The sequence below is a fragment of the Vanellus vanellus genome (assembly GCF_965231255.1).
Source record: "Vanellus vanellus genome assembly, chromosome: 3".
Lineage (NCBI taxonomy): Eukaryota > Metazoa > Chordata > Aves > Charadriiformes > Charadriidae > Vanellus > Vanellus vanellus.
In genome coordinates this window covers 102,007,659-102,151,837 of record NC_138907.1, presented here as the reverse complement: position 1 = coordinate 102,151,837, position 144,179 = coordinate 102,007,659, and the positions used below count along the sequence as shown (strand labels likewise).

Genomic DNA, 144,179 nt, shown 5'->3' with positions numbered 1-144,179 from the left:
GCAATAAAAGGGTAATTCTTGTTTGTTTCTTTTTTAAGCAATATTGCTTAACATTTGTAGCATTAATTCCACTCTGCTATTTGATTTCTTTTTCCTGCTAAGATGGGAAAATGAGCTGACAAATGCCAAGGATACGCGTGGCTGCTTCTCCTCATGCCACTGAGAGCAAAACAAATCCTGTGTAGGGAGGAGGCAGGCTGCTGGCGCTTCCTATGGAAGTGAGCAGGATGATGGGGGCTCCTGGACAAACCACCCAGAAAGGATAGTGGAAGATACACACACCTTCTGCAGAGTCAGGAAGGGTTTCACCATACTCCTTCATCAACCACGTGTTCTCTTGCTGGCTGCAGACAGAAGCAGAGTCCTCTATGGAGTGGCTCCTGGGTGGGCCAAATTCAAGGTGCCCTTGTCACCAACTGGTGAAGAGACCGAGACCTGAGCATTGAGGAGGGCTGAGCTGTGCCTGGATGCAGACGTCTCACTGGGAGACATGGCACGGGGCCAGGGCTGGTAACCCTCCCTGGAGGCCACGGCTCCTCCAGCCCCTGGAAGCAACAGCTCGTCTCCCCACTGACGTTTGCACAAAAGATGTAAAATTACTCACCAAGCCTCTGCCGGTAGTTCCCAATGTTTTGAGGAGGTTTTTGTTGAGCCATGCAGAGGGAGCGGCCTCACTAATTGAAGAAATGATTGAAATACCTGCTGTAGGTCAGAGGCTAAGCTTGACTACACCACGACGTGCCACACGCCCTTGTGAAGAGCTGGGCTGGCACCGGTAAACGCAACCATCGGCCTAGAGCTTATTTCAAAATCAGAAACTGTCCTTTCTTTTTCCTTCTTTGTAACAAATTTCTTTTGGTTGTACATCTGCATATTGTACCCAGGGTTCGCCGAAATAGCAAAAGTCTGGGGATGCATTTGAAGACAACCAGTAAGAAACCTTTAGCAAGAGAGATATTTTTATGAAGTGGTAAGCACCTCTCTGATTATAACACTCTTTAAAGCACTTTGACCTGAGTAGCTGTACGGGACAAGAAATACTCAAAATTTAATTGGTTTTGGCTTTTATTTATCAGTTTTACTATTTGTCTGGTTTCGTTGTTTATCATGCCATTAAACTATTCCTGCGCACCTATGTCTTTATCGAATATCATTGCATAAGTGAATCTCCTTAACTCACATCTTGGTAATTAAAAAAAAAAAAACAAAAGATCTAATCACTCCATAAAGAAAAAAAAGATCGTAACTGGATTGAATATGAAGTGCACAGACTATAGCTAGTCAGGGGTTTTTAGCTGAAATTTTTTTGGGAGGAGATACCAATGCTCTGAAATGAAAATTTTTTCATTTAATTTTCATTTTGTCTCTCCAGGGTGAGCTATTTCTGTGAATTTTTCAACTTGAAAAGATTTAGAAAAAAATTCCAAAGCAGCTTGACCACTGTGTTCAGTCATTCTGGAAGTGGAAATTCCAGCCCATCCAGTTCAAAATGAACACTGGCTTTGCGTGTACAAAAGTGTAAACATAAACAACAGCCAAACATCATTGACTGGAATGACTTTGTAAATACAATTTTGAAACTTAATTTACTAGAAAGATTTCACTTTTCATCTTTGGTTTTGAACCGGAATCTACTTCCTATATCTCAAAAAAACAACAGTCAGAGATGGAAAACAGATTTCCTTCCCAGCTCTGGTATCATTGCTCTGTGGAACAGGTTAAGGACACAAAGTAGTTATTAAACATGCAGATTAACGAAGGAAGATTTACTATGAGTGTTGCCATCAAACCTTCCTTGTTTTGCTTTCCAAAGGAGAATGGTGTTAGCGCTGGTTAGCACATACACAGCACATGTGCGAACTAAGGAGATAAGGGATAAAGGATATAAGCTGACACAAGAGGGGTTCAGACTAGACCTAAGGAGATACCTTTCCTCCAAGAGCACAGCCCAGCTGCAGAGCAGGTTGTCCAGAGAGGTTGTGCCATCTACATCCTTGGGGGTTTTCAAGACCCAAGTGGATAAAGCCCTCAGCAATCTGGCCTGACACCACAACCAGCCCTGCTTTGGGCAGGAGGTTGGACTGGGGGCCTCCTGAGGTCCCTTCCAGCATGAATTATCCTGTGAGCCTAGTTTATCAGGAAGGTTAAGGGAGCTGCCTTTCCACCTGCTTACCAGTACTTAGGCCTGTCTCCTGTGATCCCAATTCTCTTCTGTTGCTGTGATTTTGGGGACCTTCAAACAGCTGGCTGCTGCATGGCCCTCCAGCATTCTTGTGGCTCTGCTGAAGCTCGAGGACTTGCACTTTTATACAGCAGTCCAGTGTGGTGTGTCCCATTCCCGCTCCTGCCTGCAACCGCCAGCTTTGGGCATGTCCCCAGCATGTGACACGGTGGGCAGAAAGGCATTATGCAGGGACGAGAGAGGGACTCAGCTCTCCCCTTCCTGCATGAATCCTGAAGCTCTGCCTGCTGCTGGAGCAGTCGTGGAGTTGATGTGGAGCTGTCGCTATTCTTCTCACGTGGCGATCTCTCTTCCTTGTGAGAGTATCCTCAAGGGATGCACAGTATTTATTTATGGTAACCTTTGGGTTTGGCGTGCAAGCTGCACTGCGCATTTTATAACTTTGTTTTATCTTCTGCAGAATATGTCCATGTAAGCCATCTCTGTGGGTACAAAGTTTGCTCTGGGGTCTTATTTTGACAGATTTAATGTTTCCTGATTTAGTTTAGCATTATTCAGCCTGTGATATGTGAACTGCTCTTGCTCCACAGAACATCAAAGATGTTCCACAAAATGATTGCAGACACCCCCCTGCCCAAAAAAAAACCCAAAACCCTTTTACGCAGTCAAGTGTGAAATGGAGCAAAAAGAGGAAAATCAAATAATAAATGAGTACTTAAAGTTTACACTGTTGTTCTGGGTTGGAAGTGAACAGCATCGTGCTGGAACTGCATGAGATAGTCCTTTCTTTTTCTCTCCAAATAGTAGATGGTCCTTTAATTAAATAAGTTAGCTGACACACCAGTTAAATGAAATTCATTTAGATTTAGTTTTAGATGCTCTGAAAGGCTTTTTGCACGTTATTGGTATTCCAGCCACAACAGAGTACCAATTTGGGCAGTTAAGATTTCTAAGCATTGTTTTATTCAAAAGTGTAGCTTGCTAATGCCAACTATGCTAATAACAGGATTTTTCATGAGTTTGTGAGATAATAGATAAAACCTTCAGAAAATTCCTTTAATTGTATCTCCAGTGTTTCTGTAATTGCTAACTGCAATACTGCAGATGCATTAAACTTTGTTTTCTGAAATAGAAGGAAATGATTGCTCACTTTCCACTCTGTGTTAAGAATTTTCTGGGTAAAGATGTCTTAGAATAAGTTTTAGGGGATGTGAAGGATATGTTGTGGACTTACCCCAAAGAATGTTTTTCCTCTAAGCTAGAGTTTTATCAATATGCCCTCATGGGGAACTTGCAGTTAACCCCAGATGCAGTTCCTGTAAATGAGCAACCTCTCCCAAGCCTGGTTCACTCTGCTACTACTCCTGAGAGCCTCAGGACCGTTCCTTCACCCCGTGGGCTCAGAGCAGGGCAAGTCAGGGGGTGCTGCTCTCATGAGGCGGAGACCATCAGCAGTTAAGAACATTTTTCTCTGTGAAACAAACCACCATGTACCGATCGCCTGAAAGCAGCCGATAGCACAGCCCTTGAGGGGGGCTGCTGTGTTAGCCCACGGTGCTAGCTGGAGAGAGGGTCGGTTGGCCAGGCTCCTGTCTGCAACCCCCAGCCCATTCCTCCCCGTGTCCCAGCTTCCCCCATGGCACAGGGTCAGCCTCTCCCTTTCCTTCCTCTATCTGTTTTAATCACCTGATGTCTTTGAAGTCACTTCAAAGGTCTGCTGTTAAAAATTAATATCCAGTTAGGTGATGCTTCCTGTTGTTTTAGGCAGGGAAACTGCCTCAAGTAATGGTCCCGCTCATGTCTTGATGCTTCATTCAACAGCTGGCTACATTTCCCTGCATCTCCTTGCCTCCTCGCTGTCTAGTTAACCCTTCATAACCTCTTACGAACAGCATGCAGGGAAGAAGACAAATAGGGAACACAAAGTATTTCATCATACTTAAATGTGCAGCTATTGTACAAAGTTTGCCAGGCACTAAGTATTTAGGAATACTGCATATTAATGGTGATCACAGTATCTGTAGGAAACTGCTTCTTCTCCCACTAGTTTCACATCTGAACAAATGCCCTGGCCTTCACAGTGATATTCCTGCATTTCAGTGATGTGAGACTGGGCAGAAGTCTCATGTGTGTTTGTCCCTTACAGAAGATTTGCCATACCATTACGTAAGTCAAAATCATGCGCACCGAAGTCATTACTTACAGCCATAATCCATAAATACTCTTTTATTGCTGTTCATGTTGCTGTTTTGTGTGAAGTTGGACATGTAACCATTTAATATCCATCATTAAAATCCTACTCAGTATTTTCTAGGTATAGCTGTCAAACGTGTAGCAGGGAGATGGTTTTACAGGACTAAAGCTGAGAAGCCTTAGAGCTGTCAACTGCTGAGTCTGACCAATACCTCAAAGAACTCCATGGGGCCAACGGGCAGATTTTAGGCTTTAGAAATCTGTTTTGTCCCAGACAATTGGCTAGAAATGGTGAAAGATTCCCTCAGCATCCCTTCCACTTGCAGCAGTACCTGCTTCTGTTTCAATTTGATCACCTTCCAGTATGGATGTCTGGGGAGCGAGCAGAGACTGGAGTTACACTAATCTATTACTAGTTCACATGTTTCTCTTTGAATTACAGCTAAGTTAGTTACCCCCTTGCTCTCCTCTCAGTTGTGAATATCTCAGCCCTAGAGAAAATATAAACCATTGTGTGCTGGGAGGCTTCATTTTATCACTTCTGCTTGGGAAACTTTGCTCTGTAATGGCACCTTCATGTTTCTGAATGCAGATTCAGTACATGCTGTTAAATTTCCAGCTTTGATCTTTTTTAGAAAGTGCAGTACCAATTTATAGTGAATCACAGTATCGCTCTTAAAAACACCTGGTTCAGATCTCAACTACAAATGTCAGTAAAGCCTAATAAATAACTAATCTGCAAGATAAACTGTTGAAGGAATGCAAACTGTATCAAAGTGGAACTGATCAATTCTTCTCTAAAATATCTTCTCTGAATCTACCTTGAAATTACCAAAGAGATTTCTATATTCATGTCAGAAAGTGGGATCTGGAGCCCTCCTTAGTACAAAATATTTAGCTCTAAGGAGGGGAAAAATCAAGAACTTGTCCATAATAATGACATAAGTTGTAGTGAAGTTTTGCCCGCAGAACAACAACAAAAAAAAATCATTAAAAAGGGCTTTTACTAGAATTATCTTTTTTATTCATCTACTCTGAATTTTCTCAGATTGTTGTCAGAGACAGCACATCCCATATGGACTATGAGTTCTGTAAGTCAGGGCTCTTGTTTATTGGCATGGCTATCCATTTAAGGATACTCCCTGCTGACTCATCTGAAAGTACAGCTTACGAAATATCAAGAAAGGCTTATATTCATTGGAGCAATGTGAACATGCAGAATTTCTCTGGGGTGGTTTTCTTGCATGCTGCACACTTGCCTAATAACAAAGGAGTGGAAGGCATTCAGGGGTGAATGCAGTCAAAACCTGCATCTCCATGGAACTAGATGTAAGATTAGGGTAGGATGAAGAAGAGGCCTTCAATTAAATCATGAGGTATGAAATCTGACCCAAGTTATCTCTTTGTAATACCTCTCAGGAATGTTTACTACCGCAGATGAAGGAAGTGGGATTCATTGGCATACGTGTATCTCCCCCTACTTGCAGGCCTGCTCTGCTAAAGAAGGGAGTTTATTTTCTGACATCACAGCAAAACACATATTCCTTCCTGAATACTAAAAGTTTTAGTTCCTACTAAAAGTCTTCTTGAACTTGGCAGACGCTGTTTTCTTGAGTGGGTTCATCCTGAGTGCTACCTCAGAAAAGAATGTGTAAATATCATCCTTAATTACAATTAAAGATTTCCCAAACCATATTATTCACACAAGTTGTACTCTAAGTAGTAAACAAAATCTGGGTCAGGTTTGCCCTATCTGGTATGATAGCTCATTCCAGCTCTGCCAATAGAAAGGAAAAATAGAGGGTATGCAACTGCAAGACTTCTGAAACAACACAGATAAGCACTGAACAGTTCTTCGTTTTTATTTATTGCCATAAGCCCATAAAACTCAAGCCAAGTTGTGTCATGAGGATAACACAAAGAGAGCAGCCGTAACGTTTCTTATCTTACTGATAACGGAATCAAATATGACTTTTAAAGTAAAATCTCTGAAATGGTGAATACTGTAGGATAACAAAGACTATTTACCATTATACAACTTGTTCATTAAGCCATTTGATAGATAATTTAAACAATGAGCAAGCTAACATGAAAAAAAAAAATCTTAATATATTATTTTCCTGTAAGAAAATTCACTTTTTCTAGATATAGAAGTTGTGGGGGTCAATAAGGGAGGGGTGGGAAGAGATGTGCAACATGTAATAATAGTCCTGCCACTCATATGTGAGCATGTGTTTTCAGCTTCATATATCTTCTCTCTCTTTATCTGTCTTAAGTCGTTGAGTGCAAACATTGACTCTGCCCTTCTTGTGCTGGAGAACCAGCATTATACCTGTGAAGAGCTGATTTTGAGTAGTTGCTAGCAGAAAAGCTGCTGACCTTGACTGTGCTTGATCCATCTATTTACAAAGGGGAATATTAGACATGTGATGGGGTGCCAAGTGTTCTCAGCTTTTCACTTTCCAGAGACCTCTGGATTTGAGTCAGTCTCTGCACCTACCTATGAATTTGTGTGCAAAAAAAAAACAACCCATGGGAGGTCAGGATATATTAAATGGAGATTGGTTGAATCCTGGCTTATCTGGGTGTTTGGACATATCCTTTATCTGTGTGTCTCTTTTTGTCTACAGTCTAACTCTACAGTCTGACTCCCCAGATACTACGACAGTCAGAGGAGATAAGTGAAGTCTTTTACAGCAGACTGAAGTCCTAAACTCTTTTACTTGTTTTGTTACACTGTACTTGTCTTGGATAAGCTCCTTCTTCACCCATTCTTGAATACTTCCTTTCTTCCAGAAAGATTGCGAGATGACTCAAAATGCCCTTTGAATAGGAATCAGCTAGAGTTTAATTTGATTACCACCTCAAACAAGGTCCTTTCTGTAATACAATATGCTAACAGATACATTCAAATAGCATGCCACCAACCTTAGGAAAGCTCTAGGTAAAAGCAAGAGATGCTTTTAATAGCTGTTTGTATTAGATTGTTTCAATTTTTGTAGATAGAATAAATGTGTTTCTAGTCCTAGGAGGTATACTTTGAGACAGAAGCTAATTCTCAGCTTAGGGTACTTAGTGAAGAATGAGTGCGCCTTTTTGCATAGCATATCATAAGCAAAATGGTAAACTGCAAGGACTACTGTGAAAAAGGATGTCCTTGTCATCCTAAAATATGAAAATTGAAGGAACTGAGTGCAAATTCAAGCATAAAAGATGTCAGTGTCCAAGGTAAACTTGCAAAATGAACTCCTGAGGAATTGGAAAGATCTTTTGTCACAAGTCATTGAATCATAGTTTGGGTTAGAAGGGAACTTTTAAAGATCATCTAGTTCAACCTCCCTGCCACCTGCAGGGACATCTTTCACTAGACCAGATTGCTCAAAGCCCTGAGCAAGTAACACATATCAAACACTTGCCTTTACCAGGACTTGTGTCCTTCAGTACCGTTAAGCCCATGTCTTTGCACAAACAGTACTTTCAGAAACATCAGAAATAGTTCCCTCTTCCTTCTCCTGAAGAACATTTTAGGAAAAAAAAAAAAAAAGTACAATTTAACAAGCATGTAGAGATTGTAGCATTTATACTTACTGTAAAGTTCACAATCCTGGATCTCAAGTCAGTGTTTAGACTCCCAGATCAATATCCTGAGGAGCCAAATCTTTGCTCATAACAGCAGCATTAATAGTTCCTAAACTATTATTCTCTTATTCTAAAAACAGCCATTAAAATTCACAATTACTCATACATGAAAGGAGAGAAAAAATCAATTAAAACTTTTCAGATATGAATTACTAATGACTTCATTTTAATGATTTCCATTTGACTCTTGCCATAATTTTCCTAAAGAAAAGCTCCTGCCATATCACGATTGTAAACAGAGTTGTAGATTATAATATAAGACTTTCTCAGGTAGAAGCAAATAAATTAATTGAGGTGCCCTGTAGGTGTTTTTATTGCAAACCTCTGTTTTCCAAAGTTAAAGCAAATGTATACACACACACACACATATATATATAATAAGCTTGTACGTGTAGAATGGTAGGAAAGAAAGGAAACACTGATTCTTAAAAGAAACTTAAGAAAAAAAGTAGAAGATGCATTTAAATAACAAGTCCTCTGGAGGACTCCAGGTCTGGAGATCAGTTTTCAGGATCAGAACAATGCAGAAGTATCTAAGAGTAACCTGATGGGTTTGAAGGACATTTCATGCCTTACACCAACTTGATTGCCACGAAAGAAAAGATATGTGAGTTCTCTTCAAACTAGTAATTTGGATTCATGTGGCAGTTTCCACAAAGCTGAAGAGTCTGAAGATCCGCATTTTGCAAAGTTAGATGCTCACTGATGCGGAAAAGACACATGTCCCAATATGGCGACTGGCTATTACTTAAATTACATACCTATTTTCTCTCACCACCAATGCAGTAATGAGAAAGGTCCTTTAAGTCAATACACATCAGTGAAATTCATCAAAAATTACTTTAATTCCTCTGCTATACCAGAGGAAAATTGTAGGACAGAATAAAAAGAATCTCTCTTTAAAAGTCTCAAGGTGTTAAACCCTCTAGCATGTGACTATTCTTGTTATCTGCCTTATGGTATCTTACTTGACAATCAGCATTTGGTTACGACATATGCCATTTGGGTCTGTTGCTGGAGTGTTCATATAGTGTACTATTTCTATGGTGCAACACTGCCCTGTCCTACAAACTGCCCAGCAAATGAAGGGCTTTTGATGTTGTTATTGACTGCTGGAGGTTTTGCTCAATTAATCTCATGTTAGGTTGGTGTTTTGTGGCATAGATATTGGAGATAGCTTGTAAATCCTTACAATCACAATGATTGTAATCATTGCGATCACTATAGTCTACTATTATATTTTCCATTAAATATGTTCCAAAATCTAATGGCTACATTAGGCAATATGAAGGAATAAGATTCTTTCTTAATAATGGATCAACATGGGAGAAGGATGTATCATCTCACATGATAATAGCATATCATTTTCTCATGAAAAAAAGAGATACATTTACTAGTTCACTCAAACATTTTTTTCACAGTTTTCTACATCACACAGGTATGAGAAAGTTTGTCCCATTAATTCTTAAAGAATAAAAATGCAACCATTTTGAAAATGCAAATTTTGTCCTGAAAGCTGGTTATGTGTCTGCTTGTGCAGCACATGGGAGTGTTCAAGCTACCAGTGACTGAGCCAGCTCCAGGACTGGAAGTGCATGAAGGTGATACCACACCAGCCTGACTGAAAAAATGTTTACTAGCAGGGGTGCAGTGTGGAGCAAATGCAGCTGTAGTGGTTCTGAGCCGTAATTGGTACATCCCTGCTGCCCTACATGCGTAGTGTTGATATAGCAAACAAGGCTAATCTGGGATTTTTTATATGTTATATTCACTTAGGCACTTACGAAACTGTTAGCATTTGAGTTGGATCCCCACCTTATTTATTGTGTAGCCATTGGCTTATCTCATATCTGTACCCCTGAAACCATTGTCTTCCATCACAATGAAGAAGATGAGTTTTTCCGCATCCAGTTCTTTTCCCATGTGAGGGTCAGGTCTCAGATCTTTGTACCCTATTTGGACTTCCTTGGGGTTTTCCTCTGCCTGTATGTGGGCAGCATGGTTCCTGGTTTGTGTGCTGCATAGGGAATAATAACATCAGAGGAATCAGTGCTTGTAAAACTAAATTAAGTAAGGTGGTGTAGCTGCAAGTAGGTTTCCATCAACCCTCTGTACATAAATTGGTGTCACAGCGGCACTTCCAGCACGTTCCTTCCTGCAATCTGTGTACCTCCCTCCAGGATCCAGTCTTTCTGCATCCTTCCCTTCCTTTATTTGATTGCAGTCTGTATTGTTTCCTTATTTCCTGGGGTCAAACCTAACTAGAATTAGTCATACCATGAGAAGCTGAAGGCAGCTGACAAGCTTCATATACCTTTCAGTGTGCTGATTTGGCTTGGACTATTGATGCTGTTAGGGAGCCCAAGGGGGTCGTAAGTTGCTTTGTGATTCCCGTTTGGTACCAAATCCATTTCAATATACTAACATGCACTGTGACCCATTAGTTCATATGCTAAACTTCAGCATGCTACACCTTGTAAAATCTGCCATCAATATCTTATCATGGTTCTTGCTGGTGAGATTTAGCTCTCAGAGGCTGGCAATTGAGAACATGTATTTCTTGATCTTACAACTGTAGAGGTCTGTCCCAACCTTTTCTAAAAAATAGGTTGTGATTTCTCAAGTCTGAAAAGTTTCCTTCTATAGGTGACCAAAGTGTTGTTAGCACACCTTACACTTTTCCCTCTATGGGCATTCATTTCAAAATACAAGATGGCTGCCTGTTTCCTTTCGGGGATAATGTTGTTTCTAGGCATGAAACATGCATCCATTAAATCTTGTCAGCTCTTGAATCCGCTACTATTACTGTTTGGATCCTCTTAAAGGTGGACTCTTCAACCCACAGTGCACCCCTTTGCTAGTAGAAGAAAGTAACTTTACGTGATACTGTATCTTAGGTTCTGGCCAACAGAGGAGTTAGAACTATTACTGTTTGGACTGCCCCATCTTTGCTGGGTTGCCTGGAACTGCTTATCAGAGATGAAAATATAATGCAGTGTATTAATTCACGGCTTTCACAGGGTCCCATAGTATACTGAGGTAGGTGTTGCATTCACTTCCTTGTATTCAGCAAAGGTTATTTGAGATTTTTTCATTTCTCCTTTAGCAGTTTTTGAAGTTGCCTGTCTTCCTTATGAACTGGTGGAACTCTCCTATTCCTAAAAGCATAGTTGTTACGGTTTGAGAAAACCCACAAGAATTTATTCTATTACCCGATGACCTCTCCCCAGCTGGGAAGGGGAATTGGGAAGAAATAAGGAAACCCGGGGGCTGAAATATAAACAGATTTAACAGAATAAGACTAGATAATTAACATTAATAACACTAAAGAACCAATATTGATCCTGATACCAATATAAAAAACACAAGGATTATACTCAGACAATTCTATCAGTAGGAAGCTGTGCAATCCCAGCAGTGGACAGCAAATGTCGGACACTGGGAGCGCTATGTCTTTGGGAGGAAGGGAAGGGCTCAGGGGTCCAGAACCGGGGCAAGAAGTTCTCTGGATTCCATTCATTAAGAAAACTTTCTAATTTGTATTGAATACGACATTCATGGTATGAAATAATCCTGTCGGCCAGCTTGGGTCAAGTGCCTGGGTCTTACTCCTCCTCATCCCTGCACCTGACGAGCTCGAAAAACACTGAGACCTTGAAACCCCCACACCATAGCTGGCTATAAAGTAAATATTTTCACAAATTTGGACACTAGAGTCTTCTAAAAGTGCACTTTTCCCAACTATTATACGATAAATTAGTCCTGTATCTCTCAAACCAGAATAGTCAGGAGCACTTCTATCAAGAATAACTCTACTCTGTGCCTGTCACAGTAAGAAAATTCCTCTAATTAAAAAAATAAATAAACCTAGGGTAGCCAAAAAAAATCAGAAAATATTTTCAGGTTGACCTAAACATTTATTTTTTTTCATTAGATAGAACATAGTTTTGTTGGCTCCGAGTCCTGTTTCTTTTTTCACTTTTGACCTCATAAATTTATCAGCATCATAGTTTTGACCATTGTTTTGATCTTTGCCTACAAATTCCCTTTGATGCTTGGAGCCAAAGCTCACTTTCTTTCCACAGCCTCTCCTAGAAGCTGGGCTAATATACCTCACAAATGACCAACCTGTTTATTATCAAGTTTTTATCTTTGATTTTTAATGTGGATACCAGAATGCCCAACTCTGCAGCATATCTACTGTCTCTCCTCATTCTGGGTTTTAGTATTAAAAGATAAGGCAAAACAGCCACCCAATTATCTCTCTGCTGTTTCTTTCATTAAACATTTTTAGCACTGTTACAGTGTTGAGCAACATTTTTAAGACTGTAAAGCTATTATTTACTTTATTAAAACTCAGTTTCCTGATCTCTGTCCTCCATGGGCATATCTGTGTTCCAAAGGGATTTCTAAGGCATAAAATTGTGCAGTATTTTACTCTGTAACACCGGCATTCCCAGTGGTGTCAGTCCCTGCGTGCTGCCTGTTTGCTTTGCTTCTCATACCTGTTTGGCTTCCCCACGGATCACACTTTCTTCTTTGAAGGTCTTGCTAAACCCAGTGGTGCCTAACAGCTAGTCAACAGCACAGGAGGAATCCCTTTACCTATGAAAACAGGTGTTTTATTTAAATGTCAATTTGTTACAGCTTCGGTTGAAGTAACAATCATGAAGAAAAGCCTCTGAATACCTTCTTCTTACTATTCCCTCCATTAGGAATTGCTGTGGCATTCAAGTTTGCAGAGGCTGTAGTAAGTCCCAAAGCCAGTCAGCTCTGTATCCATGGGTTGTGATGGCTGGACAGTCCTGTGATCCCGGACATCAGTTCCGTGTTTGTTTCCTTCTATCATCAATTGACATGCAAATCTCATCACAAAGTAATTGCAGCTTAATTAACATTCATTTTCAGCTGTGCTCAGCTATGGATTAGACTGTGGGCTCGGTTTCTTAGCTGAGCCTTCAACCTGCCTTGACACTCCCTCTTACGAGTGCAAACTGGTTCCATGGCAGCTCTGTCAAAGCACAGGAATAAATTCTTACTTTATGTAAACTGTTTGAATCCCAGTGAATGCAACGCACTAATGCGATTTTAATCCTTCAGGCATACGTTTTTCTGAAAACATATTTAAATTAAATTTAAATTAAAATAACAAAGAAAACATCTGAGCATACATAAGCATAGGTGTTTTGAAGGACAAGCGAAGTAAACACGAGGGTACAGAGTTTTTCTCTGCTGTGTCATGAGGTCTAACAGGTGGTACGAACTGCATTTGCTGTGTTTGAGAATGTGGCCAAGACTTCAGTAGTGATTTTGCCAGAGGAGGATGACAAGATATGGCCTATGTAGATATTCTTTAGCGGCTTATGTAATGCTTCTTATTTTAGTCTGCTTTATACTGTGTCCCATGCCAAAACATAGACTACACAGTTACAAAACACTAACATGTTTTATAGGCCATGGGATATTTCCATCTTTGATGAGTAACTTTTCGGAGGATTCCACGATACATAAACAAGAAAATTATGGAATTTGGCTGTTAATCAAGATGTGTATTTGCAATACTTAGGCATGCCTGAAGGAAGAAATACATTGAAATAGTGAGAGGTAGCCTGAATTTCATGTGATCCTGTTTTCTGGCATAATATCACCTAACTAGAAGGTCTGGAGTTGAGGTACGACTCTTACAGGAGAATTTGTGGCCTTGGGTTCCAGATAGCAACATGGTCTGGATTTAAAACATATATTAATTTATGAAACATACTGCGTACATTGCTCTGAGCAGGGTCAGGACATGTATGCCCGTAGAACAAGCCGGACCATATCAAAACAAAGTGTCACACAGTCACTCCAACTTCACACAAGGAAATTCAAGGAAGGATAATGCCCTTGGCTAAGAATCTCATTTTAATACCTATATGAAGGTATGGATCAGATTCTAATGACAGGGCTCAAAAAACATTAAAATTGCCTGGTTTTCATCGGTTTCCAGATTCAGAGTGTGATACAGAATAAAAATAGATGGCAGTCCAGAATTTTAGAATTTCAAACCTGTTCAGAAGATTTTGTCTTGTGAGAACTTGGTATGAGCCTGTATGTAGTCACAGTGTCATCATGTATGTCCATTTTTAAAGCTGGAGCTTGATTTCCAAATACTTTCATTTCCATAACATATGATTGGCATCACAACATAAATATCTGTTTTTCTTTATCAAGTAATAATTTAAAAGTCTTAGTTTCTCTAAAGCATATGGATTCAGTTATAGATAAGAGGGAAAAAACCCAGGGGGGAAGAAGAATGGGGTAAGAAAAGACCCTTGAATTTCAAGATAATTAAAAAAAAAAAAGATTGCTTTTGCAATCCCACAAGGAGGTAGAACTTCTGGGTATGTAGATTTGTCTACATATCAATTTATAGATGACTTGCCCTACATGTTCTACTCATTACCAAGCAAATACACAACACTTGCACATTCACATTAATAAATTTCCACTCTGTTCTGCTGCATTAAACTGATCTCTTCAGATTAGTTCAAGTGTATTACAGGTTATTCCTATCAGAGAGTTAAAAATCCCTATAGACTTGAATTAAAATATATTCCAGTGCATATTTTTTATAGATAATTATTACTTAATTCAAAGAAGTGAGGAAAGTCTACATCATACGCATAGACCCTTTATGCAGATCCACAGCGGAAAAGAGGCACACCAATAAGGAAGTCATTGTAGGATCAGTGTCATAGATTATTATATGCAGCCACATAAGGGAACAAACATGAATTAAATAATTAAAAATCATCTTAAGCAGCAAATTAAATAATTAAAAACCATCGTAAGATATTACAATAAATTAATGCCATTAAAATCACAAGCAATGTAGACAGGTCAGATGCCAGACTTAAAGATCCACCAGCGCCTGTTTGGCTGCAGTTCAGATCTGTTTGTTGCATGAGTCCAAAAGTGTAGACACAAGCCCAGCAACCCAGAGGAAAGGACCTGACCTTCTCTTCTGTAGTGACTCTGCTTTGCCAACTTGCTGTAGCATTTTCATTTACTACTTTATCTTCCAGATAGCTGGGATCTTTTTCCCAGGTGCTAGTTGACGCTAGCCTGCAGCTAGTGCACTGGCCACCTCTTGCGCCTCTTCCTCTTCTTGGACTGTGAAAAATTCTTCTTTAGGTATGGTGCTAATATTTTTTTAATGTTCTTAGACCCTGGTCACATCTGTTGTAAGTCTTTTGTCTTTCTGTACAGTGCAAAGAGCTTTCGGCTCTTCCTTTTCCACTTTCACCCTGTGGTTTTTCGATAGACCTCCTCCATTTTTTCACTCAGTCTCTTTGCCCCGAACCGTGGGCACACAGAGTGCACTGTGTACTGACGTTCACGCAAACAAGGCTGTGAAAATTAAATGAATTAGCATGCTGATTGGTACTGAATTGCATAGACAGATACAGACCTATATATGTGCTCATGGCTTAACTGAAGTGTCACCAGAGCTCTGAAAAAGAAATACCCTTTTCCTAACATTGTATGACCTTCCCAGAAACAGAGTATGTATGTGAATGGCACTGTTGCATTTGCTCTTGTGGGTTTTTTTCCTAGGTTTTGTTTGGTTGTGTTTGACTGCAAGTCAATCAAGCTGCAAGGTTTGCTTTGCTTTTGTGTCTACACTCAGCTCAGGGCGGTCTCTTGCTTTGTGGGTTTCATTTTCAAATTCTTTGCTTTCAACATTGTGGCATCTCTTCCTTTATATACACCGAAGACGTCTCAGCCAGACTGTATATTCAGTCTCTATCCTGGGGCCAGAAGTCCTTTATCTATCCTTTATGAGGACTAGGGGGAAGAAAGCTGAACATTAATTTTCCAGAAAGCGGAACGTGATACCTGGCAGCGGTCGCTGAAACATATATCTAGTGAGCAGCACTGCCTGACTGCAGAGAAGTAAAAAAAGGCTCTGTAAATTTGAGACTGATTTACACTCACAAAAGGTTGTCCTTTCAGGATGGAGATCAAACTCTTTTTTATTATTATTCTGTAAAATCTGTTCTTAGGAATGCATAAAATTGCAGGTAATACTAATCATGAAATGCAAGACGAGGCAATGATATTTGTCACATTACTCGCGTTCCTCCATCCCACAAGCCAAGGTACAGCAGACAAGTGCTTTAGCTCCATCTAGGAGGCAAAAAGACTATTACTGCATCTACCTAAAAGCAGATTCCACGGGGCTTTTTCTCATTTTTGAAATGCGTTTTAAAGGCTCTGATGAATTAGCCTCGTTTTATCTCCCTGCCATTTCTACCATAATTTTTGTGGATGAAGTTCTGCAATGCAGAGAGCCCGGGTTTGCCCAGTGTAGCAAGAGGTAAGTTTACACTGTAAATAGCTCAGTTAAAATGAACGGAGCTAATAGAAAATAAAACATTATTTATACCAAATGAATTCATCCCTAAAAAGGGGGAAAATTATTCTAATTACATTATTGAAAGTGAAAGACCCATTTTAAGGGAAACTGTGAGTAAAGCATAAGAGGTAAATTTGGCCATGGATGGCTCATTCAAGGACACATGAAAGGTCAGGTATGGAGACAGAGTCAGCCCTTGAAACACCTTCTCCCACTTTACCCAGAAGTTAATCCACTCCTTCCCAGTTAATAAAAGTATGTCACGCTGAAGGCTGGGATGAAGCAAAACCTACAGAAAATTCTGTCCTACAAAGAGATTAGATGTTCAACTTTTATTAAGTTTCTTTTAGCTCTGTAGTGTCAGGATCCCAACACACACACATCCACACACAGAGCCCAACACACTTCTGTTCTGACATTTGTACAAGATCAATGCTGAATTGCTATTGTACAAAGGAATGGTAGGTTTTTACCTGCCTGTTGTAGTAGTTATGATGGAACATAAATGTCTTCTGGCCATCAACATCCTGTTTTCATACTTTGCAATAGTTTATCAATCTAGTCAGTGTATCATGAAGTAGTGGCTGTTGATCTCCCACTTCAATGGTAGTCCTCCTGCTCACTTCATATGCAGCTTCTTCCTACACATACTGTCTGCTCCTTGTACAGCCAACTGGTTGTTCATCTTTCATCCTTTTTTTTCTGCTTAGCAAAGCCTTCATTTTGCACCTTTTTTCTAAGCTTTAAAAAGACCACAGAGCATCACCAGTTCCTTTCATATACCGGTGAGCTAATCCAAATTACCCTGCAAGCCTGGGAGCACGTCTGCAGTTTTCCGATGTCTTAATAAAATGTAATACACGACTTCTGACATGAAACTCAGACAGAGGCAGAAATAGGAATGTTACCACTTACTGCCTAGTGCATTTTGTACAGCGCTTCAGTTAAGCCTACCTAATTTATTATCATTCTTCATGTCATTTTTTCTGTGTACACACACGCAGTCAAAATGTAATTCCCAAATGAAGAAGGGTTTTAAGCACCTGTCTAATTTTAAGACCTGGTATGGTCTCCTTGCTTTTCCTTTTCTTATGCTTACGGTTATTCTCTAAGCATTCCGTCACCCCGGAGCCACAATGTTTTGGAAGCTCTGAAGAAACTTCATGGAATTTTGGTTTGTTAGATCATACCACCGCAAAGTACTTGCACTACACCTGAGCCCTCTCGCTCAATAGCTTTACTCTGCTACCAATTACTTCCCTGAATTTAATGGACCCACTTATGACTAGCAAAGATGTCAAGGTCACCAGAATTGATGTCTCAGTTTCTGATCTCTTCTCTGTCTCATGACCATGCTAAGGCTCCATGCCATTACTTTATTTTGATAATGGCTTCTTTTCACCACTACATAGAAATGAAAATGTGCAAGAAAGTTAAATGTCTTACATGAGTAATAGCAACATATGGATATAAGTGATAACAACATTAATCTGGAGTAATTGCACTGGTTTCCTTGAAGTTCTTCCAGATTTTACAGTAACACAGCTGAGATAACAGTACAAGCATAAATACCACTGAGGGAGAAAAATTACATTGGATAATGGACCTTTAATATCATTCTTCTATGTAGTCTTCAGAAGATAAAAGATTAAACAACGTGCATCTAGGGAACAGTGATCGTAAGTATAGAAGCTTATATTCTAGAGACTGTGGTTGTTTTGAATGCAATGTATGTAGGACATAGCTGATAGTGCCTCTACACTGCCTACAAAAAAGGCACACAAATTCCTCCAGCCTCAGCATTGTTCTTTGCAGCAGCTAGAGTGCGTGTGTTTAGAAATATTTCAGGGGACTCTAATCACTGCGTTTATGTGGAGTATGAAAGTTTAAAGATCCTGTAGGGTTTAGATCAAACCTCTGTTCTGAACTCTCTGCATGCGACTTATTCAATCTATTTGTTGTCTGCAGGTTAAACTCTTCTTTATAAAACATGTACAAAGGCACTTTGTTATCACTGTCTTTTAACAAGAACCCTACATCTTTGCAGAATGAAAGCACCCAGCTAAAATCCACAGTTAAGCTTTGTGTTCAGTCACAAATGTACAGACACCACCATATAACCATGTAATTAAATGTCTTCTCACTGTAACCATTAAAGTTTATATCAGCGGTTGCACAATAAGACCTCTTCACAGCAATTTGGTTATAAAGATGGAAATACTGCTCTGGTACACTATTTATTGCACAGAGAAAAGCAGTAGGAGGGATTTAACTAGCTCTCTTGGTTTACATGGCAAACATTTGATTTCTTCACAAAAAAAAATAGTAAGTAGGGGCCTTGTTTTAAAATTTTCAGCCCAATGGTATCTGGAGAATAAAAATGGTTTGTTATTAAAAATGTGACTGTATAGCTTTGTTGTCTTCCCTCATTCGTTTTTTTTTTCTCCAAGACTGGTACAAATGTCATAAGGTTTTGTTGGTTTTTGACTTACGTGCTACAGAGGTTGACATTTTTACAAGTTACATTATGCACTTTTAATATCAATATTCTTAAAAATACAGGTACACAAGAGACTAAGATGCTGTTACATTTTAAGTAAATACCCCCTTTTTTACCTCCTCAAAATTGCCACTTTACTTGTTTGTTCAGGAGATTAGACCTACCTATATCAATACAGCTCTTATACTTTTCTACAAAGGAGAGAGTTCCGGAAGATTAGATGAGGTCACATGAAATATTCTAGCCAGATTAATCCTACAGTGAAATATGTTCAGACACATTTAAATAGTAAAATCAAGACAAATTATAATTGATATTTAGTGATTTTTTTTTCTTAGTTAGTCAAACTTTCAGATTTCCATTTCCAAAGAATCATCCTTTGATTTGTAACGTTTGCTCTAAAAATGCACCATGTAGCCAGCAAGGATACCAAACTGATAAACAGAGACATTAGGAATGGACAAATCCCAATAAAGTCAAGGGCACAGGGCACATTGCTGGGAAATCACTTTTCCAATGATGCCATGACCTTTAAATTCATGCAGTAGCATCTCACGTCTAACTATCCATATGCTCAAAATGATCCAGTTTACTGGAACAGAATTACAAAGTATAAAGATTTCTTCATTGAACTACAGTAATTTTAAAACCTTAATTATATCCGCTATATTTATGCAAAATGATCTTATTTGGGAGCATTTGTGTAATTATATATGTGGGATTTTTTTGCAATTGTTAGACTTGAATGGCTTTACAAGATACATTTCAGTCTTTGATACAGTAAGTGCTAAGGTTTAGCTGTCTCCATCATATGACTCCTAAATCTTTACTGAACATATTCAGCAAAATATTTGAAGAGACAGATTTCATCCAAAGACTTTCTGAGGGTGTTATGCAGATGTTTGAATAGCTAATCTAACCCAAAAGTCAATGTTTTTCACTTACTTGCATGCAGTTATGAGTTCCATGATCTCTTTGTTTTCATTCCCATACAAGATCCCAGGATATTTTCCACAGGAAAAGGCAGCTGAAACTCATTTCAGTGTTCATCAGTATTCATGCAAGCATTGAAGTGGACTGCTTTCAGAAGAACATATCTGGTCAAAGTGTTCATTTCCTTTTTCTTATTCTTGCTGGAGAAATGCTGGGCAACATTCTGTCCCCTCTGCGGCAGCCACAGTGGAAAATTAGAAGCAGGAGGTGTATTTGCTCTTCACCTTCTGCTACTTATTAGGGATCAGCTATCCAAGCATTAAAGAGGGAGTCTGAAGCCTGTTAGCAATTTTTAACGTAAGGGGAATACAGACTGGGAGAACAGAAAGAGTGACTGCACCAGCCCATCTGGCTCTGCTTCACATCAGAAGATGCCCAGGGTACAAGGACATCAGGGTGCTTTTTGAACTTTCAGCACTTTGCAGCTCAAGATTTCACAGGCTGCTCAGAGCAGTTGTGGAAGCTCCATCCCTGGAGGTGTTCAAGGCCAGGCTGGATGAGGCTTTGAGCAACCTGGTCTAGTGGGAGGTGTCCCTGCCCATGGCAGGGGGGTTGGAACTAGGTAGTCTTCAAGGTCCCTTCCAACCTAAACCATTCTATGGTTCTATGGTTCTATGGTATCTTTATCAAGAGGTTGATTTGTATTTAATAAACCTTCACTGAATCTTCCTTCCTCAGACATATCTAATAACTTCTTTTGAGCTATATGAAATTTAGCACTTGCAACTTTTCATCACTTTCACACAGGGACTTTCACATAGCTTACACCTGCACTGATAAGAACCACTTCCTTTTGGGGGGAGAGGGGACAGCCACCCTCTAGTTTTATTTGATAGCCCTTATTCTTTTGTTGGAAGATACAGTGAGCATTTTTTAAATTTTTTTAATTTTTTAATCTCTCCTATGAGTCAGGTTCTTCCATCTAATCCCCCTTCCTCCCAGTTATCCCTGCTGGCTCCAAAGTCCTGGTCTGGGTGAGCTAAAAAGCAGCCTGAAGGAGAGAAAAGCAAGGGCAGCAGTGATAAGGAGGTACTCATTGCTGGAGTTGTAGGAGTACACAAACCTTTATAAACCCAGAAGAGTTAAAGGAGTAGGAAGCAAGCTGCAGCACCTCTCTGCTCCAGGTGGTAGTCGAGGACAGATGATAAGAAAACAGATTCTGCACCTTTTGGAGGAACAGCTTCCCATTCCACACTGGTTCTGTGTTGTGGGCTGATTGTATCTTCCAGCTGCAGTTTTTATAAAATAGCGGTCAACTTAAGTTTAAGAGGTGCTATTTATTGTATGATTAATATCCCTAGCTCTTATCCCCCTTGTCTCTCTTTACTCTTCCTCCTTTGCTTCAGCTAACAAGGTATGAAGTCAAGAACTGATCTCCAAAATCAATGCTTGCTTGTACCTCAATTAGTTGTATGTTTTCTGTGCTCTGAAAATGGTCAGTTTTAAAGAAACTCCAGTGTACTGAATGAGTATTGCCTGCAGCAAAGTACTGTGTCACTTCATGTAAAAGTTAGCTTTAAAATCCACTGATTCCAAATGGTAAACAGCAACAATATTCTTCCTGGTGGGAATTCCAGGATGACTGTTAATTAGTACTCTAAGAACTAATAGCTGCTGATTCCACACTGATCTGAACACATGTAGCTTGCTTTGCAAGTGGTAACATCAGATTTAATGAATTGAAAATCTTGTGAATGATTTTAAGGGCCGAAGAAAAGATGTATTTCTTGTGAATGTTGACATTTTCCGTGCTCTATGCAAAAGTTTCCCCACCTTTGCAAATAAAGAATTCCTTTATTTTTTAAGGTGTTATAGCAGAGGAGAAAAGAACATGGCCTAGAGTTTTTTATGTTTTCCATGTTCCTTTGGCACACAGCCATTAGTGAAGCAGAGGTGACGGTGACCGTGCTTCTGTCTCCACGGCTGAAGTGGGAATGAAAAGTTTCCACAGTTTGCAGACAGAATGTAATTTGCCCTCATAAAAAGAAAGGTTTTATAACAGACCTAGCTAGATTAGGGCCAGGAAATACAAAGGTTGGACAAGTTTCTTAATTTTTAATTAAATTTTCCATTACATAATTGTGTACAGTGCCAAAACCAATTTGTTTCTCAAACTGACTGAATTACTTCTAAAGTTCATGGTTATTTGGTCACGAACCCATCTCCACAATTCGTTATCTGGATATACTCTTTTATCTGATGTATCTGACTATAGTTTCTTGGTACTAGGGGCTCTTTTACGTATACTTCTATGACTTTATGAATGAGCAAATTTAAACATGACATGTATATGGTGAGATAGGAACTACCCGTTCCTCTATCAGAAAGCTGTTTGGTAGTGGCTAAGTGCCTTGTTGAAAACACATCTCAAACTTCTTTAATAAAACGTACTGTGAATAGAAAAGATCTAACACACCTGCAGATGGCTAAATATTCTTCATGAAAGTACTGGTAAACAAATAAGAGATGAAAATCTGGAGTTCTGGCCTTCTCAGTAGTTTTTCTTTCTAAAATTGCAGGTTCTTTTCCTTGAATAAGAATAGAAGAGGCTATATTATATAGCAATGCCAGAATAAACATTCCCATTACAGAGGACCTCCATGGACTGTAATGAGAAATAAGACACTTGAAGTGCCTATAGACACCTATTAATTTAGATATCCTCAACTCAGACTGAACCTCTGCATAGACAACCACATCTCAAACTGGATTTCATCTTTATCATAGTTGATGAAATACATCTTTGGGATGAACATGTGTAGTATTCGTAGGCTGATTAGTCTTTGGGAAAGGTAGACAGAAATAACTGCAGAGACATGTTAAGGTGTTCTAGTTACATTTTGTGATTTCTGATCCATGGGAAAATAGTTTCTTGTAATGAGTTTAGAAGGATTAAAAGGGAATTGAAAAGCTGGAGAGTTGGGGGGTTTTGAGAAAATGTGTTTACATTGCCGTAGATTCAAATTCCTTTTGCTGCGTTGCAAACTTTACAGGAAATTTCTGCGCCTCAGCAGTGGTCCGAAGTCAAACAACTTTTTTCCTAGTGAGAGTTTAAGCTATTTAGAGCTGTCAAATACCTTCCATTGCATCTCCTTTGATTTAAGAAAGATATTTGTTTGGGGGAGGGGGTTTGTACAAATCAAAAATTGCCTTGAAGCACCATATATTTGAATTTGACGTCTTTGGTGATTTCTTTCATTTAATCAGAGCAGATTGTCAAATAATAAGCAGAAATGATGTAGTCATCACTTCTTTTGATAACTTCTGGGGCAGACTGGGTAAGATGCCTGTCTAACTTTGTTACTAGCCATGCATCCAAACACCCCAAGGGATTCTGATGCTTGTATTTCTGATGCTTGCATTTTTTCAGAACTGACCAGCTGGTGGCAAGACTCCCACATCTCCTTGTCCAGAGTCTGCTTACATGTTACTTTGCCTGAATCCTTTACCATGTCTCTGCTCATTTTGGCATGCGATTACTTCAACATTCCAGATCTCCAGTATCCCAGCAATTATTTTATTTATAAAGCAACTAAACTGAAATCATATTTCACTTCTTCATTTTGATGTGGCAGCATGGACTATTCTTATGAAATCCCTGCTCAGCCTTCTGTTTCTTTTTCTTGTTTCTGGGCTTCGTCTATTATCAAAAATTGGTGTTTTGGCATACCCTTTTACCAGTTAAGCTCTTAAGCTATTTCTCATACATTGTATAATGCTACATTAGTGTAAAAGCACTCACAGAATGGAAGATGAAGGCAAAAGGAACAGCTGGGCAGCACTGAAATTATGTTCACACGATATGTATCCCTCCTAATAAGCTTGCTGTCCAGAAAAACATTTTAAGTTTGAGCCGTCTGCTTTCAACCAGAGAAAGTCCAAAGCCACACCGGAATTTTTTTACAGCACTATAATTTAATAAAGCTGTATCGATGCTGTTAGTGTTGTTCTGCTGAGATACCCTGCCTTCCTCTATATGTGAATTTAGTCCTTTAAAGGGGCTGGTGCACAGACACAAGCATCAAGGCACTATTTTCCTCACGATGAATTTCTTAACATTGGCCCTGGCACGGCTGCGCATAATAGCAATGTCCCAGGCTCAGCTCAGGATTCAGCACATGGTGTAGATCATTCCCAGTGTAGTTCAGACATGTCCACCTCCTGGTTTTGTCGAGATGAGAACCGAACTGTGTGTGCCAGCTGGCCTTCAGTTTATGCAATGTCAGTCAATCCATGTTATTTACTATGATAGACAAAACCTCTGTGTTTGCCAAAACCGCTTCACTAGGAACCCTAACTAACAGATTGCTAATGGTGTTAATAATGTCCTAGCACAGCCACAGTGTGTTGGGGGCTGGTAGGAAGCCTAGGCCTGGACAACCAGAAAACATTTATTAGTTCAGAAGAGAACTAGAGAGAACTGGATTTGGGATTTACATTTTGTAACAACAGCCTGCTCTTTAAATTATTGCTAATTATGGCCTTTTATTGTTGTCAGGTCTTCTTAGTAATCATTAAAGTGTTAACTCTAACTCTCTTTTTCACAGCCCCACTAGGGGCATTTTTAGTTCCCTGCCAACAGTTAGCCATGAAAAACTCTGCAAAAACATTTGATTGATGTAGGGGAGGAGGGGTTGCTTGTTTTTAACATACAACATGAGCAGTTATCTTTTGGATGTGTATGAAGTAGAAGATAAGTGGGAGCTTCTCAAGCTGAGAAGTCCTTTTATCCAAAGACTAATGTGAAGGCAGTGATAGGGGGAAATTCAAAAGAAGCCTATAATGCCCCCAAACCAAGTGTTTGAAACAAGTTAGAATTAGCCCTCTACGCATTCATTAGCAGCGCATGTAGCTTAAAGATGGGACTTGTCTTGCTGTGGTACCTCCAGAGAGACTGGCTGGTATTGGGCTCCTGGCCAAGATTTGGGCATAGGGCATGATAGGACATGCACTGAGGACTCTGATCCAGTCTGATGTGTCACATCATTTTACCAGGGCAGCTCAACACAGAGAAACTCAAGAGTTGCCGTGGGACTACATGGTGATCTGCGCAAGCTTGCTCTGAACACTGACTGCAGGATTGCTCCCAGGATGTGGATCAATGGCTGGCTTTTAAAATTAAATTCAATATCTCTGTGAGAGCTTAACGTTCCCCCACCTCTTTTGATGAACTGTTCCAATGTTTAATTTTCATCCTCAGGGAAGTGGCCTGGCTTCAACTTCTAGCAGCTGTGCTATCTCGTGCTCTTGCCTGTAGGACTGAAAAACTTCTCTATTTCCCGCATTGGGTAAGTACCCATTATCCATGACAAGTGACCTCCATAGCTTCACTCTGACCAGCTGGATAGAGTTTTCTTTTCAAGCCTTACATTACAAGGCTTCTTTTTTTCTCTGTATCTGCCCTTTTTTAAGACTGTCCTTTGAACCTCTTTCAAAGGTTGAAGTGTGAGCATATACTGTCAGTCACTCTATGCTGATCAGACATGTGCTACATCTTTGTTGCTGGCCTTGAATTTAAGGCCATTAGGTGTAATCTGTCTGGGTCACATGACATCATGACCTGAAACTGTTTCATCCTGCCAGATCACTTTTGCCATTTGTAAAACATAAATAAAAGATTCTTTTCTATATATAAATATAAAGTCTTTTATATTTCAGATGTAGCACTGAGCTACAGACCTTTTCCTGTTTTTTTAAAGCTTCCTTTTGCCATGTTGCCTTTTGGGATTTGTTCTCTTTACTGGGTGTTCTCAGTGTCTTTTGCTACTTCTATATCAGTAAATTAAGTAGCTTGGTAAAAGGAACAGGCATGGCAACTCAACTGTCTGAACTATTTAATTGTTATAACCATAACCATACCTGACAGCCTTGACCGGCCAATACTGCCCCAAGCATTTCCTGAGAACAGTTTGGGACCTAGTCTAGACCCGAGACTTTTAATAAATAGTATGCATGCAGCTAATCATGATATGCTGGCCTTTAAATCTCAAAATTGTTTAGTTTTCTAGTTTAAAGGTATGTTTAGATACATAAATATAATTCATTTCCCATTTTTTATGTGAATATTAAATGCAAAGTTAGAAGTGATGACTATTTTGGCAAGAATTTAACTTTTAAAATTTAATACAGATATTACTGACCAGTCCAATGACATGAAATTTCACAGGAAATGAAAAAATGCAAGATATCAAATAAACATCTTTCACATTGAGATCACCAAAGTCATGATCAGTTAGTTCCTTTCTACACCTCATGAAGAGAGATGAAAGACACATTTTAATCTCAGTATATATGTAATATGACTGTAACACCTACAACCTCACATCCACTGTAACCTCCAGGTCCTTTTCAGCAGGCTGTTACACTTCCAGCTACTCCCTAACCTGTTATCATTATGGGGTTATTCTGCCCCAGGAGCAGAACTTCTTTTTGCTGAACTTTGTGAGGTTTCTCTTGGCTCAGTCCTCAACTTCCCTCTGGATTAAAGCCCTACAGTTCAGCCCTCCACCCAAGACCCTTTATTTATCATCACCTGCTAATCTACTCACTATCATGTTGATCAAGTAGGGTTTGCAGCTGGCAAATTTAGACTGGCTCTTCCTTCCTGTCTTTCAAGTAACTGGAAATGGATTGCAGGAAGACATGCCCCAATACCTTTCCAGGGACTGAGGTGAGGCTGATCATCTTATCGTTCCCAAGGTGCTTCCTACCTCTCACGAAGATAAGCACAGAGTTAGACTTTTTCCAACTGGCAGGGAGTTCCTCCAGTTGACATTTACTTTCTGCGGATGATAGGCAACTTGCTCACAATAATGTGCTATTTCATCACCCTTGAATGAATCTCATACACCCCATGGGTTTCACTGCTACCAGCTTCTCTAAGCCCTTCATCTGTTGCTCTCCCACTGCTGGCTGCCCCTCTCTATTTCAGAAAGTACCTGAAAAGGGCTGGAAGCCAATTTTGAGTTTGGAGACTGAGGCAAAACAAGTATTGAGTACTTTAGCCTATTCTCTATCATCCATTACTAGGTCTTCTTCCCCATCCAAAAAAGTGCTACATCTTCCCTGAATGTCCTTTTATTACTAGCACACCTGTGGAGTCCTTTCTTCTTATCCTTTATGTATCCAGCTAGTTTCATCTGCAGATGAAATTTGAGCTTCCTGCTTTTGTCTCTAAACGTCTGAGTTATGCTTTTATGACCCTCCTTTGATGCCTGTCCTTGTTTTCACTTCTTTTATGCCCTCTGGGGCTATGTCCAGTCTGTATGTTTACTAATGAAGGGTGAAAGATGTGTCATCTCAAAGAAGGATGTTGGGCTTTGTGTTGCAGATTGTATGCCAGTATCTCAAATAACCTCCAAATGATGGATATTTTTTGTGCCTTGAACAACTGCAGGTGAGGATAAAAATGTCCCTTTCCATCAAGACTGGATTTTTGAAAATCGATTTCTTTGGCTCTTCTGGAATTAGTGCAGACACCCAAGAAAGCAATCAGTGCAGGAGATTGCCTGCCCCCTCTTCAAAGAAAGATACCAAGAGGCTGGACATCAAGGAAAGGTTCAGTAATCTGAGAGGAATATGATTAGTGCTGATGCATTTTTTTGGCATGGTAAAAGTAATAGAAAAATTAATACTAGATTTCCAATATCCTTCTGAATGTAGCAGTGGTGTCTGTGATATAAAATACAATCTCCTCCACCAAATAATTTAATTTTTTCTATGGTTATAACTGGTGCTTTTATCATTCTACCTGTCTGACTTACTTGCCAAATATCAGCAACTCTAACCATCATGTTTCTTTTCTTTATCGCTGAAGGCCCATATACAATTAAAAACATATTCTGTTGTTGTACATTTTCTGTCTTTGTATTCACTTTAAGATTTTTGTGGGTAGTGTATTTCATAGCTGATGTATATAGCAGGAGCTAATAGAAAATCTGCTTCTCTGTGTTTGTGAGCAAATGCCATCAGATTGGAAGAGAAAAGGAACGGCAAAAAGTACATAATGTTCCGTTGTTAGTATCTCTCCAAATTAGTTTGGTAAAGGAAGAAAGAACAGCAATTTCTGCACTGATTAATTTATAGTCAATGGAAGTGGAATTGCCATCAGTGCTTCCACACAAGGCCAACATCATTTTAAGTGCTATGGCAGTCATATGTTGTAACTTTGTTCATAAAAGAAAAATAACATTTCAGTTGACCACAGCACTCAAAAAACCTTGAGTGAAAATCACAGGTCTGTGGTTTGGGTTGGGTTGTGTTGTGGTTTTTTTTTTTCATTTTCCCATTCTCTGTGAATTCAACCCAATTTATAGAGTGAGAGCCTGAGGTTATAGTTACCTTCGCAACTGACTCTGACTCAGCACTCAGGTATATAAAAATAAGTTTAAAATAAGGTCATTAAACTTGTTTTCATCCTTTCTTGCCAAAACAATACCTCCCTTCTTGCCAAGGACAATAGAAGTGGTCCAGTCCCTGACCTGCTTTCAGTGGCCCAGTCCTCTTCAGGCATTTTCCAGAAAAGAAAACAAAAGGAAAGTTAAATCCATAGCGATGGTGATAATATAAGCAGTCTCCCTTTGAATAGCCACCTAGCGGTCAAAGGACTTGTGCAATATGCGGGGCATCTGGATTTTACTTCTTCTCAGTGAGGGTAAACTAAACTTGCATGTTGAGCTCCCAGCAGAATATTCTACCAGGATGAGTATCAAGTGGGTTAAGCCCAGACATGCTTTATGGACATTTATTTGTGGGAAAAAAGCCCTTTGGAATGGGAAATGAAACTCAGTTACAGAACTCCTTTCACATGACTGTACTAATGACTGCCTGACAAAGTCATTTCAATATAGCTTAGTGTTTCAGGACAGCAAAAGAGAATGAGAGTGATGCATCCCAGAATCAAGTTAAAGGACGCTTCCATGGGAATTTCTTGGGAGGTAGGTTATGGTAGACTCCAACAGACTTAAGCAGAGGAGGAAGAACTGAGCAGAGGTCTTCCACCTCATGGAAGAGTGTTCCAAACACTGAGCTGTTGCATTAAAGGAGACCTTAGTACCTCATCCTCCGATGATTTTGTTTTCTATGTCCAGAAACAAGAACCACATACAGCACTTTCAACCTAAATGTGCAAATGCTTTCAGAATGACCGAAACAGCCTTTTTAATAACTTTGTACAATCATAGAATTACAGAATCACTGAGCCGAGGAAAAAACTCTGGAGATTATCTAGTCCAACTCAAAGCAAGGTCAGCTAAAGTAGGTCACCAGAGCTGTGCCCAGTCAGGTTTTGAGTTACCTCTCTGGCAACCTGTTCCAGTGTTTCACCACTCTCACAATAATATTTTTTTTCTATGTTTAAGTGGAATTTCCTATATTTCAATTTGTGCTCATTGCTTCTTGTCCTTTCACTGAATACCACTAAAAGCCTGGCTCCCTCTTCTTTACACACTCCCATCAGGTAATTATATACATTGCTGAGAGTCCCTTTCTCTCCAGCCTTCTCTTCTCTGGGCTAAACAACCCCAGCTCCTTAGCTTCTCCTCATACATTAGATGTTTCTATAACTTAACCATCTTCATGGTCCTGCACTGGTCCTGTTCCACTATGCCCACGTCTCTCTTGTACTGGACAGCTCAGAACTGGACATAGTACTTCAGATGTGACCTCACCCAAGCTGAGTAGAGGGAAAGGATGCCCTCCCTTGACCTGCTGGCAATGCTTTTCCCAATGCAGCCCAGAATGCCATTGGCCTTCTTTACCACTAGGACACATTTCTGGCTCATGGTCAATTTATTGTCCACCAGAACCCCCAGGGCCTTCTCCACAAAGCTGCTTTCCAGATGGTTTCTATGGTTGTATTCTAGCTAGGCCTGGCATTCCTCCAGCTCACAGGTCTCTCCTGCCTCTACCCTAGCGTCTTCTCTTTTCCTTTGGCATCTTTCCTCCTCTGGCATCCATCCTGCCCTGGCGTTTCTCTTGTGTCTCCCAGTGATCACTGTTCTAATTTTGGCATGAGTCCACTTTTTCTGTTGCTGAGCTGGCTGGAACCAACAGTGACCAACACAGGGCAGTCCTTGACCTCCTCCTATACAGGTCACCCCTGAAGCTTCTCCCACCATACCAAACCCCTGCCAGTTATGTTCAGTACACTCCCCAAGTGCAGGACTCAGCATTTCCCCTTGTTGAACTTCATGAGGTTCCCATCAGTCCATTTCTCCAGTGTGACCAGATCCTTCTGCATCGCAGCATGACTTTCCAGTGTATCAGCTGCTTCTCCCAGTTTTGTATCATTTGCAAATCTGTTGAGTGGGCACTCCATCCCATCATCCAGGTCATTAATGACAGTGTTGAACAATCCTGGCCCTTGTAGCAACCCCTGGAGTACCACTGGTGATGACCTCCAGCTGGACATCGTACAACCACAACCTTTTGAGTCCAACAGTTCACATCATTTATGTAGCCCAAAATTCACTAGTTTGTTGACGAGAATGTTATGAGAAGCACTGTCAAAAAATCTTCTTAAAACCAAGATAAACAACATTCACTGCTCTTCCCACAGCTGCTGAGGTAGTAATTTCATTGTAGAAGGCTATCATGTTTGCCAAGTGTAATGTCCCCTTTGTAAATCCATGCTGACTAGACTTAAACAGCTTCTTGTCCTTCATGTGTTTGAAAATGCCTGCTCTGTCACCTCCCAAAGAATCGATCTAAGGCTGCCTGGCCTCTAGTTCCCCACATCTTGCTTCTTGTCTGTCTTGAAGATGAATGCATTTGCTACCTTCCAGTCCTCAGGATCCCCTCCTGATTGCCGTGATCTTTCAAAGGCAGTTGAGAGTAGTCTTATAATGACATTGGCCAGTTTCCAAGCATCACATCAGGCCACATAGACTTGTGTACGTCCAATTCGATTAAATATTGCCTTACTCCTGCAAGAGTAAGTCTTTCTTGCTCCACATTTCCCCATTGGGCTTAAGGGCCTGGGATACTTGAAGGCCAGTCTTACAAGTAGAGATTGATCCATTCAGTAGTCCTGCTCAGATTCAGCTCCCCGGTTTCATATGCCTCCAACATGATTTTCTAGAGTGCTAAGAACTAACAGCTCCAGAAATTTTTAACTAAAGTTTGGATACTTACCTATTCTCTCACTCTGGACTTCAAATTTCAGTAATCTTTCCTGGAAGTGTTTATACTCCTGCCTGCTGTTCTCAATTAAACAATAACTCATGTGCTTCCAGGACCCTAGTGCTTTGGACTCCATCCTGAAGTGTTAAAGACCTGTGCTGATGAACACCAACGACCACAGAACATCTTTACAAAGTCCTTGCATATCAAAAAGGTGTACTCTGCACCTGTGCATCTATAATTACTGACAAATTATAGATTTTTATGAAGAAACAAGTAACAAAAAGACAGATAAGATTAATATATTCCAAGCTCGGCTCTTGAAGACTTGGTCCACCAGTTCATCCCACACCAATAGGCTGCATTCACAAAAGAATATAGGCTGGATTTGAGTGCTGTATTCTGTACATCTCCTCTCACTGGAGTTTTATTTGAGAATTAGGGAGCTATAGAGAAAATCTAGAATGTGTTCATAAATAAGGTGCTCAGTGTTTGATGGGATGAACGTGGGACTTTCTCTTCTATTTTTTAAGTACTATAGCATCAAGTATCGCAAGACACTAAGAAAGGTAGCCATCCTGACACCTGGATTTGTGTTTTTTTTTTTTCTAGTTTGTTGTGTCTGGATGACTGGAAACAAGTTCTCTGAAATTAAATTAGAAGAAACAACAAAGAAAACAGTGTGTCTCTATGTGATCATTCATCTTATGTAATCATTTATTGCAGAAGAATATCAATAATACCAAGAAACAATAGTGAATGAATCTTATGAAATGTGGGAACTTTCCTTTTCTATCCTATTTTGGTGAGAATTTCGTACTACAACTCTTCAGTATACACTGCATTGAGGGAATATTTGCTTTTGATTAAAAAAGCATTTTGGAATTTTAGTCCAACATGATCTTTATTAAAGGTTGACATTTCCATTTTCCATAAAACATTTTTGTAATTAGATCTATTGTAGAAATAATTACTTTTTTTTTTTACTTATGTATATGACACTGTATAATTATTTCTAAATATAAAAATTATGTGGTCTAATGTTTCTTGGAAAGGTTAAGGACTTTATTCCAAAAGTAATTTTGAATACATATAATTTATAGAGCACCTTAATATTGATCCATATTTCTCAAACTACTTCCAAAAGGGAGGGTAATTATTTCTCACAGAGTAACAGAAGACTTAATGATCAAAAATTTGCCTTACAAAATTGACTGTGGTTGTTAATGTTGGTTAGCGGCGGCCACCACCTCCCGCAGCCCTGGCCCAGGACTTCCTCCTGCCTGATCACTGGACCCCAGCCTAGCGCCCTGGGGACGTGACTGCCCCTCTCCTTTTGCAGGTTCATCCAACAGGGAAGCTGAGCGTGGGTCCCAGACACGCAGGACACACACAGGACACAAACATGGCCGGCTACTGCTGCCTTCAACAGCACCTGCACGTAGGAGGACTCACATCAGAGATACGCACAGTCAGCCCCATCCCCTCCTCCTCTGGGGCTGGCAGAGACTGAAGGTCACTAGTGCACGCACACACACATCACTCTCCAAGCCCACAACACACACACAGTCAAAGATCCCCTGAGTACCAGCATGGCCCCCCTGTCCATTTGACAACCCTACCAGGACTCCAGACCCTCTCTTACCCACCCCATGGGTCCCTGGTTTCCCAGCTGATGTAGCTCAGTGCTTGCTGCAAAAAGACGTACTCACTCACACCAGCCCCCTGGTAGCCGGCACTTGGTCCTTACAGCACTCACCCACACGGGACAGAGGGGGAGATCATGCAGAGAGCTAGTTAAGAAAGAATGTAATAAGAAGACAGGACAGTCTGTGGTGATCAGGTGCAGAGTTCCATCAGACAAGCACGTTGACCAGCCCCATTTTACATGCAACCAGCCCCTTTTATACCCCTTCCTGTCAGTTCCCCCCTTCATTCCTCCCTCCTCCCCCTTTCCCTGCAAATTCCCTCATTAGTGTGCACAGCTTCATCAGCTCCAATTCATCATCCTCCACCCTCAGGTTCGCAAAGTCCAGGTTTGCTTGCAGTTGATATCTTGATAGCCCACTAACTACTGTGACTGACCAGGTTTGTTTCTTGTCTTTGTCTCCATTGCATTTGCCTGCCAGGTTTGTGTCTCTGTACGTTCTTGCTTATGGCTTCCTTCTTTTCTTATCCCCTTTTCACATTGAACAGGTCCTTGACCATACACCCTTAAAGGAGCAGATGCTCTCTCCTTCCACACACCCTTGGAGCTTATTCCGCAGGTTGGGCAGACCAGAAGTCTATTCCTTGCAGGAAAGAGTCCAGAACATTGAGTCAGAGTTTAACTCTGCCACGAGGCATGATATTAGATATAAAAGCTAAATATGTATTTAATCTGCTACTGCCAAATATTTTCAGTGCTTATGGACATGAAAGGAAGCCCCTAACTTGAAGAGCTTACCATATTTAAATAGAAGGTAATTAGAAAAAAGACTTACTTCATTGAAGTGGGGTTAATCTTTCTAGAGAAATTCTATCCTCAGAGAATGAAGAATTGCCTTCAAAAGGCTATTCAGACTTACTTGTAACTTCCCTAGAGGAAATTGTGGAGGAAATGTGTGCTTTGGAGGCCATGTCCCTGGAAGTGTTCAAGGCCAGGTTGGATGGGGCCGTGAGCAACTTGGTCTAGTGGGAGGTGTCCCTGCCCGTGGCAGGGGGGTTGGAACCAGATGATCTTTAAGGTCGCTTCCAACCTAAACCATTCTATGATTCTTTGAAATCCTCTTTCTTTCTAGAGAAGGAGCCTTGTAAGATTAACCTTGTAAGAGACTTGTCAACACGACCAGGCCAGTGTCAGTCAGCTTTGGTAAAAAATGCTCTGTTTATTCTTCTGCCATGCTCTCCATTTGTATGCCATCCCACATTTTCCATGCGGAAAGGGACCTGGGAGTCCTGGTGGACAACAGGATGATCAGGAGCCAGCAATGTGCCCTGGTGGGCAAGAAGGCCAATGGCATCCTGGGGTGCATCAAGAAGAGTGTGACTCAGCAGAGTCACAACTTGAAAGTAATCTCAGGCTTTTCCCCTCAGTGGAGGAGGGCTGCAGGTCTGGATATGAAGGGGCAAACAATGCACCACAAAGAAGGTGAGAAAGAGGAAAATCATGGGAAGAGAAAGGAAATTAAAGGGAAGTGAGGACGATAATGCCCATTATTAAAAGTATCAGAACTAAACAGTACCGGGGACCAGATCTGGGTGCTGGAAGGGTTTAGACTGATCTTGGAGTGTGCACCATCACATAACCCTATCTAGAACTTTCATCTGCAGAGCACAGAATCACAGAATAATAGGGATTGGAAGGGACCTCTGGAGATCATCTAGTCCAAACACCCCTACCAGAGCAGGGTCATCTACAGCAGGTTGCACAGGATGGTGTCCAGGCGGTTTTGAATGTCTCCAGAGACGGAGACTCCACAACCTCTCTGGGCAGCCTGTTCCAGTGCTTGGCCACCCTCAAAGTAAAGAAGTTACTCATCATGTTAAGATGGAACTTCCTATGTTCAAGTTTGTGCCTATGACCTCTTGTCCCATCACTGGGCACCACTGAAAAAAAGGCTGTTCCCATCACCCTGGCACCCTCCCTTTAAGTATTTATAAGCACTGATAAGATCCCCCCTCAGTCTTCTCTTCTCCAGACTAAAAAGACCCAAGTCCCTCAGCCTTTCCTCATATAAAGATATTCCAGCCTCCTAATCATCTTCGTAGCCCTTTGCTGTACCTTCTCCAGCAGTTCCCTGTCCTTCTTGAACCAGGGAGCCCAGAACTGGACACAGTACTCCAGATGCAGTCACACCAGGGCAGAGTAGAGGGGGAGGATGACCTCCCTCGACCTGCTGACCACACTCTTCTTGAGGCACCCCAGGATGCCATTGGCCTTCTTGCCCACCAGGGCACATTGCTGGCTCATGGTCATCCTGTTGTCCACCAGGACTCCCAGGTCCCTTTCCACAGAGTTGTTCTCCAGGAGGTCAGCCCCCAACCTGTACTGATGCATGGGGTTATTCCTGCCCAGGTGCAGTACCCTACACTTGCCCTTGTTGAAATTCATAAGGTTCCTCCCCACCCAACTCTCCAGCCTGTTCAGGTCACACTGAATGGCAGCACAGCCTTCTGGTGTGTCAGCCACGCCTCCCAGTTTTGTGTCATCAACAAACTTGGTGATGGTACGCTCTGTCCCTTCATCCATGTCATTGATGAATATATTGAACAGGACTGGACCCAGTACTGACCCCTGGGGAACACCACTTGTTACAGACCTCCAGCTAGACTCTGCACCACTAACCACAATCCTCTGAGCTCTATCTGTCAGCCAGTTTTCAATCCACCCCACTGTCCATTCATCTAACCCACACTTCCTAAGCTTGCCTATAAGGATGATGTGGGAGACAGTGTTGAAAGCCTTGCTGAAATCAAGGTGGACAACATCCACTGCCCTTTCCTCATCTAACCATCCATCCAGTGGTGCCAACGTAGAATGTTATCAGATTAGGCAGGCATGAGTTCCTCTTGGTGAATCCATGTTGACTACTTCTGATAACCTTCTTTTCCTCCAGATACTCGGAGATGACGCCCAGAACAAGCTGTTCCATCACCTTTCCAGGGATGGAGGTGAGGTGAAATCCATGTCTGTCAGTCTCCGTGGCCTGATTTCTCTTGTGAGGGGGGCATGATTAGAGCACACTGGTGCATGCTTCAGTTCCAATCAGCAGAGTCACAACTTGAAAGTAATCTCAGGCTTCCCCATTCACACATATCCTGATTCAATCTGAGAAGGAAATACCCTCTTCACTAGGTGGGAAATGAATGTGACTGATCTCCTAATGTAGTTTCCTAAACTATAGTAAAACAGTACGAATGTTGCCCTTCATTGCATAATTAAAGATATATTTTATATTTGCCACCTTTTGAAGCAGGTGATGTGTTGTGATTATGTGTTCATATTCAACATACTGATGATTCTTCAATATTTGCTCTCAGTCGGTAACGGGGTCTCGAAATAATGCACACCTCTGATGATTTTTCTTGGATTAAACCACAGGTTGAGGTGAACTGCCGATTGATCTACAGAAGTTATATTTAACTACATCTGCTGGTGTTAAGAAATCTTAGTGAAAACATCAGGTGCACCTCCCTGCTATATTTGACAATAAAAATTCTAATATCAAGCAAAGAAAATTACCTGTTACAAATTAAGTCTTCATTTTTCATACCTGTCATTCATTCTCACAAGGTATAACTGTTATACATTTAGATGTTTTACATACGTTTTTCAGAAGCAGCATTTAAATACATGTGTCTACAGTCAAAATTAGAGTCCAAAGCATTGCTTGGGGCACCCAAACCTGATAGTGCTTGAATTTATTGGGAGCCTCTGTCATTTTGGCTATGAAATTTTCAGTGTCTAGTTTGTTTGCTTTGGGGCACGCTATAAGTCTTTTCAGTCTTAGACGCTCAGTACCACCTTTCCATAAGGATCCATCCAGAAAAATGGTGAATGAAAGGTTATGCCCAGTGAAGGATCCCATATGGCAGGCAATTAAAGAACGTTCCTTAACATAAGTCCACAGGATCTGGCTCCTCTAATAATAAATTTCCTGACATTTTCTCTTAAGTTGGGACCGAGGAATTGATTTGACTCACCAAAGAATGGGGAGTTCTTCCCCTCTTTAGCATGAAAGTTTTTAACTCTGAGCTGCTCTTTGCCAGGATACTGTCTTGGAAAATGATTTTGCTCTCCCCCCAGTAAAGCTGGGCCACTGTGGCAAAATAACTTGTATCTGAGTGTATCAGAGAGCAGATGAACAGATGAGATGAGCAGAGGAGCATGATGTAGCCTACTGCTTCAGGTGATCTAAGAAATGGAAACTGTGCCCTTTACACTGATAGCAGGCACCGTCACCACTCTCCGTGCAGCTCTTTTTAAGAATTAATACAGACAACTTGTCTGAAGAGGAGTCTAGACTCTGTGGCTCCTCAGTAGATGAAGGATTAATCTACATTGGGGCTTTCACTCATACTGGTAATGCACTTTACAAAAGAATCTCTGAAGCTTCCTCATTGACTGTGGTTTGATTCACATCATGCACACACAAACTGAATTTATTTTGAGTGGAACTGAACTGGAAGGTGTGCTACTGGTATGCTCCGGGCACTAGTGAGAATTCAGTCACAGGTACCAAGCCACCCTACTCCTAGGAAAAGCCCTCTGAAACATTTATAGTGTGGATGTCAGATCCTTAGCACCAACTATTTTCCTTGATGAATTCAGGTCTCAGTGGACTTTCCTACTTGCTAATGTAGACAGATCCAAAATAATTACTGGCTTGATTGTCAAAATTCCAAAAGGGGTAGGTTTTAAGACCCTTTCATTTCCAAGAGTTTCTTCTTGGGTAGCTTTAGGCACCTTCTCAATTTGAGTGTAGTTTTTTTATCAGCTATCCTAATGCACCTGCATTGGGGTACAAGAGATGGGATGTTGAATTTTAGGTTTCATGTGATGAGATTAACTTACAAGACCTTAGGTTGACAAGGGAATCTTGGACAAATAATAGGTCCAAGACCTCAATTCATAACTCCTTAGTATGTATTTCTCTTTTTTTTTTTTTTTTAAACAGGTATGGATTTCTAGCTTTGTTTTTCCGGTTGAACTCAGTAGCACCAGAGGAGTCACTTAAATGCTATTCTAAATAGCTTCTAAATATGATGCGTACATACAAAAAACTTTTGTAAATTGTAATCTGTGAGTTAATATGCTAATAGGTAAGACAACAAATCAGTTGCCCAGATGTATTAACAACCCCACATAAAATTCAATCTCTTACTTTGGGGTTTTTTTTTAATTACCACATTTTGAAGAAAAGTTCATACAAACAATAAAAGATTGAGGTTTTGATTGAATGTCAGAGTGAGGTCAGTGTATTTTTGACAGAGCCTCCGCAACGATTCATCCATCTGCTGGCTCGTTGCTTTCTTGTTCATATATGCTGTCAGAGGTTTTGCTTCTCCCTCATATTTATTTTGATACTAAACCAAAAGCAATGACGAAAATGCCCATTTCTCTAATTTTCCTAATCCCATTCTATTACTGCATTATGATTTCAGTAAGTCTAATTCCTAAATATTCATAATTTAGCATAGATTTCTATTTCTATTGATTAAATATTTACAGCAAAAGAACACAATTTTTTTTATGTCAATTTCCATTCATTATTAATGGGTCAATTTTGAGTCAAAATTTAGAATTTACCTTTTAAATGATGGGATTATATTATCTTTTTGTTACATAAACCCGATCTGTAAAACTCACAAATGAAATGACTGCTTTCATTTCCTATCTGCTAGTACATTGAATTAATAAACCTTCCTGAAATAAGAACTAATGAATTAAGAATTGTGCTCTTTCAAGGAAGTAAATCCTTTCTTTCTTTGCATGGGTTCCTTCTCTATTTTAATTACAAATTTCTATCACCAGGAAATCTCCCCTCAGCTATATCTATCTATGCCTAAACCAATGCCTACGCCCATGCCTATGTCTATATCTATATGTGTGTGTGTATAAATATATATAAAACAAGTCTGTTTATGGTATGCTACCTACACATGCTGCACAATAGTTTGTACAATCACCAAGCACCTAAAATTTAATGCCATTTTCCCAATACAGACATGAAGTCCAGTCTTGTGTAGACTGTGATCTTCTTAACGCAGGTAGATCTATGGAATTATGCTGCATACCCACTTTCGTAAAACGAATATTTAAAAAGTCAGATTTAACCAACAGTTTCCAAGCCTTGGTAGCTGTAATGGAATTACATTTCTCCTGTTCAAACAGGAGCCAGACATGGCTTTGAAAGAGACTTTCAGAATTTAGCAGTGGATATTTGTGAGTTCTGCAGCCTCCTTTAAGCCACTACTAACTATCATATCTTTCTTGCTGACGTTGCAAACTCTACCTGCAAAGAGTAGGTGGATCTTCAGCCCTTAGAAAGTCACTCTTTCAAGCTTTCTTTGGCTAAAAATGCCTCGTCTGTATTGTTCAACTTTTCTAACCTATAGATTATTTAATCCTTAAAAAACATAAATTATTTTCTAAGTTCTCATGAGATTTTAAATTTTTTGTATTTTTTTCCCTTTTCCTTATATATATTGCAGCAGTAAATCTAACACAATATATTTGAAGGGTACAAGATATTTTTCATTGATTTTTATATTAAATCAGAGTTATGCAGTTGCTGAGTTTGTTAACACGTAAGGACGTGGTAGTTGTTTTCTACCACGCAAATTCCTGCTGTCATTTTTATCTGTGCGCATCCACATGTATTAAACTGAGTTTGATTTTCAGTCTCCGAATGCATTAATCTACCTAGTAATCTGAACAGTCTGAATAATCCAATATTTTAAATGACAAATATATTCTTTGATTACTCAGCATTAAAATCTGAACAAACACAGTTCTCTAATGTAGGTAAGAAATAGGAAAAGCACTATATGTTGCTGAGGGAGTTACCAAAAATTAACACAACTCTCCTACAACTTGTACAAAAGCAACAATTATTTTTTGTAGAAAAATTGTGTATCACCTATTCATTAGAATGCAATAGTTACTCTCTAAATTATTAGCCCATAACAGTAACTTAAAAACAGCTCTATGATGAAAGAATAAGACCCAGATTATTAGCCCACAGCGGTGGAAGAAATCTGTTCCAACACCATAGCAATAGATGTTCCTAAGAACATACATTTTAAAAATATCATACTATTAAGCTACTTAAAGTGGTGTATGAAAAGGTACAATTATTAAAGAAGGAAATAAAACAAGTATCTTGCAGTTAAACTAAATTTTGAGATGAGAAACATTTTAAAGTTCTGATAAAATTTATCTGATAACACTAGTTGAAAGACACGAGTAAAATCTAAACTATACAGTCTGATATCCCCTGTAAGCGTCTACAGTTAAGTACCTTTTTCAGGTGTGCCAAGAAATCTGTTCCCAGTGAATTTGCTGAAATTTAGGAACCACGTGGATAGAGGCTCAGCAAATCACTAAGTCATCTAAGACAATGAAACCAACTCCCTGCCTGGGGGAATTAGAACAAATATCACCGATAATAATGCCTCTTGTAATTTGCTTTTGGCAAGGACAGACTGCAAAAGTGATTCCAGTGGGCCAGAACTAAATTATGTCAGCTCAGCTACTTCTTGTTTATTTTACCTCCAGCTCAAGTATAGGAGCTAAAATAAAAGAAAATACTGCCCAAAGGAAAATGTGAGGGGTCACATTCTCCCAGTTTAATAGCAGTCTATCCTCAGACAAAACACTCAAAAACCAGAATGTCTTGGAATGAAGTTCCCTGTCAATACAGTACAAGAAGATCAGCCACTGGTGCCTTGCAGTCACGAGAACTGGAGTAGATCTTACACAGATTTTAAGCTCCATATGAAAACAACCCTTGATTCTCTGCTTTTTCACTGAAGAATCATCCCATTTTAAATTGTGTAGCCAAATAAATAGAGGAAAATTCATAGTGGCAGCCAGCCACATTGGCGTAACTACAAGGACAATTCTGGATAACGAAGACATAAGATGCAGCCATTACCCTTGTGGCAGGGAGTGCGATTCACAGAAGCACAGAATCGTACCGTTGCTGAGGTTGGAAGGGACCTCTTAGAGTTCATACAGTCCCACCCTGTACTCAAAGCAGGGTCAGCTAGAGCAGGTCACCAAGGATGGAGACTCCAAAATCTCTTTGGGTAACCTGTTCCAGTGTTTGATGACTCTCCCAGTAAAAAAGGGGGTTTTCTATGTTTAAGTGGAATTTCCTGTATTGGAATTTATGTCCATTGCCTCTTGTTCTTTCCCTTGATACCACTGAGAAGTGTCTGGCTCCATGTTCTTTATTACTCTGACCTGCACATTCATATATGTGCATAAATCTTCTCCTGGCTTAACAATCCCAGCTCTCTCAGCCTTTCCTTGGAAAATGGATGCTCCAGTCCCTTAGTCATCTCTGTGGTTCTCACTGGACCCACAGCAGTATACCCATGTCTTCTGTCTTCTGTGTTCCATCTTTCTCAAACTTGGTTTAAGTGTCACCTTACCCTACATCTCCCCTTTCTGCAACCACCTTTGCCTACTGCCAGCGCAGTTGACGTATGCAATAAGAGAGACACTTTCTATTGCTTGTGAATGTAGAATTCTCACCTAATTTGGAAATATACTTTTAATTCTTAATTAATTTGGAGAAAAAGTTATGACAGAAAGTATTTATTGAGTCCTACCTCTGAAAGACAGAGTTGTTCCACAACAGTCTAAGAATAATGAGGTGTAGTAATTGATCAATATTGTGGGATCAGTATTTTGATCAATAAAACACAGCTATCATGTGGTTTATAAAAGTTCCCTATGCCAATGGAGAGCTTGAGGAGTCCGGGGTAGGAGGTGGAAGACATTCTGAAAGCTAACAACGAACCCACAGGCTTCCCAAACACAGCATCCACAAACACACTGCTGGTACTGTAGAGGATTAGGTAATGTTGCCAATGTTCAGGGTGTCTATCACAAGGATATACATTTACTCTTCCACTCTATCACAAGGATGCATGTTTACCCCTCCACAATATACATTTTTTTCAGTGTATTTTCACATTAGTGTGTCAAACTGTCTGCTTACCTACCAAGAGAAAATACAGTTAGCATGTCAAGGAGTAATATGGATCTTTACTATTCTATTTTGGAGGTCAGTAACAAGTGGTGTCCCTCAGGGGTCAGTACTGGGTCCAATCCTGTTCAATATATTCATCAATGACATGGATGAAGGGACAGAGCGTACCATCACCAAGTTTGTTGATGACACAAAACTGGGAGGCGTGGCTGACACACCAGAAGGCTGTGCTGCCATTCAGTGTGACCTGAACAGGCTGGAGAGTTGGGCGGGGAGGAACTTTATGAATTTCAACAAGGGCAAGTGTAGGGTACTGCACCTGGGCAGGAATAACCCTATGCATCAGTACAGGCTGGGGGCTGACCTGCTGGAGAGCAGCTCTGTGGAAAGGGACCTGGGAGTCCTGGTGGACAACAGGATGACCATGAGCCAGCAATGTGCCCTGGTGGGCAAGAAGGCCAATGGCATCCTGAGGTGCCTCAAGAAGAGTGTGGCCAGCAGATCGAGGGAGGTCATCCTCCCCCTCTACTCTGCCCTGGTGCGACTGCATCTGGAGTACTGTGTCCAGTTCTGGGCTCCCCAGTTCAAGAGAGACAGGGATCTGCTGGAGAGGGTCCAGCAAAGGGCTACAAAGACGATTAGGGGATTAGAACATCTCTGCTATGAGGAAAGGCTGAGGGACTTGGGTCTTTTTAGTCTGGAGAAGACTGAGGGGGGATCTTATCAGTGCTTATAAATACTTAAAGGGAGGGTGCCAGGGTGATGGGAACAACCTTTTTTCAGTGGTCCCCAGTGATGGGACAAGAGGTCATAGGCACAAACTTGAACATAGGAAGTTCCATCTTAACATGATGAGGAACTTCTTTACTTTGAGGGTGGCCAAGCACTGGAACAGGCTGCCCAGAGAGGTTGTGGAGTCTCCTTCTCTGGAGACATTCAAAACCGCCTGGACACCATCCTGTGCAACCTGCTGTAGGTGACCCTTATCTGGCAGGGTGTTTGGACTAGATGACCTCCAGAGGTCCCTTTCAACCCTGACCATTCTGTGATTCTAGGCAAGTCTTGAATAAGTACAATACCTGGAAAATGTAAGTATAACATACCTCTGTTGAAATATCAGACCTAAAGCTGTTCTTAAAAAGAAGATAACCTTGTCACAAGGTGAAGGAAAGAGAAGGTACATGAAAGAAAGTAATGTACTTTCTCTGTAGTTTTGTCAGTTATGTTACAATGGATTTTTGAACTTAACTATGTGCAATGGAAATGCACATCTCATGGCTGGTCAGCCAAAAATTTGTGAAAATACCACATTGTACTTATTTTCTTTGTCATTCCGTCATGTTTTTGTTTATATCACTGGATGAGAGGGAATTGATTTTTGTTCAGCCCTATTAAACAAAGTCTTCCAGAGTGGCATTTACATGGACTGTGATCCCAAGTGTGACCTGAATTGCTGCGGATTTCGTTTGCAAGTGAGAGCACAAGCAAATGCTATGCAAGTGTCCCTCTGTTAAATGTGTTATCAGATGGGATGCCGTATTGTTCAGTTTTTATTTGCATACTTCTAATTGATAAAAATTTACGTACAGAGAAGAACATAAAATAGGGCTGTAAGGGATCTTGAGAGGTTGTCTAGACCAATACTGTCCATGATCAGTTATCCCCCACTGTGCTTAGATAAGATTATTAATCTAATCTGTTTTTACAGGCATTCAGAGACGGAGATTTCATACTCTATTAAAATATCTATTCCAATGCTTCTCTAGCCTTACTGTAAGAACATTTCCCCAATATCTAAATCTTCCTTACTATAGCTTAAAACCTTTGTTTCTTGTTCTATCCTGAGTAAGAAAGAGTAGGAAAAATAGATGTTTCTCTTCTTTTCTTAGCAGCAGCTTTTTGTGTACTTGAATGCTGTTATAAAGTGTCCTCTAATCTGCTTTTCTTCAGCCAAAACAATTTATTCAGTCTTCCTTCGGAGGCCACATATTCTAGACCTTTCAATTATTACGTGCTTCTTCTTTGACAAATTGATCTATGGTTTCTTCAGCTGTGATGCCCAAGAACGGGGTGCATTTCTGCAGCTGACATCTTGCCAATAATGAGTGGAACAGGTGGATTATTTTGCATGTCACTTGCACTTGTAAAAGTAGGCTAAAATTATGCTTTTTCTCACAGTAAAGGTGGGATGTTCTTTCATTTGTTTTTTTGTTCATAAATCCTAGGCCCCTTTTTTAAGAACTGAGGCTTGGGCAGTGTGCTGTTTATTATTCCTTTCTAAGTCATTTGGTTTCACTGAATTGTATCCTGTTTATTTTGGGTTATTTCTTTCTTTTGTTGAGATTACTTTGAATTCCGAACCTCATGGCCAAAGAGGTGAATCCATTCAAGCTTCACATGACCTACAACACTGTCTTCTACAGTTTTGTAGAAACTCACAGTTTACTCCCAAATACTCCACAAGAGCAAGAATTACAGGCCAAAATTGTCTGTGCTGGACAATCTCCATCTCCCTGGAAAAGTTCTGGAAGTTCACCAATTAATTGAAAACTGTTTGAATAAACATGGCTTATAGTTGCATCAAATGAATCAGCCTAGTGTAGTATTTTCACTAGTAGGTATTGAAATCAACAAACAAATAGATCATTTCTATTAGACCATATATATTTAGAAAACCTTTCTGTTCCAAGAACCGTCAGTAAGCCTATACATTTAATAGGTTCAAAAATCAGTAGTGTTAGCTATCCTAAAGAATGGCTCCGATATTAAGAATAAATATACAGTCAAAAAGGGAAGAATATGTGTAGATTTTTCAGCTGTGTTCAAATGGAAGATTTTAAAATTCATCGATGTGACCACAAGCCCTGCTTTGCGTATGAACCACCCACAGATTACAAAAATGTTGTTTTCTAAAGGCAATCTGTAATTTTATGCCAAACTTTCAAAGAATATAATGAATGTTGATAATTTAACAAATACTTTCTCACACATATATGTAAGAAGTTCCATTGTCCTAGCTTTATATATTTGGGATATTTATGTTGGAAAAGGGGGGGTTTTTTAGCAGACATAAATTTGAAGTATTTACCCAGCTCTGATGACAGTTGAAAATAGTGGCAATAAAGGTTCAACCAGCTGTAAAGCAGATGGTGGGATGAGTAATTTCCTGTGCTGCCAGAATCTGAAAGTGCATCTTGAAGGCGAGATGGTAGCCTGGCAGACGCATGGCTAAACATTGTACACATGAACATGCTACTACAACAAACACATAGAATCATAGAACCATAGAATCATTCAGGTTGTAAAAGACCTTTAAGATCAATAACCATTAATCTAGCACTGCCAAGTCCACCACTATACCATGTCCCTAAGAAACACATCTACATGTCTTTTGAATACCTCCAGGGATGGTGAGTCAACCACTACCCTGGGCAGCCTGTTCCAATGCTTGGTAACCCTTTCGGTGAAGAAATTTTTCCTAATATCCATCCTAAACCTTCCTTGGTGCAACTTGAAGCCATTTCCTCTTGTTCGATCACTTGTTAATTGGGAGAAGAGACCAACTCCCACCTCTCTACAACCTCCTTTCAGGTATTTGTAGAAAGTGATAAGGTCTCCCCTTTTCTCCAGACTAAACAACCCCAGTTTCCTCAGCTGCTCCTCATAAGACTTGTGCTTGAGACCCTTCACCAGCTTTGTTGCCCTTCTCTGAACGCACTCCAAAACCTCAAAGTCTTTCTTGTAGTGAGGGGTCCAAAACTGAACATGGTATTTGAGGTCCAACCTCACCAGTGCCAAGCACAGGGGGACAATCACTTTCCTAGTTCTGGTGGCCACACTATTCCTGATACAGGCCAGGATGCTATTGGTCTTCTTGGCCACTTGGGCACACTGCTGGCTTACATTCAGCTGGCTGTCAACCAACACCTCCAGGTTCTTTTCCACTGGGCAGCTTTCCAGCCACTCTTCCCCAAGCCTGTAGTGCTGCATGGGGTTGTTGTGACCCAAGTGCAGGACTCAGCACTTGGCCTTGTTGAACCTTATACCTTAGCCTCAGCCCATGGATCCAGCCTGGCCAGATCCCACTGTAGAGCCTTCCTACCCTCAAGCAGGTCGACAGCTACGCCCAACTTGTTGCCATCTGCAAACTTACTGAGGGTGCACTTGATCCCCTCATCCAGATCATTAATAAAGATATTAAAAAGAACCGGCCCCAACACTAAGCCCTGAGGAACACCACTTGTGACCAGCTCCCAACTGGATTTAACTCCATTCACCACAACTCTTTTTCACCCAGCAAAGATTATGCTCATCCAAGTCATGAGCAGTCAGTTTCTCCAGGAGTATACTGTGGGAAACAGTGTCAAAGGGTTTACTAAAGTCTAGGTAGACAACATCCACAGCTTTTCCCTCATCCACTAAGTGGGTCACATTGTCATAGAAGGAGATCAGGTTAGTCAAGCAGGACCTACCTTTCATAAACCCATGCTGAGTGGACCTGATCACCTGGTTGTCCTGTACATTGCACGTGATGGCACTCAGGATGATCTTCGCCATAACCTTCCCCAGCACCGAGGTCAGACTGACAGGCCTGTAGTTCCCTGGATCCTCCTTCTGGTCCTTCTTGTAGATGGGTGTCACATTTGCTAAGTTCCAGTCAACTGAGACCTCCCCTGTTACCCAGGACTGCTGATAAATGATGGAAAGTGGCTTGGCGAGCACATCCATCAGCTCCTTCAGTACCCTCAGATGGATCCCATCCAGCCCCATAGACTTGTGTATGTCTAAGTGGTGTATTATGGGGGTTTCATTCTGCTCCCTGCCCTTGTCTTCCAGCTCAGGGGGCTGGGTGCCTGGAGAACAACTGATCTTACCATTAAAGACTGAGGCAAGAAAGGCATTAAGTACTTCATCCTTTTCCTCATCCTTTGTCACTATGTTTCCCCTCGTATCCAATAGAGGATGGTCAAACAGACACATAATCTGTTTGAGGAATACACAAGTGAGAATAAATATGAATTTTTTCATGAGACTTGAATTTAATTATTTTCTGCCCATTCCTGCTGCTCCTCCAGAGTTTCTAGGCTGGGATTAGTTCAGTAAGTGATTATGTAGCCCACAGTTTGAAAAAAAGATTGCACCTGGACGTGAAACGTGAACATTTGGAACAGTACAGTTATTGTTCAGGGTGTGGAAAATGCTTAAACAAGAAGTAATTTCTCAACTGGAGACAAATGTGCCAATTTTATGCATCCATTGACCATAAATGATAATCAGTAATTGTTAAACTAAGTGTTACCTAATTACCGTTTTACAGGTTTTTGTAAAAGGAATACAAGTCTGCGTTCTTATCAGTGGACTCTTATCTAGGAAAATCAAGGATGATAGACTGAATCAACAAATAAGTCTTTTCAAAAGACTACATTTTTGTCAAGTGTGATGCAAAACTATTTTCCCAGTGTTTTTCATACAATATTTGATGGTTTATGTTTTTAAATCCATTTAAAAGTATGCAAAACACACTTAATATGTTGTAGCCTTAGAATAACATGGTGCAAATAAAAGGCTTAGGACCATATTCAGAACATCTTTTCTAGATTCCCCAGCAGGATGATTCAGACCTTCTAAATTTAACATTTTGAATCTCCATAAAGGCAATGGAAAGAGATAAATGGAGGTCAGAGCCCTAATTATCTAGCTGAAGGTGATTGCCCACTGAGCAGTGCTCACTTTTTTGTAAGGCAGCAGAAGAGTAGAGGTAGATCTCACTGATCCAATTAAGTTTGATGACTGAAATACCTCTGAAGTGAGAAACTTGCTTCCGTTTCTGTGTGTCCTAAGGAAGTTCAAATCTACTTATTTGAACACAAATCTAGTCCCAGGGAGTTCCTAAATAATCTGCTGCCTACACCCTATTGAAATTGGGTTAACAAGCAGCCAAGAGCATTGGCACTAGAATTGGTAGGAAAAGAAGGAACCTGACCGTGTAACCCAGCAGTTAGGTGGGAGGTCTAGTCCCATTACTATAATTTTTCTATAGATTCTTCAACATAAAATTCAGAAATTATTCTGGCAGCAACAACTGGAATGAGAGAGGCTTCTCCTTTACTTCCTCCATCTTAAGAATCTTGCTTTCTCCCTTTAGCCCTACAGGACAGCACCGTCAACAGGCTTGGTCTCCAAATCTGTTGAGCTTATTAGCCTACTGATCACGTCTCTCTCCTGGGAGTTAAGAAATACTGATGGAAACGTCTTCAGAGGTAGGCCTACGGTGCAAGTTTATCATTAAATAATGATTGAGACCATTATTTAATAAGGTTGGCTCTACTCTCTTTTCAAAGAATGAGGTTTTCTTTACTTAAAGGCACCTGGAATCAGGAGAAGACTTGATCTGTAAATTTCTGTTTCATTTAAACAGGTATCTCAGAGCTCCAGGGAGGTAATTAACCCCAAGGAGAAACAAATTTCAGAAGCACATCTGTGATGGTTTTGGCTGGGATAGAGTTAATTTTCTTCGTAGTAGCTGGTATGGGGCTGTTTTGGATTTGTGCTGAAAGCAGTGTTGATAATTCAGGAATGTTTTCATTACTGCTGAGCAGTGCTTACACAGAGTCAAGGCCTTTTCTGCTCCTCACACCACCCCACCAGCAAGCAGGCTGGGGGTGCCCAAGAGGTTGGGAGGGGACAGAGCTGGGACAGCTGACCCCAATTGACCAAAGGGAAATACCATAACACATGACTTCATGCTCAGCAATATAAAACTGGGGGAAGACGAGGGAAGGGAGGGAATTTTCAGAGTTATGGCATTTGTCTTCCAAAGTTACTGTTACACATGATGAATCCCTGCTTTCCTGGAGATGGCTGAACACCTGCCTGCCAATGGGAAGTAATGGATTAATTCCTTATTTTGTTTTGCTTGTGTGCGTGGCTTTTGCTTTACCTATTAAACTGTCTTTATCTCAACCCACAAGTTTTCTCACTTTTAGTCTTCCAATTCTCTTCCCCATCCCAACTGGGGGAGAGTGAGCAAGCATCTGCATGGTGCTTAGTTGCCGGCTGGGGTTAAACCATGACAGCATCTCAGCGGTTTTTGCTGTGTAGCTTTATCTGTTACCTCTGCTCAGCTTGTGTTCTCTTGTGAATCTGACTCTGAGACGCGTAACACTTCATGGCACTTCCCATGCAATGTACAGTAGCTGTAGGTCTGTCAACTTGTCCAAGGGATACCACCTCAGGCATTAAGGAACGACAAAGCTGGATATGTCCCTTGTGGATGTGCACATATGTAAATTCAATATATATCATCATCAAACAAAATTCAGCTATATATCATCCTATTTCAAATGAAAAGTAGTTTAAAAACTTTAAATTGGTGGAGTGACTCAGCAGAAATAAAGCAGTATTAACCACAGAGGCATCTGAACTGAAGCAAACTTACATAATGCTGAAAGCCACATTCAGTCCTTGGGTTTAAGTTAGCCCTCAAAACCTCAGTGTCCAGCCTTAGTCTTGCTTCATTATTTCCTTGCCAGTGCCTTTCCCCTAAATCAAAGATGGATTAACAGAAACCAAACTCCTAACCAGCTGGAAACCTCCTTTGCCCTTTGCAGTTTGTCACAGGGAAATGCTGGAGGGATTAAAATGCTAGCAAGGACTGTACACACATGTTAAGATTACCCTGAAGCAATCCAACACTACAGCAGTAAAATCTCGTGTCACCATATGCACACATTGATGAAATATGTTCTGAAGTATCATTTGGGAAAAACAGAAATAAGAGCAAAGAAGATAGTACAAAACTGTGCATTAGTAACGTGATATATCATAAAGGGAAAAAAAGAATGAAATGTAGAAGGTAGAATCCATTTGGATCAAAATCAGTCTGGAAAGGAAAAGCACATTTTACAAGGAAATGCTTGGAGTCTATTATATGATTGGTTTCAAGTGAGAAGAAAGTTTCAAGGTGTAGCCACCTCTACAATCTCGTTAAAGAGATAATTCATGTAGTACTTGTACTCTTTGTGGGACTTTCTACTTTGAAGAATATGGAGAACGTCAGTTATTCATGATGTTACAATGTACTCATGAGAACCGATCCTCTTTCAGCCTTAGTTCTAGAAAGTAGTGAAAGCTTCAGTGAAGATTTGATGATAGACACTAAAACTGAGTAATCACAAGCTGATTCAATTGAATGGAAAAAAAGTAAATAAAATGCTAAAGCTAAAACTTTCTTTTACAAGAAGGAATCTGTAGCTAAGGGTTTGCGTCCATGTTACAAACCTTTAAGAACTGACAAAAAGTGCTTGAAGTTCCATCCTTCTTTTACCTACCATCAGTCACAGATTCCTATCCCTTGCCTCTTCACCTCTTCGTAGAAGTTGGAGATATCATTACTTGTGTCTTTTAAGCTGGTAATTTACTTTGCTCTAAACTGAATCTGTAAAATGACACAATTAGAAAAAAGGAATTATCATTTTCCTGTTGTTAGAAGACTCGCTGAAGTCAGCTGGGGTCAGGTTGCTCAGAGGCTTAGCTATAACATGGCATACGAAATTTCTTTTAAACTGAATACAGAACTTTGTGGTGCTTGCAGCTCACATCAAGAGGAAAACACACCGGGGCTCCGTGCCTCCACAAATGAAAAGCCATTTCATACAGAATATTAGAAATAAGTAAGAGCCTAAAGGAACTAAGGAGAAAATACAGTCTAATGAAGAAAGCTGGGCTACATCTTGCAAGCTGCAATGAACCATAAAATGTTCATTCAAAAGCCATGAAAAACAAATGAAACAGAAAAGAAGTAGAACTGGTCCTACACCAAGAATGAGGAAGATAATCTACATATGATACCCAAACAAAGGAATATTATCTTTTGGTTTTCAGTAGCACTGTTTTTTTTTAAAGTATTGGGCTGTTACTGAGAATAAGGCTGCAGAAATAGAAATACTGGATTTAAGGAAGAAGCACAAGAGCATTGCATTCTGTAATCTCTCAACTCTGAAAGAAGCAGCGAGTGAAATTAGTACTCTGATAGTTATGATTATTAGTAAATCCCTCAATCTGAGATTTATGCTGCATGACCAAAGGATAACGTCCATTTGTCTAATGCCAAGTCTTTCGAACAAGGTTTAAGGGAAAGACACAGGCTTCCGTGGATATGCTGAGAGTTAAGCAAATCCCTAAGACAGAAACTTGAACAAACAGCCTAAGCTTTGCCTAATCAAGATCCTGATCAGAATTCAATGTCACGAGCCCATCTTTAATTGAAATTGATTTTAACAAGAGTTTAAGAAGGAAGGGGGCAAGTAAGGACAATGTGGCTACTGAAGGAGTAAGAAGCAATAAATAAATAAGCATAAAATACTCAAACCCCAAAAACTGCTCAGTAGAGAAAGGAGGCAGTGTGACCACAGTGAAGACAGAAGCAAACTTAGGAACAAAAAAAGGAAAAAAATAATCTTTTGAATGGGCACAGCTAGACAATATTTCAAAGCTTAAAAACATGATGGCTATGATTAGTGTCTGCCGGGACAATGGTTTAGAGCCCATTATCTTGTATTTATTTGAAGTTGTACACCATTTTCTAAAACATTCTGAGTTTTTTGTTTATGCCTGTTGGTTAGTCTTTCATTATTTTAGAGTTTATGTCAGGTTCCTAGAGCTATTAAGCCTTTTTCTAAACACTCTTCAAGTAAGTCACAGAAGAGGTTAAAGTTGAGATGAATAACCACCTCTCTCGCAGTACTTCTCAGCACACTTAGTGCCTGATTTGGAGCCTATAGGAAACTCTGTGACTGACTGGGAATGTGCCTACCGAAGCTGGGAAGCTCTGAACTGCAAAATTTCCAGGTTGCTTTTTTGGATATAAGCGCCTACATTCTACATTAAAGCTACACAGCAAGGATGTTAAATGTCATTTGTAGTGTTAAACATAGAGTTTGGTTTTAAAACAGCAAACTTCAAATGCTCACTGTGAGCTGATCAGGATACGTACCAAAAAACTCAGAACTAGCAAATATATTGAGATAAGTAAAATAATGAGTAATATCAATATTTTCAGATTTTGAATACATTTCTGTCTCTTTGTTCAAAATGTAAACTCCCCAGGAACTCCTATAATCCCTCAAACCGTTCATTTCAGCCTAGTTTGGCAACCCTTAGATGTCTGAAAGGGACTTTGAAGCAGTAACTATATCAACTTCTTTTTATCTAATGACAGCTGACCATATTATGTGTTTCCCAGCATAATTCAAAACAAGTCCCTAGCAATAATGACAGTTTAAGGATGTGTTAAACTGTAACGATATGTCTCTAATATTGTGCCAGCACTGAATAGTCAGGGTCCAATGGAACTGCTCTTCCTCTCCTGCCTTCTGGTTAATAAAGGGAAAAAGCCTGCTACAAAGGAGTCTAGTTTATATAAAGTTAAGAGTTGTTCTATGAAATGATCTGCTAGTCCAAATTCCATTTTTATCTCCTGCATATGCTAGTTATTCTGATCTTCTATTCCTTTATTTTCTAAAATAACAGTCTTTTTAAAACTAAAGGCTAGTATACGCAATACTAGAAATGGCAGCTTTTTCATTTTTTTAGGAAAAAGCATTATTTACAAACGTTCTGTTTTCATATATTGCAGATCACTGTTTAGTGTATGGCATATTTCCTTGCTGTTTCTAATTCCTGGTTTTATGATGTTAACTCCAGTAAATTATTCCATTAAGGAGATATGGGACAAGTACTAAAGAAATGAGTTGAAAATACCCAGATAATACTTTTGCACATATTCTCAAGGTTTATCCAATGTCATCCTTCAGTAATAGCTATTACTGACAGAGAGACCGTGAAATCTTTGGCAGTTATGGCTGTATTTCTTCTATAAGGAAGTATTGACAGACTTTCTATAAGGAAATACTGACAGGAACCTTATAGACACAGCTCCTCTGTTCCCACCTACAGCTCTGTACACACATGTGGACGTCTGATAGACATAAACAGGACATAAATAGGGCATTTACACACAATTGCTTCCGGAGTAGCTTCAGAATTTTTGTAGTTATGTGGAAAGATGTCATTCTACCATTCCCCTCAGAGGTGGAGCAGGATCTCCCAGTCAAAGGGATTGCTCTCTTTTGACACTGTTAATTTCATATGGTTTGGATGTATGTCTCATTAAATGAAGATGGTATTTTAGCTATAATACTCATTCTTCCTAGTTTTGTAATTCAGGTTCATTTGAACTTTCTAGTGACTAAGGAATGCCACTAAATGTAATCCATTTTGCTGGTCTGAAAGAACCCTTCTGGTTAGAAATGCATTCCCTTTTTTATACTAAATATGATAACTGCTGAAATCAATTTATTTTTATAAGTATTAATAAGTCACACAAACACAAACGCAGTCATGCTATGATGTCACTATTCAGTGAGCCACAAAGCATAAATTTTCTCTTTTGGGTTATTATCGTGGCCAAGTGGCAGCTGCCAAATTAAAGCCAATGTTCTGTTCTCCTAAAACAAACAAAAGACAGTATAATTTCACAAAGTAGTCAAATTTTGGAAATCATTCTCAGAGCAGGTAGTGCATGTTGAAAATATATATAGGATTAAACAACAAAATTATGGAACAAAACTCAATGTGCTATTGAATACAAATACTCTAGCTCAAGAATCGCTAGAAGCTGGGAGATTATTTGTGGGAAATATCATTATACGCTTGTTCTATTCTTATCCCCTTCCTGAGCATCTTCTGCCAGCAGCTGAGGAAGAATACCACACCTGATGGACCTTTAGCTTGCCTCAGCATCGTTGTTTTGCTCCCCCTGTACTGTATAGACCCCAGGTGTGGCATTTAGCCACGCATACATAATGGAATGATATGTGATGTAAGCAAACGACTGCTGAAATCACTGTTCAAAGCAGGAACTAATGGTAGCCGTACGTACAGCTGTGCCTGTGTGGGAGCGGACACATAACAGTACTTGTTGGTAGTTATGCTCAAGTTGTCCAAGAAAGCCTGTAGCATGTTGCACATGTGTCTAGTCACGGTCAGCTGGAGCAGAACCTCCTTCCTGGAGACTGGGGTATGTGCATCTTGCTGTGGTAATGGGCTATAACTTGAATAGTGTCATTCATTTGCCATTCTTGACTTCCCACTTAATTACAGGCAACCCAGTAGTACGCTAACTGCAGGGGTCAGCAGGGGGAACTTAAAATACGTGAGCCTCTGTCAACTGAGTTAGATGATCCATCAGCGTTAGCTGTATCTGAGGAGGGACCAGCTGTAATCCAGTGAGGTCGGAATGCCATCCTAAAACAAGTTGATAAAGATAAAATTTGCTTTCACTTCAGATAAAATTTGCTTTCACTTATGTAATACATTCTGTTGGCTTTCCTGGGATGTCTGGATGTGAAAGAAAACAGAATTTGATTCTTGGTTTCATTTTGCGAGTCAAGTTCCACATCTGTGCTCTTAAGATATTATACCATAAAAGACAAGAATGAGGTCCAAGTTCTACACACGTGAGAGCTACTTCAAATCACAGAAATAGATTTTACGCTAAGGAGGGCTGATGTATTATCAGCGTGGGCAAGACTTGCCAAGCTACAGATGAAAAAGAAGAGAAGAGTTTGCATAAAAATACATTTTAAATATGAAAAAGAGCCAGGAAAATGGAAAAAAGAGAATGATGACCTTTCTCTTTTGGTGTCATTAAACCTACACTTAGCCACTTTGCCAATTTAAAAGATTCAAATAGCATAATACATGTCAGAAAATATTGGTTAGTTCTCAGTAAAGGTCAGTTAGTAAATAACTTTATATTGTATACCATGCTTCTGAAAACATCAAAGGAGGTAAATACCTATATTTATCAGGGTTTTTTTGTTTAGTTGGGTTTTTTTTCTACATTATGGGCATATTTCCCTGCCGCTTGGTGTCACCTTTAACTCACTGTGCTAATGACACACTTTTGGGAAGTGCACTCTGAAACAAACATTGCAGTTGGCACAGAAGGGATTATTTTTCCTCCAGTACTTCATCTGAACAGCAACCATTTCTTGATATGAAAATTTGCATGGCTAAGCACAAAGCATTGCCTCTGCTGATAAACCAAGTGTGAATCTAAAGAAGAAAAAGAATCACAGGTTTGCAGGCATATTGGACATATTTCTAATATTTTCCCAACTGTTCATTTTGTACCTATTTTATTTTTTCTTCCTTGCATGCCATTTTTTTTAAGAAAGAGTTTTTCATTGTAGGTAGCGCTTTACCTTCAGGGAACTGGCAGATCACAGATTCTTTCAAATTCATTATCAGCCATGAATATGTTTAAATTTGTGCAAAGCACTCAAATTATTGACCACTTTCTCCACCATTTCATAGTTCAGGAGTAGTATTAGTTGACTATAGCCAATAAAAAGAATGATGAAAACCTCTCAGGCATGTGGATACCCACTTCTGTTCTCTTATGTATTTCTTTTGAGTAATTCTGCACTTATTTTCGCTCAACTGCCATTTCTTTTCTAGCAATTAAATTCATTATCAAAAATATTTGCAAGATAAAACCTAGACAAATTCTTATCTCAATATTAAAAATAGCAGTGATCAAGTAAGAACATACAACATCTTATAGTTTATCAAAACAGCTTTTAGCCTCCATGTATTAGCAGCATAAAGTTGAGGAACAAGTTACCAGCTAGGAGTATGCCTCAGACATTATTTTACATCTTAAAAAATTAATACACGTAAAATAATCTCAATCCCTAAGTTGGTTTATTAATAATAATACATACATTTATCTTGTTACTTTGTCCTGTTTGTTGATTATAATTGTCCGAAGTAGAAGACTTCACCTACATTAAAAAAACAGAATATGCTTGCAAGTATAGCAAGTATATATAGACAAGTATGTCTAATACTAAACTGTCAGCTGTAACCGGCCAAGTTCAACATGTGAGTATTAGTAGAATCAAAAAGTTAGGTGAAAAACGTATTTGCCTGTAGCAGTTTAGAATCTTAGTTTGAAAATATAAAAGTAAAATCAGACCTAATTTCAAAGATGACATTTGTATTCGATTACATTTGAGGTGCAGCCTGTAGCTCTTTAACTCAAAGATCTAAATCTCACAAGATGCAAAAAGATACTTACATAACAGGTAAATCTTTTAAACATAGGTATAAAGAGTTAACAGAAGAAAAACAAAAATCTTACATTGGTATCTGTGCATTAAACTGAAGAGAATACAGCTCTCATGCTCGGGATGGAAACCCAGAAATTTCTAAAGTGGATTTAGAGGTACATTCTCTTCTGTACTTTAATAGGAAATCTAATATCTTAGTAAACATCCCTAGACAAAAATTGGGTCAGTGACACTAGAAAGTTTCACCTTTATTTTTGAGAAGGATCTGAGTTTTGTGTGTCGAGTCCAGGTTGGGATATAGCGATTACAGTTCACAAAGTTAAATATATCAGACATACAACAATCCTTTATGTTTGTTGGGCGCCCATTCAAGCCTCCTGCTAGGGTAAAACCTTCTTTCTGCCTGTCTTTAAGCAATTAACAAAGATACTTAAGTATCTTTGATAGAACAAGGGGGAATGGCTTTAAACTGGAAGAGGGGAGATTTAGGTTAGATATTAGGAAGAATTTTTTCAGTATGAGGGTGGTGAGACACTTGAACAGGTTTCCCAGAGAAGTTGTGGACGATCCATCCCTGGAGGTGTCCAAGGCCAGGCTGGATGGGGCTTTAGGCAGCCTGGTCTAGTGGGAGGTGTCCCTGTCTATCGCAGGGGGTTTGGAACTAGATGATCTTCAAGGTCCAATAAATCATTCTGAGATTCTATGCAGTTCCAAACACAGGTTCTTCAAGTTCCTTCTGTGGTCAGGGAAGGCTTCCAGAGAAGCCTGCCTAAGATTTTTGTTCTCTACAGACTTTTCTGCCTTACCTTCTCTCTCCACTCTGACCCTAGGAGGATGACAATCCTGACTTGGATGTCTCAGTTCAGCATCTAAATTATTTTGGATAAATGTGACCATTATGCCACAGATAATAAAGCATCCTATCTATTAAATAGGATCTAGCATCTGTGTTCTATCTTTAGAGGCATACAGGTTAAATAATTCTTCCGCACATCCTACACCAGTCTGCAGGTATCCTGTATTCAGTGTGGAGCTGAAGGACTTGACGACTTACCTGCCCAGAGGATCTTTTGCTAACCCTTACAAAGTTGGGACCATGAAAGCAATGAGCCAGTTTTTGTATTACATTTGATTTCTGATTACGGAGAATGCTAGTGTTATTCACTTTTAAGAGAGACACAAATCAGGAGAGTTTCAGGAATTCCTAGTCCCCACGCTCCAGACATTATTCATATTCTTACTCTCCCACTGGCAGATGCCTACACGGCCTTCAGGGTCAGACAGGTTTCCCAAGGTTTGTCTGCTGACAGCTTGTGAAGCTAGTGCATAGCTAATGTGGCTACCATGTGAATGACACAATTAGACATACTCTTCATGGCATAGGCTCCCAGGGAGAAGTCCAATTTAGCAGATGATTTTTTAGTTGATGTCACTTGTGGGTTCAACTCTTGTTGACTTACTGAAGGTACAACTCAAGCTATCTAGAGTTGGGTCATCATCAGGTCATTTAAAAGTACTAATTGCTGATCCACTAGAAAAACATCACTTCTCAGAAGAATTTGTAATGATCGGAAAGTGAAAAGCTGATTGAACTGAACTATCATCAAATTTGCAAAGGCTTTCTTGCACCATGACTAATCATAGGAGATAATGAGAGGCATGTAAATATTTCTTGTGCTAGAAGGTGTTACTGGTTGCTGTGAATGGGTCTTTGATCAACAGCCAATAGCAAATTCAGTTTAAACAAAACAATGTATAGTTCAACCTTACTCTATCTTAAATACATGCAACAAGTAAAAGTCTTTCACAAATTGTCAGCTATGAAAATGAAGAAGACAACTCCTAAAGAACTTAGCCAAATATTCAAGCCAGGGCGGAGATGAGCTAGGGCGGAGATGTGAGAGGTTTCCCTTTGACTGGTTGCAACTGAATAGACATGCAGGCTGTTTGAAAGAATGTATACCCATAAGGAGAAAAAGACAGGATGAAAACCAGTCATGCACCTGGTTCTAAGGGAGTCCTGTGGGTGCAAAACTGGCTAAGAAGATGACAGGAGGAAACTAAGAGCAAGGTCCTGTTCCTCTTCTGCTCAAGGAAAACAGGCTTTGTGTGTAGGATGAAAAAGAATCTCATTTTTATCATTCGTTTCTTCTCAAAATGGAGATGGTCATGGGAGTTCCTGTCTACTGACTAACAGCTCAAAAAAGTAACGAACAATGGAAAGCACAGAACTCTCACTAGGCTGACTAGAAAATCAGTTCTGTAAAAATATGTGATTGTCACTCATTGGAGAAAGCAAATTATTTACTACATACTAGCAGATGTGCTACTGCTCGATTCTTCTTTTTGAAATACAATTCTGCTGCAGGGGGGAGAATTACAAGGGTTGGTTTTTATCATACTTAAATGACATTAGCTTAATGATTAAGTTATATCCCCTGAGATCGGGACATCTTTTTTCCTCCAACACTAGCATCTCAACTATCAGCTACCTTAACGACTATTCTCAGATGCTGCTTACATATTCACAGGGATCTGAAATCTAATTTTTTCTTATGTCAGTACGAATGGAAGATAAGGCCAGTTTCTAGACAGAATACTTTAAAATAAATCTACAGTGGTGATATGCTCAAAATGTTGTCACATTACATCTGTGTTAGCAAAGTAACAATGTCCAGGTTCATTTTCCAGTCCTGAGGAGAACTGGCACAGTTTGGCTACATCCGTATTACTAAACAGTCTCCAAGACAGGAGGTTTCACTATTCATAGACTCTGTTGGCGATATTCCCTTGTCTACGCTACCTCCTGAACTATTCCCGGGAATTATTTAGTGTGGTTGATAACCTGGTCAAGAACAATTTTAACAACTTTGTGTTGTGGACACTCAAGTTCCAATGCCTGGACTCATGCATTGTCACTGAAGACAGTTTGAATAGTTTTTGTCATAGAGACTTTAGGTGAGATCTTTCTTTAATTTTTAACCAATAGTTTGCTGTTTTGAGCTTGTATCTTAATGTATAGAATAGCTTTTTTATTTTTTCCAAATTAAATAATGTTGTGCCCGAGTCGTGCCTGCCATCAGCATGTTGGAAACCTTTCGAATTCTTCTCAAAAAGAAACACTTTGTAAGCTTCGTATGGGTTGATGGTACTTTCTTAAATCTTTTTCTGTACTCTTTCTAAGCATCGATAATCGGGGTAGAGATGTTATTGTCTAATACAGAAACACTGTGGGCTGTGAATTTTTACTGTCAGCCTAAAATATTATCATTTCCTTGTTTGTTTTTCTTTGACCTCTGTTGTCTCTTTTATAAATAATCATTCACAAAATAAAAAGCAAAATAGCAGATTTATTTTTGTATTAATTCCACATAATATAAGCCTGTCACTTGCACCCATGCAAGTATGCTCATTTTTCAGGCTCTGCAGGCTGTTGCTTTAGGGAAGGTGAAGTGAGGGGAAGTAAATCTCAGTGTGCTAAACATCGTATGTATACCCTTCTAGTGCCCAGAGCTATCTGTTTTATGGTGAAGGTGGGACTGTTAACACAACTGTGGTATCTTTCTGGAAATGAAGAATCAGGGGTAAAAAAATAATTTTTTGATGACTCTAATGACTCTAAAAATGACTCTAAAATTGAGCTATTTTTTCTTTGCTGATGATTTTGACTTTTTTTTCTTTTTTTTTTCTTTTTCTTTACCCTTAAGAAATTTTATCACCTAAAGATTTATAGCCCAGAAGTAAGCCCAGACTGGAATCAGCACCATCTCCATCTGTGTCAGTGCTTGACAAGGTGAGACTTCCCGATCCTGGTTTATTTAGCTCACATCTTTGTAAGACGTAAACTAGAATCCTTCAACTAATTTGAGAACTGTCCTTCATTTCCTGGGAGCAATTTAAATGCAAGAAATATGTGGATTATAGCACAGATTATATTACTCCTTCCTTATAGTTTATACTACTGCCAAACTCATTTTTTCAAGTGGATCAAGAAACATCATGGCTTCGCTTGTGTCACCTAAGAAAAATTTCTGGAATGGTTGGGCGGGATCCAAAACCAAGCGGCTTTAATTCAAGACATTTAGAAGATTTCCTGACTTTTTAAGAAGCATTTTATGGGCAAACATTATGGGCAAAAGGCAATTCCTTGTACTTAACTAGACCCACTGGCACATTTCTGCAATTTTATTTTCTGGCTTTGAACAGGCCTTGAGGCTGTGAGCAGGTGGAATAATTTAGAATGGCCCTAAGCTGTCTCTTACTTTAAGAACATCGCTGGAGCACTCCGTAGCAGAAATCCTTGAGATACTGTGGTCTGTCTGTCTAGTTTTGTTTATGCATCCAAGGAAATATTCATGTGATGCTGCACCACATGCTTTTCTTCAAACACAAATAATTCTTTGGGTTTCATTGAGAACGACATCAAGCTTCCAGGGAGCACTAATTGACAGGAGTTGTACACACTCAGACTATGCCTAGGTTTATAGTAGTGAATCAAAATACAGCTTGGACATGGGTGCCCTGATTTGAGGAGTAAAAGAGTTAAGTAATATTGATGCAATTGCTAGAGAATTGTGTCTGGAATACTAATTTATTAGTATAGACATAGCCTCACTTTCATGATAAATACCACTTATTTACTCAGATGGAAGCTCCCACGAGGGGCTGTGAGCTGTTGGCAATGGCAGTTGGCTGCCTGCCTTGAAGCACAGTGGGTTTCTGTACCAGCACTTATGATGTGTTACATTTAAACATCATCCCTGCGAGCACCTGACCTAGACCTGGCTAAGTGACTGCCCCATGTTCCACGGAGCCAAACTGAGCTTGGGAGAAGCCTTAATAGGTGCTGATTAAGAGCAGCATCTGTTCAAGCCTTTCCAGCAGCCTCCCTTGTGTGCAACCCTCAATCGGTATCCAGTACAGGGAACAGAAGCTTTGATTATCAGCTGAAATAACAGGGCACACAGTCATAGCTCTGCTGTGATCCACTGCTTCAAGGGAAGAATATACTTTCAGATGTAAAGAATATATTAAAATGCTCAGGTTTGTGGATGCCTCTTTTTTTGAACAGGCCACATTGTCACACTGGTCACAGTCCTGTAGTTCTGAGGTGCAAAAGTCCAGCGTGTAAGATACGAGGTTGGGAATCAGGAGACTTGAGTTTGATTTCCAGCAGTGTGAATGATTTCTTTGGAACATTAGAAAGGTCTGCACATCTCCGTTTTCCTCTTTGCCCTCCTACATTTTTCTTTCTTGTCTGTTCCCACAATAAGCTCTTCAAAGTTGGCCATTTTTTTAACTCCCTTTCTTTATGTTTTCTAGGCTACTGTGGTTTTCTTTTAAACTGCACGTTTTGGAATAAGAACAAGGCAGTTTGTTCTAACTTTCATGGGCTTTTATTGATTTATAACTGCTATGATTTATTACCTGCACTGCCTGATTTCATTTAACTAAAAACTCAATCCAAACATAATGCGTATAACACTTGTCACAGAAAACATCAAAGGCACTTCTCCTCTTCCTAGGAAAATCCATCCTAACTAAGTAAACAAAGTGTGTTCCCGCGGGAAATGAACACTGCAGGACCTGCAGCTGGAATCCACAGGGGAGGTAACCGACGGCTCCCTGCTTACCTTTCCGCTCCATCAGCAACATGTAGGCCACGGTTCAACCATCATCAACCCAAGATCTGGGCACTACTGTGTCACCCGGTAGCTGCACCCAGATGAAAAATAAGGACACGACTGTAGTTCTGATGATTCAAAAAGAACATATAAGGGGTTATTTATTAAAGTTGCATTCTAGCTGTGAAGAGTGGATGATTCCTGACCTAGCTTAAAAAGTCTTCAAAAAATGATGAATGCATTTGTACTAGCAGTGTTCGTACTGGTTAAGCATTTCTCATCAGGTAATTATGACCATTTTTGTGTTGTCCAGTCGTGAAAGCAGATTTTCTTGAACCACATGAAAAGAAAATATAGAGAAGGTGGAAATGAGGATGGGCTACTTGGGGGAATAGAGAGACTTTGTCTAAGCATGTAGGGGTGGAGTTACGAAACCCAGAGGTTAGCTGGACCTGAAACTAGTGAGGTCTGTGAATGAAAATGAGAGTTTCTTAATGTACAGCAGCAGCAGAAGGAAAACTAAGGAAAATGCAAGTTTACCGCTCAATGTGCTTACCTAGTGGCAAAGGACACAGAAAAGACAAAAATATCGAGTAACATTTTTCTCTCCATCTTTACTAGGCCCCTTGGGTCTAGTAGCAGAGGGTGGGAGAATGAACACTACTCATAGCAGAGGAAGATACAGTTAAGGAACTCTTAAGAAAATTCAGCTCCACAAGATGGGATGAATCCAGCGATGCAGAAGGAACTGGCTAATTTCATTGACAGCCCTTTCTCTGTGCATGGGAATCAGGGAAGGTTTCCGCCGACTGCAAAAATGAAAATGTCGCATCCGTCTTCAAGAAGGGCAAGGAGGAAGATCCAGGGACAAACAAACAAGCCAGGAACCTTCCTCTGGCAACACCAGTTGATGTGGCACGGCTCACTTCAGCACAGGCAAACTCTTTTCTTTTAAAATGGGTGGGGTCCTAAAAACAGTGTGTTGGAAATGGTTTCTGCCCTATTTTAACTTCCAAACCATACTCAGGCATTGCTTAGGTTTTCTTTAGTTTGCTGTATAGATATAGCCAGTACCAGTAGAGATGTGGTCAAGGAGATCCAAAACCAAGTGCAAAGTAGTCTTGATGTAGCTACCTTGTGCATGTTAACTCAGGCCCTGCCCCTGTTTAATTAAAATTACTGATGTATACATTACTTCACGTATCACTTAAACACATGCATAGGCACTCTAGGGACAAGCAGATGGCAAATGTTTAGCTCATCTGAAGTCCAGTTCCACTCTAAATAGCCGAACTTTTCTGAAACGGGCCAAAGACTATTTAGCAGAACCACGTGGAGGAGGTGAAAAACTGAAAGGGCGCTTACTCATTGCTCTCTGTTACATCCCTACATGTGTGATATACTTTCCAGAAGCCTCTTCAGACCACAATTTATACTAAAAATAAAAATATTTTATTTGAGTACTGCAGTTTTGACTATTTTGTTAATCTTTAAAAACTTGTTTTGTTTATTTCTATTATTTATACTGCTATTTAATAATTGTTTTTCTTAAAATAAAAATACATACATAATTCTATAGAGATAATTGTAAGTTTCCAAAAATAATATAAATTCTGGTATAAAGTGAAACTTCTCAGTATTGAAGTTCCATATTGCTGCTTAAATGGGAATAATGTCATTATTCTTTTTAAAAAAAAAATGCCTATGAATGAATGTCCAGCAAAACAATATTCACAGATCAAATCTAAAATTTAGTTTCAAAAACTAGTCACTAGGAGAGTCGTAGAATAATGATTTAGTATATAATAACAGAAAATGCTACAGCTTATAGAACAGCAAAGAAGCTGTGTTTCTTTGGCCCTGGGGAATTGCAATATTTGAAGAAAACAAATGATCAACGAGCCATTCATGTTGGAAATGCACATCTTGCACGACAGGCCGAAAGAAAAAGTATTGAAACTCACAAGACATTATAGCGCAGTATTCCAGCAATACAGTACAACACGATCCAGGGTATTATCAACACGACACTGTAGTGCTGCTTGCAACGGTATTAACAGCAAAAGGAGGCATTTGGCTGCTAGGTAAAGTGTATTCCCTCTAAAGTGTGCTCCTCCTCACAGAGCGGAAAAATATGATGTGACTACCCTGCCTCTAGTAAAATGAGGGAATAGCTTTTGGATAATGAATTAAATGTTAGTTTCCTAGGAGATGGATTGATGCACGGGAGGCAGTGTCAGTCCTCTTCTCTGGAGCGCTGCTTGCTATCCGGCGTGCTCACAACCCACAATATTAAGCTCTGTTAATGGGCCTGGAAATAGGAAACCTGTTTCTGTGCAAATGTCTTGAATTACTGAAGCGTAATTTAGGACAGTTTCCAGGTTACTTATGCTATTCTCTCATATTCACTGTAGAAGGAGAGTTGAGTAAGACCCAAGTACAGACTTCAAGAATGTACGTATTACCAGAAGTCTATGAGGTTATCTTGCCTGCGTATACCACGCAGGCACAATTTTGGGGGGCTTAATCTGCATCTCTGAGTTGGAATTTCTATTTCGTGTCCAGAGAAGGGCTACAAAGCTGGTGAAGGGTCTGGAGGACAAACCTTATGAGGAACGACTGAGGGATCTGGGGTTGTTTAGCCTGGAGAAGAGGAGGCTGAGGGGAGACCTTATCACCCTCTACAACTACCTGAAAGGAGGTTTTAGAGAGATGGGAGCTCACCTCTTCTCCCTGGCGACAAGTGATAGGACAAGAGGAAATGGGTTCAAGTTATGTCAGGGCAGGTTTAGATTAGATGTTAGGAAGCATTGTTTCACTGAAAGGGTTATTAAACATTGGAATAAGCTGCCCAGAGAGGTGGTGGATTCACCATCCCTGGAGGTGTTTAAGAAAAGGGTAGATGAGGTGCTTAGGGACATGGTTTAGGAGTGGTGGTGTTTTTATCAGGGTAGGTTAATGGTTGGACTTGATGATCTTAAAGGTCCCTTCCAACCTCACTGATTCTATGATTCTATGATTCTATGATTCTATTCTATGTTCCGAGGTATGCGTTTATGCAGCTTTTGCACTGATGCTTCAACAGAAGGTGAAACCTGTTTTTTTTTTAATTATTCACAGAGAAGGATACAATGTTATATTCAAGAAGGAATATACTTTTCTTAAATTCCTTTCTTTTAAACTTTTTTTTTTTTATTTGCAGCTGATAACATAACTTGGAGAAAAATCAGTTCAACTGTAATCATCCATCTTTGCTGTTATTTTGTTACAACAGTAGATGCATAGTTTATCTTGAGACAATTTGTGTACTTACAGTAAGTTGGATTTGCAGAGAAAAGAAATTTAGATGTTTTTAAGGTGCAGCTTATAACATTTATTGCAGAGATTTCATAATGTGTTAACCTATGAGCAATAGGAAACCAGGTAGTTTAATTTTCCATGGGAAATTTCAGAAATCTCACCTAATTTCTGACACAGAAAAGCTAAGCCAAACCTGTTATTATAATTAACAGTGACAAGCCTGGATATTCTTGTTATCTGTATGAATTACGAGACCTTCTAAAAGGTAACTAATTTTTTTTTTATCCTTAATGAGTTCTACAGTCTATTTTTACCTTGTTGGAAGAAAAACTGTCGGATTTATTCTGTATTTCCCACTACTAATTTTGTTCAGTGATTCCTTCTTCTACCGTGAGTTAGAGAGAACAGAAACAAGTATTTTGCTTTCCTCTTGCTGTTCATTTTTTGGCACACTTTTACTGACATCCTTTCTGATTTGTTTCCTGTGGTAAAACAGCCCCATTTTTCAACTTCTTTTCAAAGACATTCTCATTGTCTTTATCATTCTCATCATCCTTTTACAAAGATCTTCAAAACCTGCAGCGTACTCTTTGAATGATAGATTGACTCACACATCCAACAGTATTACTGATGAGACACCACCACTGATCTATTTAATGATATTATATTCTGGTATAATTCTCCAAACTGTCCTTTCTCCGTGCACATACATATTAATTAGAGAACTTCAATGAACTTTAACAACAATGTAACTAATAATTTGGGGTGCACTTATAACAGCTCTTTATTGAGTGTAGATTCTTCATCTCATGGTTCAGCTCACTCTTATTCTCTGGCAAGGACAATGGCAAATGAAGAAGCAATTTGTAAGTCCTATAAATAAACTCATATATATTTACACATGTTATGAACCAATTTTATTTGGATATTTGAAGATGTGAGTAGATATTCTGAAGCTAGAATCGTTTGCAGTTATTTTTACACAAAATGAAGGATTAAGCAAATTACAGAAATGAGACAAAACGGCTAAAGGAAGGAATGGATTTTTCAAGTTCTAACATTTAGTTTGGACTTAGTGGACTTAGTCTGAACTTCAGTCAGTGCACCAGTGCCAGGATTTATGCAACTCTTTTAAATTTAGGTGCTCAACTTGCCATCCTTCACCTCCTTCACTTATAGCACCTTAAATTTATGTTTTTACAGACATTCATAGTAAGGAAGTTCTGTGAACTCAGATTGCAGATGAGTAACTAAAAGCCGGAGTTAAGTGACAACAGAGTTTTCTATAAGGGGTCACAAGAAACTTAATGTAATGTGTATAAACATACAGAATCCTCACAAAGTTCATTAAATATAATCCTGTTTGCAGTGACAATGCTAAGAGCTCAGCTGTGCTTTGCAAGAAGTGGCTTTTACAGCTAGAGTTGTGAAATCCAGAAGAAAAAGCCACTGAAGCAACAAGTGAGGAACACCTGAGGAGGCTTAAGCATTTAAAGAGGCAAGAAACTTGGAAGGTAAAAAGTGAATAATGCTTTTTCAAATAATACTTTCCCAAGTTCTGCTCATGCTTTACCATGAGATCTTTAGATCTTTAGTTGAAGATCTTGGCTAGTCGTGTCTGAGATGAACTTAAACTGAGATAAGGCAGCCTTGTTTGCACGCTGTTCTGTAACAGCAAATGAAAAATGTGCAGCCAATATAATTACATTTTAGAAGAGGAAATAATTAACAGTATCACAGGGTGAAAGTCTTGTTTATAGCTTGACATCCTGAAAGAAATGGATTATTTATCTTCACAAATCACTGAAAAAATTGCACAGCCTCAGACAACCCCGCAAAAGTGCTACTGAAATAGTCCTGAGGTTGCAGGTCTGCTACGGTCCGTCTCCAGGTTCATACTCATAACTCAATGTATATTAAGCACTGCTTCACACTTTCAACTTACAGAAACATAAGTGTTTGTCCTTTTCAGTGCTGGTGCCCCAAAACGTAACAGCAATGTGAGAGATTATGATAAATTGTTTACACATACGACTCCAGCAGCTTGCAGCTTGCTTGTAAACACAGGGAAAGGCAAGGAAGGTTCCTGTGCCGATGGGATTCCAGTCTGTTGGTCCAAATCAACAGTCATGTCTGCACTGGCACATGTCTGAGCCCATTCAGGGTCCTGCCAACCCCACCCGGGTGCCGCACAGTAGGTGTGTAAGTTTGCATATGCCTGGTCGCAGGTCTGACCCTTCCTCTATTGCCTTTACCAGAAGCAGAGATGGTCCTAAAATGACTTCTTCCTCCTTCCCTCCACAGATAATAGGCTCATCCTGCAAAGCGCACACACATCTTTGTTTTAAATCACAGATACACCAAGATTTTAATAGTAGACAGAAATATAATCATCTGAGGCTCAAAAGCTATCAAGTGGCAAAGGGAAGAGAAAAATCTGTCCTTAATCATAAGGACTGGTAATCTCAGGCACAAGAACAGAAGCTAGATTTGACTCACAAAATGCAAGGTGACTTGACTGAGATACAAAACTATGGGTTTAATTTACTAAAAGACTCATCTGATACTCAGGCTAGGCTAATTTCTACAGTAGAAGGTTGATCTGTATCTAGACAGACTTTTTGACATTTCCTTCCCTTTTGGGCATTTTGGGGGTTCTTTTATTCTATTACCTTTTCTTCTTTTTGCAAGTTGAATTATTGGTTTATGGTGTTTAACAGTGTAAATAACTGAGCCAGACACTGCCTAATAGGACATCGGATAACGAATAGTACTGATAACATTCTTTAATGCACAGCCAGGCAAAGTAAGACTTATTGAAATATGCAACTGACAGTAAGAGATGAATACAGAACACAACATTCAATACCTGGGGAGCTGGAGAAGACCACTAAAGATTCTAGCTTTAGCCATTCTGTAGCAGAGACAGCTTCTGTTATTTATTTATTTTTGGCCCAGCTTCATCAGAGAGCCTGAACAATGAAGCTCTTCACTGATTTGGTGTTCAGTTTCAGACTTCTCACTAACAATCTCCGTGGTAAATACACGGTTTATAGGTGCAGTAGCAAACTGCAGAATAAAACCAAATCAGTGCTGACACAACAGTGCGCTTTCACCCGTAGACTGAAAGATTAGAATCCTGCCCAAGAAGGGTCAGATCAAAATGTGTGTGAGAAATTCTTTGTTTTCTTCAGAAATTGTATGCCATTGTATCTTCAATTTCTGATGCAGAAAGCGTGTTTTTCTATCCCAAGAAGCCTTAGAACAATTAGGGAAATTAATGCAGTTCTGCATGTTGCAATGCAAAGTATTGCCACTTCAAAGCTCTTGTTGGCTTTTCATTGAATGATTGAGAAAAAAAGCAGTTCGTTAAAAACAGGAGGAAAATAAGATCTTCCCTGTTACCTAACTGAAATATTTTATTAAGCTAGAAAAAATATAAAGTAGGTATGGAATAAGCTATCTAGGCAGCAGTGAAGTTTCTAAATGCCACATGAAAATCTGAGTGCATAAACAGAACATGAATTCACACCTTAAGAAACAAAATAGCGAAGAATGAACAAAGGCATGGATACAAATGATTCTGAAGCTTTGTGAACTATTCTCATTACAAAATACTTCTGTCTTGTTTTCTGATGACAGCATAAAAATGGAAATCTCAAGAGGTCATATTATAGAATAGTAGCCACAGATGATATAAAATCTTTGAGAAAAGATGTACTGAGAGATGTTCTCAATATCATAGACAGGGCTAGAGAGAGGGCAGTGTCAATATGTGTCTGAGAAGTGGCATAAAGAAAAGCAGAGTCAGGTAATTAGGAAGGGGGAAACTTTAAGGAAAAATGGAACTGACACGAGGAAAGTAGTCTACCCAAGGGAAATGAAATCTATTGAGGAAATTTAAAATAAAAATAGCTATGGGGAAGTTTGTAAACTAATGATCTGAAAGCCAAAGTGCTGAGAAGTACACGCTTTGAGTTGATTCATCTGGTAGTGAAGTTACAGAACACTGTACTCAAATAAAGTATAGTATATAGGGCAAACCAAACAAAATTCAAGCAAGTGACAGAAAAAGAAAAAAAAGACTGAATGAACAGGGTCTTATTTAAAGAGGGCACAAAAAACCCCAACAAAATAAGATCTTATCTATGAATACTTCTATGCAGAGGCTTGAAACCTGAAATAGAAGGCAGATAACCTGGAGTGGTTGTTTTAAATGAGGAGGTTGGCAGGTAGGCTTTCGAAAGGAAGGAAGATACTCAGTAGGACGTAGAAGTTTTGCCTACACTATATTTGACACTGGCACAGGCTCTAACTCTCTTTCAGACAGTTCCCTGGAAGAATTCAGGGGCTTGCAAAAGCTGGGGATCACTTTAGCAGCAGCACATGACCATGCTACTCTGGAGAAAGGAAGGCAAAGGATTAAAACTTGGGACATAAACCCAAGGTCATACCTTGCCCATCTCGTATCAAGTAGATCCTAAGTACAAATGATATAGGAATGAGTATACCGGTATTTGCCATTTAGAGAAAACGGTCCCAAAAGTTTTCCAAGACAAGGTGATACTCACAGCATGTACTAAAGGAATCCAAATACTAAATTGTTAGCCTAATAACTAAAATATGTAACCTCCAGATGAAAACAATCCAGGAGACATGAAAGGTGTCAAATTTGTAGCCAGGCTTTTATAGGGCCTACAGAGGGTTTTGGAACACTGGACTGGTAAATCCATTTTGTATACTTTGCAATTTGATGTAATAGAGGTACTGGACGTGTGAATACACGTAATAGAAAAGAATCATCATGTTTTTTGAAGAGAGAAGGTACACACCACGTATCTATTTTACATTTTATGAAGTATACCTGTTTTTTCAAAACATTTTGTACATTCAGGGTGTTTGAAATACTCTTTCTGAAGGTAAATTATCATCTTGTAGGTCCCTTTGTTGTTAGTAACAGGTTTGAGGAGGGAAGAAAAACAGTAGAAATAATTATTTATGAAAATGGAAAAAGTTGCCAGTAGAAGTTTATTACTAGATCCAGAGACCTACACCAGACTTGTGTTAGTCACCATATTGGTGGATGACTTAGGAAAGGGCATGAATATAAAAGGTAACAAAGTTTTCTGATTATGTTGAGTACAAAACTAAAATTATTGCTGAAGTAGAGATCCTTTCAAGAGGACTTCACTGAGGAAAAGAGCATAATAAGTACTATGGAAAACTTGGAAAGGGAAATATTCTAATTTTTGCAATATATGAGCAACAAACCAAATAAAATTATCCAGCAACAGTTTTAAAGGTAGCAACTAAGCAACACTGTAACTAGTCGTGGAAATCATTGCTTCTAGTTACGGTGGAAGCAGATGGGTTCAGAAAACAATTAAGCAAAATTGTTGGGGAAAAAAAGTAAAGACCTATTTATTAACCAGACATAATGGTTTGCCTCAGGAAGCTGCTAACTTGCAGATTGCTCAAAGATGAGAACTTGAAGTGACGGAAAGTATCATTGCAAACTTGCCTTACCCTTATATTCTCCTCTACACTTCTATTCCTGGCCACTGTCAGAGATGTAGCACTGATTAGAGGGATCTTTGACCTCATGCAATATGACCTGCTCTTCTGAGGGATTAGAGAACAAAGTAAGAACCAGTCTGGTGAAAACAATAGGACAATATAGTACTTTTGGTCTGATCTGATGACAGTAGGTCAATGAACCTAAATACAGAAAATACAGGTTATAGCCTGTAACACAGGCCGGTGTCATTTAGCTTTCATATACCGAAAGTGATATGTCACTTAAAACCATCTTTGTCACTGTTTTGGTGCACACTCTTCATCTCACTTCTCTGCTTAAAAGGTACACTCTGCAGAGCAGAGATTGTTCCTCACTGTGTGTTGTAAAGGGTAGATCCAGAGCTCTAATCACCATGAAAACCTTTAAATAACAGGATGTTTTCTAGAGCACTGGATGTTTGTGCTAAATTAATCTGAACAGCTTTTAAAATAACCAAATTCTTTATATTTAAAAAAAAAAAAAAAGCTTTGTGCCTCTTCTCTCTTATTCCTCAAAATACTCAATGTGAAAGCATCCATCTTGTCTCAGATCTCACCAAAGATCCTGTGCTGTTTCCAAATGGGTCAGGAGCAGATGCTAGGGAAATTAATTTTAAGAAACAGTTTATATTTGGAGTTATATTTTCTCTGGCTTCAGAGCTCTTGAGTGCAATGTTGCATCCAAACTGCCTCATTTAACAGCTTTGATGGACTTGTAATAAATTTGCCTTGGCTTCTACAACAATGAGTTCCAGTATTCACATAAACATGAAGTTAAGAAGCTTTTTCTTTTTTACTTATTTAAACTTGTTGACTGGAATTATCATTGGCAGCGCCTTGTCTTATAAAAAATAGAGTAAACAGACATCCCTCTTTCAGCTTCCGTACACAGTTCAGCGACCTCGTAGGGAAAGGTGTATTGTAATTTGTTCTATGGAGGTTGGATCTGTGCCCTGATCATTAAATGTGTTTGCTTTTAAATATTTGTAGACTTGGTGAAGGAGTGAATACAGCAGATGGAATACATTCATCATCCTAATCAAAGCCAATTTTTTTTCTTAACCCCTTTTAGTACCCATCTGTTAATAAGTAAATGGCCCAAGGAAAGCATGGAGGAGCAGTGTACTTTTTTTTTTTTTTTAAATATGAATTATACAGCCTTGGAAATTATACTTGCAACATACAGGAATCCTAGGCGATTCTGTTGTAGGTTGCACAACAGAATTTTCACCGAGACTCAGATTCTCATATCGCTTTCGGTTCATCTGAATTTGCACAACTATGCAGTGTATTATTTTAATTTGTATTACAGCAGCATATCTCTACTGACACGAATGAAGTTACTTCTAATTCACAGCAATGTGAATGAGACTCGAATCAGACTTTTTCACTTCAAATATGTTCTGCATTGGTGAATATTAATAATGAAGATGGCATGATCTAACCAACTGCTGATCTTTCTTATCTCATCACTGCTAGAAACAGAGCAAGTTCTCGTAGCTTTGCCTCATTTTAATGGTGATAGTGAGCTAATAAACCAATACAGCATAGCTGATATTCTTGCTATACTTGGGTAACGGTACCTTAGCAAGCTCTTGGACTGTTTGAAACAGGATCCTGCTTTCTACACGCAAAAGAGAAAAATGCCTGAGGTTGGCTAATCAAGGTTAATTGTTCTGGATGCTTCTTATATCACCAGTGGTTCCAAAAATTCAACAGCTGGTTTGAACGGTATCCCTCATGTTAAAACCAGTTTCACCTCTTTAACCTACAATTCATTACTGAATTAATGCTAAGACAAGAAGAGGCCTAAAGGAATTGTGGTGCTGCAAATGCATTGCGTGATGGAGCATCGTTATGTTTATTTGTAAGATTTGATGATTAATTTATACTTTTTTTAAAAATAAATACAATATTCATTTTTCTTTTGTGGCTCTACACCTTTCTGCCTGGTAGTTGCTACCCTTATTACCCCACTGAATTTTACGGCTGTATAGATTCCCAAATCTGGCTTTTTCTATCAGTCTTCCTCCCTTGGTATTGGCTTTTCTCTACTCGCTCATTTACCGTCTTCCCTTCTTCACTCTTCGGTTGACGATAGCCCATCCGCTTCTCAGGAACTACTTAGCGCTGCTGGCGGGGAAGCAGCACTTCCACCTTGAAATACCATTACAGGAGGAAAGATAGCAGAGGGGCTGCACAGGCAAGATGTGGAACGTGACAGAGTGGGATTGCTCCAGCAAATAAACAGTAAGGCTGGTGGTTTTCTACTGAACCATCATGCGGCATGCTCCATGAGAGAGAAAGGGGACCGAGAAAAGCTGCTAAATGAGAACAGTGAAAGGAAGATGGGAAGGAAGGACATATTCGCGTAATCTGTCTGTACTGCCAATGCAGCAGTCTATTTCTCTTCAGCAGCCGTGCTTATGTGGTTTGCTTCCCAAGAATGAAAGCACCTGTTAAAATGCTCAGCAAAGGCTGAACAGAAGACCTTCAGCTCAGCTGCCCGTTAACCCAAGTTTGCAAAAACTTTAAAACTCATTCTGCTCGGATAAAAGGCTCCTAATTTAATATGCTGTTAGACTAGTATGGAACTAATCCTCTGAATCAAATAGATTTTCAAATGAAAGGGCTAGTCCCTAACACATAAAAAATGCTGCCTATTTGTGTGATTAATAAAACCCTAAGTCTGCAATAGATTTGTTATTATGGAGGGGGAAAATGTGTTTGACAAAGCAATAAACTTGGATGCTGAAATAGGGTTGGTTTGTTCTCTATGAATGTCAGTTCCTGTGAGCTATCAGATGCAATAAAGCATAAAATTGCGTTTGATTTATATTCGCATGGTCTAATATCATATAATAAGTGGCACTGAAAGCCATAAGGCATATCTTCTAGAGCTGATAATTTCATTTCAGTATTTTTGGATTAGTGATGGAAAGTTATGGATTAGAAGAGATATCAATGTATGCAAACCTTTTAGCTAAATAAAGTGCCAGACAGTACTCTCTTGAGATAAGAAGGTTAATAGATATAACCTTGAATTTATGCTTCTTTTAAGTGCTGGGTAACCGGTCTACTCTGTTTGTAGAAGTTTGTAAAGCCACATGTTGGACAGGTTTTGAACTGAAAAAAATAGTTAACAAAATAAGAATTACGTACTTTTGAGCATTTGCTGTTCACTTGCATATACAAGGAACAGAATTAAATCGTTGTACTAGTGCTGATGCAAAAAGCATCATTAAAAGAAAAGATAAATTGGCACTAAAATTCATCAGGTGAATCTATTTTGCCAACGCACTTTCACAAATCAGAAAACCAGAGGGGACTACCGTAATCATCTAGTCGGACCCCTTGCATACTACGGGTCATGCAAATTTTCTGAATTAACTCCCATTTCAGCTAGCACTTATCTTTTAGAAAGGCATTTGATCTTGATTTTAAAATGCACAGCTAAAATGACTCAGTTTGAAAAGCATTTCCTCAGTAGCGGAGCTTTGTACATGGTGAAAATTTTTTGCTTAGTCAAGTTTCATGCTATATATGGTATATGCTTCTACATACCTTAATCTGTTTTCACATATATACTTATTTATACTACCAAAGACCACATGAAGCTTTCTAGCTACAGATTTGCCACAAGAGTGTGTGTTCAGCTCATTAGCCCTGATCTTTGTGTCACCTGCCAGATTCTTCAAGGTCGTTGAACAACGGGTGTAGCAGAACCAAGAACTGACAGTAGAAACGCACAGGCTCAGTGAAGATTCTTTGTCTACTGTTTCATTCTGAGATCTCTTAGCCCATTTTCAATCTTTATAATGCATGCCATATTGATTTTTTACTATCCCGTCTTCCTAATCAGAATGTGCTGTATCAATCAAAGCAAATGTCTTACAGTACTCTAGGAATACCAAATTTATGCAGTTTATCAATCTGCATAATCAATTATTCATGTCTTTATCAATAAAACTTGCAATCTTGTTGAAAAAATAATGAGTCCTAAGGTGTGTTTTTCACAAAACCATGTTTCTTAATATTTATACCATTTTAATTCAAGTCCTCACTATTGGTGAGGGAGGAAGAAAAAAGAAAAGCACTCTGTGTCAAAAAAGGCATTACCTGTTTCTGACTTCATGGCAACTTGGAAGGAAATATTGCAATTAGGGACCATTATTTTAACATATGACATAAGCTGGAGCATGAGTGTGGTTGTTACTGATTTCCAAATGGTCTAAGGCTTTCCATCGCTAGCGAAGACCGTGACAAGTTCCTTAAATATGTCTGGTTTTGTGGACCAAGTAGACCCGCATACCCCCATTTGCGGGAGAGTTTAAATCACTTCTCAAAACTCACACCTCGACTAATATAACCTTAGATGTTTTCATTAGTTGCACAGCGTCAAATCCTTATTTACGGTGCTTGCAAAGTCTACCTTTCTAATTTATGTGAGATAGGCGTTGATCCTACCTGTATATCCAAGTGTATCTCACTCTTTAACATATCCAACCTAAAAAGTCCACTCAACTTCCCTGTGGAATAGGAAAAGGATTTTTGTTTGTTTTACAGGGAACTGAAGGAAAGAGAGGATGTCTATGGAAATAGATGCCCAAAGGCAACACCAGATGTTAGGTATGCTGTGTTGGACTTTGGAGGCAATAGAGAAGGCTACATACCTATAAAGATCAATTCAGGAACCTAAAGTACTGTCTAGAGCTAAGCACTACAGTATTTACGAATATCTGCCTCTCTACTACACTTATGTGCTGGAAGTGGAGTCCCACCATAATAGTTCCTCCATTTCTACGGAGGTGCAGGCTCTGCACTGAAATGCTTAACTGAGTGAGATGTGTCATCCTAGATTGGATATTAGGAAGAATTTCTTTACCGAGAGGGTTATCGGGCATTGGAACTCATTACCCAAGGCAGTGGTGGAGTCCCCAACCCTGGAGGTATTTAAGGGTCATGTAGATATAGTGCTCAGGGACATGGTTTAGTGGTGCACTTGTCAGTGTTAGGTTAATGGTCAGACTAGATGATCTTACAGGTCTTTTCCAATCTAGGACATTCTGTGATTTCACAATGAAGTGGTGCTTATATCAGACTCATTAAATTATTCAGCTAGGAACTGAACAGATTACCTGAATAAGAGGTGGGTTTTTTTGGTCAGGGAGGGACAAGTCCAGACCTATCCCTTCTCTTTCAGGAGCTGTACACTGGGTAAAGTCTGAAAATAATTCAAGAAGCAATGACCAGAAGCCAGGAATCCTATCACGCTGTTTAACTAGCACTTCTGGGCTCTCTTGAATTGCTTTCTGCCAGCTCAGCTCAATTCGGAATAGCTAAGGGGCAGTTGCTGTCTTGAGATCCCAAGGTGGGCGTTTGAAACAACCTCAGCGCAGGGAGTCTGCATGTTAGACTTGAGCCTACAGTGAGCTCTCTGTGATTTTCAAATCCCATGAAACCCCACGTTTGTCCGATCAGTGCTCTGAAGGATTTTCCCATCGGGGTTAATCCCTCTGTTCTAACCCCATATTCAGCCCAGCTTTCAAAGGGGCGCAGAAAGGAGACAACCTCATCAGCCAATCGTTTTTAATGGCTCCTTTCACCCTGTGCTTCCTCCCACAGCAGCTTTCCACTGCCTTTAATCTACAAATACTTTGATTATATATATGGTATTTAAGGTAGAAAGGTCTAAAGAGAAGTGCCTGTGCGAGAGACGGTGGGAAACCCAGGGGACCCGGGGTCAGAAGAGGTGGTGGGACAAGCCAGGAGCAGGGTCATGGGGAGAGATGCGGGGATGGGGATGTGTGTTGGGGGGGAGGGGGTGGTGCAGAAATGCCGGGGTGAGGGCGGGGGAGGGGTGATGCCTGGAGGTGCGTGTGCATGGTTTGGGGACCGAAAATCGGCGTCGTCCGAAATGGACGTGACTTTTCCAGGGGGGACAGGTGCAGTCCGGCACCCGAGACGTGCCACCCACTCTGATCAGCTTTTTCCCCGGTCGGGCTGGGGGGGCGCAGCCTCCGCGGACGCGGAGGCTGCGCCCCCCAGCCCGACCGGGAAAAAGGCTGATCAGGGCGGGTTGGGGACCGACGCGGATCCCCAGTCTGTTCCCGCATTGGCTCCCGTAAGTTCCCGCGTCATTTTTTCTCCCCACACCCCGCTTTTCGCACTGGCAACCACAAGCCTCGATGGACGGGCGGGAGAAAGCTCGGATGCTCTGAGAGGGTCTGCTTGTGGGTTTGTGGTTTTGGGTTTGCCTTTTTTTTTCCTTTTTTTTTCTTTTTTTTTTTTTTTTCCCCTCCCCAGCCCCCGGAGCAGCCACCAGGGATGTCCGGGATTCAACCTGAGGATGGTTCCCCTCCGTACAGGAATTGGACGACCGGTTCGGAGCTAAACGAGACGCGGGAGGCTTTTTTAACCCCTTCCTCCGACTACGACGATGAGGAGTTCCTGCGATACCTCTGGAAGGAGTATTTGCACCCCAAGGAGTACGAATGGGCTCTGATCGCCGGCTACATCGTCGTCTTCATCGTGGCCCTCGTCGGGAACGTGCTGGGTGAGTCGCGCTCCCCCAAAACTTCCCGGTCCCCTTTGCCGAGGTGGGGGTTTGCACGGATGGTGGCTGGAAAAGGGGTGTGTGTGGGGGGTTCCCTTCCCCTGCTGAAAACACGGGTGTCCCCAACCACGGGGGGAATGCTGTGCTCAAGGGGAAAGCGTGAAAACCGCTCCGGGGGCTGTGCGGGGCGGCGAGGGACCGGCGGAGCTCACCGGAGGGACCCGGTGATGGAGAACCGGGGGATGCCGGTCGGTTCCCGTCCCTCTCCACCCGGGCCGAGGTGTTGACCGTCCGTTGTCCCGTGTCCCCCTCGTCCCCCGTCGTCCCCCCCCCCCCCGCCCTGCCCGCCCCGGCCGGCGGCTCCGCCTCTCAGCCCGCCCGGGAGGCTGCTGCTCTCTCTCACAGACCGACCCGCTCCCATTCATCCATGAAGGAGGCGGTGGGAAGCGGGGAGGGGATGCTGGGACTGCCCGCAGCCCCCCCTCCACCCCCCGCTCCCGCCAGAGGGGGGGGGTGCGGGCAACCCACGCGTGGTGAGGGGGAGTGTGGCGGGTGTGACCGGTTTCCCCGCCGTGAGAACCCACTCAGCTGGAGTCACGCAGGGGAATTTTCATATTTTTATTTTTTTTTTTTATTATTGACATCGGTGGCGTTTTCATGAACGGAGCGGCGCACTAGCGCGCCCAGCCCCCTGCCATACGGGTCTTCTTCCATTCATGGGGTTTGGGTTTGGTTTTTTTTTTTTTTTTTTTTTTTTCAGAAGGATGTATTCCACGGCAGTCTGCAAGCTCTGCCGGCTTCCCGGGGCGAGATGCAAATAAGATTGCAACCAAAGGGAAAAATTTGCAAAGCTTTTTTTTTTTTTTTCTTTCAACGAACTGATGGTGCTTCTCTTTTTCTTTTTTTTTTTTTTTTTCCTGAATGGTACACTAACTGCCGGTAAACACCCAGTGTGCACGTTGGCGAAACCAGTGAGATTTCAGCCAAAGAGGTTACGTTAGAGCTATTCAGAAGCCTGAGCGTGTTTGTTCGGTCCACTGCTCGGCAGCCAGCTTGACAGGCAGTGTAAAGATAACAGCCCTCGCAAGGGGCTGTACTTTAAACTAGGAGGAAAAGCGTCCTTCGTTCTGCTCTTGAGCAAAGACGGTTTTAGGAGAACTACCTGTGTTTACCTATTTGCCTCCACCGGTTCTGTAAACAGGCTGTCCTCTTGCCTTTGAAAGTTCAAGGTCAAACCTTTAGTCCCAGGAGCTCTCACCCTGTTTACACTTTTTTTTTTTTTTCCCCCTGAAGCCACGAGGAGAAAAGCTTTCCTCTCTATGCTCTTGCAAATAGCGATGATACTGGTGCTGATGTAGAGCCGCTCCTCCCTGACATTTGCCTATGTTATCGTTTTGCTCGGGATGGAAGCTGGCATTTGTCTGTCCACCCACCTTTCCTTTGACTGGGCTGCTACTGCCTGAGCCATTTGCTCTTTAAACTGCCTTTGTTCATTACAGGGACCTCACCCACCCAAACTGCTGCTTCTGTTTATGGGCAAGTTGTTTGTGGTATCTGCAGGTGCAGGTGCTCGTTAGCTGAACACTGTCTCATCTTTATGCAAGAAGGCTGATACTGCACTGATTGCGGGCTCACATGATTTTGAGGAGAGAAATGGATGTGGTCTAATGCTCTTTCCAAAGACATTTTTGTGAAACTTTATTTGGCTGCCACAGAAAATCTGAGATAAAACAGTACACATTTTGAAGTCTCTGAGAAGCTGGTTTTTCCTGCTTGAAAAATCCATATTCAAGGTTAATATGGGATTTAGTCATGGACTTTCTTGAAGCAGAGCAGAAGTGGTTCTAAAGAGAGTTTTAGTAGCTAATAGTGCTTTATGGTACCTTCCTTAATCATGCAGTGTGTTCCCCTGCTTACATTTGACCAATGCTGCTGAACTAGTGTAGCCTGTGGAGTCAATGCTTTGGTTCTATTTCATCCATGTCCTATTCAGATATCACTTAAGTAAACAGGAAAGACCCTTCCCTTCCCTTCCCTTCCCTTCCCTTCCCTTCCCTTCCCTTCCCTTCCCTTCCCTTCCCTTCCCTTCCCTTCCCTTCCCTTCCCTTCCCATGTGCTACTGAAAAATTGTATTTCTGCCTCTTATTTTGATTTGTGCATTCACCTGGGATTAAGAGACTCATTGTGTCCCAGCAATAACATCTGTGCAAGTGGAAGGCACAGATATTAGTAATAAACTAGATTGAAGCATTCTGACAGTTAATTAACAACCGAGGATAGAATCAGAAGCTTGAACTTTGATTGACATCTACTGGGCTCTTGAGTGAGCTGCACTGCAGGAATCCTACTTACAGTAGCGTATGACAAGGTCTGCATTGCTGTTTAGCTTTCAGTTTAACTAGGAGAATTGACATACGCTGTCTGAGCTGCTGACCAAACCAGCTAAAATGAAAAGTGTTAGCAAGTCTCTGCATTTGAATGCAAGCTTCATTATTGCATTCATGTGCTTCATGTCAATGATTCTCATGTGTGCCCATGTGCTCTGGCTGCTTACCAGGGATTTCAGTGCAAGCCACCGAGAAGAAACAGAAGATGTTTTTAGGACATATTTACATGAACATTCAGAGAATCTGAAATCCAGATGATAACATCAGTATGCTTTGTCCTATTTTCTTCTTCACTCGGTCACTATTTATCACTAGAAGCAGAACAAGTGTTGAGAGTAAGGACTTTCTGATTCGCAAACAAGACCAAAAGATTTCTTTATGACTGCACAGCACTGAAACTTTTGCAGCTTCTTTGCACAGTTAGTGCAAATCATAGGACTTCTTAATGGAGAGTGTATGTTGACTGTAGAGTAAACACCTGTTTCATCTTTATTTGAAAATACTGCATTAAAAACATTACTGAAAAATAGGAAACAAGATAATTAAAGAAGGAAAGATATTTTTAGGATGTGTGGAGGTCTCTGGTTACTGACATGATCATTCCACACTGACCAGTTGCAGCAGTTAATAACTGGAATAAGACCACGGGGGATTAGTAAGTAATGTACAACTCCATACATTTAATTCCATTTATACAGGTAAAGAATGGGAATGGTTCTCGTTTAAGTTACTCATTTGCATGGGTCAAAACTCTTCTAATGGAATGGTTTCCCTCAGGGAACATGCCGTCATCAAAATCAAAATAGAGCAGAGATCACTTGGTTTGATCAAAGACTGAACGAAGAAGCAGCAGCCTTCTGGTGTCCCACCAGCTGGGCTGCTGGGCCTCTTGGCAGCCTTCCCCAGAGCTGGAGGAGCTGAGATCCTGCCAGCACCCAGCTTGAAGCACTGCTGGCTTCCAAGGCTAAGAGACCATGCAGGACATCAGTGAGAGATTTCAGAAACTTTCTTTACTCACACAATTTGGTGATACTTGTCTTTATTTCCAACTCTGAACAAAGACAAATTTAATTGACAGAGAATTACTCTTCTCTAGATTTCTCTATTATTTATTGCCTATTTTACAGTAACTGCTAGTTATGCTGAGATCTGTACAGAAACCAACTGTAGTCCTTTCCTCAAAGAGTTCACAGTCTGACTCATAGAGCTCAACAGCATTCATTTGATTTTTACGCATTGTAATTTGATTTTTTAGGGCTGGAGAAGAAAAGGTTTGTGTATAGTTCTGACACCAGAGGCCTAGTCAATGCCCATCAATACGCAACTGTCTCAAATGCTGCTCTGTCATCATTTTAAAGGTATCTGGTGAATACTGAGGTCTATGCACACATGCATGTGTTGGTAGAATTGGATGAGTCATGCATTCTCTTGAATGGTGCCATGATCTTCATGAATCCTATTCGATTGCCGTAGCTGAGCCATATTTCATTTCATCACATTTTAAGTTATTACGTTTAATTTTGTCCAGATTACTTGGGGAATCCGGCACTGAAAGAGCTTTACTTTTGTAATATCAGCATGAGAGTCACCTTTATCTGTTAGATGAATAATAACTAGAGTCTCTTTATCATTATTAAAAAGATTCCACATGTGAAATGATACAATACTTATACATTTCATCTACATAAGATATAGAATGTATGAGCTCAATTTATGTAAGAGTTCAAGTATCAACTGAAGTATGTTGGTGTTTGCATAATACACGGATTACTGGAAAGAGAGTCATGCACATCCTTGCGAGATACACAAAAAGTAGAAAAGCATTAAAAGAGGAAGCCGATTTGAAATTATGCCCTCTTCTTTCTAGATTCTTATATCCAGATGTGTAACTAGTTCCACTCTATACGCTTTCTGACCAGAGAGTCCAGAGTGGGGACAGCTCTACTTTTGTTTACGATTCTTCGTGTCGAAAGGCAACTCTGCCTGGTGTGAATAGCGCGGTCCTATTGAACCCAGCCCTGAAAAAGGGCAATGCCCAAGGCTGAAGGAAGGTGAGCTGCAAGAGATGCCTGATGCCTTGAATGGGTTTGGGTGTGTTTCATTTTACTTTCAAGTTGTGCTCCTGATAAATGTGTGAAACTTTTAAAGAACTTATCACATTTAATTTTGTACGGGTGCAGCATAGGGCTACCAAGATGATTAGGGGACTGGAACACCTCTCTTATGAAGAAAGACTGAGGGAATTGGGTCTCTTTAGTCTGGAAAAAAGACGGTTGAGGGGGGACCTCATCCATGCTTATAAATACTTAAAGGGTGGGTGCCAGGAGGATGGGGCCAGGCTCTTTTTGGTGGTGCCCAGTGGCAGGACAAGAGGTAACGGGCACAAACTTGAGTATAGGAAGTTCCACCTAAACATGAGGAGGAACTTCTTTACCTTGAGGGTGGTAGAGCACTGGAACAGGCTGCCCAGGGAGGTGGTGGATCTCCATCTCTGGAGACATTCAAAACCCGCCTGGACACGTTCCTGTGCAACCTGCTCTAAGGTGTCCCTGCTCTGGCAGGGGGGTTGGACTAGATGATCTCTAGAGGTCCCTTCCAACCCTATGATTCTATGATTCTGAAGACCGGCTCTGCTATTTAGACCCAAAACAGGTGCAACCTTGATGGTGGCAGGGTATGCTGCCTAGTATTAATTTTTATATTGTGAGTGATGTTTGGAAAGAACCATCTATCTATCAAAGAAGGAAAGTAACTCAACAGAGCTGTTCAGCAACTGCATGACTCCAAGACCACTAAAAACAGTAAAGCACTGTCTGCCAGGAGCTGAACGGAGACTACCACATCTTTCCCTTAGATCAGTGAAGTACTCTTCAGACAGAAGTGTCTTTGGGGGATCACCAGATAAAATGAAAGCTGTTGTTGCTTCCTGCATTAACTCACCGTATTTCCAAAAGATGGAAGGTTTTGGCATGATTCTTTGGTTTTAAAGCATTGTTTACTTTCTGTGTTGCATGTCAAGTGAGTGAAACTTTTTTTTTTTTTTTTTTGGCCATTAGCAGCTGATTCACTTACTGTACATCTCACAAGTGGAATTTGTCAGAGAAGAGCTAGAACGGGCTGTTCCCCAGGGGAAGGACAGCCCAGGAGCTGAGGGCAGCAGCAAAATTGACAGGGCAGTGTACTCACCAACACAACTCCACAGTGCCCGAGAGCATGGTAGATCTGGTGATGTTTAGCAGGGTTCAGTCGCCTCCCAGCAATCGCCAGATAAATCCATAGCAATGAAGCAAGTCTGAGGTCAAGCCAGAAGAAAATCAAGTCAGTGGCTGAGGATTACAGTCAAAGTCAGCAGGCACATGCGTATTTGCCTGGGCACAGCGAGGCGTGTGGTCTTTTCCCGAGCTAAGTGTGAGAACCTCAGCTTCCATGCAGCTCCCAGGCAAGGAGATGACCCCTAAAAGAGGTGTCTCACATCCTTCTCTGAAAACTCGGTTCCCAGCAGCCCGATCCTACGCTACATGCTGCCCCATACCAGAGCCGTCCCCCGGCACAGGCAGCCGACCCCTGGGCAGGGGGCAGAGGTGGCAGAACCCGGGGGCGCACTCAGCCCTGACAGGGCTGTGCTCTCCCCTCTGGTTCTCAGCGCAGTAAGACTGCAAGGGTTTCAGCCCAGTTCGGGGAATATTATATTGGCAATGTGGAATCGTGATAGACATTCAGAAATTGCATACTATGCAAAATGTTTGCTGTAGCATTTCCCTAGCACAGCGAATTGTGTTTTCTTTGTGTGGTCTAAAGAAAAGGCATTCTTGCATCTACGTTGGAAACAGCCATGGACATGGAAGGGTTTTTCCTAGTGCAACTCCTCTCTCTACGCTGACCGACAGATGCATTTTGAAGCCTACAGTTTGAAAGTTGCACAGCATTTCAGCTGTGGAGCATACCTGGATTCTAATATCATGCCTGTTTCAATTGAATCATAGTGAAGTGTGAAATCTTTTTACTGTAGCGTCACTTGCAGTATGACAGCTATATTTATGGTCCTTCCATCTCTAACGTGAAGTGTGTGTAAGGATTTTGTAGGCTTTTTATTGTTACTGTGGACAGAAAAATAAGTATATCAAATGTGATTATGAAATAACTCGTCAGTCAGCTCTGCACAGGTGACCGGGGCTGCCAATTAATACTTGTAATGATTTGTGTGTGTATGTGTGTGTGGTGGGACAATTTAAAACCAATCCATCTGTATTAATCAGAACAGTTAGCTCAGGAAACTGTGTGATAGTACCTTTCACTTCCTCCAGAGCTGACCAAACGTGGCAATTTTGGCAGTCTGTTTTTATAGCGTGGCTGATCTTCTGGTAATAACTCCCATTTCCATAAGATCATTAATTGTCTAAGGTTATGTAATGTGGCTGAGTTAGAAAATGAATCCTGTTGCGATTAGATGGTTGTGCTCCCAATTGTGATCTGTAGAGATAAGCTTCCAGCAAGCAGAATTTAGTTCTTGCATTCTGCTCTACCGTCATAATAATAAGGCAGTACAAAAAAATACAGAAGTGGGTTGGAGAACATGAGTAACCCCCAGCTCGTAAGTCCCTTTAAAAGCCTGAGTACAATAGAGCACTTGGCAGCTAGAAAACATCTCAGAAAATATATTGCTGCAAGCAAACTAGTTGATGTATATCTGTTTTATTTATGTAGACTCCCACTGTCCTTTGTGGGAGACAGTTCCCCATTAGTACATCTCAGTGAAGCTGATATTCAACAAAATACTTTAAGATTTCATATGTTCAACATTGTACAGCTATATTTCTTATAGTTTCAGTATTTTTCCTACAGTTTTACTACAAAAAAGTGGTGGAACTTACACCTATATACTTATTTATGTGTGATACATAGGGAGCATGACCTAACCACCTCCTCCTTTTGTCATGCTTCCATGATTTTGTTCAAATTTGTTGACACACGTAGTGTGTCCTGTTGATGAGGAGCTGTCACTTCACTGGCAGGCGATGTAATTCCTTTGTGTGTGCAGCCCAGAATATCGCCCGTCTTTTCAGCTCTCACATCACGTATTCAAGGACAGTTCTTATCTGCCGGGCATTATTGCCAGCTGTAGGATTTTTTTTTTTTTCAATATTTCCTTCATAATAAATATTGTATAAAAAGTGTCTTTTCTTTGTGTCATTCTTTCTATTACTTTTTCAACATAAACCTGGTCTTATGTTGGACTCCTTTTCAGATAAGATTAGTTATGTAAAAAATGAAGTAATGTGTGAGTTTAGAGCTTAATAGCGGGTAAGAGATGGGCAGCCGAGGAAGTAGATATCATCTTCCTATTCACAGAAGAGATCGCTTTGTTTTAAATCTTTTGTTCTCACTGCTGGTTTCAAAAACCCCTAATTAAATATCCTCTGCAATTTAGTTAAAGTGCTTCTCACCCCTTAACCAAGTTCATCAATAAAGTTATTGAAGGACTCATGGAAAGCCTTCCTAAAACAAATATAATAAGCTTAGTCCTAGGCACCTAATTTTTAGACTCTTAAGTTAAAGCAGAAGAATCCTCAATCAGGAATTGTTCATAATGAAAGTACTTTCAATGACAGGGTCTTTCCTTCCACAGTATGCATCAATTAAATGTTTCTACAGGGGCTCTGGCTCTCCAGAATCCCATTTGGTAGCCTATCTGCTCAGCCTTCCTTTCAACATGATGGTGTTGCTCGACACCCCACCACCCAGACCTTGATTCGCAGTACGTAATGGCACCACCAAAAAAGACCAAGGGGGAGAATGCCATGTGAAGAACGAATTCATTGCCAGGTGGAAACAACTTTTTTTGTGGGGATAGGAGGTAGAGAATAAATAATGTGCAACTCAAATCTATTTAATGCAATTTTTTATCACTGATTGTAAAATATTGTGCAAAAGCAAAGCTCCTTAGAAACTTTCTGCCTCGAGCATCTGGAGATGTTGATGACCAGTACTTATAATCACAGCATTACTTCCAAATGACTGCTGGATGGCCATATTATGATATTTTAGTCAAACAATTGTGATACTGAATTACCAAAGCAAAAGGAAATCACTGAAGTTTAGTATAATGGGAAAGAAAATGATAATTCTTTGTTTACATCCATCTGGGATTTATTATTCACAAAAAATGAGATAAGAGGTAGTGTCATTCATTTATATAAGGATATGTCAGGTATTGCTGGTTATGGAAATTATATTTCTATTTCGGTCAAGAAATCGCACAGGAAGATGACCCATTGAATTGAGGTTGACAAGACTTCTGGAGTGTTAGGGAAATGATTTAGGGTTGACATGTAAAAAACAAATTGACAGCTGAACCAGCAGTCCACCAGTAGAAGGACTGCAGCGCAATGTTTAATATGCTCAAGACAGCGTAAATCTTCCAGGAGGCAAGCAGCTGCAGTTTATACCAGCTGGAGCCTTTGTATTATTTTCATATTCAGCCCGAGATACAATGAGCTGTGCTAATTGAATAGATGGCTTTACAGCCTCTAATTAAAATGCCCCAGGACTCTAAACCAACAGGGATTAAATGCGGTACGTGAAAAATACCAATCTCACCGTAGCATCATGTTTGAAAGGGTTGGGTTTTTTTACTTCAGAAATATAATGAGGTATGGGAAGCTTTCTCGATAGACTTCTAATAGCATCTGTCTTAAATTTTGACTTTGATTTGAATTTATTATGTTTCGTCCTTCCTGAGACTTGCCTGTGAGACTTTTTTGGGGGTGGGAGATCATGAACTTTTGGAGGATGGGTTCTGAGACAAGCTTCATTATCGCAGAACTGTCCTTTCTTGGGGAATGCCTCCACAAGCTTTTCCAAACGCTCTCAGCCTGGCAACTCAAACTGGTTTCCAAGCCTTCACTGACACTGTGTGGCAGAGGTGGGAATAGCAATCGTTTTGCTTAAAGCTCTTCCTGATTCTGGCAGAAGAAAATGAAAGCATGAGCGGTGAGATGAAGGAGTTATGAGAGTCGGATTACTTAATAACCATGAGAAAAAATAGCTGCTCTTTGTGAAATCTTGCCTGCATGTTTTCATTTGCAGTTATTAAATATAATTTTGAGTGTTTTTATAAAATAAAAGCGAAAATACAGAACATAATATAATACACTGGGCACGTAAGTAGGTTCCAGTAGAGCTCAAGCAGTCGGGAAAACGATGCACATTAGAAGCACGTTTCTGAGTTACATTTGTCTCACGGTTTTGGTTTTGGGGTTTTGGTTTGGATTTTTTTTCTGTTTGTTTGTTTGGTTTTTTAAATTATGATCCTCTTTTCTTCAATGTCTGTGTTAATACTGTTTTTCCCACCTTCTTCCTCACTCCCATTTATAGCTGAGAACATCAAAGGTTGCATTCAAGATTTGCATATAATGTTAATTCAAGGTTTTATTCAGAGCTATTTTTAGTATTTCATAGGTTTTCAGCAGAGGTCTGAAGAGCTCAGTTTGGGGCACTACATTATGCTGTAACTAAACAGGCATCCTGTTAACTCTGTGGTGTCTCCCAAGTTTTTTAGGAAGGCTGGTGCTGGCCTCATCTTCTATTTTATGATTTTGGAGTACTTTTTAGTAAAATACACTCTCAGCTGAGAATCTTTACTATCTTTCTCATCATTGCTCCTCTTCTCCAGGCTAAGTGGAAAGCCACAGCTCTGTTATTCTGCTCTGGGTGGGCAGATGGCATTTCCCACTCCACGGAGCTGCCTTTCTCTGGCATGTTTCTTTAGGGTTTACATGGGAGCTGAGTGCCTCCACTTCTCTATAAAACCACCTGAGATGAAAATATGTATTTAAAGGAATGAGAGTGGTGGAGAGTATACAAAAATCTTTTGTTAGGATACTTATCTACTTATATTCAGTGGCATAGTCAAACTATTTTGCACACCTATAAATTAATGTTTTTTGAAGACAGGCTAGAGCATCTTTCTCAATGATCTGCTCGATCAGTGGTATATCAGTGAAGCTATTGTCCAAGACTACTGAATAACCTTGTGCTGTAGTAGACTCAGAGAGACATCGAGTCTGGAAGGAATATATTGAACTAACTTTCTGTCATTTCTACCATTCTGTCTTATTCAAATAACTCATAGCAAATCCTCACAGCTCAGTTTAGCCTTGCACTGAAAGAACACATTGCCAATGCTTGCGCAGGTTGAAAACAATACTGCAGCCAGCAGAGGGCAAGGGGTGGGGGGGAAAGACAGCTTATTTTTAGAATGCTTTCTCTTCAGAGGCTTTTTTACACAAACTCATTTTTTTGTATACATTCATGGAATAATTTTCTGGGATACATAATTACTATGGTAGTATGTAAACTTGCTAATTAAGGTGCTCTTGTGCTATATGCCGTACAAAGGATGGAAAATGGTCTATGCTGCAAAGAACAGATGAGGTCAAAAGGGGAAACACATAAGGAGAAGCAAAGGAATACAGAGTAACAAGTTGTGCTGCATTTCTACCCTTGTAAATTATTGGGTTTTCCACCTTTCAGGTGCCTCTCGCCCCCACAGAGTAGAATTCAAAGCGATTCAGAGCTTCTGTCTGTACATTGGCTTTCCTGCGTACTGCTACTCCCTGAGTAGCAAGGGGCATAATCTTTTATATTTCTCTGAAGAATAGCAGGTACTGGAGTTCATCTAAATTCCATCTGTGTTAAGCTAGTGTGATCCGGAAGGCTTAGCACAGAGCTGAGAATTAGGAGTCCAAGTTTCTTATTCTGTGTCTGATTTACTGTATGGCCTTTAGCAACTTCTGTTCTGCACGTCACTTCCCTTGCATCAAAGATGAAAATGATAATATTTTCTTAGCTCTCTGGGGTACCATAGGGTTTCATGTGCTCATACTGATAGAAAGCTTTGAACACAACATGCAAAACGCTATGAATTGATTTCTGGTACGGTTTGCTGCCAATGAGATTGACCTCACATTTGTTTGTTAGCTTAATGGATTTGTTTTAACAGAAATAATGCTCGTGTTGAGGTGCTTTCCCCAAACAGGTCAGCACAGGAATGAGAATAGGTGTTGCCAAAGAGCGTACATCTCTGCTTAAACCTGGCACCTTTAGGCATTGACATCCTTTGCTGAAAATGATGCGCTTGTCTGAATCAGGTAGAATGTAGGACTGTTGAAACCACAGCATGAGAATAAAGTAGCCAATCTCTGAACTTTAAAAAAAAAACCAACATTTTATTTAGCTTTTGCCTATTGATAAAAGAAATAAAAAGTAGAGAAAAACATTGCCGCTTAATATTAACTTTAGCCTAAGTACAAGGCAGGATCATCCTTTCAATATGAATTCGACTCAAGACAAGGAACAAGCCATAAGTAGAAGCCTGAAGTGTTAACATTATTGAAAGCGAAATGGTGTTTGCAATTTTTTTCCCCAGCATTGCGTTTCCAACTGCGAACAACATTCCAGAGTGGCAGCAATGTATTATCTTCCCTGTTATGTGCTGCCTCTGCATTGTCAGAATATGAGTTATAACCGTAGTAATCCCATGCACCAAGTGACAGTGACAAAGCTTTGGATAGTTATATTGTAATTAGCATGCAATGCTATAGAAAGAATTACTTTAGTAGGTAACTTAAATCACCCAAATGGGGAGCAAATACAATTAATATGATGTTTCCTTTAAGATTTTGATTTGTAAGCCTTGCCTTTCAGATATCTGAGGCCACAGCTAGGAGAACTTGAAATTCTGTATTCAGGGAAATAAAAAAGTAGAAGAAATGGATACTGTGGGAGGTTTTATTGAGCAGATCAAAGATTAAGTTTATACAAGCTATAGAATTTGGAAACATGTCTGCAACACATTGAAAGATATGAAGAACATCTACTGTGGCACAATAGGGGTTTTAGATGAAACTTGGAAGTCTATGCCCTAAAAAGGCGGTTGATAAAATCACCTTCTCTTAGGGAAACTGAAGGCCACGTAGCTTCTCACTCTCTCTTTGTCCTAAAGTACCCCTAAACATCTAAACACAGGTCTCACAAAGAAGTGTTCCAATCTCAGCTCCTGCTAAAACTCTAGTAACATCTTGAACGAGTATTGTGCCAATTTTGGTCACTGCACTCTGACAGCAAAGGCGCAGACCAGTCTGAAGACCACCCAGAGAACAGCAAGAAGGATGGCTGCAGAAGTTCTAATAATGACCAGCAGTAAAAGATAAAGTGTTCTGGAGTTGTACAGTCTGAAAAGAAAACTGAGGGAAGATGCAACAACAATCTTTACATATGTGAAGCATTGTCACAGGGTAAAGCTCTTTTTCATTGCTGTCTGTGTACAGAAAAAAAAAAGTGATATAAATAGCAGCAAACGAAAAGTAGATTAGACATTAGAAGACTTTTTTTTTTTTTTTTTAATAAGGAAGGTAGTTAAACACTGCAACACATGTAAGAGAGGCATCACGTCTTCAACTATAACACATTTTAAAATGTAAACTTGCCAGCAGTGGCTTAGTGGTAGTCTCGCTGTAGTCATGTTGGTCTAAAGACTTAAGCAAGACACGATTTTTGGAATGCTGCTTTGTGTACTAAGATCTTTGTGTACTGCTCTTTGTGTACTAAGATTCTCTCTTCATGTACCCTCTTGTTTCCACTTTAAAAGGAAACACATGGTTCTTACGCTGAACTGCATATTCAGATATTCTGTATTAAACAAAGGACACAAACATTTCCTTAATTCTGCAAAGCCAAGTGTTTTCCTGTTGAAGCATTTCCTGAGTCAGTTCCATCTCACTAACTTGTCTTTCCCAATTCAGTTTGCATTGCAGTGTGGAAGAATCATCACATGCGGACAGTTACCAACTATTTCATAGTGAATCTCTCTCTGGCTGACATTCTGGTCACAATTACCTGTCTTCCAGCAACTTTAGTAGTGGACATCACAGAAACATGGTTCTTTGGGCAGTCCCTCTGCAAAGTGATTCCCTACTTACAGGTATTATTTTACTGAGTTTGTGTACACGTTACCCATGTTATGAAAAACGGAAAGAACAATAGCATCTTCCTAATAGTGATAATCTGATGGAAATCTATCCCTGCTACTGAAGTAGATATCTCAGGGTAACTGCTGAGGGTTAAAGGATTGTTACACTTGTGAATATGTATATGCTTAATAAATATTGGCTTTGGTCCGTCTCATTGTTACACTTGGGCAATGCACTTTCTGGAACGTTTGTCTGATGGTCTTCACTTTTTGAGATCTGTTTTAATAATTTAGAGGGGATATAAAGCAATAAAAATGTCTGTAAATAGAATTTACAGACACTGGTGGTGAGACACTGGAACAGGTTGTCCAGAGAAATTGTGGATGCCCCATCCCTAGAGGTGATCAAGGCCAGGTTGGATGGGGCTTTGAGTAACCTGGTCTAGTGGAAGGTGACCAACCCAACCAACCTTCCAACCCAAACCATTCTATGATTCTATGATTCTATTATTCTATGATTCCATGATTCTACGATTCCATGATTCTATGATTCTAATTACAGTCATTTATACTTTGTGTGTGGACCTAAACAGCTACACAAGTGTCCAGGACAGAAAATCTGAACTTCTGAAGGGAGTCTGGGCTTTCATATATGTGTTTTGTAACTTTGCATATTTTAGAAATAGTCAAAGTATCCTGGTTCAGTGGGAGCTGATCTGGTTGTCTGCCTTGAGCAATAATTGCCACCACTCATTACCAGTGGACTTAATTAGTTATGAGATCATTTTCATCAAAATGATTGACAAATACCTTTTCTAAGAACAGCTGGTTAAATGAACTGACTAGGCATACTAGAATGACAAGTGCTTGGCCCTTCAGTCATTATAAATCAAAAAAATTAAGCAGAACTCTGAATGTATGCGGGTGATCAGCTCTGTGCCTCCAGCACAATTTATATTTTGAGCAGATACCTGTGTGGCTGAAAAGCCACATTATGTCATCTACTCGATAGAATCAAAATCACAAAACTTGTTTCAAAGCCTCCATTCTAGTGGAAGAAAATCCAAAGAGAAAGTGAAACGATCACCTCATGTAGAGAGTGAAAGAATAAAACCAAAGTGATAGGTTATTTCCCATGCTGAATAGAAGGTAAAATGACTTAGTCTGCCTTATGGTTGGGGTTTTTTTTTATGAGACCCTGAATTTCCATTGTTCCTGTGAGAACTGAAAAGGCAAAATGATGTTACTGGCATCCAAATAGAACATAGAAAACAAACAAACAAGCAAAGTTGTTCTACTAAGAAGAAAAAAAATCTGATTAGTTGTCTAATGTTTTAAAAGTAATTTTTCAGATAAAGTTTTGCAAAATTCTAAGTTGCATAAATTTGCTCTTTCAGAATCTGACCCTACTATTCAGTTTGGGTAGCACCCTAATCTGTGAATTGTCCTGTTAATTCTAGCGGGGCTACAGCAGCTGCGGATATCTGTTGGTATTCTGTAAGAAGTGATTTAAAAAGGGGCCTTTTCCTGGGAATAATTTCTGTTTAATAATTGCAGATAAAGAGTTAATGGCATTGAAAGTAAAAATGATTTTTAAAACTCTGTGAAAAAAATTTACAATAAATAATTTTTAAAGCTCTGAAAAAAATACATTTACATTTACATTTATATAATATTTCCTTTTCTTTAGACAGTTTCAGTCTCTGTGTCTGTATTAACACTTAGCTGCATTGCTTTGGATCGATGGTATGCAATTTGTCACCCTTTGATGTTTAAAAGCACAGCCAAGCGAGCAAGGAACAGCATTATAATTATCTGGATTGTGTCCTGCATCATAATGATTCCTCAGGCTATTGTTATGGAGTGCAGCAGTGTGTTCCCAGGATTAGCCAATAAAACCACCTTGTTCACAGTGTGTGATGAGCACTGGGGAGGTGAGTGTGTCATTGACCGTAAAGACTGAATTTGTACCGCTGTGATGTAATAAAAATATCAGGACATATTAATATGCAGTCAAGTTGTATAAACATATGACAAAATGTTCTTAATTATATAAGCTTTCCTAGAACTACCTTTTTTCAAATACTGTGAAATCGTATTTTCTTTTGTACTGCTAAGACTTAAAGTACATTTGAAACCGAGTTTAAATGAATGAGGCTGGCTCGTGTCTTGACCGTGTTAATGTTTCCCAGAGGGCAGAATTGTTCCCACCCTTAAATGCTTATGCTTATATAATTCTGTGATCGATAGACATTGCAGGTTTTCAAAGACTTCAGCATTTAGCCTTAAGAAATAACTACACGAGAACAGAATTTCTGTTTACCTGATATATTGCTTTTGCTAATTGCAGATATTTGACTAGTCTTTACAGGTATCTCCTGGGACTTCAGTGCAAATTGCGTGTCATTACAGAATTTATAGAGGTGTCATCGATACGGGGCAGCAAGTTAGCCCACAATTTGAAATTTGTCACGGATAAGATCATTTAAATAACTTTGTAAATGTAATCAGTTAGAAATTATTCTATCCAAGGAGTGTAATCCTGCCTTTCCAGATTAGCTTTGAATCTAACTTGTTCTGTATTTGAATTCACTTGTGAGAAGCCATAATGATTGCCAGGGAGTAACTTCTTCTATTTTGTCTCCATTCACAGCTAGTGGTGTTAGCCACCCACCCGGGTGGTTAAGACTCAACTCTGGTGGGCTTTGGCATAACTCCAACGCTAATAGAGCGTATGAGTTACATGCTGTGACTCTGACACTGGGTATAATGACCACCAGTAATACCATTATTCACACACGGGAAAATTAAGCCAAGTTTGCCAAAACATATAACTAAAAGGTGCCTGTTTAATTGCCTTGAGTGAGATGAAAACACGATCAGGTTCTTTCCCAGAGCTCCCTCTGTAGAAGAAGATTCCAGTCCTGTGAACAATTAAGATAAACTACAACCAGATCACCTGTACTTAATTATCATGATAAATTAGTTAACTTGAACTGCTGGGGGCTCTTCCATGTGCTATATTGGAAGCTCCTGGCCTGCTAACAGCCTCTGCAGGGCCACTGGGCGATTAATGAGAAGACATTGGCTATCAGGTTCCTCATTCTTTATCTCCTTCATCCCAGTTAGTCCTCTGGGACAAGGCAGCGGGGCAGAGATGGCCGTTACCTGGCACTTATTGCAGACAAAGATGTGCTGAAAGTTTGTAGGTTAGCGGGCGGCTCTGTTAAGCTATGAGTACTGTCCTTGATGTTTCACTGGAGAGGACACCTCGGCTCTTACTTCTAGTGTTCTTTCTTTGTCTGTCAACAATTTTGTATCCATTCTGCTGCTGGACGCTGCAGTATTTGTGTGACTATTTTCTTTCATAGCATTCACGCCAAGTACAATTTCTGTCCACTCATTTTGGCTGCAGGACTAATTATCCATGCCTTCATAACTTCAAGGTCAGGTCTGCAGCAAAGATTCTTTAATCAACCTAGGAAATGAAAATGATGTAGTTAATTAATTAGGGAGTCAGGAGAGCATTTCATCAGGGAACGCAATCTCAAAATTTCCAGATCTACATTGGCCACTTTTTGATTCCCAACAGGAAAGTGTTGCTTTTGAACTACAGAGTCCGTAGTAGCCTTGGAACTATTTCAAAGAGTGGCTCTCGTTCAGTGCTGTGCTGAAGTAGTTGCAGCCCACAGATGTGCCTGAGCTGAAGCACCCATTATACAAAAGAAAAAAAAAAAAAACTCCCGTGTGTTTGCAAGACTCTACTCCTATGGAGTGTATTTGTCCAAAATGAAATCCATTGATCTTTAGGTTACGCTGTGAGCCTTCACTTGGATGTTAGGAGAGGTAGAAAGGGGTATAACAAAGGCAAGTACTTGTGCATAGAATTAAGTTCTTTTTGTGTGTGGCTTCAGAAATGAAGTGCGAACACTCCAAAATGATTTTTTTTTATTTATATTAAGCATGAAATGAAAATATTTTTACATTAAAAATACATTAAAGTTTTCTGAAATGGGGAGCTTTTCATTCCACTGAAACATAACAATCCTATTTTTATCCTGATGCCTTTTTAATGAAGTATTCTTCTAATGATAATGCACCATCATTGCTAGTTATTCTGCTGGTGCATTTCAGCTATCCATAAAATAATCCTCTCCACTTTCTAATAATAGCTTATCGTAGTAACTTGAGAGAAGAGGCTTTGTAAGTGTTAAGTTACAAGTAGGTTGATCAAATCATGGAATTACTTAGTAAATATAGAGTTAACCATATCTTATCAATGAGGATAAAATATAATACGTACGACTTAACATCCCTTTCAGACTATGGAGAATAGAGTATCATGAGCTACAAGTAATTTCTATTCAGTTGAAAGGTCTAAGGACAATGAGTTGTGCCAAGGCATAGAAGATGCAGTTTTTATACTGAAAACCAGGGTTTGAAATCACAAAGGCTCCCAAACACAACAACAGAAGAACATGGGTGACAGGGCGGCAGTTTGAAAAGACTGGCGAGCCTTAAGGCCAAAATGAGGAATAAAGAGCTAGTATTTTCAAAGAAAATAGTTCTATGTTTTTAATTTTTTTTTTTTGTCTTTTTTGACTATGGGAATATTGAGGGTCAACGAAAGCTAACTATGAGGAAGGTGCACCTGGGGAGGAATAACCCCATGCAGCAGTACAGGTTCGGGGCTGACCTCCTGGAGAGTAGCTCTGTAGAAAGAGACCTGGGAGTCCTGGTGGACAACAGGATGACCATGAGCCAGCAATGTGCCCTTGTGGCCAAGAGGGCCAATGGCATCCTGGGGTGCATCAAGAAGAGTGTGGCCAGCAGGTCGAGGGAGGTCATCCTCCCCCTCTACTCTGCCCTGGTGCGGCTGCATCTGGAGTACTGCGTCCAGTTCTGGGCTCCCCAGCTCAAGAAGGACAGGGAACCGCTGGAGAGGGTGCAGCATAGGGCTACCAAGATGATTAGGGGACTGGAACACCTCTCTTATGAAGAAAGACTGAGGGAATTGGGTCTCTTTAGTCTGGAAAAAGGACAGTTGAGGGGGGACCTCTTCCATGCTTATAGATACTTAAAGGGTGGGTGCCAGGAGGATGGGGCCAGGCTCTTTTCGGTGGTGCCCAGTGACAGGACAGGAGGTAATGGGCACAAACTTGAGTATAGGAAGTTCCACCTAAACATGAGGAGGAACTTCTTTACCTTGAGGGTGGTAGAGCACTGGAACAGGCTGCCCAGGGAGGTGGTGGAGTCTCCATCTCTGGAGACATTCAAAACCCGCCTGGACGTGTTCCTGTGCAACCTGCTCTACGGTGTCCCTGCTCTGGCAGGGGGGTTGGACTAGATGATCTCTAGAGGTTCCTTCCAACCCTATGATTCTATGATTCTATGAAGGTGAAGTAGAAAGAAATTCATGTTCCTGCAAATAAGCTGTATTTGCAAACAGAAAGTGGAGTTGTAGATACTGTACACACTCAAGAGACCCTGAGCAAATCCTATAGGAAAGTCAACTTAGAAGAAAGGGATTGTATTTGGGTGCTTACTGCTTTATTTAGAAGCACATATAATTTATGCTATCGGAAATTAAGCTATGTCTGATGAAATCTTTGCAGAGCATCAGGTACACCATATGTCCCAAGGATACTAAACTGTGAATTGTCAAGGTTGGGACTGCAAAAAGGGGGTGCTTAATGACACTTTTTGGAAGTCTATGCTGATTCTGGGAATTCAGGGCCACTGAAACATGAGGTGCTATGGAGAACCAACAGGAAGCCATGTCCAGGAAAATGTCAGAGATGCCAAAGCAGGAGACGGTACCGTCCCCAGGTTTAGGTCCAGCTGCTGAAATCCATACAAGTCTGATGAGTGTCTGGAGGGAAGGTCTGATCAACACTGTGACACTTGGGCTCCTTAATGGTGAACAAATAGTGGCCACCCTGACTAACAAGATTTCAAGCATGCTGTTGGAGAGCTGCCAGCGACTGCAAGTGGAGCAATAGTTCAGCCTAAAACGGGGCTCAATTTCTTTTTAATTGCTTCTGGCATTCCTGAATATAAAATTCATTGCCAATTCTAGGCCGAGGGATTTTCATTTAGAGTACTGTCTAATAACAATATTTTATTTGGGAATGCAGAAGGATCCAACATGTGACCTATGCAGACTCACTTAAGGAGCCAGTGTTGGCAACAGTTCTGTAATAGTCTGTAATTGCTATGTGCTGAATTTGATGATAAAGTGCCAAAACAAAAGAAACGTATATTAAAATGAGTTCACCATGTGTTCAAGTCTGCCAAACACATTCTCTTAGAGCTGTTTGTGAAAAGAGTGTTAGCCAAAGTGCATTAGCCAACCCCTTTGCAAATGATAAAAAGAACATGGAGATAATCCTTTCCCAAAACTACACGGTTGAATGGAAACAACGGGAAGACTTTGTATTCCATTTCCTCTTAGACTACTCATAAAATAGTACAAAACCATATTGTCTTAATTCTGGAAAATAAGTATCTGGAAATTGCATTATACATCCTGTTTATCGAAGTGTTCAGAATTTAAGGAAAAAAATGTGGGACATTTCAATGCAGAAAGAAGTCAGAATATTGCTAATACTAAAATTATGCTTGGTGTTACCATGAATTGATAACCCAAGCATAATACATCAGGTTTGAGAATGTAATTTTAGTATTAGCAAACTGTAAGTACTCTGACATACAAACATAGTTTGGAAAGGATTGTGTTGTGTGGTTGAATTTTCTCTGCTATGGGCACCTACTTCCTAATATCTCTATTTATTAAGCTTTATTCTAAAAATATACCCTTTTACCCGCATTTCTTCTTCATATTGGTAACTCCAAAACCTCATAGGTATCTTCCCAGGGAGCCTGGGAACTCTCTGCTGATGCTGCACGAACTTGATAGTCTTGTTGGTTTTCCCTATTCTAAGGGAAGCTGTCAAGAGTACCAATTTCATTATGCACCAATGGCTTAAGGGAAGATTTCATTTGCTATACATATCAAAACCTTTTGAGTCCGTGTTGTCTTCAGTTTGTATACATATGTATATGTATACGCGCATGTATATATGTATTTACACAAATATAGTAAAATTCCGGCAAAAATCCAGAAACTGTGGTTTCAGTCCTCTACCTCCTTGCTTCACTGAACAACAGCCTGGGACTGGAACACAGCGCTGAGAAGGAAACTTTAGAAAAGTTTAAAATTTAACAACCCCTGCAGCAGGCAGAAGAAGGCTTGTTTTTGCACACTGATCCTTTATGAGGTGGAATAATCGTACTGTATGACTGGTGCTGAGTAGGAACACCGATCCCACCCCTGTCCAATCCCTGTGACCACCCCTTTGCTTTTTGTCCCCTTCCTTCTTTTCAGTAAAACAGCAGCCAGTGACTTGAGAATCATTAATTTGTTCTTAAAGAGACGGTTACTCCAGCTATCTCCCTCTACCCCAAAGCCATAGAAGGCAAAGACATTTTTCTTCTCTTCTGCTTGGCAGTAAGAGGTTCAGCAGTCCCAGGCAGGCAGCTGATATATCACCAGGACCACAAACTGATTGATGTTCTCATTCAAGGAGACCTGGAACTCACCCGCTTGATAAATGAAGGGTGTCCCAAACCAGCCCTTCTTCCTTCTTGTTGCTGTGATTGTCAAACAGCTTTAAAGCTTTTCTTTGGCTTGAGAGGCTAAACAGAGTCATGCTTCTTAGCGAGAAGTTCTACAAAGGGTTTTGCCCTGGGAGGAGGAGGGACAGGTTTCCTTTGATGTTTAGCAGCTGGCACTTTCCAGGTGGCTAAACTTCAAAGGCAAGTGTTAGGATCTTCCTCCAACCTGGTCCGTCGGTTCTTTGTAGATAGCTAGGCTCATTTAATGTTTCGCTTTACTTGGAATGCTAAATTGGAAGCCATAAACTCCAGATGGCCTTTTAAATATGTACTGTCCTTCTACCTGAAAGGGGCCTGGCTGCCTGCAGAGCATTGATGAGGCAGGTGGCACCTCCTTCTGAGCAGAAAGAATGTGCTTTCAGCTCTGACCTCCCATGATCCCAGTAAGTCACGTTACTCCAGTTTCTCCTTAATCTCTCCACCTGTGAAGCATGCGTGTCGGTATTTCCCTGTCTGAGCGGACTGCTGTGAGGCTGCTTTTTCTGAAATGCAAAACCAATTCTGAGATCATCAGTAAATATACAAACCCAGGTTATCACCATATACAAAAAAACTTGCCCCAAATGATCCGCCTCCCCCAGGGACACTGACAAGAGCAAGTAGCTGCAGCTGCTACTCAAGAGCTGCTAAGCTGATTTGTTACAGGATCTTAGAGCAAGAAAAGAGCCAAATGCTGCTCATGCTTACAAGTATCTAAAGGGTGGCTTGAAGGAGGATGGAGCCAGGCTCTTTTCAATGGTTCCAAGTGACAGGACGAGGGGCAATGGGCACAAGTTAGAACACAGGAAGTTCTGTTCAAATACACGGAAACAGTTCTTTACAGTGAGGGTGACAGAGCACTGGCACAGGCTGCCCAGGGAGGTTGTGGAGTCCCCTTCTCTGGAGAGTTTCAAGACCCGCCTGGATGCAGTCCTGAGTAATGTGCTCTGGCAATCCTGCTTTGGCAGGGGAGTTGGACTAGATGATCTCTAGAGGTCCCTTCCAACTCTGAAAACTCCGTGATTCCGTGATCTGAATTTTTTGAAGCCAAATCCATCAAAGATGTCAAATATCAATGGCGATGTCTCTATTGCCTTTGCTAGCAGTGAACATGGGCTAGATTTTGCCATAACAAGTTTCTATTTCAGTGATACTGAAGTTTTTCTGACTGGTGAACCTGCTGGCTCTTTGAGGCCCAACACTGAGTGTGACATTACAGGAGTTTGGGTTTGAGGGCGAGCCTGGAGTTAACGTGATGGTGTACCCCTCCCTACTATGAGAGTTATGGACCATGTCTGTGTATCTTTGTCTAATCAACCTCCCGGGGACCCTCCTGGCATGCAAAGGGACCTCTTGTTTGATAGGGTCCACAATCTCAGTCACTTTAAGAGGCAGGAAGTAAGTTTGACTCACTAAAGTTTTGATCTCATGCAACTCTTTTTTGCTTTCTTTTTTTTTAATTAAAACTAAATGCAGAGTTTTGGTTGCAGATCTCACCATCCTGAAATGTTGGAAAATTCAGGAAATTAACATAAACATTCCTTCTTTACTCTAGCCCATAATGCAATGCTTAGGATAACTGTACAATCTAACTGCTCATATAATGCACAGTTTTGCTTCTGCTGTGTATTGTCACTCTACATAATGTTCATTCCTTTTCTGAGGCCATCCACAGATGTTAAGCTGTAATTGTTATCAATATTTGGTACTACCAAACTACATTTGATGTTACAAAAGTGAAAGCAAGTTTTCAAGGTGCCCATTGCACATTCCGCTATAATCTAACGATGAAGGTTATGACACCACACTCTTAAAAACACAGTACACTCACAACACTTGTAAGATGTTTGTCTCTAAGCAAATAACACTCATAAATTGTCTTTTGAAAAGAGATACACAAGAAACTAGAACGCAATGGTACCAAACTCATTATTGTTAAAGCTGAATCAAAAATAATCTTGGAAATTTCCTAAGTTTAGAGAACTTGACTGAATTAATTCTATTTTTTTTTACTGTAATAGTAAAAATAAATCACTGAGTCTACCTTTAAGACACATTTATTCTGCCACCAAAAAGTGATTTAAGATATGTCCATCTTTCCTCCCATGAGCATCCTGTGTGCTATAGTCTACATTCTTTGTTTTTCTGTGAGAGACTGTGCAATTTACTCTGGGATGGATAGTAGCCTTTGCAGAATTAAAACTAAAGACAGTTACACAAACTGTTAAATACATAAAAGAAGAGGTATGTTGAATAATTGGTTAGCTATTGCTTGATAATGGAATGTTTTATCTTTCACTGATTTAATAAAAGCAAAACTTCTTAAGACTTTGTACCTAAACCAATAATGTGATATGAAAGCAATAACATGGTATGAAAGCAATAACATGATATAAGAGATAAAAGATGCTTGAAGTGAAAACATGTTTATAATAGAAACTGAATGTATATACAGGTGATCAAAAAATCAATCCTGATCATTATTGGATAAATCTTCTGTTATAACCTATTATGTTTGAAAAACACATGCATATCTATATAAAATATTTGATTTAAAGTGATTTTGAAGTGTATGTATATTTAAATGCACTTTTCCCATTTGAATTCTCTTTCCAGCTGAAGTTTACCCAAAAATGTATCACACGTGCTTTTTTCTGGTGACATACATGGCACCACTGTGTCTTATGGTGTTGGCCTATTTGCAGATATTTCGAAAGCTGTGGTGTCGCCAGGTAAGTTGCTTAGACTAGCTCTATTTATTTGCTGTTGTGACTATGCGCAGATTCCTATGTACTGCCGCCTTCTCTATATGCTCCGTGTTGTCACTTGGGACTTGGATAGCTACATCCATCACTGCTACTGCTACCAGGTTCAGTGGCACTGCTGGCTTGCAGCCACCTTGGATAGGCACTGAGATGCATTAAAAAATGAAGGCAGTCAGGCTGAATGTAAACTACTTCTCACGTCTATGAAGGGCTTAAGGGGAGAGAGAGAAAAAGGCAAGAGAAAGACTGATTATAGGCAGAAGAAAGATCTGTCCCACTGAATCTGAAATGCTTACCAAAATACCTTAGGTGACCTTATTTATACTGCTAAAGTCTCCCGTAGCAGTCGAAAGTTAGGATTGACCTTCTCATTTTTTCAGTAGGCTGCACAATTTTTTATTTTTCTTTTTCATGCTACAAAGTCTCAGGTTCGTAGCAGGTCCAATCTGAACAAAAGTTAGACTAGAAAGTCCAGCTATCAGAACTGTGATACTGGAATTGCCTGATGTGAAGCTGACTGTTATCACCAACATTTGATGTGAATTAGTGACAAATAATTGACATGATTTCTAATGTGAACATCTGTTTTTTTCAAGCTTCAAATTAAAAGTACAGGAAAGAAAAGAAAAGAAAGATACTAAACAAACAAAACAAAAACCAAGCAAGCTCATAAAGAACATTTGAACTGAAGTGGTAAAAATGATGTGAATTTTTTCAAGAACATTTTCCCCCTCCAAAAATTTGAAGCGGTGTCAGCTTGAGAATCATATTCTGGATGTGAGCTGTAATCTGTCACACATCAGTCTACAGTTCTCTCTGCTGTCTTCTGCTTTGTCTAGAATTTATCTATGGCTGTAGTTCCCCACCACCCCCTGCCCTGCCATTCTCTAAAGGACAATAAACTCATCCTGTTGAAGACACGATGCAAGATATTCCCTCTCCTGTCTTCTCAAATGGCTCTAACGATGGCTGACATTTCCGTCAAGATATGGGCATGAATCATTTCTCTCTCCCCATTGTGTCTGATAACATCCAAATTTGAGGCTGTCCTGGCCAGGGCATAATATCTGCCACATCAGGAGCATTTTCCACACAGTTCAAATTCATCCATCAGAGAAATCACAAGTAGACTTTAGATTTCTGAATATATATATATATATATATATGTGCGTTAAAAGTAAAAATCAAACATTACACTGACAAAATGTATCTCTTGCTAAAATATAGGAAAAAACAAATGTGCTGTAAGGCATTTTGTTATTATCCGTTCGTCATAATAGCGATTATTCTCACATCTAATCATATTAGGCTAAACCCGAGTTGCTGTTTATTTTTAAATTATTATTTTTGCTTTTAATTTTTTACATTTATAAGACTAAATAATAGTTTGAAGGCAAAATTTAATCTTTACGATTTGAGGGGACTGTTCACCAGAACAAAGGCTTTGCTTGGTTAGTTTTGAAATTAAGTTCAATCTAACATAGCTCTAAGATATTCTGCATTGCTGAATAGTTATCTGTCCTGCAGCAACCAATGACCTTATCACCATATTCCTTCTTAACCTTCTCTTCTGTACCCTCTTTACCTAGTCTCTCAAACTGCCAATTAAGTTAATGTAAAGCAATTGTTCTTAACCTGCATGTAGCTCGAAAATGCTGGTTCAGATTCAGAACAGTAGCTGAATGACTGGAAACTAACCTATTTTGTTGGTTTTTTTCCCCCGAATTGTATTAGCTGGCCTAGTTCTTCTTCACAATATTTCTTGTCCTTATACATCTTACATACTGACAAGGTTAGGATGGTCCTTTTTTTTTTTTTTTTTCCAGTGGCAAAAAGGCAAATACTGCTACAGGCTTAGTGCTATCAGTGATGCAAAATTACAGATGTCTCTTTTCCTAGCATAGATGATAGCACTATGTATAAGAGGCTGCACTAAGTGAAATTAATACCACTGCGCATCTATTATCAACTGTGACTCGGCTGCAGACTTCAGGCATTTTTTTGAAGTGCAACAGGTGTGCCATAATCAGTCATGCAGAGCAAATGAATGCAGTGTTCTTAAATGTATTATTTGATAGTAGTTTCATTTAAGAAACCATGCTGTTTACCAGACCTTCAGTAAAATGGAGTGTGTTGTGCATGCAAATTTTCAGATCACTAAAGGTAAGACAGATTTACAAGCTATCCTTAACATACTCTGTGCAATAGCTCTTAAAATTGCGGATTGTGTCTTTCAAGCAATCTTTGAATTAGTGATTCATCTTTGTAAAGACAAGAACAATCATGCCACAAATACCAGGGATTTTGAGTAATTAATTTTAATTATTAGTAAGGAAGCAGTGACTAAGAAGGCTATGTTCTCTTGTGGTTTTTAAGTAGATTAAAAGTAATTTCTGAACAAATAAATAGGACTGAATGGACTTATGATAAAAGTGTTGGTACATAATTTGTATTATCAAGTTCCATACTGTATACTTCGATTTACTGACATCCCAATACATTGACACTAAAGCCTACTCATATTAATAGCTAGGAACCCTGCCTGCTTTTATTTTGGCAGCTGAAATATACCCTTCCAATCTTTGCAAGCTGTTATTATATTTGGAGATATTTTCTCTGCTTATAAACCCCTTGATAATAATTTGAGGGATAGAAGAAAAGTGCATAAAAAAATAACTAGGCAACTTTTAGTACCTGTTTGGACATAGCTAGTGGGCTTTTAGTGAATTATTATTGGAATTACACAAATTCTCCACCATTATCACTATTACTGATTGGTTACTGAAAAGCAAATATATGCATTATGCTGTCATGTGTGTACTTGTACATACATAATACACGTGTGTGCTTACATAAAGGTATATTTGTAAATATTTCTGTATACACACACGTGCTTCTGAAGTGTTATGCTCCTTAGGTGGTGCTGGTGCAGCAATGTGTCTGTGGGTATATAGCTCTTCCTTTTTTTTTTTTTTTCTGATAAAATTCCTGCTGTATTATTGCTTATTGGTGTAACAGTAGCAAAGCCCAGGTGTATGGCAGGTAAAGACTAAGGAAAATAGGGCTCTATAGAAAGGTTCTCAATAGAAACTCCTGAAGATTTAACAATTTAATATATGAGACTGTTCATTGTATACGGTCCCTACCTTTGATCACCTCTTGCTATTAAAGACTGCTTAAATACCAGAAAAGGCCCTTCTACCTGTGCCGACAGGTAAAAGCCATGTACAAAACCAGTCACATCTAACATTTCTGTAGAAACAGCCATTCACGATTTTGAGCCCAGACACTGTTTCTCTCCCTCTAAATTGCGTCTAGCCACCAAGAAACCCAGTCAAAGAATTCTTCAAGTGAATCTTTGGCTTGATCAGGAGGGAGAGGTTTGGCTGAGTTTCTCTGCTTCCGTCTCCATTATCTGATCAGTTCTTACTACAAATATGGTAGGTCAGGATGACTGAAAAGGAAGGAAAATCTTCTGTTTCAGTTAGATGAACAGAATCTCAAAACACCCCTGATAAACCCAAATCAGCCTTAGATAGTGTATTGTCTCAGTAGTGAACGGCAGACACATTGCAGCGTGACAGCCCGCAGCTAAGTCAGGTAAATCCCTCGCAATGGGACAGATGTGTCCAGGTATGAAACTGATACTGCTGATTTCAGCTGAATGAGTGGGAATCCTCAGTAGAAGTGCAACATTTTTGGGGTGGGTTTTTTTTTTTGCTTTATGTCCATAGAGACATTAGTGAAAAAGAAATGTTATAACATATCTCCTGTTCTGCTTCAATGAGTTCCTGTACATTACAACACAACTTTGCCAAAACATTCCAATAGCTGTAAATCAGGTTTGATGGTGCACATAAATGCTAAATTAAGGGCTTGCCTGTGCAAGGAAGCTATTCACAAAAAAAAAACGTGATAGCTATTATAGAACAACTCTGCATGTGCAGGCTTTTATTTGAGAACAACTATTTCCATTTTAGCGTACTTTTTTTCTGAAATAAATATCCAAATTTTCATTCTCTTCTGGTCAGTTTGTGTGGATAAATCCTAATTTTTAAAATGTTATAGTAGACAATCTGAATTCTGCAGATATTTTTAAACAGGAATTATTTTGCACTCATGAGACTAGTTACCCCACAGATAACTGCACTACGCATGAGTAGATCTATAATTCTACCCAAAAGGTTTTTGCAATGTATAACATTGAAAATATTATACATGTCAATGTAATAGAGTTCTCTGAGAAAGCCCTTGCCATCTGTAGTCTTTCACATTTGGCTGCAGGCAGGAAATAATTTTGAAGAACTGAAGCAGAATTGCTTTATTTGGCTTGGCTTATGGGAGGGCCCAGAAAACAAAACATGAGGTGTTTTTTTTTTAATAACATGGTGCTACATCTACCCGTTGTAAGGTGTCCTTGGCTAACCTAATTCTTTCTGTGCCTTGGCACTCTCCCCTGATTCCCCTCCATTCATCACTATGTGATTCAGTTTTGAAGAGCTTTGCGGGGAGATCCACTCTTCAGCTGTGATTTCTTTAGCTGCTTCATAGTCATCTAGATTTCATATTTGGAAGTTTTATGGCACTTAAAAGTATGTAGGCTTTAAATCTTTGTTTTCCAACGCTGAAAAGCTGTTTAGTGTCTTAAATTAGTAGCATATGAACTACTCTGCCATAAAAGAAAACATTTAATGTAGAACTTTATAGCAACATAATTGCAGTAGTAGGGTTGGTAAGTGTGATAGTCTGAAGAGACAAGCAAGGCAAGGTATATGGGAAGTAAAGGCAATTTTAATACATCAGTTGATATATTTGGGTAAACCACAAATTTTTATGCAGTCCTTCAAGTGTGTCTGAAATTGGGTTTGTTTCTTACAGCTACATCAATTAATTTAATTAGAAAACCTTCTTCTCCCTGCAAGCTTATACTGTGCATGTCAACATGTCTGTTTTTCTTGTTATAGCTACCCACAGTGCTAGTTTTTCAAAGTGCCCCTTGTTTTGTCTTTTTTAGATCCCAGGAACTTCTTCTGTTGTTCAGAAAAAGTGGAAGCCTCTGCAGTCCTCAGCACAGCCCCGAGGGCTGGGACAATCAACAAAGTCAAAGATTAGCGCTGTGGCAGCTGAAATAAAACAGATTCGTGCAAGAAGGAAAACAGCGCGTATGCTAATGGTCGTCCTCCTGGTTTTTGCACTTTGCTATCTACCAATTAGCATCCTCAATGTCTTGAAAAGGTAAAGTTTATCCCAAAACGTAAACAGTTGGTAAAGCTTTCTGTCTAAAAACAATCCTCTGTATGAGACTCTTATTCCGGCAGATACTTTTGAAGGATAAACTTACTTATTCCACAATAAAGAAACGGAAAATAAGCGTACGGTTGCAATAAAAAATATATCTAACCTACCCACAGTACTGAGACTGAGGGCCAGATTGTAGAACCCTTATTAGCGAGCTCTTCCTCATGAAAATAATCTAGCCTATCCCCTCATTAAAACCTGTCATTTACACAGGATTACAGCTTGTTTGCCGTAAATGCATCTGTAGAAGTGCATTTACCTAAAGCAGCAGCTGAAGGCTAGCGGGAGAGTGTCGTGTTGTGAATTGGCCCCCAGGACTGTGACATGCTGGGTTCAAACCCAAGCCCCATTTTGAGACCTTAGCCTAACCCTTTGGTGTGCTTACGAAGCTCTGTTTTACTTTTTTACCATTTTCTCTCCTGTTCATTCGAGACATAATTTTTTACGCTCTGCTTTTTGTGCAATGCCTGACAGGCTAAGGCTTTGCTGTAGTCAAATCTCACGAGGCTTCTGGAATACCATATAGACATATAGACATATAGCAGAAGATTTGAATATCCTCAAAACTAACCGGCCTTTTATTGGTGCTTGAGGAACATTTCAGGTTGTAAGGAATATTTTCAAGGTGGTATGTGACGGCTTAAATACATCCCACTCAATTCTGGCACTCTGCTGAGGCCTAATTTAAGTACTTTTCATCCTCGAGGCCCTTGGTGGGCGATGGGGAGAGAAAGAAGTATTTCCAGAAGGCAGTTCAGGCCAGCTGTGATCTGAACCACAGAGGAACTACACAGGCTGCCTCAGCTACAATAGCAGAGTAGGCCTGTAGTTAGATTTTCATTTAAATGGCAAAAGTTAGGTGTAAGGAATCCGGGCAAAAGAGATTTCTCTGGAGGACAGAAGCTGCTACTGTGCCCTCAGGTTTTGGGCCAGGTCAGTGCCTTTCTAACTCCAGAACCACCGTTTATTGGAGAGTGAGCCTAAAGCTGGGAACCTCGATGACTTGAATAGGTCCAAAGCAACTTTTCCCATCTTTTTTTGGCTTATCTGACACCAGATGGCTTTGGTTACTTAGAGAAAAGTTATGCATATGCACCATTGCAAAGTAAAGTACTGATGGTCTCTGGGAGACTGAGGGATGGGGAGGACTTTATTTGCTCAAGAAAGCAAGCACTGTTGAATCAGCTATTCTGTGATACTGCAGATAGGTCATCAGAGATAAAATTAGGCTGCAAGTTGCCAAATCTTTTTATACGATTTCTAATTTTGCCATCTTTCAGGTTTGCTTTTCTTTTTCCGTAGGGTTTTTGGAATGTTTAATCACGCTGATGACAGAGAAACTGTATACGCCTGGTTCACATTCTCACATTGGCTTGTATATGCAAACAGTGCAGCCAATCCTATTATTTATAACTTCCTCAGTGGTAAGTTACAGTTACCCAGAATTCAAGTTTAGTGTATAGTTTGAACGTAATGAGCCATAGCAAATAAGATTAATGACTGTCTAACATCAGCCCAGCTCCTCCGGTGGGAGTTAGATCCTCTTCTTGGAACAAGATGCCTTATGTATCCCATTGCCTTCAGGCTATCTACCTATAACTAAACTGCAGAGCACCAGGGCCTGAGTCCAAGTGCTTGAATTTGTCCGTACCATTAATTTGATAGAGAAGTCCCTGGCATGACTTTGGTCTGAAACAATTACCGTTCCCCGAAACACTCCCCGGATACTGGCTGGGAGGTAGCACGGGCCAGGGGCTGTCCCCAGTTGGCATTTTATATGCAGGTGTTGGGTTTTGGAGGCTGTGAGTCTTTAACAACACTTACATGACCAGATTGCGCCAACTACGTTCAAAGGCAAAGAACCAGCCAGGATGCTGTTTACTTACTAGTATAGATTTATCTTAGTTTGTATTTGTCTTGTTTGGCTGTGCACAGCAGAATCTGGACCTAAGCTGTTGATATGACAGCTAAATTCAGAGAGGCAAAAGTCTACTGATCCTCACTACACATTTCCCCACTGTAGTTATTTTTGTGGTGTGTAATGTGAGGATGGTTTGAACAACTTACTCTGAGCCCCAAAAGCAGCCTAATGGGCTGTCAAACACTTTGAATCTTCTTTTAAAATGTATTCAAGATGAAATACAAATTAAGCATGCCCTTCATTTCACATATCAAGTAATAATTCAGTCATTTACACCTATGATTCGTCAATTACTTATTTTTATTAGATATGTTATTAATCAACAGACTATTCATGACATGATTTCATAAATCATTCTAGTTTGTCCATTCCATCAAGCCAAGAATAATTTAAGTTTCATACCATACCTCACATATCTTCTTACAGAGGTTATATTTTTTCAATCTTTCTCCAAGATGTTGAAATTGTGATTTTCTGCTTCTGCATTAGAAAAACATCTGGGTGTTTTGGGTTAATTTTGCTTTAAATAGCTGCTCTTCTCTAATCTATAAAGTTTGTTGAAACAATTTTTTCATAAGTCTTTTTTGTGGTTGACAGGGAAATTTAGAGAAGAATTTAAAGCAGCATTTTCTTGTTGCATCTTTGGCATTCGCAGTCACCATGATGAGCGGCTCACCAGAGGTCGTGCCAGTACAGAGAGTCGGAAATCCTTGACCACCCAGATCAGCAATTTTGATAACATTTCAAAACTTTCAGAACATGTTGTATTGACCAACATAAACACACTTCAAGCCAATGGTACTGCACCATTTACCCACTGGTAGTATATTTGTCTCTATGTCTTTTGAATCTGTGGAAGTAAAATTTAATTGTGCATAGAACAATATTTGAATCTGAGCACAATGCAATGAGAGAAGGGTATTTACAATTAAGAACTGACTGTAAGAAAAGTAACTTACAAGAAATTTTATAGAATATTCTACAACTTTGGTAATATATTGATGAACTAAAATTTCATCTCACTTATTTCAAAAGTTGAGGTGCAGTTGGGGAGAGGGTAAGGTAATCATATATAAGTATTTTCTTTGGATCCCTACATCCTTCAGACTCCTAAGTAAATAAAGAACAGGTACTTGAAAGTATGAAAATTATTTTCCCTGGAGTTACGATGTTTTTATAAACAGCTATATTCTACTCAGAGCTAATTCTCTGAAGTTGTGCTCTATTTTATAACAAATATTATAACCAAAATTAGGTGTACAGGTTGAAGTACGTGAATGTCCTTGACTATTTCAAATTATCTGCTTACCATGCATTCTGGTATGAGTTGGGCTGATGAAATAAGAAATTCACATTAATTTCTTTTCTCACATTTTCTGTTCTGTTTCCTGTTGAGTGGGTTATTGTGTGTATTCAGGAGCAGCTGGGAAGCCGCTTTTGATTTTTCTCCAGTACAGGTTGATAAACAAATGAACACATTCTTAAATGAAAGGCAGAAGTTGTTCAAGCTTTCTCAATTCTGGGTAAAAAATGAAATGATTGTGCAATTCCCCAGCTTTGTGAATAGATGCAAAATGACATATAATTTTTTATTTGATATTTCTCATTACATTATATGTTATATCCCGGCAGGACGTTGCAAGGGACTGCAAGCACAGGATTCATCCCTCCTGTCCTACGGGTGTGAACATTGGTTGTCTAGAAGTTATCTCAGACACTGTAGGCTAGGACTAGATAAACTACATATTGATAACAGAGAAATTGGTATGTCTAGGGACAGCTAATCTGTTCCTAAAATATATATCTAAAATGAATTAAATAAATTTCCTCTGAAGAAGTCTGTTCTTTTCACTTACTATAGAAAGAATGGTTTCTTTTCCTGAGTTCAGCTTGCTCTTCTCTGGTGTTGTTGCCATTTTTTTAATAGATCATTACTTGCATAGTGTTCGGAGAGTGACAATCTCAGGGTGAGCCAGTCAGCTACCTGATCCAAACAATAACATCACCTTAGAATCTTTATTTTATCTTACAGGTATCCCAGGTACACTCAGCCCGTTGAAATCAGTGGAACTGCATCTCCACATTCCAGGGATGAACATGACTTCAAATTTAGATGAAGCTGTGAGGGTTTCTGCAGAAGGCACTGGCAACACAGAAAACGCAGAGTGGGACAAATTTGTCCCTAGCATAACTAAACTTACCTCGATGGAGTTGCAACAAGGATGACTTTGGCTCAATACATGTAAGACCACTAGAGAATGGCACATGCATTTAGCTGTGTTACAGACCACAACTGGACAAAGGGATTCCTTCAAACAACTGCCTCTCCTATTTCTTCTCAGTCTTACAGAAACCTACTTACCTCAGTATGAGCTAAAGAACATGTCTTTACAAATCTTTTTAAGGATTCGATTGTATCATACTTTGTAAATACTGTAGATATTTATTTTTATATATTTTAGATGCTGTGGAATGTTCTAAAATGTATCATATAAAGAACTCTAATTATTTGAAAGAAGTCTCAAACATCATTTATTTTTATCTTGTTTCTATAAATGAGTGACTTATTTACGAGGAATGCTTACTTATGCACTAGTGATATTCTGGAATTATTTTGCACTTCTTCTGCTAATTCACTTGTAGTAAATTCTACGTTTGTTATGGAACTTTCACTTCAGATTGATTTGGGGAGATTCCAGGTTACTTTTCTAAGCACAGACATGCTTCTAAGATGTGAACCCAAAGTGCTGCAAGTCATACATGTTTCCATAAGATTACGGCCAATTATTTTTTTCTTCAGACTTGAGTGCCTAAAAACTAACTACTTAAATAAAACTTACGTGATGCTCAAAGGTGCTATAAGCTCAAAATTCCTACTCAGGCCAATAGGAATAACAAGTGTCAGCACCCCTGAAGGACAGGACTTTTTAACTTTGGTAGCTCATTTTAGTCCTTCATGTCTGCAAGTGTTGCTCCAGAAGATCTCTGAGGATCTTTAAAATAGAAAACATTGGTTATCTTGCCTGCTTTCACAATTTCTCTCTCAGCTGCCGTTTAATGCTAATGATACAAACAATTAACAGATTTATATGCCAAGAAAATGTTGACTTCTCAACAATTAAAATAAATGTTTCTCTTTGGAAATTATAGAGGTGATATCTCATTGGACCGGTAGATGAAGTAATTATCCATTTTCCATTTATGGGATGAGCTCCCTGGCCTGGGGCTTCCTACTGTGCATTGTAATTTTTCTTCTTAAAGAATGAAGATGGTGCACCACTGGAGACTTAGTCTACTAGGGGAACATGGGCTATTGGTTAGAAAGAGGCTAATCTCTAAGACCCTGAGCCATAATCTCCCTGTGGCACTATTCTTGTTTTTCAGTTCTGATTTTTCAAAAGGAAGGGTAACATGGGAGGGAGGACTTGTTTTTCAGGAAAAAGCATTTGACATATAGAAAGAAGATATTCTCACCCATTCAACTGTTTCCGAAAAGCCAGTTTTACATAGACAAGGTGTTATTTGGTTAACTTATGTAAATATTTTTTCCTAGCTTTTACTTTGACCTAATGTCATGCAATGTACTGTCTATCATGACAGCTATGGTTTTATGCAGTGCTTAATCACTTTATGCTTTAGCCTTCCCCAACAGCTGTTTTACTTGACATTGTTGCAATTAGTCCTAGTTTACACTGGTGTAAAGTAAGAGAAAAAAAAGCATTTGTTTGTATATTAAAGTTTTCTTTTTCTATTAAAAGAGAAAGGACAATATTCTTTTTCTATTAAAAAAGAATAAAGAGAAATATCTAAATGGAAAGAATGTTTAAACATCAAATAAAATCATAGGAATTTCTCTATTCCTATGTGTAAGCTTAATTTTTGAGTATAGCTATTATGTTATTGGTATTTCAAGAAATTATTTTACTCTGTCTCTTCTAAGAAAAGAAAAACCAATTATTGTGGCAAGTACAGCAGGATTTCATTTCATAGCTATTGCAATTCCTTTGCCATTAGCAGGCTATTTTTGCTCTTCAACCACAGGAAGTGTAGTATTCTTAAACTGTGTGGAACAAGATATGATTTTTCTATATAATTTGAAAAGATTGGACAAACAGCTGCTGAATTAGAACATGACAGAAATGGGAGAATGGAATTTGAAAAGTCTTCTAATTTTTTCTTTTGTTTTGATATAAGTAAATAAAAAGTAAAAAAAAAAAGTTAAAAACTAGTATAGTAATCTAGCTGCAAATTAATTATCAGTAATCATTTAATTACACCATAACATGTTGCCTCAATCCGCTGCTGAAAAATGACAATTATTTCAAAATTTTGCAAACCTATATTATCATTTCAGAAAATGTATTTTCAGCTTTTCCTTGAAGAGAGAGCAAGAATGTGGAAAGTAAATGGCTATCTAAGAAAACTTTGTCAGTATAAAAGAGGAGCGTGTATACTTTTCAAACATAAAAGGTCACAGGTGACCATGGAAGACCTGTAAAATTATCATGCCTTGTCAGGTGTGTTGTCCAGGTCCCTGTGAGATCAACAGGGAGGAAGAGAGTACAGTATTTCTAACTTGGGCCAGCTAACAAAGAACTAAAACAGCAACATGAGTGATGCTCATGGAAAAAAACAAAAGTAACATCTTTCTAAAGGGGGTATGAATACCACCTGCCAACACAAATTGTCTTCTTTTTGCTACTACCTTAATGACAATGGGATAAATTGTGTTCGTTAATCTGAGGTGAGAAGAGCACTAAAGGTCATCGGCAGTTTTTGGCTCCTGCAGGTCTCCTGTGACAGGTTAGAAATTGAGGTTGTGGCCTTAATTTTCTTTTTTGCAAGAGCAAATTTCTCTTCTGTTCTCTTTTCTTATTTTTACTTAGCTCTCCAATATTAAAATATTACAACATTCCCAGGAATTTAGTTTTGGCCATAACTTCAATTTAACAGTACTTTTTTTGTGTGGAGAATATAAATAAAAGATGAGACATTCATTGAGAAAGAATTCTGGGTTTTTCTCTGGCCAGATTTTTGTTGAGTAAATAGCATATCTTTCAGGCAAAAGTGATAAAACAGAGCTTATCTAAGATCTGAAATTCTAAGGATAGGTCTTAACAAATTCTTGGCAGAGAATATGGTTATAAAGCTAAAGATTGGTTAAATATGGTTATCAAGCTAAAGATTGGTTATTCTGATGAAAAGGTTTTTCATTCAAAAATTTCTGGTTTTTTGAAAAAAATATTTTTGATGCAAATATTCATACGTCTTTATTTCTTTAGTTTTACAAAATTTGAGAAAAACCTAGAAAAACATATCTCTCAACGCATTTGACAGTCTTGGAGGTCTCATATCCTGACCTCTTTCTCCTTTCCTGTTGTTGCTGTAGTAATAAGCTTGTGCCCTGCAGTCACAATGACTGCAAGATAATTTTTCCACCTCTCCACCTCCAAAAAGGCTTTTTTTCTCCTTTTCTTCTGTACTGCATAGAGGGCAGCATCTCATTCTCTGACATTAGCAAAACTGTTGCATGTCATTAACCTGGAGAGTGGTTTATCACAGAATCACAGAATCATAGGGATTGGAAGGGATCTCCAGAGGATCATCTAGTCCAACGCCCCTGCCAAAGCAGGGTCACCTAGAGCAGGTTGAACAGGAATGCATCCAGGTGGGTTTTGAATGTCTCCAGAGAAGGAGACTCCACAGCCTCTCTGGGCAGCCTCTTCCAGTGATCTGTCACCCTCAAAGTAAAGAAGTTTTTCCTCATGTTCAGATGGAATTTCCTATGTTACAGCTTGTGCCCATTGCCCCTTGACCTGTTGCTGGGCATCACTGAAAAGAGTCTGTCCCCATCCTCTCAACACCTGCCCTTCAGATATTTAGTTAGAGGAAGGAGAGTACACTAAAAATTAGCTTAACTCAGCCCTCACCCTAAGATGCATTGCAGCCTACTGCTGCAATGGATTAAGGCCAAGGCAAATTTAGCCTTCCAACCTAAAATTTGATTTGTCTCACAGTTAAAATTATATTCGTCTCTCAGGCTATTCCTTTTACCTGACAATAAGGTGGTTTTTTTTTTCTGGCTGTTGGATATATTGGATGAAATAGTATTTTCTTTAATTGAATGCACTTTCCAAAAAAAAAAAAAAAAGAGACAAGTATTTAGCAATGTTGGCAATAAGTGTTTAAATAAAGAATATAATAAATTAACTAAGTTAAAAACTGAGCTTAAGAAAAATATATATGCAAGATTGAATTTTCTTTTTCCTGAGCTAAACAAACAATAAGCAAAATCTGGACGTGGCTCAAGTTTTGCTTTGCCAATAGGGACAGGATTTCACCCACTATATCTCCATCTCTGCTAGCTATGCTAGAAATTTTATATCCTTTTACTTTAAGCATTCAAGGACCAAACCCAATTAAAAATGTTCTGTATAGGATAAGCAATTTGTGAAAACCAGAGTCACAAGTAGCATGGAGAAATTAATAGGGATCTGTTGTTTCCTCCTCCTTCCAGTGCAAAAGCAAAGAACATCCCGTGAAACCGGCAGGTCTATGATTGCATGCTTTATGGTTGATTTATTTTTGATTAGATACCCAAGTCAGCTGCTGACTTTTGTATGGCAAACTAGTTTTTGATGTATTTTAGTGAAACTCCTGAAGTTAGGCCCATAGTCCAGTATGGGTCTACACTATAGGCTAGTTATTCCTTCCTCTGGTCTGCTGTCCAAAATGCTCCATAGCTCCTCTCTTTCCTTAACAGATCACAATCCTATTCCACTTCTGAGATGAAAACAAACAAATTCACTTCTAAAATGCATGGAAAAATGCTTAGAGAAGATGGCCAGGCATAGCAACAGACATTTTCTGGAGAGATTATAGGCAGCAGCCAAAGACTTGTTCTGTTAGTTTCTCTGGAAATCAAGTGGGAACTGAATGCAGAGGGAGTGCCAGATGCTGTGAAGAATGCCGAAGAACCACGTCTCCTCTCGACGCACTCCAGCTTAGCCATTGCGGCAAAAGGAGAAACGTGAGCAAAGGGTGTAACGGCGGCGGCAGAGGAACCTCGCGGGGGTGGGGGAGGCGAGGGGGACAGCATCATCCACTGCCCCTGACCGAAAGAGGTGGGCAGAGAAGGGTGCGGTATCTCCGTGGGAAGGGAACCGGCCCGGCCCCCTCCCGCCCCGTGCACTGCCCCGGTGGGCGCGACACCCACCCACGGCCCGCCCTGGGCGGGCGGGGCGCTGTCCACGCGGCGGGTGCTGAAGGGGTGGCGCCGTCCCCGGCACCTGCCGCCCGCCGCCCGCCCGCTCGGCGCGGAGCTGCAGCCGCCCCCGGCCGGCCATGGCCGCGCTCCTCTGCCTCGGTAAGTGCCGCGGGAGGCGGGGAGGGAGGCAGCCCCCCAGCATCGACAGGACCCTCTCTTCGCCCCGGCCTCTCTGCTCTCTCTCTCGGCGCGTTCCCCTTACAGCTCCATCCCTTGCTCCTTCTCCTGGGGAGCCTCATGGCGGGGGCCAGCAGGTACCTGTTGGGGGCTCGCACCGGTGTGTGACGTCCAGGCCCATCGGCTTGGCACAGGCTTCTTCAGGCCGGTGACAGGTAGCGTGTCTGAAGCGGGAGGTAAGGCAGGGTAGCAGGGCTAGCAGTGCCAGCGGTGAGAAGAAGCTGAATCGGCGAGGAGACCCACAAATGGGATGCCTTGTCTAAATAAACAGCCACTTGTTTGTGGAGTGGAAAGCATTTAGTGCTGGCAGGGCTACATAGAGGGCTATTGACATTTCCTTTTGGGTTTGAATGGAGAAAAAGGGAAAATCAACAAAGCTGGTACAGAAGGATTTGGTAGAAGAGACTATAATGAGACAAGTATATTTTAATTTCTTTTATTCTCCTTTTCCCCTCTCTACATATTGTATTCTTGCTGCTTCTCTCTTTAACGTGCCACTACTTTAAACTCATACTCCACTGTTAAAAACATTCTGTCAGCAGTTCTGCCCAGGTTGTGTTAGAGTGAAGTTGTCCTTTATCACTTTCCAACTGTATTCAAACTATATTAAAATATACTTTGCCTTTCTCCTTTGGAGCTATCTTGCTGCTCTCCCTGTTGGATAGAAACCACAGCTTGGTTTCCTATTATTAATTATGATCTGCCTGATAATAATTCTGCAGTCTTGGGAGAGACACTAATGCCTCCATTCCCCAGTTCCCAATCTGCAAAATGATGGTGCTAAAATGTTCTTTTTTCTCCCCTTTCCACTTTAGACACCAAATTCTTCAGAACAGGGAATTTTACACCTATCCAGTGAATCAATAGCCACCTGTTCAAAAATGCAGACACCTGTAGAAACCTAAATTTATGTGTCTTCGTGTCAAAATGAATCCCTCTAAAAGTTTTAGCTACAAACTAACTCCTAGATCTCCTAAGCTCTTCTAAATAGAAGACATATACTTAGTACTCCAAACACTAAATAACTAAAGTGAATGACTAAAGTAATAACTGTCAACTGAAGCAACTGTATAAGCTACAATGTACTGGATTCTAAAATTGTATAGCCCAGTTTGTTTCATGTATGCTTGCAACAGTACACCCCTGTGTACTGCTGAGGAAACAAGAGACCCATCCATAACACGACACTGGATCTAGAGAAGCCCTTTCTTAGACTGAATTAGCTTCAATCACAGATTATGCCACTCGGCTCTTTATTTTGCAAAAGCATCTCCTCCTTTTTATGGGCACAGTTTCCAGGTGGGTTCAAAATAAACACACTCTGAAATAATCCTTACAAAGGAGCAGGAGCTGCTAACTGGCTGCTCAATCCATCCTACTTGACTATTCATTTTCAGCCACTGCTTCTCAAAAGCTGTCTTAACTGGAGGGAGATGGCACAGAGTCTTTGTGCTGTGGATCCTAATCAGATGCATAAATCTTCTGTTGTGTTAGCACCTACAAAATAGGTAAATGGTCTTCCGGCAGAATACCTTTTCTTAAAAAGTTCCTGGGTTTGTAATTTTTTGATTGTCTTAATATACATTCATTTTCACCTGTAAGGTATTTGGCAACATTTTTTTTCTCTGTCATCTGAATAAATAGTGAGTAATTTCACAATTAGAAAGAACATTTGGAGACAGTCCCAGGACTAAAATGTTGTCATAATGAGCCAAAATTTTCCCTATGCATGGGCCAGCTGCACATTCCTCAAGTGGCAGGAGCTATTTCTATCAATCGGTCTTCCAGGCTGACCGGCAGACGCAGTCTAAAAGAATGTTTCAGGCTGGAAATCACTGAAATCACAACCAGCCCTGCATAGATCTGAGAACTGGCAGGAATATGCACAACAGGGGAAGGATTAGCACCAGCTACGGTAAACACATGTGGCTTCTTCTGTGTCTCTTAGCCACACTAGATGCTGTTGCACTTAGTTACAAAGCATTAAATGTTGCTTCATTTTTATCAACATGGGTCCCTATGGTAGCACCAATATATCACAAGTAAGCATCGTTTCCAGAGGCAATAAGCCTCTAAACAGTAGTGGCTTTTTAAGATTATTAAAAGCAATATTTGATATTTCATTTCTTATTTCTCACATGTATCATTGGAAGCATTTAATTTCTCTGAACAGGTTCTGGACAAGTTCTGAGGGAATATTTCATGCCTCTTGCAGATGATATTTAAGGAATTAAACAGTGCTGGAAATACCTCAAATTTCATATGAACTTTCCTGAACATAAGAAAAAAAAGGAGACTTCACTTGGGAGAATCTGTGTCCTTCAATACCTAAGGAAAACACTCCCATCAGGTGTTCAACAGCTAGTTTGATAAGGCCTGAAATCAGTGTCTGAAACTTAATTATATAGAAAATTAAGACACATGGTTACAAATTAGAGGTTTTGTTACCATGGGAATGTTGATGAAAGAACTAAACCCCAACTGATTCGTCTTTTCTTAGCAAGGCAACCAATTTAATTTTCTACTGATAAGCCAGAGGTGGTGCCGATTTAAAATTCTTTACCTTGAAACCTCCGTATCAGTCTTCAGTTTCAGAACTTTTTTATGCAATTAACATGGCCTTTAGGTTCAGTGCACTCAGGGAAGCAGATAAAGACATAAATGTGGGGTTTGCTTTCAAGAAATGATGCATCTGGGAAGTAAAAACAAAGAGGGTGAAGAGTATTGTATTATGAAATAAAATCTCGTTTATTATCTAACAGTTGTGTAACTGTCAAATATCTTTCACACGGTCTATTCATAGGAATTCCTGTGTAGTCTCTAGCTTGATGAAATTGCAATCCAAATAAAATGCTGTTTCATCTGAATTTTATAGTATCTTCCTTTCCATAACTTATTATGGGTCTCAGAACTGCAGTCATTTCTGTATATCTATGGAATGATGTCATATATTCATATGGTTGATGTTCTAATACTGAGATAAAACCAATACAAAATATGCCACACTGCAACTTTCAAAATTTGAAATGTAAATGTGCTTTTCCAGTTGTGAAACTGAGGAAAAATTTTATTTTTAAAAAGTAACTTGGTAGAAAATAGAAAATTTGAATCTATAGATAAACTCAGTAAATTATATTGCTAGAATCTAAGTGTAAATGAAAAGGTCAGTACAATATCTATTGTATTAAATAGTCATTATATTCTGTTTTTACAGTGTTGTTCACGTACATCACAAGTATATCTACTGCCCAGACTACTGACTGTCTGCACTTGAGGGAGCAATGTATAAATGCTGCAAATGGATGTGAGAGTGTCTGGAATGTTGTTGAAGATGTCTGCAATATTTCAGGTAATTCTTTCTGGTGTACACAGCTTTATTTTAAATTGGTGAATGGCTGCATAGTCATTGTTCATCATCGCAGTACTGTGGTAACTGAATGAAGCCAGTGAGATTTCAAAGAGCAAATTTTGATGGCAAAAGACAGTCAACTTCTGAAAACTTTGACAGTAGCCAATACTACTTTCAGTAACAGTCACACTGTCTCTTAAATAAGGTGATAAGTTGGGATTGTTCAGCCTGGAGAAGAGAAGACTCCGGGGAAACCTTATAGCAGCTTTCCAGTATCTGAAGGGCACCTACAAGAAAGCTGGAGAGGGTTTTTTTACAAGGGCACGTAGTGATAGGATGAGGGGGAATGGCTGCAAACTGAAAGGGGAGATTTATATTAAATATCAGGAAGAAATTTTTCACTGAGTCTGGTGAGACACTGGAACAAATTGCCCAGGAAAGTTGTGGGTGCTCCATCCCTGGAAGTGTTCAAGGCCAGCTTGGATGGGGCTTTGAGGAACCTGGTCTAGTGGGAGGTGTTCCTGCCCATGGCAGGGGGTTTGGAACTCGATGATCTTTAAGGTCTCTTCCAACCTAAAGCATTCTATGATTCTATACATGAAATTTCTGGACTATGAACAAAGTCAGAGTCTGAACCAACTCAAGAAGTCTGAATTCAGCAGAAATTATGCTTTTGTGGGATCCTGTTAAACAAAGCCAGCATGCAGCCGGAAAAAAAATCCAACCTTGCTTTCCATAATTCAGAGGAGTTGGAAGTGTTCAAGGCCAGGTTGAATGAGAATTTGAGCAATCTGGTCTAGTGGAAGGTGCCCCTGCCCATGGCAGGGGGTTTGGACCTAGGTGACCTTTAAGGTCCCTTCCAACCCAAACCATCCTACGATTCTATGATTTTATGATCTCACACGATACCCAAAATAATGTAGGAGTTACTTAGAATAATTTCCACATATTGTATTAGAATATGAACCAAATCTAATAAATCATACCTCAAAGAAAGTTGTGTTGAAGGGAGGCACATTGTATTTATTCAGTGAATAGTACCTACATGTCAGAGTGATTCACTTGCAGGGAGTGATGGTACGATAAAGTGCAGGTTCCAGTGTGACATCCTTGAATTGTTAAACAGATTCTCAGATAAATGAAAGCAGAAAATCAGTCTCTGTTTCTGTTTATTGCACTTCCAACACCTGGTTCATCGTTTCCACGTAAAGTATGTTTTAGGTGGGAGGCTGTTTGACCTGTAAATTTGACCTGAAACTCATCCTAATCTCTGTTGTCATTCAGATGAAAAGGTTCCTTTCTCCAGAGCCCTATTATCTTCTTGAACAAATCTTGGGTATCAATCACTATCTCTCTCTTTCTTTAAATCTCTCCAAGACCTTCCTGTTAAATGTTGAGTATTCACTTGCCAGGTGCTGGGAATATGGAAGGGAGAAGAAGAGTGTACAGTGTGGTAGTGTCATTAGGCTAAGCTAATAATGACACCTTTGTTGACTGATAAATGTCAAGGGCCTTGATCTGCCAAGGCTACATCAGTACTAGCAAATGAAATGGGCCAGGGACTGTCTTCTGGCCCTGAGTTCAACTGTCGTGGGGCAGCATGTATCCATACAATTAAGACTGTCTTACAGCCACACTGGCTGCACAAAACCACCTTTTGGGAGTGACATCAGGCCCACGCTATCTTCACAGTCTAGCTGGCTCGGTCCAGACTGGGTACCATGCAGAAATGCAGCAGTGTAGACACAGTCACTTGCCATGAGCCTAGCCCATGCCTTGGTCCTGTTCATAAATGTAGCCAAGGGTATTTAGGTACATAAATGCCATTTCTAGCAACTTAATTCCATAAGGCAGTTTCTCCATCACTGGGAATCAGAGGTATCTATATGTCCATGGAAACCTTCCTCTCCTTACATTGACATTATTTGAACAAAACCAGCCATGTCCTGATGCCACAATCGGTTCTGAGCCTCAGCTGCAGCAGAGCGGATAAAGTGAATGTCCCTCTGTCTGTCTTGATGTCAGGACCCAGTCTCACATTTGGTCTGTGTGAGAAGCCAGGCAGCAGAAGATGCTGCCTGACTTCATGGTCAATAACCCACTGCTAGAACATCCACCTGCAGTGTAAGCTATCTGAATGCCTCTCTGAGGCGTTCTATTTAAATGTCTGTCTGATTCGCTGCATAGATTTGAACATAAGTGTCCCAAGTCACAAGGCAGTATTTAAAATAATTAGAGCGGAAAATATTCTGAGGGGTTCTTCTTAGTGTGTACTGTTCTGGATACATATCTGCTTTGCACAGAATGGCTGAAGACTTTTAAGAACAGACGGAGTAAATGAAAAATACATGATAACCTAATAGTTACAACAGTCCCCAAAGGAAGTGGGTTTCAGCTCATGTTCTATTGAGTTTTTAAATATTTTATGTGAAGTGGAACAGTTTCAAAAGATATGGCTGCTGTTTGAAAAAACGTATTGGAATATGCAGTACTTTCAGGCTCAAGACAGTGGTCTAAAGATGAGGTATCTGGAACCAAACCTCTTTCCCAAATCAGAAGCAGCTCAATTTACTTCTCTCACATCATTCACAAAGGCATTAGCCCTAGGACTGCTTGACATAAAGATCAGGATTTGTACCGTACCCCGCAACCAGACGAAGTAGGCCAGCATGATGACTTCTGTGGTCTCCCCTTTGGATTTACTGCATTGTCCATTATATGCCATTATATGTCCATTATATGCCATTTTCCTCACTTGTTGTCATATGTGCTTATTCACTCATATTAATGGTATTTGTAACCGGTTCTGAGAAACCTTCTGAAAATAAATTTGTCTTGTGATAGCTTGTTTGGTTTTGCATCTGTATATTTCCTCAGGATAATAGCCTTTGGCAAGGGCTCTCCAGCATTGCAGGGATGCGGATATTGTGTTTGGTCTAGGAAAAATTATTCTAAAGATGCTTATTAGATGCCATGACCACAGAGGGTGTGAACCCACAGTCAGTCAGCTGATGGTAGCTCTGAGAGAGCCCACAGAAACAGCGAAAGAAAATCTACCAGCAGCGTTATTTGTAAGAATAACATTATACTGTCTGTCAAGAGTACTCTACATGTGCAAAAGTAAAAGCTCCATGGATGAGCTGTAGGAGTGGAAAAGGCACTTCAGTGCTGAGCGCGAACATGTTAGTTGGAGGCAGTAGTCAATGGGGCAAACATTCCTTCTGCTCGTTTCTTTATGAAAAACCTAACTACAAATCATAATTACACTCCTACTCTGTGGTATGAGTTCAATAACTCAGGTCCTCAGGCTGTAACCTCCAAGTTAAATGTGTGTATTATCAAGACCTCCATCTTTTGTTCTTCAGAACAGGTTTGGGAACAGTGTCCAGACGACTGTCTGAGTCACTTCTTTCTCTGTCAAACTGTCCATCAATGCTCCCCTACCACTACAGCAGCATTTTCAGAGTGTCAGTTTATAGTCTTCTGAGTCCAATCCTTCTTTCATTTCCTCTTCTGTGCCAAAATACAGTGAAAAAAAAAAAGGGGGGGGAGTGAAAATGTCTATAAGTCAGCTTCCAGGTCAGGATGGAAAAGATTGAAATATTTGATTTTGATGCAATCAAAACTTTTCACTTTGAAAATGTCAAAAATATTTCAGCACTGCAGAATGAAGATTTTAAGATCTGGGTGTTTCTAGGTTTTTTTTCTTCTGTTATTTCACAGAAGAAAAAATAGAAATTTCTGAGCTCTGATTTAACCATGAGTACACATTTTCTTAATTTTGCAGAACTGGAAACACCTGGGCTCAAAGGAAAAAAAAATCTCAAATCTCTTGTATATTAAGGAATCACATTTTGAATTAGATTTGGAAAAGTTTATTTTTCTTAGAATAACAGAAACACTGAGGTTGGAAGGGACCTCTGGAGATCCAGTCCAAACCTCCTGCTTAGGCAGGGTCTACTGCAGGCTGTCTTCCAGGACTGTGTCCAGTTGGATTTTGGATATATCCAATGACGGAGGCACCACAGCACCTCCAGGCAACCTCTTCTGCTGTTATACCACCGTCGTATTAAAAAAGTCCTTTCTGACCTTTAAATGGCATTTCTTGTACTTCTTGTTCTGTCACTGGATACCACTGAGGAGTCTGTCCCTGCATTATTCACTCCCCCCCCCAGGTATTTACACACACAGATATGTGCATTGGTACACCCCTGAGCCTTCTCTCCTCCAGGCTGAGAAATCCCATCTCTCTCAGCCTCTCCTCTTAGGACAGATGCTCCAGTCCATTAATCACATCCGTGACGCTTTGCAGGAGTCACTCCAGTATGCCCATGCCCCTCTTTGTCCTCAGGAGCCCAGCACTGGACACAGCACTCCAGATGTGGTCTCACCAGTGCTAGAGGGGAAAACCCAGTACTTTCCTCTGCAGTCCTCAGGTGCAATTCCTGCTGAGATGACCGAAGAGCTGACTGAGCAAGAATAGAGATTATCACCCTGGAAATGTCAGCTTCTACTCTGTCACGCTTCTATCTGTGGTCCCATGTACATAAATTATGTACATATAAAGAAATCGAATTATGAATAATGGCTGCCAAGCATTAAGTCAGAGAGCATTTTTTGTAAATGCCTTGGAAGCATATGTATGAGCTAAAATATATTACCTAGAACTAATCAATGGTAAAGCAACAATAATTGAAAACCAGCAATAAAATATTTTCTGCTGTTCATCACAGCTGAATCAACACAGTGTACAAACAGACCAATACTGATAATAGGTTATTTCTACACAGCTTTCAAGAGGCCGTGCAAGGGACCCCCATAAATCTGATGTGTTTCCTGATTCTATCTATGGCCTTTGTATGTTCATAGCCCCACAACCTGCCTCTCACCCCCTAGTTGTCAGCTGCTGTGATTCAGCGCAGTGTGTTCACCGCACACGGGGCCACTCTGAACACAGCCCCTGTACCTGACTCCCGACCACAACTTGTTAGTGTCATGAAGACAGATGAGCTAAGTGAGGCTGCATAAAATATACCTGGATTTGTGTTTCTTATTCTCCTACCTTTTCTCACCACCATCCTTGAAGTGGAAGGACCTTGAAGAAGACAATCATAAATATTGTAAATTAGCTCCTCGTGATCTTCATCGCTCTTTTTCTACCCCTGGAATTTGTCCTCCAGAAATTTTCTCCTGAAATTCTTTTATTATCCCTTACTCACCTGAAAAAATATAGAGTAGAATATCCACCCATCCACCTCCATGGGCCTCAATAGTTCCCATGTCACCACATATTTTCCACCCTATTTTTATTGTCAGAGAGTGTTCTATGTCTCTGACATTCAGTAGATCTCCTGAGCTCCTTGGCTACTGGAAAAAGAAAGAAATGTGAGGGTTAAGTGTCAGGGTCACACTCTACTTCCAAAAACGCAGAAGGCAAGTTGGAGATGGGGTTGGAGAGATAGAGGCAAGCGCGGCCACCATTGCCTCCTCCTCCGCTGATACAAGAGGTGAAGCGGGAGCAGAGGATGGGAGCTGTAGCTCTTGCTGGACTGCGACATCCCCCTGCAGCAGTGCACATTTTAACACATCCCCAAAGCCTCCCTAGTCAGCAACAGCAGCCAGAGAGAGGGCAATGCAGATGCTCTTTGAAAAAGGATTTTGGGGTGGCAGGATGGGGATGTGCACTCCGTAATAGCTGATCCTCATTCCTTCAGGCATAGGCAAAATGCGCCGTTTCCTCTCGCAGGCCTTCGCCTGGACTGCCTTCCACCGCTATTTGTGTCAACAACATATAAATAACCTTAAAACTCTAATCACATTAAAGCTTGTCGGCGGCGGGGGTGACACATGGCTGCCAGCTTTGCAGTTTTACTAGAGCGCGCGGTCCCCGCCGCTCCATGCTAGTCACCGGGGAAGCGGCAAGGCAGGAAGCCAGACATCGCTGTTGACGGAGCAGAGACAATAGCGTATGTGCTCCGTAGATTAAAACCCATCCTCCTGCTGCCCCGTGACCGGCCTGGATCTTGTGAGCCACATACTCCTTATCTCACATGTTGTGAGATACTTAATATATATAGGGCAAAGAGATGAAATGCGCTGGTTTGGGGGTCTGCGTACCTGTTTTGACAAGGTAGACAGACCATGGCTTTCCCAAAATAAACCTTTCTTAAATGGTGTTAAACTGCTTCTTATGTAAATTTCTTAAGTAACTTCTAACTTTCCTAAGCAATAATAAATAATGAAACATTTCTAAAACCCTTTAGTCCATGAAGCAGAGGGTTGATTGATTCACCTTTGTACCACAAACTAGTACATGCTCTTTATTTTTACAACACATACAAGGAAAATATGTCCTGACAGCCTGTGTGAGTGTCTTTGTCACTGAGTCCAAGCACACACGCAAGCAATGGGCTTGAAACTGGACTGGCAAAGTAAGGCTTCTGCATATTTTTTTCTATGTTAACTGCTCCCTTATTTTTATTATTAAAAAGTTAGAATATTCTTGAACTACTTTAAATTTGTTGTCATTGCCAAACTTAGGCAGTGAAGTTGTTCTATAGCGTAGCAGTCCGTGGACATATCCAAATAGCCAGGCGTTTGTAGGTTCGTGCCATCCTCATGTGAGTGAGGGATCTGACCCAGATCTGACATCCCTCAGGATGGAGTCAGCATCACCATTGTCACGGGACTGTGTCGTGGTTTCGGCCCTCCTACGCCCCCTCTCTTCCTCCGTTACGTGGCAGTACCTCACCCTGCCCTGCAAACTCCCGTCCCTGTACCAGGAACCTCATTTCTACACAGGACCAAGATGAGGGTCTCAGTGCCTCAGTTCGGGATGCGCCCCTGGACTCCTGTGCACCTTTTTAGTTTGGTCTCTGTGCCTCATCTACCTAGAATAAAAGGTATGAGTTTAAGGTTTTCCGTACTTTGGCATTGAGAATAGAAACAGCAATGGGTCAGATCAAATAAAAGAAGGCAATATTGTAGCACAACTTTGTTATATCCCTCTGAATATTATTTAAAATTTGTAAATCATGACAGGTTTTCAAACAAAACTAGGTTCAAACCATCTTCTCTTGGAAAAACATATTATTTTTGTGCTTCAATTGAATTGTTTTATGTAACCATATCCCTTAAGCGTTTATAAACATTAACAACATTATAATTTTAATGGTGAGTTCTAGGTAATAGATGCAAGGCAGAAGACGCTATTGGATGTAATAGAATCATCCAGGTCCTGGCTGATGAATACCCAGAATTTAGAAACTGTGTCTGCACTACAGACGATTTCTGTAGCATCACAACTTTGCTTGGGAAAGAGTGCAGCATTAATAAAGGTAACTAAACATAAAGTTTTAATTAGGAAAAACAAAAAGAAAAATATAATTTTTTAACCCTCATTTTAACTGGCTTCAAGTTTCTTCGCATATTTCTCAAATCTGATAATTCCCCACAAAATTAGTTTTGTCTTTTCGATGATATTCGCATTCCAACATACATATGAAAGCAATGCCATATCTGCTTTAAAATAAACAGAACCAACAAAATGCATGTGAGAAATTCAAATGGTTTCTATTGCCCGAGGAGGCTTGAGCGCCACTGGATCTATGTTATGTACAGAGAGCCCCATCCAACCGCCCCGTGAATGGGAGTGTGAGTGAACGGGGACGCGCAGCTGTGCAGTTGTGTCACATTGTGTTCCAGGAGCATCTTCACCGCATCTAGGAGAGGTTACTGGATGTGGGAAACACACTACCTTCATAAAGCTGTACATAATATATAAAATGTATCCTTTTTAAAATTCTATTGTAATCAATGGGCCCAACTCCTTTAAATTTATCTTTTATTATTCTGAGAACCCTTTTGCCTTCAGAAAACTTGTCTTGAGTTAGTAATTCTCAGTAACTGAGAATTACTTGGTGCATGGAATGCTTGCGGTTTCTCATCCCATGTCTCCTGGAGTAACGATTAGCGAAGCTGGCGTAAGAGATGTAAAATCAGCCAGTGATTGTGAGTTTGGAAAGTGAGCCCCAAGGTTGATTCCTGGCATTGATACTTCACTCCCTGCTGGCATCAATCAGCATTCATCATACAGTAGTAGAATATATTGCTTTATTGCAAAGGAAATAATAACATCCTGATCTGTTACTCCTTGCCCCAAACAAGAGGGGGTATCTAAAACCTGATGTTGATGTCATTGGAACGGTTGCTTTTCGTTCTAGCAGAATGTAGTAATTTTATATTTTTTGCTGATTGAGATTACGTTTCTCACCAGTATGTTTCTCACCAGTAAGTTTGGATGGAGTTACATTAGTGTCAGTTTTACCTGCAGATTATACCTTATGGTATTGGTAAATACTTTCAGGAGTAATTCTCCCTGTCTAACTTAAATTACTATTTTAGGTAATGAATGAACCATCTTCTGAAATTGCCATTCTCTCTTTACAAATTATGCATTGAATTAAGATGATGATCCATGATATGCCCAGTCTGTAAGTGGTTAAAATTATGCGAGATTGATCCCTTTATGCAGTAATTTTAGTGAGGGTTTCCTCATATTACTGTTAGCAGCTGAATTGTTAGACTGTATTATACAGCTACCAGGACACAGTAAGCATGAGGAAGATTCATTAGTCTGCAAGACTCTGAAATTATTATGTATTTACATACAGCTCAGAATCAAACTAGTCCTGTTTCATTCATTTTATTGCATTAAGGCAATTACCCTTTTCCTGAATTTGTTTTGAGCTGACCAGTGATGATGCTCCATCTTCCGTTTGATTTATATCTCTGTTTGTACCTTTTTGCACAGAGTATTTGGAAACTTCCTCAAGATCGGATACTGAACTGAGTTTTAGGCAACACAGAAACCCCGAAGGCCAAAGACACCCAGAAAAATTAGAGAACGACTGCAGTATTGCAAAACAACGCTGTCGAGAGGACCCTTACTGCTTTTTAGTGTACAAGTGCTTCCAGCGAGCGTGCAAGGTAGACCCGGCAAAATGCAGGATCCCGGTGGTCAACCAGGAGTGTTTGTCAGCGTGGAAAGAACTGAGGAAAACAGTCCTGGGAGGGTGCAAGTGCCCAGAGCCACTTCAGATGAGATGTGTTAAAATATGGAAGGGAATATTTAACAACCCTTGTTTACAATACTCTAAAAAGAGCCAAGCTTCAGCAGGTAGTGAAAATGAGGAGGAGGAGGAGGAGAAGGAGGAGGAGAAGAAGGAGGAGGAGGAAAATCAGGACATCGACACAGGTTAGTGGTATTCCAGCAGCCTGAATGCTTTCATACGTAACAGTAGTGTGCACAAGTCTGTGAAAAAGGTTTTCTTAATCATTTGCAGTTTAATCTTAGAAACAGGATATCTAAATAAGAAGCTTATTTAGATGTGAATGAATAATCTGATAGCAAAATGATAGCCTGAGTGCAAATACTGTTGTTCTTCAATGTGCTAATTTGATACAACGTGATCCAAATCAGTCCCTTTTTAGTATTACACTATAATTAGAAACAATATAAGACCGATAACAGTACTTTTCTAATAGCAAGAATTGTCTGCCTGCCTCGACTTTAGATCATGACAAGCAGTTAGTTGAGCTTGAAAACTGATGAACACATTAAGGCCTTTAATCTCTGTTTATTCACAAAAAAACACTGACTTTGTACCGTGCTGAGCAGCTCTAAAAACACTTCTTGAGCTCACAGGATCTATAATTATGTAAAGAATGTTATCAGCAGCCATTGATAAACTGTGCTTTCACCCCAAAACTTATGAATACATGTAACAGTGCTTTTAGAGTTTGTTAACAAGCTGACATGTCCTATTTGGTCAAGCTAATTCGTTTTATTCTTGTTTATTTTTACTAATGGAACTATGCCAGCAAAACAGCCAATACTTTAAAGTTAAAAACTAAGCTAAGACATGATTTATCACTTATGCCTGTATCTGTATCTTTTTGTTCTAGACAATATTAGTATGGAAACAAAATTACAATGGAGTTTATCTGCTCTCTCCAAACAAGGTAAGTCTGATTTACTTATGAATCCTAATTACTGAATGAATACTTTTAATTCAAATTACTGAAGAGAGGGGAGTCAATAGATCCAACACAGAATCATAGAATACCAGGTTGGAAGGGACCTCAAGGATATAAGCTTTCTTGGCAAAAGCACAGTCTAGACAAGATGGCCCAGCACCCTGTCCAGCTGAATGTTAAAAATGTCCAATGATGAGGAATCCACCACTTCCACGGGGAGATTATTCCAGTGGCTTATTTTTCTCATTGTGAAAAATTTTCTTCTTGTGTCCAATTGGAATATTTGCTGAAGTAGCTTTTACCTGTTACCCCTCGTCTTTTCCATGTGACTCCTTGTAAAAAAGGGGTCTCCATCTTCTTTGTAGCCACCCTTTAAATACTGGAACATGGTAATAAGGTCTCCCCTAAGCCTTCTTTTCTCAAGGCTGAATAAACCTTAATTCTTTCAGCCTTTCATCATATGGAAGCCTTCCCAGTCCTTTGATCATCTCGGTGGCCCTTCTCTGGACCATCTCCAGCCTGTCCACATGTTTCTTGTATTGAGGGGGCCAAAACTGAACACAGTAGTCCAGGTGTGGCCTGGCAAGCGCTGAGTAGAGTGGGATAATGGCTTGTTTATCTCTGCTGGTGGTGCCCTTATTGATGCCACCCAGCGTCCTGTTGGCTTTCTTTGACACAGCAGCACACTCTTCACTCATATTGAGCTTGTTGTCCACCAGGACCTCCAGGTCCCATTCCACAGAGCTGCTCCCCAGCCAGGTAGATCCCAGCCTGTGCTGCACTCCTGGATTATATTTTCCCAGGTACAAGATCCTACGTTTGTCCTTGATGAACTTCATAAGGTCCTTGTTAGCCCACTCTCCCAGCCTATCCAACTCTTCCTGTAGGGTGGCTCTCCCTTCCGAAGTGTTCACTTCCCAACTCAGTTTGGTGCCATCAACAGACTTCATCAGGGTACACTTGATCCCATCATCCAGATAACTTATGAAGATACTAAACAGTGTTGTGCCCTGTGTCGATCCCTGGGGGACCCCACTTGTAACAATTTGACAGTTTGAAAAGGAGATATTTACCACCACCTTCTGGGTGCTGCCTGCCAGCCAGTTCCCCAACCACCACACAGGCCACTTGTCTAGACCGTAACGCATCAACAAATTGTCAGTTAAGCTACTGTGTAGATAAGAATACAAAAATTTCAGGTAACAATCCTGATCCTGTTAAATTTTCAGAGGCAAATCTTATGCTGTAAACATTTTAGGGTCAGAATTATCAAGGTCTTTTTGGAAGGTTTATAGCATAGGCTAGAAATATACAAACTAGCTTTAAAAGCAGAGACATGCCATTTATATTCTCTTCTCCATTACTTATTACATGGCCTAGAATAAGACTGCATGCTGGAGATTTCAGCAGTTTCAGATATCCACTAGCCACTAGCTTCCAGAAACTGTTACCTACCATGAAGAAACTTCCGTCTTGCCAGTTTTCACTTTCTTTGCCCTTATTTACCTGCCAAGGGCAGAAACTTTCAGAAGAGTTGCTTATGAGGGCTACGCAGTGGAAGGGAGAAGTAAGAAGAATGAGCTTAAAAGAGGCAATGCTGCAAGAGCTGGATCAGTTTTGGGGAGTCAAACTTGGTTTTCATGGGAATGTTGCAGGCAGGCATGGGAATGTTGCAGGCAGGATGACTACCAATCATTACTGGAGAAAGGTTTTCTTGTGATTTCATTTTAAAAAATGTTATTCTTTTTAGCATACACAGCAAACAGAACCTGTTTGGATGTGAACAAGGAGTGTGTTGAAGATGAAGTATGTAACAAACAGTTGTCCCTGTACCTTAAGGTTTGCTCAGTAAGTAAGAAGTGCAACATGGAAGAATGTCAAGCAGCCATAAGGTTCTTCTATCAAAACATGCCTTTTGAAGTTGCCCAAATGATGACATTTTGTGATTGCATCCAGCCTGATGAATCCTGCCACAGAGCCAAAGAACTTCTCCATGGCAAGCCCTGTGCAGTTACTGCAGTCCCACCCCCATCGTGTCTGAATGTAATCCACATGTGTGAAGAGAATGAATTGTGCAGGTAAGAAGAAAGATATCGCCCAGTAATGTGCTTTTGAATCATTATTTGATCAAACCTTTTTTATATATAAGCCATATATCTCATCTATAACAAAATTGTTTTCTGCAGTGTGTCTACTGCATATCATCTCTTGCGTTTGACATCTTCACAGATGTCTGCATCAGCTGTGGTAATTCCACAAGTTAATTCCACCAGTAAACGGAAAAGGTTCATTTTCAGAAAGGTCTGGAATCTAGTGTAGGTTTTTCTTCTACTTGTTTCATGATTCTTAACATCGTTTCTGCTGGACATACTATGCCGTTGCACATTTTCATTACCACTTTCTTCAGCTCACACCGGCCAGTCGGCACCTTTGCTCTCTTGCAGTTTGCACAGATTGTGCAGCAGACAGACCAGACGAAGTTTGTTTGGTTAAAGTAATTACCTCTTCCTCCGCAGGGTCTGACCCTTTGTACCCAACAGTCTTACGGCCAACTTGGCCTGTTCAGGAAACTTGTCTTATTCTTTTTGCCTCAGGCATACTGATACTTGAAAAAAGCTGCCCTGAAACATACACAGACCACCAAACTAATGAAGAATAACACGTTTTTCAAATTTTATTTTATTTTTAGAAAACACGCAACATGATTAGCCCATATTCAGAGTTCTACTTAATTGCCAGCATTTGAGGACGGTCAATTGGCCCACCTTGGTTTTCAGTGTAGTCACCAGTTCCCTTACGGATTAGACCTGAATTTTACCTCAAAGCTCTGCTCAAATTAATCTTCAGTCAACAAAGCAGAAGGCCAAGAGAGGCTTTCAGTTCTGCGCCCACTATTCAGTTTGACGTCAGTGGGAATTGCCCCTTTTTATGTCAAACAGAATTGGGCTACAAATGTATGTCTGTTTGTGCATGTGTACACATGTAATATCATAATGGAGACTTGCTGAATTACCCATTATTTTGGGAACATTAACGTTTCCTGGCGCTGACAATCAGTGGATATAATTAGCAAAATTAGTCAGTGAATTAAAGCTAGCCATATCTATAAATCAGGAGGTGAATAAAAATAATTCCATTAGCACAGAGGTGGCATCTGCTTTGAAACCTTTGCTTGTTGTAATGAAAATATTTACAGTAATGGCCTAGCTGGTATTGTAACAGTTCACGCTTTTCCATGTGACTTGCTTCTAACAGTCTCACAATATCAACAGTAAATTAATAACTTAATTTTATGATTAAGGAAAAAATATTTTAATATTTTAATGTGCAATATACAATAGTTTACCTTTACCATCCCCTAACATTTAATGTAAGTGATAAATCGGTTTCTAATTAATATCTACAGATCTCTGAGTTAACTTTTAATAGATGTTTTCTATTGTCATACATGGTGCGCTAAAGGCCAATTTTATTATACGAGCAAATAAACTGAAATCATTTGAGATTATTGATCTGGGAAACAAGTTAATTCTCCTGGTAATTTATCTCTGCTATCAATTCATCTATAAGGTCAACTAAATTACATTTAATTTTTCCTGAGCCTTGGCCATTTTGTCTTTTGTTAACATTCCGGGGAGGAGGGGTTGGCATTGGATATAAGATTTTTTATGTGAAATAAGTTGAATACTCATTCTTCCTTTATACTGCCCAACAAACTGATTCACTAGAACGGCACCCAGTGTGGTTTCGTTGTGATGACTGATCTAATCCTTCTCTCCGCATTTCTTCTCTGAGTATCTGAGGCTGTTGGTATTCACGCTGATTTTTACTGAACCCTGGAAAAATCTCCACAGGTGCTGATTAGAAGTGCAGTTGCTTTTGCTCAAAAACTTCTTCAGTAAAACTAAGTTTTTCCTCAAATTACAATTTTGCATATTTCACTCAAACCAATTAGGTGCAAATCAGAGCAGAATTTAGGCCAGCTAGCATTGAATATTTTGATTTTTAAGGCTTAAGTGGTACCTTGGGAATACATTATCTTTTTGTGATGATCTTTAAATGCCTTTTTTCTGAAATCACAGTGTTTTTAAACTGTCATTGTATACTTTTTTTCCCACCAGGAAAAAATACACAACTTTTTGGTCAAAGTGTTGGAGACACGTGACAAAAGAATGCTACGATGATGAAGCTTGTCTTGAAACTTTAATCAAGGAAGACATACCCTGTTCTGCAAACGCCGATTGCAAAGAAGCCTACGTTAGCAACTGGGGCACGATGCTGCGCGTGGAGTGTACCTGCCAGAAGTTGCCTCCCGCGGAGCAGTCGTTGTGCGAGCTCTTCCATCACATGCTTCACAGCAAATCCTGCTTCAGAGAGTTACGTGAGTAAGACACAAAACTTTAAAGAATAATGAGTTTTAAAGAGTATTAAAATTCTGACTTACACCAAATCTTTACTATATCTTTGCTACTACTGATTTCAGCAAGATTTATGTCTGCGTTTTTTTTTTAATCCGAATCAAAATGTAAATTGCACATGCAGTTTTTTTCCTCTGGTTTTGGGAAATATATCAGTAGTAAATCCATAAAATTGACTACATGTCTCATTACCTGAATTTGCTGGAATAACAATAAAAGAATAATTTCACAGATTAGAAAAGTCCAAAGCCTTCCTCTCATTGGCTTAAAGTACTTTGGTACACTGTTTTTACAAATAATATGACATGTTGTTTTTTTCTTTCTTTTCTTCTTGGTTTCTAAATATTAACATAGCTTACACACATTTAGCAACAGACTTCATTCCACAGAAAAGAACTTCAGTAATTTAAATAGGACCTCTCAAAGAAAAAGCTGCTGTGAATAAAGGCTTCAGGATTTGGCCTTGAGTAAAAACACTGGGGATAACTCAGATAAAATGTATCTACTTTCTCAGAACCAATAAAGCCCTTCATGTGAGAAATCAGTTGGTTTTTTTTGTTAAATATAAAAGGCCTTGCCAAGACTTTGTTTAAGAGAGAATTGTTAGTGCAACAAAGGGCAATATGGGAGCAGATATTAATGTTTTAGTCTGAATCAGGAGTGTGCCTTTGAAGCATGTCCCCTGTTTGTCCCCACTTATTGTCCTTGTGGGTCACATCACAGTGTGGTTGCTGAACTCCTGCAGCCTAAAACTGAACCCAAAGGTTCATCTGCCACCTCTGCAACACTCCGGCTTCATCCAGGCATCCGGTCCATGGCCCAGATTAAAGACAAAATTACCCTCGTTTCTTCAAATCACTGATCTATCACACCAGCTATTCTGCTAAGTAAATCCTCTTAGGATATACTACTTGCTAGTTCATCATACCCTATGCTAATCATCTTCTATATGTAATTATATATATTCTCAACCTAGCTTGAGAGAGGTAACAATGAAAAGCAATGAGTATTTCATAGTTCCATCTGACGGACTGCCTTTTAACAACATATATTAATTGCATGCATGCATTTCATCGAATGAATTAACTAATTTTTAGTTTTAGTGGCCAAAGCGTTACCATTGATAAGGGTGTAATTTTTTTCTTGTCACTCAAAGTCTACCCAGAAATTACAATCAAGTTGCTGAAACACTGCCCTTAAGCTTAGTTAATCACTACTAAAATTCAGACTCTGAGAAAAGATTAAAAATCATATAACAACTTCCCTGGAAAAGTGATACCATAACACACTTAGATTTGAGACTACTGGCGGTGATTTTTCTGATGAATGTTATTTATTTGTTTGCTTGTTTTATGTCTGCATTTAATGGTCCAAATGGGGGAACACGTCATTGTGTTAGTTATTCTTTACCTACAAAGCAAAAAGATGACCCTCATGTCATAATAATCAAATAATTGCTCATGAGCTTTTGCCATTCCCTGAAGCAGTCTCAGTATAAAATGTTGTGGTTTTTTTGTGATGGAAACTTCCCTAACCTAATTGGGATTCAAGAACAGAAGCTTGCTTGCTCCTGTGGTGCAATGAATTCCTGCTAGTTAAAAGCAGTTTGGGGATCCAGGGCCTTTGGCTGAATAAAGGATTGGCCTCTACTCCACAGAATGTTTGCAGACTGTTGGGAGTCTTGCTTTTGTTTTTTCTAGATGCCTAGTTGTAATGCAGCTCCACTGAAGAGAGAGAAGATGATGGGTTTGACTGTCAGGCACAGTGCTAAATGCCATCATCTACATGGCAGTTTAGGGACGTGGAGCGAGTGCTCTGTTGCAGACCCCATCCAACCCCTTCTGCTAACTCATTCATCTGGCCGCAGTGTGAACTTTGGAGAACTTTCACTCTTGCAGTGATGATGATTTTTAACTCTGAAGTCTTTCTGAATAGACAAATACCCAGGGCTAGCAAAAAGGATCTTTGCCTCCAGAACTGGCGTGAGCAGACCCGCAAGTGGTGTTTACCACCACCACCTCTTCCTACTCTTGTATGGTACTGCCTTGCCACAAGTGTTTGCTCTTGGGGCTGTGCTTACAGGATTAAAGCTTGCTGCAGACTCAATAAAAGGCAAGAACTGTGAGTAACCGGCTGCTATATGAGACAGAAGCACAGTGTGGATCAGTGCCAATGTAGGATCAGTGTCACAACAGGAATAAGCAAAAATGCCAGTGACAGAAAGGAAAAAATTAATTTTCCAAAATATTTCAACTCTGGGTTGTACTTTTGGATCTCAGAGAAGAAATACATTAGAGGAAGATTTAGTCCATTGCTGTTTAGACAATGTTTCAGGCTGCAGACATGAGCCTTTGTCATATTGGTTTCATTCCTCTAGGGAATAAAATTTTCTCAGCTTACGGTTCATGGGAGTGACTGTGCATAGTCTTGTATGGTTTAGCCTCTTGCTCTGTAAACTATTCTACTTGGGTAAACCTTTTGCTTTTCATTTCAACAGAAGATGTATATTTTCAGATACAGTCATCAAATTATGCCCACTAAGAGGACAGGCCTTTGTGAAAGAGTTGATTGAGGTCTAGCAATTTGTTTGCAGAATAAGCTCTGCCTTTTGGAAATTACTTCAAACTACTACCCATTTCCCATCATTTCTATATTGGCTTGGTGGGCCCAATTCTTTTGGTGGACCTATTTTTAAAATAGTTTACGTGAAAAGAGAATTTAAGTTGTTTGGAGGCAGAGAATATTTTTAAAGCATGCTTGTCGCCTGTAAGACAAACTACAGGGGACATTTAACTGAGATGTCAAAGGAAGAACTGTCATTCACTCATCCACTTGATTCATCGAGTGTCAGTAAACAATATTTTTAAATAGCTGCTTTTATAAATTCTGTTACTCTTATGAAAATACCAAATAGCAATATTCACTTAAATTATGATTTTTAAGTAATATTTTGATTGGATATTTTCTTTCCAATATTCAGGTCAAATTTCCATTAAGAAGAAAGGTTTTCACTGGGTAAATACAGAAGTGCCAGGAGAAAAGCTTTCCAGAGCACAGCTCCATTCTTCTTCAATTGATGGTGAGTTTGGGCTAACCACTCCATGATTTTAACAGAAATACTCTTGAAATTTCCCTCATGTATCGTAGGGAAGACTAAAGGTTGGGTCCCTTGGGTGGGTTCAGGCAAATATGCTCTACCTGTTGCTCCCCCGTTCAACATAATGTGGAAAAACCTCTCTACCTGTTTGGCTTAGCTTATATAACCACCAAATAAAGATAATGAGACTGAACCAATTTCTCTGACAAGTGGTTTTGAAATAGATGTCTCACAATCACTATATTATAATTGGGGAAAATTAAGCAATTAAGCCTGCCAGAGCCTGACTCTGTACAGTCGTTAGAGAGAAGTAGTGATAATGTGTAATACAAATTATTAGCTTTGATGTCACACCTACTCCTCTCCTAGCTCGCTTGACTTTTCGTGCCATAGTAGTTACAACAACGAAATTAGGAAGCCACAGTAAGCCATCTGAGAAGGGGCTTCTATTACACTCAGTCAAACTTTACCTTCTCATGCAACGCGATTGCAGATCACGATATCCCATGGATTGAAGAGCTGCATCTGGTTTTATTCCATGCATTTACAGTAAGCAATTAAGTGACATAAAGTTAAAGGATATTGAATTAATATACAAAATTTTCTCATGCTTGAAATAATATTAATTCTATATTTCCTCTTGAAGGACCCAATTACAGAGTGAGGACACTAAAGAGCTTAATGTACCAATATCGACTCTAATGAGAATGACCTGTTCTACCTTGTGTAGGACAGATTACAATGCTCCAGACATTAATACAAATTAGTTCCCAGAACTGTTCATACTGAACACCTTTAACAGCGAAAAAATATTTCAAGCTCTGCATGCAGTACAAAACGAAGGGACTTCTACCACCTCCATGCTTCAACTATTGCTGAAGTGGGCAACCTGGCATGTATAAAAATGGATTCATGGAATGGGATTCCTGAGACCTGTATGTGAATAATTAAGCATTCAGCTGTAATTTCAGCATTACAATTATTTAAGAATCATGCATGCCATCCAAGTGCTCTGTGTAGCCAGAGAAAAAACGTCAGGGATGCTGAGAGGAAGATTAATCCCACCTTTTCGGACTTTGTGGGAAGTGTTGGCTTCTTTCCCTACAGGGGGAGCCTGAATTTCTGGCTGGAACCAGACTTTAGTGGTTAAATAGTGCAAGTTATAATGCAAGAAATCCCGCTCTAAGTGAGAAAAAGTAAAATGTGTGCTATTTCACCCCTGTGACTACTTCTAACTACAGACTCTTTCAGTGGGTAAAATGTATTATACATTTCCCTCAGAGACTCAGATAAATGTTCACAAAAAGCAGCCTGCACCCAGTTACTTCTGTTCGCATTGAAGTCTGAATACTTTCCAAAAACCTGTCCTTGAACTCTTAACAGAATTTTGGATGGCCTTAGAAAAATAAAAAGAATGCTGACCAGCCTAAACCATACAATAAAATATTTCTTCTGTTGGAGCTGTCATGTACACTAGATGGGAACTCTCTAAGCTATAAACGTCTCATAGGAAGCCAGGTCAAGGAGAAGAATCTGATTCAGGATATCTACCTGATGATAAAAACCATATTGCAAATTGTTTCATAAATCCCACTGCCAAAAATCTAACCCTGTATCCTAGATTCATATGCTAGTAAATGCGCATTACTCAGCCTGCAAAGGGAGCTATCATCTTTACGAAATATTTATCTTTACTGAAATCAAATCCCAAGAAGAATCGCAGAGTGCAGAGGCAAAACCGTTAAATTGTCAAATGTGGCCTCTTGTGTGTGTGACGATATTTGAATATATTTGCTTCTTGGCTATTTTCTGCTTGGAAAGCAGGAGATACCGTTTGCTGATGTCTTGTCCCTACAGCAAAAGCTCAGAAGAATCCTTTAGTTAGTTTGTCATTGAAAGATACAAGGATGTCTTTCACCAATTCAAACTAATGATCAACTATAGATGAACATGTTCAGAAGAATCACAGAATCACAGAATAGTCAGGGTTGGAAGGGACCTTCAGAGATCATCTAGTCCAACCCCCCTGCCGGAGCAGGGTCACCTACAGCAGGCTGCACAGGACGGCGTCCAGGCGGGTTTTGAATGTCTCCAGAGTGGGAGACCCTACAACCTCTCTGGGAAGCCTGTTCCAGTGCTCTGCCACATTTCTTCAACATTTTCTTAATTTGATAATTCATAAAAACACTTGCCGTTCAAAAAAACAGTAAGATTTCTCCATTCTATTCAGTGGCATTGCAAATGATGCCATTGGATAAGATTGGTCATAATAAAAGTCGTCTTTCATAATAAATAATAAATCTAAACATATATACATATATTCATATATATGTGTGCAAAAAAATATAACCCGGTTCAGCTGGAAGAATATTATTCCAGCTTTTGGTGTAACCATATGACAACAGGATTGTGTAAAAATCTCGACTGGATTTACACTCATTCACATACCAGGAGGTACGGGCCAACCCAGTTGTCTGTGGGCTGATACAACCCTGTTAACAAGATGTGATGCGGGCCAAGTCCCAACCATATAAAAGTTAATGAGACTTCTGCTGTAAGCTTAGATGGGGCCAGAATTTTATGTCATTTTGGAAACAACATCAAAAAGCAATAAATCAAACAAAAAAAAATCTCCAAACTTCAAAAATGTTGCTATTGCCTCCCTAGTTATGCCCTTTCGGCCTGGTTTTGACTTTATCCTATGCAAATTATCTCCATGATTTTACAGATCCACATAATTTAAAAGATTGCTTCCCACACTTCAATTTGAAAAATGATTCATGTGTGAAGATAAGCAGTTACTTTCATCAGCATAGAGCTTTGGAGCCGAAGTATTTTTTGGCTGGGAGAAAAAGCTAGAAATACAGAACTCTTATCCTGTTCTTGTGAGATATAATAAAATTGGTCTTGACCCAAAACTGTTGAAATTAATCTCACTTTGTCTTAAATTGTAGAGTTATCATATATTTCCTACTGAGGAGTTTCGCCACGCTGAGAATCTAGATAAACAAGTAATTGGCAGGGTTTATCTATAATTATACCAGCTGCTGTGGGAACTGAGATTAGTTCAGCTCCAGTACCTTTAATTTGGAAGGTATGAAACATTGTCAATCTGATTGTTTTGTAAATGTAGCAAAAAGCCTATGACAAGCTGCGGGTAGCCAAGAAACCACTGAGCACCAGCCGGAATTAATCTGTCTGATGAATATTCAGAGTCATTTCACTATGTATACATAAGCAGGTAGATTTACACAAGAGTGTAATCCCACTAATTGTTCCAGCTGCTGAGCCGGCAGCTATCCTCTACCGAACTTCATCACTGGAAATGTCCATATGCCTGTGTAGAGAGCTCCAGCTAGTGCTTCAGTGGTACCTGCAGCCCCAGTTATCGTGTCCCTGAGGTCTGAAGCCCATCCTAGGAAGGACAAGACTTGTATCAAGCAGCCGCGGTGGCCCTGCTATAAACCTGCCCTAAGGTGAGAAGGTCCACAAACTTCCCATGACTCCAGGCCACCTCCACCTGTTGTGGTTTAGGCCTCAAACCAGGACACCGCGGGACAGAACAACCCTCCCAACACCTCGCTGCCCTTCCCTTTGCAATGGAAATGACTGCCCTCCACTTTTGTCAATTGACTCTCTACAGGACCGAGCTGGAAACATCTTGTATTTCAGCCACCTCCTATTTTAAGTCTTTAGGCACCACGTATGCCTTTCTTTCTCCATGGTCCATGCAGATATTTGTATCCCTTTCTCCATCTAGTCAGTAAACCCAAATGAGGTTTGCTCTTCTGCACCTCAGATGAAGAGAATTGCTGAAATAGGGACAGCGGTTTCTTCGAAGAGTAATAACATAGACACTCTATGTACACTACATTTTTTACCATTGCTGCTAAGAATGGGAAATTATTCTAACTTTTAATCATGTTTTTAATGCTTGTGATGGAGCTATCTGCTCTCCAGAGCCGGCTGGACAGGTGGACTCAATGATCTTAAAGGTCTTTTCCAACCTAAACGACTCTACGATTCTGCGATTCTATGATTGCTGTGAACTGTGAATGGGCACACAGCATGAGACCTAAGGTTGTTTACTGATCTGTAACTGCAAACGTGCCTAATTTCAGTCAGTGTTTTTATTGTTCATTTAGGGCACTGTTTTTTAAGCCTTAACTCGTTAGTTAGATCATGTTCAGATGATCGATACCATGTATACAGAGATCAAAATGGAATAATACATCCCGTTACATCATACAGGAATTGACATGTGGATTCTGGTAGTTTTCATGGGCAATACGTAGGATGAAAAGAGACAAACTTTCCTATCTATATTTCTTAACTTCCCTAGCACTATTTCACATTTCAAGAACTGATTGGATGTAGATCAATAGTGAAAATTTCTATAAAATATCATTTGGATTTTTAAAGAAGAGCAGAGTGCCTATCAGGAAACACACACTCCAACAACATTTTTAAGGGAAGATGAATAAGCACATTCAAGTAGTTAAACCACAAAGAATATATAAAATGGAGAGTTAGCGCTTCAGCCACAAAATTGTGCCCTCTCCTAGCCTTACAGATTCCCTTCGTTCTCAGAAGGTAGGAGAAAATATGTAGCTTCTAGCATGATCTGATGATTAACATCTTTCTTGTCTTCCCCATAGAATTAAATAATGTTACAATCAACATATTTTTTACCAGTAATTACTTCACTAAAAATATAGCATTTTATAAAATTTTGACAAAAATTAGAAGTTTTTTATTTCAGTGTTCTGTTTTATGAAAATGAAGCACTTTTCCCAACTTTTAAAAGAAAAATATTACAACATTTTGGCGAAATTACATTAGCCCATTTTTAAACATCCATGACTGTTGTTCCTAATAATTTTCCTAGTCTTGTGGTAAGCGATGTACTTTTAAAACTTCTTTTTTGCTTCAAATATGTGTGAACCTCACTTTCCACTTCAAAAAAGTAGGAAACTTTTGCCCCTGCAACTGCTTCTGTGTTTTAAAACGACTGAGTGTACAATTAAGATTCAGAAACTGCAGAAAAACCCTAAAAATTATTCTTTTCCTAAAACTCATCATCTTAAAGAAATGTTGTAACTTGAGAGAGGGACAAACTGCTGACCTATTTCTTAATGTATGATATTAGTCCTGCACTGAGACTAAGACAGACCTCACCTCTCTTCCTTCAAAAATTCACCACGTTAAATATCTGCCAGTAGCTTGCTGCATGAAGTGGTACGGTCATTCTGTGCAACTTGTGAGGTTTCAATCGTTGCTTTCATTTTCCTTCTATTGGAAAACTTGCCTTTTTGATAGCTTTTTGAGAAAAAGTGAGTGTCATCCTGCAATAAAGCCCAGGCAGGTCCAACCCCTGGCTCAGCTCTTGCCCATTTCTTGCCTCATTGTAGAATATATATTCACTCTCTCTTACTGGAGCTGCTCCAGTATCCATACCCGCCTGTGTTTGTGTTCCACTATACAGCTGTTGCATGAATGTAGTGTATACAGAAATGTCTGTATATGCACAAACACACAAACAAACAGAACATATAATAACTGGTAACTGATTCAGAGACCAGAATTTGGCCTTCTCACAGCCCAGATAAGTGGCCCAGTGATGGGACCGGGACTCCATCTCTTCCACGGTGAATGTTTCACTGACTGTGTAAGGAAGCAGCTTGGGAACAGCTAAGGCCCTCTGCAACTGAGTTCCTATTCGAACAAAAACTTCTTTAACTGTATAAACATGACAGAATCAGTGCAAAAGGAAAGTAACAGAAAGGTCCCATGTTTTACGCTTGCGTCTCTGGATTTAAGTCCTTTTGTTGAGTCATCTAACCGCCGCACCTCTCCATCTCAGGTTCAGGGCTTATGTTACATTCCCAACTGAAATTTTTCCTTCACAATATTTGATCAAAACCAATGGAATCATTCCTTCAGGAAAAATAAGTTCCTCTTTATTTGGAAAACAAAAGTTGAAACAACTCCCAGTTTTTCAACAGTTGGAATTTTTAGCACGTACAGCTGCCTAAGTGACTTTTTGGTGAGAAGCCTAAGAGAAAGAGGAAACTCCATGGGCACGGGGCCCAGAAACACACTCTTAGATCCCATTTTACGTTAATTTGATTCTAGATCAAGTATTGCTGCGCACTGCAATTATGGTCATACGCGAAAAAGGAAAAGAGGTCTGGCAGGTAAGTGAGAGCCAGGTCTCCTCTCAGACACAGAATAAAATTAGCACCTTAAAATCAATGGGGAGAATACTCCAAAACACAAATCAGAGTAACAATCTGTTCCCCTGGTGAAGAGTAAAAGGTAGTGCTACACATACGAAGTGCTATTGGAGCTGGTATTTACTAAAAGGAGTCTGAAAATGATTTTGCGCCAGCTGGTGAAGGAAGAGTTATTCCTACCATTGGCATACCATCTAGGCCTCTTTCCTCCTTTTAATTACTTGTGTCAGAATTGATAGCTAATTTATCTTACATATGTATGCATTCCAATTCAGATCTCAAATCTGATTCTTATTACCGGAGACGTAAATGTTTCATGTCTGCTTTGTGTTTTTTACTCATAGGTGAAACAGTCTACGTTATTGCCTATTCCTCCTGCATAGTTCTCATCCTAGGAATAGTCCTGTTGACTCTCCTAAAGATCAGGTAATTTGATAGGGATATTAATCATTGGTCCTAGGAAATTGGAAAAGCAGAAAATAAAATTTTTTGGCTTAGCTAAGAGGTTGGCACTGCGATTGTCTTTAAAAACGGTCCAGCGTGCCCCAGTGATGGAAAGAACTGACACTGCGGGTGTCAGCAGGGAGGAGTGAAATACGATGCGTATCTACAATGCCCTCCATTCATGCAGAGATCCCAGGCTTCGGGAGGTTTCATTTCCTGTCCCATGGCAGGGGAAGGTGAAATCTGAATTCAAAAATTCTGCGAGGCTACCTTCCCAGCCCTGCAGCAGGCAGAGGTAATGCAGAAAGGAAATGAGAATATTCAGCATTATAACATATTTAGAAACCAAACCGTGAATGCTGCTATTGTAGTTAATATTCTTGCCAAATGCCATTTTTGCTGATAGGATTCTGTAAACATTCCCCCACACACAGTATGAGGAACTGCCCATACACCAGCGCTTGGTAAGAAAACAGAAATGTGCATTCACTTAGTCAAATGAACATGGCCTTCTTTTAAATGATACGTTTTCTTGGACCAAATTAAATGGCCAGATTTCAAGAATTACACTGTCAGATGATAGGTAACAGAACATGATGTAGCAGGAGCTATATATAGTGGGAGGGATATTGAGTCAAATTTCATTATTAAATTCAGAGGCAGATCAAAGAGGAATCATGCAGAAAAATGCAAAAGGCAAGTCAAGGATATATGGGAACAGAGGCTTTCTCTTTAGATTTGCAGTTACAGGAATATCAGCATATAAATAAAACTCGGATTTAAAGAATACAGGGGATGGAAGAAAGAACAGTACATTAATAATGGCGAAGGGAATTATTTTATAGCAGAGTGTCCATCATAAAAAGAGGGGAATTTTGCCACTGATTTCAATTAAGCCAAAGTTCAAACCAAAAGCTGTATAGTTTATTGTTAAATACATGCACATTCTTTGTTTTCAGAGCCTGCAGAACAAAACATGAGTCGAGAAGTCCCTCGCCAGACCATTCTTCTGAAACATTTATGGTCCATTATAAAAGTCACAGATGAACTGCTCGGTTGCTTATGCTTTTTAAGGCTATTCTTGAAAGCCAGCCTGTTGTACATATGCGATAATAAAATATATATTAGAAAAACGACTATAAATTATGGAATTTTGTAGTTAAGCATACAAAAGATTTTTATATTTATTAACACATATTAAACCTTTCACAAGCTAAAAAAAAAAAAAAAAAGAAAAAGTAGAACTCT

At 39.9% G+C, this 144,179-nt stretch overlaps 2 protein-coding genes across 2 annotated transcripts; both read left to right on the top strand.

Annotated features, from left to right (window-relative positions):
* Positions 1–76,680: 76,680 nt before the first annotated feature.
* Positions 76,681–110,131, top strand: HCRTR2 (hypocretin receptor 2; the record flags this gene model as incomplete). The annotated part of the gene is made up of 8 exons (XM_082481798.1): positions 76,681–76,909; positions 90,099–90,277; positions 91,956–92,199; positions 100,538–100,653; positions 105,701–105,921; positions 107,287–107,408; positions 108,503–108,703; positions 109,938–110,131. The coding sequence occupies 8 exons, from the start codon at positions 76,681–76,683 to the stop codon at positions 110,129–110,131; spliced, it is 1,506 nt and encodes a 501-aa protein (XP_082337924.1).
* A 5,118-nt stretch (positions 110,132–115,249) lies between these two features.
* GFRAL (GDNF family receptor alpha like) lies at positions 115,250–143,978 on the top strand (the record flags this gene model as incomplete). Its single annotated transcript, XM_082481351.1, has 10 exons — positions 115,250–115,271; positions 118,564–118,698; positions 125,877–126,035; positions 127,511–127,954; positions 128,665–128,721; positions 130,487–130,814; positions 132,858–133,117; positions 136,135–136,233; positions 142,832–142,913; positions 143,891–143,978. The coding sequence occupies 10 exons, from the start codon at positions 115,250–115,252 to the stop codon at positions 143,976–143,978; spliced, it is 1,674 nt and encodes a 557-aa protein (XP_082337477.1).
* Positions 143,979–144,179: the final 201 nt, after the last annotated feature.